This window comes from Phaethon aethereus (assembly GCF_964289735.1).
Source record: "Phaethon aethereus genome assembly, chromosome: W".
Lineage (NCBI taxonomy): Eukaryota > Metazoa > Chordata > Aves > Phaethontiformes > Phaethontidae > Phaethon > Phaethon aethereus.
In genome coordinates, this window is record NC_138581.1 from 30182228 (window position 1) to 30326406 (window position 144179).

Sequence of the window (144179 nt, forward strand, 5' to 3'; positions counted from 1 at the left end):
AATGGAGAGTGGAGACTGACAGTAGACTATCGTGGCCTGAATGAAGTCACGCTGCCACTGAGCGCTGCCGTGCCGGACATGCTAGAACTTCAATATGAACTGGAGTCAAAGGCAGCCAAGTGGTACGCCACCATTGATATCGCTAACGTGTTTTTCTCAATCCCTTTGGCGGCAGAGTGCAGGTCACAGTTTGCTTTCACTTGGAGGGGTGTCCAATACACCTGGAACCGACTGCCCCAGGGGTGGAAACACAGCCCTACCATTTGCCATGGGCTGATACAAACTGCACTGGAACAGGTGGAAGCTCCAGAGCATCTGCAATACATTGACGACATCATCGTATGGGGCAACACAGCAGAAGAAGTTTTCGAGAAAGGGACGAAAATAATTTAAATCCTTCTGAAAGCTGGTTTTGCTATAAAACAAAGTAAGGTCAAAGGACCTGCACAAGAGATCCAGTTTTTAGGAATAAAATGTCAAGATGGACGTCGACAGATCCCAATGGATGTGATCAACAAAATAACAGCTATGTCTCCACCAACTAGCAAAAAAGAAACACAAGCATTTCTGGGCGTTGTGGGTTTCTGGAGAATGCATATTCCGAATTACAGTCTGATTGTAAGCCCTCTTTATCAAGTGACCCGGAAGAAGAACGATTTTAAATGGGGCCCTGAGCAACGACAAGCCTTCGAACAAATCAAACAGGAGATAGTTCATGCCGTAGCCCTCGGGCCAGTCCGGGCAGGACAAGATGTTAAAAATGTGCTCTATACGGCAGCCGGGGAGAATGGCCCTACCTGGAGTCTCTGGCAGAAGGCACCAGGAGAGACTCGAGGTTGACCTCTAGGGTTTTGGAGTCGAGGATATAGGGGATCTGAGTCCCGCTATACTCCAAATGAAAAGGAGATATTGGCAGCATATGAAGGAGTTCGAGCTGCCTCAGAAGTGGTTGGTACTGAAGCACAGCTCCTCCTGGCACCCCGACTGCCGGTGCTGGGCTGGATGTTCAAAGGGAGGGTCCCCTCTACGCATCATGCGACTGATGCTACGTGGAGTAAGTGGGTCGCGCTTATTACACAGCGGGCTCGAATAGGAAACCTTAATCGCCCAGGAATCTTGGAAGTGATCATGGACTGGCCAGAAGGCAAAGGTTTTGGAATATCACCGGAAGAGGAGGTGGCGCGTGCTGAAGAGGCTCCACCATATAATGAACTGCCAGAGAATGAAAGGCAATATGCCCTGTTTACTGATGGGTCCTGTCGTATTGTAGGCAAACATCGAAGGTGGAAAGCTGCTGTATGGAGCCCTATACGACGAGTGGCAGAAGTGGCTGAAGGACAAGGTGAATCAAGTCAGTTTGCGGAGGTGAAAGCCATCCAGCTGGCCTTAGATATTGCTGAACGAGAAAAATGACCAATACTCTGGAAACAAAACCATTACTGTATATATATTTTAGTCCATTATTGCATTTAAAGTAATCATTCTACTATAATATTGGATTGTCGTGGTTTAACCCCAGCCAGCAACTAAGCACCATGCAGCCGTTCGCTCACTCCCCCATGGTGGGATCGGGGGGAGAATTGGAAGGGTAAAATTGAGGAAACTCATGGGTTGAGATAAAGACAGTTTAATAGGGAAAGCAAAAGCTGCGCACGCAAGCAGAGCAAAACAAGGAATTCATTCACTACTCCCCATGGGCAGGCAGGTGTTCAGCCATCTCCAGGGAAGCAGGGCTCCATCACGCATAATGGTTTCTTGGGAAGACAGACGCCATAACTCCGAACGTCCTCCCATTGCCTCCTTGTTCTTCTTTGCCCCCGCTTTATATACGGAGCATGATGTCATATGGTATGGAATATCCCTGTGGCCAGTTTGGGTCAGCTGTCCTGGCTGTGTCCCCTCCCAGCTTCCTGTGCACCTCCAGCCTTCTCACTGGCAGGCCAGCATGAAAAGCTGAACAGTCCTTGACTGCCTAGCAACTACTCAAAACATCAGCACGTTATCAACATTTTTTCATCCCAAATCCAAAACACCAGTCTCACACTAGCTTCTATGAAGAAAATTAACTCTATCCCAGCTGAAACCAGGACATGGATGAAAGATAATATGCCTTGCTAATTTATGATATTAATTCAACTGCATATTGTCTTGAGTACACTTAAAAGTAGTCTCATACAGAAATGCTAAAACTGAAATAAGGCAACTTCCTGTTGGTCTAGACGATAGTTTAGGTCAGAATCCGAGAACATCTATATGTAGCAAACATACCATAAGGTGTGGAACTATACTGTGAGCTTTCTTCTTCATGCTGTCCCTTGTTCTTTTCATGTTATAGGAGGCGTGTTTTGAGAAACATACATAAAGTGTATGCATAAGATGTGCAAGTAAAGTGCATTTTAAAAACCTTTCAAACTTTTAAATGTGGATTCTTTTTGATGAAAATCTCCTGGGTGTTTTTGTATTTCATAGATGAAAAAGAGAGTGAGAAAATAACACTTCCTGTATGTAACTGACAGATTGTATTTGCTTGTTCTTGAGGATGGAAATAACAATATCGTTACAAAGAAAGAAAAGACTTGTGAAAGTGATTGATCATGTTATCTAGCCTTGTCAAATTTGTGATTGATTTTCATCTGTTATACAAATGCCAGAAGGGTCACAGTGCTATTCTAGAAATGCCAAAAGGGCCACAGAGCAATTATATTCTATATATATGAATTTGTTGAAGAAGATGTATACAATAGGCAGTTAATGTGTAGAATAGACTGCAGGACATAAGTGAGGGAAAAAAATGACCAGTGTTTTTTTAAAAAAACAATCATTTAAAGAATATATGGTTTATATTCCTTTCATGTGCTTCCTTTTAAAATAAGCAAAGAATATTTTTGTCACCTATTTAAAATGAATATTAAAAATACGTGCCAAAAATAAGAAGCTCTTTGATGAGTCTTGTGAAAAAGACATTTAAAAGGATGTAATAATTTATCTAGTCTGTTCCCACAAGGAAGATGAATTATTCCCTATGAAATGTAAATTAGACTTCTTTGTTCAGTCTGTTTTTATACAGAATCACAGAATGGTTGAGGCTGGAAGGGACCTCTGGAGGTCATCTGGTCCAACCCCCCTGCTCAAGCAGGACCACCTAGTGCATTTTGCCTAGAACCACGTCCAGAGGCCTTCTGAGTGTGTCCAGGCATGGACACTCCACAACCTCTCTGGGCAACCTGTGCCTGTGCTCAGTCACCCTGACAGTAAAAAAAAAATTTCCTAATGTTCAGAGGGAACCTCTTGTGTTTCACTTTGTGCCCATTGTCTCTGGTCCTGTTGCTGGGCACCACTGGGAGGAGCCTGGCTCCATCTTCTCTATAACCTCCCTCCAGATATTTGTACAACTTGATAAGATACCCTAGAGCCTTCTCTTGTCTTCTCTAGGCTAAACAGTCCCAGCTCTGCCAGCCTTTCCTCATATGAGAGATGCTCCAGACTCTTGATCGTGTTAGTGATCCTTTGCTGGACTGTCTCCAGTAGCTCCGTATCTCTCTTGTACTGGATACAGTACTCCAGGTGTGGCCTTATCAGTGCTGAACAGAGGGGAAAGATCACCTGTCTCAACCTGCTGGCAACTCTCCACCTAATGCAGCCCAGAGACCATGAACCTTCTTTGCCACAAGGGTGCAGTGCCGGCTCACATCCAATATTGTGTCCACCAGGACCCCCAGGACCTTCTCTGGAAAGCTGCTTTCCATCTGGGTGGCCCCCAGCATGTTCTGGTGCCTGGGGTTATTCCTCCCCAGGTGCAGGATTTTGCTATTCTCCTTGTTGAACTGCATGAGGTTCCTGTCAGCCCATTTCTCTAACCTGTTGAGGTTCCTTTGGATGGCAGCATGACCTCCCGGGCGTATCAGCCCCTCCTTACAGTTTTGTATCGGCAAACTTGCTGGGGGTATACTCTGCCCCATCATCTAGATCATTAATGAAGATGTTGAACAGGACTGGATCCACTGTTGATCCCTTGGGTACACTGCTAGTTACTGGCCTCCAACTAGACTTCATGCCACTGATCGCCACCCTCTGGATCCAGCTGTTCAGACAGTTTTCAGTCCACCTCACTGTCTATTCATTCAGCCCGTGCCTCATCAGATCCTCTGTGAGGATCTTACAGGAGACAGTGTCAAAAGCCATCCTGAAGTGGAGGTAGACAGTATCCACTGCTCTCCACTCATCTACCAAGCCAGTCACTTCATTGGTAGAAAGTTATAAAATTGGTTTACATGTTCTGAAATGTTGGGTTTCTGTGGCTGCTTCTGAAAAACTGTTTTTGACCATCTAATAGATAACAGACCTAAGGAATATATCTGCAGTTATGGAATAGCATTGAGGTTAAGTGAATCAAAATTCTGTATTGTCTTATTATTAGAATTCTTAGAGGACTATCCTCTCAGAATCCTGCTCAGGTGACTTTGCACAGCACAAAGTAATTGTTGGGGAGACAATGTTTATTTTTCATTTTGTGGTAAATGTCATACATAAATAACAAGAAAAAAGTTTTAGTTCAGTTGGTGTATTCTTTTTTATGCCCTCTTTAAGACACAAGATTTGGTTTGGGCATGAAAATTTCACCACCATCAGTGGCAGATAACTTCCTGTAGACTTTCGGAAATCATAGAATCATAGAATAGTTTGGGTTGGAAAAGACCTTTAAAGGTCATCTAGTCCAACCACCCTGCAATGAGCAGGGACATCTTCAGCTAGATCACGTTGCTCAGACACCCATCCAATCTGACCTTGAATGTTTCCAGGGATCTACCACCTCTCTGGGCAACCTGTTCCAGTGTTTCACCACCCTCATTGTGAAAAATCTCTTCCTTATAAGGAAGTCTAAATCTGCCCTCTTTCAGTTTAAAACCATTACCTGTTGTCCTATCGCAACAGGCCCTGCTAAAAAGTCTGTCGCCATCTTTATTATGAGCCCCCTTTAACTACTGGAAGGCTACAATAAGGTCTCAGTTGCGGGAGAAGGATGGACTTCACAACTCTATGAGAGTTATATTCCGAAGCCGTTTATTGTCTTGTCTGACTCCAATATATATCATAACTTTTGCTTAGCCACTGCACACACACACTCATGATTGTTTACAGCTTGTTACACACATTATTGCAATTGGCTATGTACAAAATATCACGTGCTGTCCACGCGCCTCTCACACAGTCAGGATTCGCTGCTTTCAGGTGTTCCTGCACTCCTTTGCTGCTTCTTAGCTGTTTACCACAGTTCCTTCTCCTCAAGGCCGAGCCCTGCAGATATCCAGCTGTTTGCCAGCTTCTCAATGCCACAGCTCCCTCTCCTTAAAGGTCGAGCTGTGCAGGGTGATCCCAACGTCTCCCCCTTTTTGTTTATCTATAAACAAAGCCTGATGGATCATTTGCAACCCAAGGACTGTGAGGAAGATGGACCATCTGTACATTCTTGTATCATCCTGTGCCGCGAACTCAGCCCAGCAGTCGGTAGGTGCCAGCTTTACATGGGCATCCCCACAGAGGCAACGGTGGCCTTGCCGTACACCGATCCCCCTGCTCTTTGGGAAATCCCGGTATTTGTACATTTGCCGAGGAACGTGTTTTGACACACGTGGCCAGCGAGTGTCGGAACACGCCTCGGTTGCCACCTCTCAACACAGGGAGCCTATGGTGCATGTGCCCGCTGGCCAGACGTGCTGCACGCGCCACAGCCATCCCGTCTATTGGTTCGTAGGCTTTGTTCACATGGCATCTTACCATAATCCAGCAGTCACATATCAACTATGCTTAAATTAATAGCAGAATGTTACAAGGCAAACAATTCTAGCTGTACTACTCCTAGTGATAGAAGCTACTTCTAGTGATGGAAAAAGTGCTTGTATAAAGCTATGAAAACCGATATTATATCTTACCAAAGGATTTGTAGTTATAGAGCACTTTGCCTTAAAAGCTTTCCATGTTTGTCTAATGATACTGTTAATTTCAGTGTGATTAATTATTTGCAAATTAGGAACTAGGACGCCCATGGTACAGTCCCCTGACCAGTTCCCGGGCAGCTGTTTCCCAGCCCATTGATCTCCACACAGCCACCATAACCCTTCTGGCAGATTGAAAAGGGATTGCCTGGGGAGGAAAGAGACAGACAGGAGGTGTTCTGTCCTGTTTGATTTGCTAATGTTACCCATACATTTTCTTTTGGCTGAGGTGGCATCCGGATTGCGATGACACCTGATAGTGTCAAGATGTGTCCGACGACGACGATGGTGACTGTTTCACCCATGGTTTTACCCATTTTGCGGGTATCCAACGAGTTCTAGAATCTGTAATGACACAAGCATAACCTCGTCCCCAGGTTAGCAGTTGAAAAGGTCCTTCCCACATATTCTTTTCCAAATTTTTAACTTTTACTTGCACATTTTGTGTTAACTCAAACAGACTTCCTGTCATTCCTTTTACATGTTTCTCCTTCTGCTAGGTGCAAATAATTTAACACATATAAGGCTTTATTCAAACGTTCTTGGGGTGGTGTGGTAGCCTCTCCCCCTTTTTGTTTTTGCAATAAACACTTCAGGGAATGATTCATTCGTTCAACAATAGCTTGTCCAGTTGGGGGATGCGGTATTCCTGTAACATGCGTCACTCCCCATTGAGCAAAAAATCGTTGGGCTGACTGGGCTACATAACAAGGACCATTATCGGTTTTAATTTGTAGGGGTATACCATGGGCTGCGAATGCAGCTCGCAAATGCTTTTGTACATGCCTGCTAGTTTCTCCTGTTTGTGCAGTGGCCCAAACTACTGCAGAATAGCAATCAATTGAAACATGAACATATTTAAATCTTCCAAAGTCAGCGACATGTGTCACATCCATCTGCCATAGTTGTAGCGAATGCAATCCTCGGGGATTTACTGTAATTGCGATTCCTGGGCCTATTTGTTGACAATCAGCACAAGTCTGTATGATAGCTCTAGCGTCACCTGCACTTAGATTAAATTGTCTCGCTAAAACTTTGGCAGATTGATGGAAAAAGGCATGAGAGGCTTGTGCTTGACCTAAACGGTCTGGGACAGGTCCAGCCCATACTGCGGCAGTCAGCCGATCAGCTCTTGTATTTCCTTCCACCAATTCCCCTGAAAGGTTGGTATGGCTGCGTATATGCATAACGTAATAAGGATGTCGTCTTTTCTGCAATAAAAACCAAAGCGTTCTAAATTGTTGATATAGCTGTTCCTGCTGTACTTGTCTGAGGATTGAACCTTCCAATCTTTGGAGTACTCCAGCTACATATAAAGAATCAGTAATTATATTCACAGGTTCTTCAGACCATAATTTAAAGGCTTCAATTACTGCCTGTAGTTCTACCTTTTGAACTGATCCTGGCACGACAAGTACCCGTTCTTTCCATTCTCCGTGCTCTCGCCATACTATTGCTGCCTTGCCTGTCTTCCCACCACCATCCGTAAATACTGTAGCACCTTGAACTGGATATTGACTACACTTTGATTTTTCTTCTGCTTCATGTTTTTTGTTTTTTTTTTTAAAAAAAGGTAAACATTTTGTGTGATGGATAATGAATCTGAATGTCACCTTCAAATCCTGCTAATGCAGTTTGCAAGGGAACAGAGTGCTGCAAAGCCCAAGTCAAATATTCTTGTTGTAAAGGTATCAAAATCGTTTTCAGGTCCTTTGCCGATATATCAATAATTCTGTTGCACCCTTTCGTAATCAAATTTGCAGAACACTCTGCTTTTGTGGTGATGGTTTTTCTCTGCTGCTGATGCAAAAAGACCCATTCTAAAATTCTCAATGGGTCCACTTTTTATTCTAGCTTTGTTATCCACTGTATTATAAGCGCATAGGGATGTCGCTCGTGATTGATTACTGCCAAAGGGATCCCTATCGAGGGGTCTATCCTAGAACTAAATGCTTGAGTTACCTTTTCAGAAATGTTTCCTACTGCTTCCCAGGCTTCCTTGGTCAATTGTCGAGGAGAGTTTAACCTGCTATCCCCTCGCAAGAGCTGAACCAAGGGCTCCATATCTTGGTTTGTGATCCCACAAATAGGTCGAATCCAGTTAACGTCTCCTACCAATTTTTGTACATCATTTAATGTTTTAATCTGAATTCTGAATTCAACCTTTTGGGGGGTCACCAACGTTTCAGTGATCATCCACCCCAAGTACCTCCAAGGCGCTTCAGTTTGTATCTTTTCTGGCGCCACTTGCAGCCCACTTTGTCTTAAAAGCTCAACGAGCTCCCCAATCATTTCTTCCAGATTTAATTGATCACCGGCCAACAGTATGTCATCCATAAAATGATAGATGAAATATTGAGGCCACCTTTTTCTGATTGGCTGTAAAGCCCAATTTACATAAATTTGACACATCGTGGGCAAATTTTTCATGCCTTGTGGCAATACTGTCCAATGATATCTTTGCATGGGTTGCGCCTTGTTGGGATCACTCTGCACGGCTCGACCTTAAGGAAAAGGAGCTGCAGCATTGAGAAGCTGGTAAACAGCTAGATATCTGCACGGCTTGGCCTTGAGAAGAGGGAGCTGTGGCACTGGGAAGCTGGTAAACAGCTGGACATCTGCAGGGCTCGGCCTTGAGGAGAAGGAGCTGTGGTAAACAGCTAAGAAGAAGCACTGTATAAGAAAAACAGGATGGAACCCGGACCACGTAGCAGTAACGGCAAGTAGGAGGAGTATGATAATGCAATCTTTAGAGCTAAGCCAATGATTGTAAGACAAGTATGCATAAGGTAGAACTTAGTGTATAAATATGTGTAAGGTTTTGCAATAAAGTTGAAGCTTGCTTTATCACTCATATTGAGTCGACTGCATGCTTTCCCTCGCTCGTCGCAGCGCCTTGTTTGTTCTTGGGACTGAGAATGCAAAATGTTTGGCATCATCTTCATGCAGAGGGATTGTAAAAAAGCAATCTTTGAGATGTATAATCAAAAGCTTCCAATACTTCGGTATCATACAGGGAGATGGTAGCCCTGGTTGCAAGGCTCCCATGTCCACTATAACCTTATTGACTTCTCACAAGTCATGTAATAGTCTCCATTTTCCACTTTTCTTTGGAATCACAAAAACAGGTGTGTTCCAGGGACTAGTGGTTGGCACAATATGGCCTTTTTCGTCAATGACTCCAGGGAGAACAAAAAGTCCCTGCTTTGTTGCTGAAGATCGTCCTAATAACAAAGCACTCAATCCATATCCTAATGGTCCATTCGCGTTAGTCCGGACATCATAAACCGACATGTCCCATAAGGCAACTTATACTGTTGTTTCCACGTCCATTCCGGCGCTCCCTCTGGTTTGGGTGCTGAGGCTTGCCAAGCAGCCTGGTGGTGCTTCCCCATTTGTGTCGTCGCGCGGGGTGCCTTCGCGCTCGGTCGCCCGTTTCCCAATTTCATACCATCCCGATGATACTTTGAACAACATTCTGAGGCTTGGTGACCAAATTTTTGACATTGACCACATGGTGCTCCTGCTGGGCCTATTCCTTGCTTGAAAGGGTCCTTGTTGGAAGGATTTATGACCTGTCTCAATCTGCCTAGGTCCTTTCCTTGTGGCCTTGCACGGAGCTCTAAAATGACCTGTTTTTCCACAATTAAAACATTTTTTCTCCCCTTTTCCATTTATAAATGGCTTAATTGCTGCTGCAAAGGCACTTGCGAGTGTTTCTGCCTGATGTGTGGCAGAGCCTACTCTGTTGCAGGCTTCTACCATTTGTACTAACGTTGCTTCTTTTGGCAAAGTTAACAAAATTCTTTTACAATCTACATTGGCATTTTCTACTGCCAAATTCAACAACACTGCTAGTTTTGTGTCTTCATTGGTATACACCTTATTCAAAGCGTCTCTCAGACAATCAACAAAAGACATATATGGTTCATCTCTCCCTTGTCTACTTTGAGTATAAGATGGTTGCCTCTTTCCCTCCTCAGGGACTGTTCGCAACGCATTCAATGCTAGTCGCCCAACTAATTGCAAGGCCTCTAAGGGCAGCCGAGCTTGCAATCTAACATCCACAAACAGTCCCTGGCCTGTCATTTGTTCCATAGTAATGTTCTGAAGTGGATCGCCGTCTTGACGCTCCAGGTTTCTCAGGGCTTCTTGCATACAGACTTTATGCCATCTGTCTGCCCACAGTAACCTTCGGGTTGGTGTCAACAACATATCTATCATCTGCCAACAATCACATGGTGTAAGAACCATTCCCGTGAATATGTTATCTAATAGAGCTTGCGTGAAAGGTGATTGCAAGCCATAATTTTGCACTGCCTTCCGCACTTCCTTAATCAAGTCCCAATGAAATGAGTCCCAGCGATTGGGCCCGTGAGGCTGTACACTAACGGGAAATGCCATTGGTAACTCTGTTTCCTCGTCTTTCATCGCTCCTAAAAAAACGTCTTTCCACCGCTCTCTAGGGTCGCCTTTCATCCTAGGCTCTTGCCTCCCTATAGTCTCTACAACAGGCTCTTCTTCGTCGCTGCTATTAGGCAGCGGGGGCCGTAAAGGTGGCAGGGGCTCGGCTGAGAGCTTCAAAACTATGGCTTTCGATCGGTTAAGTCTGGGTGGTTTCGGGGGTGGTGAAGCCCGCCCCATCAATCTTTCACATGGGCACACAGGGGAACATTGCGTACATTGTTCTGGGCAGCTTTGTCCCGTCTTGCCCTCACATACATCATCATAGATCTGCTTCTCTGACTTATCTAATGCAGCCAGTTCACCCGGTGCGTCTGGCACCTCAGGAGGTGCAGACGGAGTCGCTGAAGGTCCTGGACCCTCTGACTCGGTTAAGAAGGCATTGGTTGAAGGCTGTTTAACAGCCTCCTCCGTATCAGCTGCAGCTTTTCTCTCTGCCTTCAAGGCTTTTAATGTGGTTAATATCAACTTCCATGCTGTCCTGGTTTCAGCCAGGATAGAGCTGGTTTTCTTCACAGAAGCTAGTGTGAGACTGTGTTTTGGATTTGGGATGAGAAATTGTTGATAATGTGCTGATGTTTTGGGTTGTTGCTGAGCAGTCAAGGACAGTCCAGCTTCTTGTGCTGGCCTGCCAGCGAGCAGGCTGGGGGTGCATGGGGAGCTGGGAGGGGACACAGCCGGGACAGCTGACCCAGACTGGCCAAAGGGATATTCCCTACCATACAACGTCATGCCCAGTACATAAACTGGAGTTGGCCGGGGGGTGGAAATCGCTGCTCGGGGACAGGCTGTCGATCACTGGGTGGTGAGCAATTGCTGTATTGGGCATCACTTGTTCTTATACGTTCCTTTGTTGGTATTATCATTGTTGTTCCCTTCTTTCTTTCTGTCCTATTAAACCGTGTTTATCTCAACCCACGAGTTTTTTTTCCAATTCTCTTCCCCATCCCCCTGCGGGAGGGGGAGTGAGCGAGCGGCTGCGTGGTGCTTAGTTGTCGGCTGGGGCTAAACCACGACACATGCCGTCACTAACTCTGCGGCGGTTTTCTCAATATGTTCCCATAACATTTTTCCTATCTCCTCCCACGTCTCTGCCTTAAACGCCACAGACGGATCGGGGGGTTACCCTTTCTTTCGGCTCCAAATTAGAAGCCTTCTAAGTGTATATTCATCATATTTCAGTCCTCTCTTAGAGACCGTATGCGGCAGGAGTCTGACTATCGCCCTTTCTTCATGTGATGAGTTCTGCCCCATGCCGCCCCGGTTGCTCACCTCACCTCGCTGGGTGCTTTTCCGTTGCAATGTATTCCTTTTTCTTTTTCCTTGCGTCAGTCCCGCTGACTGCAATTCTTCCAACCGGGCTTCTCCCGCGGCGTCCTCTGCGCTCGACCAGTGTTCAACGATGAGATCCCAGAGATCGTATCACGTCGAGGTCACCAGTTGCGGGAGAAGGATGGACTTCACAACTCTATGAGAGTTATATTCCGAAGCCGTTTATTGTCTTGTCTGACTCCAATATATATCATAACTTTTGCTTAGCCACTGCACACACACACTCATGATTGTTTACAGCTTGTTACACACATTATTGCAATTGGCTATGTACAAAATATCACGTGCTGTCCACGCGCCTCTCACACAGTCAGGATTCGCTGCTTTCAGGTGTTCCTGCACTCCTTTGCTGCTTCTTAGCTGTTTACCACAGTTCCTTCTCCTCAAGGCCGAGCCCTGCAGATATCCAGCTGTTTGCCAGCTTCTCAATGCCACAACTCCTTCTCCTTAAGGTTGAGCTGTGCAGATCAACGCCACAGCTCCTTCTCCTTAAGGTCGAGCCATGCAGGGTGATCCCAACAGGTCTCCCTGGAGCCTTCTCTTCTCCAGGCTGAACAACCCCAACTCTCTCAGCCTTTCTTCATAGGAGAGGTGTTCCAGCCCTCTGATCATTTTTGTGGCCCTCTTCTGTACCCTCTCCAACAGGTCCATGTCTTCCCTGTGCTGAGGGCTCCAGAGCTGGACGCAGTACTCCAGGTGGGGTCTCACGAGAGTAGAGGGACAAAATCACCTCCCTCACCTGCTGGCCACGCTTCTTTGGATGCAGCCCAGGATACAGTTGGCCTTTTGGGCTGTGAGCGCACATTGCCAGCTCATGTCTAGCTTTTCATCCACCAGTACCCTGAAGTCTTTCTTGGCAGGGGTGCTCTTGATCCCTTCATCCCACAGCCTGTATTGATACCAGGGATTACCCCTCATGAGGTTCACACAGGCCCATTCCTCGAGATTGTCCAGGTCCCTCTGGATGGCATCCCATCCCTCAGGCGTGTCAACCACACAACTCAGCTTGGTGTCATCTGCAAACTTGCTGAGGGTGCACTCGATCCCACTATGTCACTGATGAAGATATTAAAGAGTACTGGTCCCAAGATGGACCCCTGAGGGACACCACTCGTCACCAATCTCCATCTGGACATCGAGCCGTTGACCACTACCCTCTGGATGCGACCATCCAAACAATTCCTCATCCACCCAATAGTCCACCCATGAAATCCATATCTCTCCAATTTAGAGGGAAGGATGCTATGGGGGACCATGTCAAAGGCCTTACAGAAGTCCAGATAGATGACATCGGTAGCTCTTCCCTTTTCCACTGATGTGGTCACTCCATCATAGAAGGCCACTGGGTTGGTCAGGCAGGACTTGCCCTTGGTGAAGCTATGCTGGCTGTCTTGAATCATCTCCCTGTCCTCTGTGTGCCTTAGCATAGCTTCTAGGAGTATCTGTTCCATGATCATCCCAGGCACAGAGGTCAGGCTGACAGGTCAGTAGTTCCCAGGGTCCTCCTTGCTACCTTTTTTAAAAATGGGTGCAATGTTTCCCTTTTTCCAGTCTCCAGGGACTTCCCCTGACTGCCATGACTTTTCAAATATCATGGAGAGTGGCTTGACAACTACATCAGCCAATTCCCTCAGGACTCTGGGATGCATCTCGTCAGGTCCCATAGACTTATGTATGTTCAGCTTCCCCAGGTGGTCACAAACCTGTTCTATCTGTTCTCTTTTCTGTTCTGATTAATGTGTCTTCTGTGATAGTATAGGACGTAGTTAATTTCTGTTGCTTTTAAGAATACAAAATGATGAATACTGTTGCCTGTAGCTCCAGTAGAAGAAAATAGCAACAGAAATGTTTGTGTTTGCCTAACTTGGAATGAATGCATGTCATCCCACTGAATGTACAAGATCTATGCTTACATTGGAAAAAAAAAAACCAACATGTTTTTGTATCAACAATATTCAGCAGCTATTCCCTCCTAATTTGCTTCAGGTAGTTACATGCACTGAGAACTAAAGGGACAGTGAGAGACAACAGCCTGCACATGAGATTTTAATGTTTAAAAGAGCATATGTAATGCAGGTGTGACAGCAGGGTCATGTCTGTGGACATATAATAGTTTCTCAGCTCCTATTTATTTTACTGCAAATTCAGTAGTTAGGCAGTCAGCCTCAGGCTAATTGGAAGGCCTTATTTTAGAAATAAGGGGGAAAATAAATAAAAAAATATCTATAAAGCCCTTGATAAAGTAATCTTGAGAAGAAATAACTCCCTGAATGTATAATTTTCCATCTGAGTATTTGCATTATTTTTATAGCATATTTTCCAGTTTTAATAATCCATAAGAAAGCAAACAGCCTAAGTTTAATGAAGTCCTTTATATAGACTAAAGTCATAATTCCTTTTTTGTTGTATAATGTCTGATACATTGCTCAGGTTGTCATTTTGTTGGCAGACTTTCACATTCATGTCTCCTGATGTTGTAAACCTCAGTATGTTTTGTAAAGATCTGTTTTTCTTATGTTAAAGCATTAATTGTAATGTTTTCAAAGCTAAAATTTAAAAAAAAACCCCTTGCACAAGTTGATACAGAAAATGTGTGCTTGTGCTTTCTGGTTAATTTCTTTATGATTTCTGTCATCCTAATGCAACTAAATTAATCAGTAACTGCAGTTTGCAAAGCATTTTTAAGTCAAGTCCTCTTAATGCCATGAAATGAACATGAATCATTTGGCTAAACTAGTTTCATTTCTGATAACCCTTGCAGAGTTCTAATGTTCCAAAATAATTTTGGGGTTATTGTTAATTTTGTTTCCTAACAGGAAAGATGCTACCATTCTTGAGTTTTTGAGAAATTAGAAAAGTTAAGATTCGTGTTTAAGGGTAAAAAAAAAAGAGCAGCCACAAAGAAAACCACACTTGGCTGGGTAACAGCCAAGAACACAACACTTGGGCTGGTATGAAAAGAGGATAATATTCTAATGTTTCCCATCGTATCAGCCACAAGGAAAGTTTACTTGCACCTTTGAATTATTAATAATTTTAAATGCTTAGTTAACTCAATACTATATAGCATACAGTGGAAAAATGAAAACATTAATACTGTCTTATAAACCCACAGCACGCTTAAGTGTACTTGCTGCTCTGTTCTTTAGAATGATACAAAAGTAGAATGACAGAAGACCTGTCAAGTTTCCATACAATGATTGGTTAAGTATTCCTCGCCTACCATGTAAATGACCACGCATGCTCACTATGATTTCTTGAGATTTTACTTCCTTAATCTTTTGAGTCGGAGGGTTTCTTGAGTGGGTGGTCTCTGAGTCGGTGGTCGCGATCTCCCCCTGCCGGAATTACCTTTCCTACAAAGTTCACTTAAGCTTGGCAACACTCAATAGATCTTCACGGGCTGTTGGTCCAATATGCAATCATTCACCCCACAGTCCTTTGTTTTAAGACAAGACTATAGAATGAATAATTACCTACCCACCGGACCGTAGAACTGACCAAGGTGTTCCTTCTTTCTGACTACTTGTTATTAGAACAAAACATAGTAGCATGATCACAATGTTACACTTAACTCCTTGATAATTAAATCAAGATGGGAAGGGTTAGGTGGGTTCTCGAGCAGCATTGCTGGTGCATAATGTTCTTATAGTTACAACTTGCTACAAATTCACAAACCTATTTTCTAACCCTATTTTATTTTAATTCCCTACCACCTTGGTTACACTACGGCTGGCTTCCGCACCCCCTTTGCTGTCTCTTCTGCTCCGGGAAGCATCGACGAGAGGGTCCCTGTTCGGGTGCCACCTGACGCAGAAGTCTCGGACACGACGCATACGACCAATATGATCAGGTCAATGCCGTTTATTGTCTTGTCTGACTCCAATATATATCATAATTTTCGCTTAGTCACTGCACACACACTCATGATTGGTTACAGCTTGTTACACACATTATTGCAATTGTCTATATACAAGATATCACGCGCTGTCCACGCGCCTCTCACACAGTCAGGATTTGCTGCTTGCAGGTGTTCCTGTTTTCCTTGGTTCTTCTTAGCTGTTTACCACAGCTCCTTCTCCTCAAGGCCGAGCTGTGCAGATATCCAGCTGTTTACCAGCTTCTCAACGCCACAGCTCCTCCTCCTTAAGGTCGAGCCGTGCAGAGTGATCCCAACAATCTTTGCTTTATCAAAAGCCACCTTTGTCTGATGGTTTTCTGTCTGTATGTCATGAGTGTGATGAGGAGAGTCCGTAAGGTAAAGAGGTTTTTCTAAAAATATCTTTCCAGCTTTGTCCATGAATGCCAAATATAATTAATATAGTTAAAGCAATAAAGTGACAGTGTATGTAGTACTGTTCAATAATAAATTCCTTTGTGATATTTAGATATGAGTTTGAGGGCCAATTGCAATTAACCATTATACTGTATGATTTTTAAACCACAACATGTCTCATGAAAGATCATTTAATGACCCTTCATGAATTTTCTAATGAAGATATATGTAATATGAAAAAATGAACAAATATCTTTGAATATGATAGGAAATAAAGAGAGTCTCACTGATAACTAAAGCCTTAATATGCAATCATCAAGATCTTCATGTGAAAAAAATACACGGAAATAATTCTAGAAAATATTTTTAAATTATCAGTTCTTAATGTGTTTCTTAACAGAGCTGAAGATTGAACAGAATGGCAATTCTTTATTTTCAAAAAGTAGTAATGGAACTGGGATCTCACATGAATATATACGGAAGATCCTATGACAGGTGGTGTTTTATATTTCCTGTGCAGTTAATTCTGCACACCTCAAATTAATTTCAGTTTGAAGACTCATTTGATAAAAATTTTTTAAATAAGTTTGGTCAGGGAAGTTTTATGGGAGAAAGCTTCTTCATCTGATCTAAATTTATTCTGATGTTTTAAACGTTATTTATGGGATACTATTACACTGACCCAGATGAAGTATTTAAACAGGCCCTCCTTTTTTATAACAGTGAAAAGATAGCTGTCTGTCCTGGGAGAGAGATAATGGAGGTTGCACTGCAAACCCATACATTTGGTTTCAATTTTTTTTCTACAACTGCATCCAAGATTTGTTTTTTAAGCACCAAAATATATACATTTGTTAAACAATGTGTTTCTAGACACCTTCTTGTTTTGGATCAATTTAATTGTTAAGATTTCAAGTTTTACAGGTTGCCAAGGTTGTAACTGAAGAGTAGTAAAACGATGGAAGCTTTGACAAATGATAAGAAACAACGCACCTAAAATGTCTGGCTGTAGACAATAATCAGAGAGTCACGTGACTGGTGGAATTAATCATAATTCCCATTAACAAGCCTCATCAAAAGTACAGGTACAACATGAGAAGGGTTTGGTGCCTTCAGATCAGAATGTGAGGCCTGAAGTTCATTCTAACACTGATATTTTATGCATCCTGAAGGCAAAGAAAATTACTGTTATCACAAATAGTGCTTAGTCAAACACTACATTTTGGGCATAGTAACTGTTGTGGTTTAGCCCCAGCTAGCAACTAAGCACCACGCAGCCGCTTGCTCACTCCCCCCTCCCCCAGTGGGATGGGGGAGACAATTGGGAAAAACTCGTGAGTTGAGATAAAAACAGTTTAATAGGACAGCAAGAGAGAAGGAAACAACAATGATAACAATAATAATAATATTGACAAAGGAATGTACAAGAACAAGTGATGCCCAATACAGTAATTGCTCACCACCCGGTGATTGATAGCCCGTCCCCAAGCAGTGATTCCCGCCCTCCAGCTAACTCCGGTTTATGTACTGGGCATGACATTATATGGTAGGGAATATCTCTTTGGCCAGCCTGGGTCAGCTCTCCTGGCTGTGTCCCCTCCAGCTTTCTGTGCACCCCTTGACTACTTAGCAACAGCTCAAAACATCAGCACGTTATCAACATTTTTCTCATCCCAAATCCAAAACATATCCTCACACTAGCTTCTGTGAAGAAAACCAACTCTATCCTGGCTGAAACCAGGACAGTAACCTAAAATTTTCAAGCTGCCATAAGATGCAATGTGCCTTAAACATTGATGTTTTAGCTATGAAGTTGGTGGCAGTACTGAAACCAGATGGTGTCCAACCACATCTAAAAACCCGTCAAGATCATGCGAATATTCATTATAAAATATATCAAAACATAAGTTTTTTTAAAAGTCTATGTAAAAAATCTCATAAAATTTGAGACATGTTCTTAAGCAAGGTTTAAGGATATGTCCTTACTTGTTCATGTGCAGTTTAGGTGAACATACAGCTCAGTCAGGTGATGAAGACTAGATTTACATTCTTTTTACTAGGAAAGATACTTTTTCCATAGGATTCTGTAATTGTTTCAATGTTCATAAAAATCTATTTTTTCATACAATTCAATTTAATTCAGGTATGAATGCAAAAAATATAATTGCAGATTGTGGGGACAAAATTATTTGCTTCTCATATAAGAACAACACCCCCTTCTCCAGCACTAAATCTCTATATTTTTACTGATAAACTCTCAAAAGGTGCCATTACAGAAAATAGACTCTCTCTTTTTGAGTTTTAGGTGTGTTCATATCATAACTGTTTTGCAAATTAATAACAATCCTATAGAAATCTCAAGGCAAGACCTGGAGGACACAGATTAAGCATTTTCTACTTATTTCAAAATATATAGCCAAACTATACACATTCGTTAAAAGTTGTGCAACTTTCAGGGTCTCTAGGCAATTTATAGGCACACGCATATGTAGAAATAGCTGAAGATACTACAGCACAATCATGTTCAATACTATGCCTGGAGTGTCTGATAATCAGCTCACAAGCATATTGAAAAGAAAACTCTTAAATAATGACAGCATTATTCCAGAAAAGCAATGATTTGAAACAGCCAAAGTTTATAAGAAATTATAAGCACCTGGACTACCAAAAGTAGAAGTCCTTATCCATGATATGGAAAGGGTTCTGGGACAATTGAACAAAGCATGCAATAATGCACTGTAAGGGTATGCTGCAGCTTGTGGCATATTTGGAAAATGGAAAATATAAATTAGCTGTCTTTCTTTTGCAAGAAAAATAAATACATTCTTGGGAAGATCAGACAGTCCTGGTTTATTGGCGTTTTTTGTTTGGTTTTAGGGTAGGTTTTTTTGTGTGTGTGTTTTGGTTTTTTGTTTTTTTGTTTGTTTTTTTGTTTTTTAATGTACAGAGACAAGCAATGCTTCACTGATCAACATTTGTACTGAGATGAAGGTCAGACTGCCAGCATTTCTGCAAGCCCATATATCTGAATTAGTAATTGTCTTTCAGGTACCGGTGAACTACAAAACCATTGCAATGCCTTTTAGAATCATAGAAGCGTAAAACAGCCCAGGTTGGAAGGGACCTCGAAAGATCATCTGGTCCAACCTTTCATGAGAAAGGGAGCCTAGATTTGGTAAAAAAAAATAAAAATTGAATTGTTAAAAAAAGAATGGAGGAGTTGGAAATGCAAAGCAATTTTTTATTATTGTCATTATTTTTAAGTTTTCCCCAGATTGTACCCTAGAATTCTCTGTAGGATATATAAAATAGTATGGCTCACATATTTTAAAACTGGGAGGGATCACTGTAGGCAGCAGTTTTTAAAAAAAGCAAATGTCAACAAAGTCTAGGTCAGGAATTCCTTTATCTAACCCAGTAAAATGCGGTTTAAATGTTTAGGTTGTTTGTTTGTTTTGGTTTTGGGGGGTTGTTTTGGTTTGTTTTTTTAAGAGAGCTAGTCTAAAGACTTCAAATGTTGGACAACTCATTTCACATTTAAGTGATTTGTTTTAAAATACCTTTATATATCTTGCTAACTTTATACAGTGATGGAATATTGTCACAGTTTTCCCTGCCAGGTTAGCAAGCATATACACATTAAGTATTTTAGCTCTATGTAGTCTTGTAGTCTTTCCACAGTTAATACCCAATAATTATTTTAATAATTATCCAATAATATCTTTCATGGGAAGGGTGTGATTTTGCCCAACACTGTCTGCTCAAAGCTTTGGTGCAGGCCATTTGTAGTATATGCTGTTCTGTTTGGGTAATAGATTCAAGCCTGAGCAAAAACAACAACAACAAAAAGTTCTGAAGAACAAGATGCATCTCTGTTACAAAGGTTTACCAATAAAAATATTCGAGTAGAAATACCTTACTAGTTTCAAATATAAATCCCTTCCTATTTATTCCTTTGATAAGTCAGTGACCTGTCCTATAGCAGTCCTATAGATGCCATGAAAATATCCTCCAGAATTCCAAGTCATTCTTCTTTGAAACATCTGTGGTACTGCACTTTTTTCAAGTAATGTTATTGAGAACTGGTCAATCTGGTTGTGGATGCACCAGTATCTTGAAAAAAAATATATCCCTACTTATAAACCCCTTTTTGCACTGCTACTGACGACTTTGCGACTAACATTAGCTCTCCTCATTACATCATTGCTCTGGAAAACATACAATTGTATTTCTGCTCTGATCCACCAATTCCTTCCATTTTACTTTCCAGAATGGAAAACTTTCCAGCTGTTGCCAATTGGCTTGGTCTTGGCCAGTGGCGGGTCCATCTTGGAGCTGGCTGGCACTGGCTCTGTCAGACACAGGGGAAGCTTCTAGCAACTTCTTGCAGAAGCCACCCCTGCAACACCCCCGCCCCCGCTACCAAAACCTTGCCACACAAACCCAATACAGGGGGTTACTGCAGCATGTAGTCAGTGCTGAGAAACCAGTGTCTACATTGCCTGTGTTTCAGGGATTTTACTTCAGATTAACTCTAGTTAGGTTCTAATGACCATAGTGCACCATGTACATAGTCCTGGTATATACCTTATCATTTCATTTCATTTGCATTGTTTGTGCGCCAGGACTTCTCCGCTACGCAAACCAAAGTGGTAAAGGTGGACTATCTACAAAATGCATGCTTGAGCCAAACTAAAATGCAAATATAGATGCATCCTTGAACTGTGGGCATATAACCAGCTTTTGTGGTTGCTGATTTTGCTAACCTGCTTTACAGAACCATAATATGTTTATATTCTTTACAGACCAGTACCATATTACGGGTCTTATCTTGAAGAACCCTGAAATGAATGAAAAATTGTGCCTATTTCAGAAATGTAAAATTTGGTCTGCTATATATAAAAATGGGTTGTGTTTCTTTTTAAGATAGCTGTTGTCACCCTGAACAACCATATGGACCAGTCAACTAAATAAGTAATTTCATCCTTTGCAGTTCAAATTACAAATTTCTTCATAACTAATATTTTGTTTCTTATGTGGAAAACCAAATGGGGTTTATAGTATAATTACTTGTAAATCCTCCTACTTCAATAAATTTTTTTCTTATTAGGCAAACTGGAGTTGTTTTTACTACTATATTATTTTATCATCATCATAACTTCAACTAAGTTGGCGGTTCAGATTTTCCGTTATCAGTAAAAACAATACATTTTGTATCTAAATTATGCAAACATTTTAAAAAATAATTTATTAATAATTCTATTAGTAATTAAAAGTTGGCTATTTAGGCAATATAAAGTTGGCTATATACAAGATATCACGCGCTGTCCACGCGCCTCTCACACAGTCAGGATTTGCTGCTTGCAGGTGTTCCTGTTTTCCTTGGTTCTTCTTAGCTGTTTACCACAGCTCCTTCTCCTCAAGGCCGAGCTGTGCAGATATCCAGCTGTTTACCAGCTTCTCAACGCCACAGCTCCTCCTCCTTAAGGTCGAGCCGTGCAGAGTGATCCCAACAATCTTTGCTTTATCAAAAGCCACCTTTGTCTGATGGTTTTCTGTCTGTATGTCATGAGTGTGATGAGGAGAGTCCGTAAGGTAAAGAGGTTTTTCTAAAAATATCTTTCCAGCTTTGTCATGCACATCATGCAGAGACAGGCATGTTTGCTTGAACCACAAAATTCCTAGGTTGGCAAAAGTGAAGCATTTGTGTTATAGAGCCTAGATAAGGAAATGGAAAAAGCAAAGTCAGTTACTACGGTAACCAGGTTGCTGGGCACAACATTACAACACTCAGTGCAGCAGCTTCACTGTGAATTCATAAATATGTAATATAGCTCAGTTTGATGTAGGCCCTGACACTGTGTTTTGCTGTGCAGAAGTAGCTCATAACCAATAAAACATGATGTGAAACAAATTAAACAGTCTTACATTTGCCAGTGTCATAACAGACCTTTTGTATCAAATCTCATCTGTATCTCTAGTTTGAACAGAAACTGAAACCTTTCTGTAGCTAACAAATGCTCATGTGTCTTTGTTGGTGTGGAGTAATGGAAATAACTGATTTTATTATAGCCTGCAGACACATAGGTATGGAAACATTTGCATGCAGCAACACAAAATAATTTAGAACATCTGTACCAGAGTATGGACCAACCCTATGCAGTAATGCCAGTACTTGGACATAAAGCTTGATTTTGGGTTTTGGTTGGGTTTTTTTCATTGTATGCACATGCATAGTGTTTTAGAGCCTATTTTACACGACTGTAGAATACAATCACATTCTGGTGACCTTTGTCTAAGCACAGGCAAGAAATCACAGCTTAGAAATTCCTACCAGTTAAGAAATTTCTCCCGGTTTGTTTTTTTTTCCCCTCTGAAAGAACTGAAAACAAGAGAATGCCTCATAATTTAATGGTATGAAATTACTCTAAAGGGCAAGATTAATCATGTTTATCCACTCTCCATTATATGTCACATGACTGGGTATTTGAGGACTAAAGTATTATTTCAATCTGATTATTGACCGATTCTTACGAAATTGACAAAGTCAGTTGTGCCATGTTGGTTTTTTTTATTTTATCAAAGGTAAGCAACATATGTGATTGAAGAGTTAGACCTATGAATAAAAAATGTTATTTCGTACTAAATATTTATAATATTGTAACAATTTTTGGAGCTGTGATATTAGAAATAGTTGGAATTGCAGAGAAGCATTATCTGAAACTAAAGCATAAAGCCACATAAAAAAGATAAACTTTTAATCTTTTTAATAACCTGCTTAGGAATATGCTAATTCTTCTTCTTACAGCTGTTATTGTTGTATTATTTAATTTTGTAGCTAAAACCTTGTACTTTTTAAACATATTTTTGTATTGCACCTGATTCTTAAAATTTGAATGTAGGGTTTGCAAGTCTTTTTAGACCTTAAAAGTGGTGATTTTCCAGAATTAAGAAGGAAAAATGCAAAATAAAGATGATATGAGAATCCTTTTAAAGTATCTGTGACTATACATGGCCAATGGTGTGTAAGTTGTGAAACTAGGAATATGTTTTAACTGGAACTTTTTGTAGAAGTGAGCACAATATCATGATCCTCTGACATCTTTTAAGATGCTAAAATGTACATGTGTGCCTGTATAGATATTTAAGGGTTTTTTTCTGTTTGTTTGCTTTGTAGGTAAGTACCATTTATGAAGAAGTACATAGTTTGGTGAGTGTTTGCATTGTGCCCTTATGTGAATTCATATGTCCAGTGAGTACACACAAAATCTTTTAATGTCTTGACATTTTTAACTCATCAGGAATTGCTGTTATGTGTAATGAAATCTTTCTGCTGTGTTCTCTGGGGCTTGGGTGAAATCTGTAGGAATACATCGAAAAGTATACTCTTGTCCTCTTCTCTGACATGTGCTGCTTTAGAACAGTACAAACCTAGGCAATATTCATGCCACTTTCATGGAACTTTTGGATGTTTAGAACTCGAGTAAGAGAACTTATAGATGATTTACTTGCAGTGTTTTCATCTAGTGATGTTATTGGCACATTACTCTCACTTTACTGCAAATCTAAAATCAGATTAATTACCCTGAATGCTGCCATTTTAAAAAATGAATTGCAGACCTGCATCAAGATTTATAGCAACAAATCAATAAATATACAATGAGGTTCTGTGGTGTTTCCTCCAGAGATCTTGAAGCTTGTATGCAAAGAAGATTTTTAAGGAACATATCTATGGCAGAATACGAGCTATTTACCCAGTGGTCGTATGGTGTTCAGTGGAAAAATATGGCATTCAGGATTGGCTGGAATTTGCAGAAATCAATATTATGACCTCTAGCGATGTGTTCTAGCAAACTATATCAAGGGCTTTTTAAAAAGAAAATAGAGTATCACCATGTAACATTCAAGGCCACTAATGTCCAATTTGCAAGGTTAAATTATACATTTGATTTAACAAATGCTTTAAACCACTTTAATATTCTTGGATGGTTGGAAATTGTTAAATATATATAATTTTATCATTTATATGAGTATTTGTGATCTAAAGCATAGATCCAATGATATCTTTAAATACATTGTGACCCAAATGATGCACAGAAATCTTGTATAATGATGAAATTTCTGTGTTCTTTACTAACTGCAATACCTGCAGACCTGAGTGAAAGCTGAAATACTCAGCATAGCACAGAGTAGGAGCCTTTACATTTCAGTAATGCTGATGAATCATTCTCTGGACTTTAGGTACATGGGCTGCTTAAACATTCATACAAAATAATAATGTATTGTCAGATGTTACATTTCCACTTCATACTAGGAAAAAGAGAGAAAACTAAGAAAATTTGCTAGGTGCAAGACTGAAAATTACAATTTTAATCTCTTTTTACAACTGATACATGTCTGACTATGCACATCCTGCCTTAGGAAGCAGCAACACATTGAGAGACCCACAGACATACATTAACTGTACAGATATGTTTGTATATGTTTGAGATTGGAATCACTGAGGTAGGCACTACTACTCTTCTGTAGGGCAAACTCGCTTTTTGTGTGTGTGTTTTGTTACCCTCCCCACATTCACTCTGGACAAGATTCCTGGACTTCTACTGCAGAGCAGGTTCCATGTTAGAAATTTGTACACAGAGTCGTCCCTCAGGAACTCGTTTGTATGCCTGTGTCTTCAAAGCATGAGCTGCTCTCCCTGGAAAGTGGGAGAAGGAGGCTATATCCAGATACCTTTGAGTGTTCCAGGTTCAGTATAGAGGAAGACTGGAAAATTCACTTCATCCAGCATAGGTATTAGGGACTTTTCTACTAAGAAGTTGTCAATCTCCAGATGATGGTATATGATAAAACAGACATTAACCAGTGGTTTCTACAGTGCGAGCGTAGACATCCTCAATGTTTGTCAGGACTTTGCTCAGAGGGATTGTTATCTTTAACGACCTCTTGAGCTGTATCTTAACTGGCAAATAAGGTATCATAATGGGGGGGGGTGTGGTGGATTGAGCTTGGCTGGACACCAGGTGCCCACCAAAGCTTCTCTATCACTCCCCCTCCTCAGATGGACAGGGGGGAGGAAATATAATGAGAAGCTTATGGGTCGAGATAAGGACAGGAAGAGATCAGTCAGCAATTACTGTCACAGGCAAAACAGACTCAACTTGTGGAAATTAGTTTAATTTATTGACAATCAAAATCAGAGTAGAATAATGAGAAATAAAAAACAAATCTTAAAACACCTTCCTCTCACCCCTCCCTTCTTCCCAGGCTCAACTTCACTCCTGATTTCTCTACAGACTCCCCCCAAGCAGGTTATTTAGGCAGGAAAAAACAGAACAGCTGGAGAAGTCTTTAACTAGAAGCTATGTTTTGACAAGCATCATCTATAATAAGAATTTACTACGGTAGTTGTTTTGGCTACTTTTTCTGAAGTTCTGTAGGGCAGCTCTTGGAGTCAGCATGGGATTAAAATGAAAGGAGATGCATTTACCAATTCATTCAGTCCCTGCAGAGTTATTCTGTTTAAAACTTGGTGCAAACTTGAAAGGCAAAACATCTTTGCCCACTTCTATTAATGGGAATAAGTGCACATATAAAGAAGTCTCTTATTTCAAAATGCCTGTTTTTAGGAACTTTCAACATTGTTCTTTGCATATATTATAGGACAGGGACGACCTTAGTCGGCACAAAAACTGAGTACATTTTTATTTGTGTTACTATTCAGAACAGCACTTGCAAATATACCTAGATTTCATAATTATCCAATGGAATTCAGATATATACTTGAGCCGTTGGGATAAAAGGCTATGTTGCAGGAATATGCTCCGGTATTTTTCTCAACTAAAATGGGCCAGTATATTGTTGGGATCACCCTGCAAGGGCTCGACCTTAAGGAGAAGGAGCTGTGGCATTGATCTGCACGGTTCGACCTTAAGGAGAAGGGGCTGTGGCATTGAGAAGCTGGTAAACAGCTGGATATCTGCACAGCTCGGCCTTGAGGAGAAGGAGCTGTGGTAAACAACTAAGAGGAAGCAAAGGAGCGCGTGGACACCTGCAGGCAGCGAATCCTGACTGTGGAGAAGTGCGTGGACTGTGTGTGGTAACCAACCAGGACGTATTTTGTGGCGCGTGAAAGAGCCGTAACTGCATAAAAAGTGGACACTTGTAGCAATAAAGGTCTTTGGCCTGAAACCCCGCCAGAGTCCGTGCCCTGTTACTCCACAGTATATCATGTGCAATCTTTCTTTAACAAGGGAATAGAGGATTAAATTACTCTTTCATTACTGAAACAGTCTTCTAGATGAACTTTAAAGTTTATCATGAAGGAAAGAATTGTAAGATGATATATAGGACATGTTAGATAATGTAGCTACTGTGAAAATAAGAACTGTGGTTTTCTATAACAAATTTCCAATCAAGGACAGCTGGAAATGAGTCCAGAATGGTACAATAGAGCCAATTACATTACAATAACGTGATGTAGTTCAGTGCCTTATTTTGTATCACATAATTAATAGAACATAAAATGAACTGCTAAATAGTACAAATATTGCTTTACACAATGTTATGTTGTCAAGTATGTAAAGTAAAAGCTGGAAAAGATACACAATATGGAAAGGCATTTGTAGGCCAAGATCAATATTAAGAACTATCATGCAGAAACACGAGTACAAATTTTATATCCCAGAGATTCATTCATTGTCTAGGACACTGGGAGGGAGATAATGCCCTCTGGGAAAAAAAAAAACCCCACAACTGTTTGGAAAAGATTACAGAGACTAGTATTGCCTGAACTCATGTATTTTAATCTATAACTACAGTTTAGTATATAAATAGTACACTCATTTTTACTAGTTTTTACCAAAAAAAGTCTGTCAAGTGCATGTTATAGTTTACTGCTTTCTGAACATGTCAGTGTATAAGATCTTAAGGTAAAGTATGAGGGACATTTAATTTGTGAAATTAAAATGCCGTGCATTTAAAATGCAGCTGGATACAGATCCAAGCAAGCCAGACAATTTAAGTCCTTGGTTTATCATTTCTGCTGATTTAACACAAGAAACAGTTAATCTTGAAGGTTGTCGTGGTTTAGCCCTAGCCGGCAACTAAGCACCACGCAGCCGCTCAATCACTCCCCCTCCCCCAGTGGGACGGGGGAGAGAATTAGGAAAAAAAACCTCGTGGGTTGAGATAAACACGGTTTAATAGGACAGCAAGAGAGAAGGGAACAATAATGATAATACCAACAAAGGAATGTACAAGAACAAGTGATGCCCAATACAGCAATTGCTCACCACCCAGTGATCGACAGCCCGTCCCCGAGCAGCGATTTCCGCCCCCCGGCTAACTCCAGTTTATGTACTGGGCATGACGTCGTATGGTAGGGAATATCTCTTTGGCCAGCCTGGGTCAGCTGTCCCAGCTGTGTCCCCTCCCAGCTCCTCGTGCACCCCCAGCCTCCTTGCTAGCAGGCCAGCACAAGAAGCTGGACTGTCCTTGACTGCTTAGCAACAACCCAAAACATCAGCACATTATCAACAGTTTCTCATCCCAAATCCAAAACACAGTCTCACACTAGCTTCTGTGAAGAAAACCAGCTCTATCCTGGCTGAAACCAGTGAGTCTATAGCTGCTACAAGTGTAAAGGTGAACGTGTATTTAGTCCTGCATAGGGAAGACAGAGCTGTGATTTTCCGTCTTGTCACTAGTTGTCCTTCTTCTTCTCAAGAATATGTCTCGTAGACATTTGAAAAGCTGTCCAAAATTTCAGTGAGTATTTGAAACATAATTAGGTAACATCAGTTGCGAAAAACAGAGAGGTTTCTTCTCTAAAGGAAATGAGATGTCTTGGATGATTTGTTTTATTGGTTGTGTTTTACTGCCTATTTGTGTTAAGTTCTGCACCCAGGCAGCAGGAATGAAGGCTGCCCGCTCACCTTGCTCTAGTCACTTCACGCTGAATAGGCAAAGCTTTCTGGAGAAAGGGGAGTTTATACCATCACGGAGAGCAGCTAAGGATGAGTGGGACAGGGGAGAGGCTGGGAAGCAAAGAACCAGGGAGCCCACGGCATCAGGAGAGTGAGACGTAAATTCTGAGTAAAGCAAGAAGTGGGGTGCATGGCCAGACCAGAGCAATGGGAGAAAGGCTTTTCCTAGGGACATGGGTGGGGATGTATTGTTGGCAGAAGCTCAGGAAATTTGTTGTTGGACTGAGGGTGAACTCTAAGGGAAGAACCCACCCTGTGGGATGGGTCAGCAATATTGATGAAAAGTCATCTGTATTGATTAAAAATCATTCTGGTTTATCTGATGTGCCTATCTCAAAGATAAAGAGCAGGCAGAGCTCTCTCAAAGTGTGCTTGAGTTGGTCTCATCACCAGGTTATGCTATCTGACTCCATGCTCTTAAGGATGTGCAAAGGGCACTCACTTAAAGTATTCCCAAGGCACTCATTGTTAGAGCTAAGCTTTTCTATTTTCTAATTGACTGTCTCAGTCTTTTTGTCTTACAGTGTGTAGATAAAAGTTATAAATAGTTGCAGGTTGATGTTGCATCTGTCTTCTTGCTTGCTGTATGGTAAATTCATTAGGAAAGAAGTTGGTTCTGAAGGACAAATATTGTTTGCCCAACATTACTGTAAAAAAGGGAACTATTTCTGTTTTCAAAGCCATAGTTCATGTAAACAATTTAGTAGATATTTATATTCTGTTGTTTCCTGAATAAGGACAATTCAATCATACATTAGAAAAGCAAATTCTTAGAATGTTTAAAACTCTATTTTCTCCTTTCTTGAGTGAGATCCAGTATATTCACTCCTATTCCTTCACTAGTTAAACCTCTCATGGAGCTTTTCTGATAGCTAATGCATATGTTCATAAGTTAAAGGCACACGTAGGCTAATTGATATCTTAAGATTACATATTTAAAATAACATAGAGATTTTATATGTTATAACATTAGTTTTATCTTCTAAACCCTACAGGAAAAAGCTGTGACTTTCAAAATGAATTTATAGTAGGCAGATGCAAATGAGATCTCAGAAAGCTATTTCAATATGAACATTAAATAAAAATATCATAACTCCTTCCAATGTAAAATTTGTTACTTTCAAATTTTATAAGGCATCCTTTCTGAATAGACTTCAGGACAAAATGTGTGCAACAGGTGGTTGTGCTGTTTACATTAAATTAGTTGGACAGCAGCATTTCTAGCAGTTTGCAGCTATGTTTTCAAATTCTTTGGAGAAAACCATCTATGCAGGATGTACTGCATGTTTAAAAATATTTTAATATTTTGTGTGTAGTACTGTGTTTTATATATATAAAATATAAAAATAACCTTGCACTTTGTTGTGGTTTAACCCCAGCCAGCAACTAAGCACCACACAGCCATTTGCTCACTCCCCCATGGTGGGACGGGGGAGAGAATCGTAAAAGTGAGGAAAGTCATGGTTTGAAACAAAGACAGTTTAACAGGTAAAGCAAAAGCCGCGCTTGCAAGCAGAGCAAAACAAGGAATTCATTCACCACTTCCCATAGGCAGGCAGGTGTTCAGCCATCTCCAGGGAAGCAGGGCTCTGTCACGTGTAATGGTTACTTGGGAAGACAGACGCCATAACTCCGAACGTCCCCCCACCCCTTTCTCCTTCTTTGCCTCAGCTTTATATACCAAGCATGATGTCATATGGTATGGAATATCTCTTTGGTCAGCCTGGGTCAGCTGTCCTGGCTGTGTCCCCTCCCAGCTTCCCATGCACCCCCAGCCTTCTCGCTGGCAGGCCAGCATGAGAAGCTGGACAGTACTTGACCACTTAGCAACAACTGAACACATCAGTACGCTATCAACATTTTCTGATCCCAAATCCAAAACATAGCCTCACACTAGCTTCTATGAAGAAAATTAACTCTATCCCAGCTGAAATCAGGACACACTTCTAAAATGTTTCTTATCTTGAATGTATATATTCTCTCTTTAAATGTGTGCACAGTTATGTTATATAATATAGAAATATATATTTATTTTATAAGTTTCTGTCCTTGTTATTGGTTACAATGTAGGCTATTACTTAAACGGTTTTAAAACTTGAAGATAAAAGTAATATCAATTCCATCTTGGCAAAAACAAATACAAGTAGAATTTTCCTTCTGAAACTGAAGTGAATTTTCATAGTGAAACTGATTCATATTGTTGCAAATTAAAGTTTCAGATTCATCACTTATCCTCAAGCTCTAGCTACATTCATTAGTTTGACTATTTTTAGATAACAGGTTGAATAGAAAAAAGGGTGGGGTGGGGAATGTGAGTTCTTCATGCTGGACTACATGGCCCAGGTCACGACTTCGACCTGGCCAACAGCCTGCAGTTAATTCTGGTCTGGGGGTCTCTTAGTTCCCAAGAGAACTGTTTCCACCTCTATAATCAAATATTCACCAGACCAGAGAGACTGGTAAGAGACTCACAGTTTCTTACCTCTGTTATTTGCCTTCTGTTAATTGCCCTTTTTACTGAGCCCAAGAGTGCTTGAAACACTCCATGGAAATAGCAAATATATTTATAGTTGTGTGATTGTGTGTCCAAAGAAGGGCAATGAAGCTGGTGAAGGGTCTAGGAGCGGCTGAGGGAATTGGTTTTGTTTAGTCTGGAGAAAAGGAGGCTGAGGGGAGACCTTATCACTCTCTACAACTACCTGAAAGGAGGTTGTAATGAGGTGGGTGTTGGTCTTGACGTGCGGAAAACAGACTCCACAATCTGTAAGATTGTAAAGTAGGTATGTTTAGTCAGCGCTGGGCAGCACGGGGGGGGGGTAGTCCCACCAAAAACCGTGCGCGCCCAACGAGGCACTTACTTCAAATATATACAGCAAAGTGTTGCATATACATAAAGTTTAGCAATACGCCTATACATATGCATGATCTATCCCCGCTTCGTATTAAAATGAGTTCTCCTCCCATCTGCGCTTGCGTGTTGCCTCCTGGTGGTGGTCGTCGGGGGTCATGGGGATGAAGGCCGGTGGTTCCTCTTCATCACCGCTAGTAACCTTTTGACTTTGCGCAGGCTCCGTTGTTTTTTGGCTTCTATCCAAACTGCAGAGCTAGTTTCTTGAGGTAAGTTCTTAATTCTTATCAGGGACCGTCCTTGTGAGGAGCCACAAATCTTCTTGCTCCTTTCAGTTTATCAGGACCTGTCTTTGGGAGGAACTACAGTTCTCCTGCTTTAACTACTTCACACAATAGCTAACAAGATTTCAAGCTTCATCTACTAATTAACTGCTAAGATTCCCTTAACCCCTCCTCTCAGTCCCCCCTTTTCTAAAAAGTTAGTAAATTCTTTTACTATGCCTGTTTCTAATACAGTATTTTTTATTTAACATCTTTTTAAAGTACTTGTTAGATTCCAATTTGCGTCGTAATTGGTTTCTCTTCCATTCACCATAGGAGTCTCCTGTATTTTGAAAACACTATAGACTACATTGAACCGTAATACAAAGAGTTATAAACAAAAAGATAATCACAATTATCAAAACAAATAATTGTCTTAATCAAGTTAAGTTTGGGAGCCAAGAAGTCAACTTATTCCAAAGATCAGAGAAACCCAGTGAAGTGTCAGGGTTCGTCTTTTCGTTGGAGGCGTAATTTCAAAGGTCCAGCTAATGTTGACTTCCATGGTAGCCAAGGAGCTTTCTTGACTCTGGTATGATGAATCCAAGCATTTTGTTCTTTAATTTTAATTGCTGTAAAAGAGGTAAGGAGGACTTGGAAAGGTCCTTTCCATTGTGGCTCCAGAGTCTTTTCTGCAAGAGATTTTACATATACGTAGTCTCCTGGTTGTATATTATGTACAGGTCCATCCAAACCTCTCCCCCTAGTCCCAATTACGTGTTTTCTAATATTATTGAGTTGTTTTCCTAGGGCAACCATGTAAGAGGTCATGATTTCGTTTCCAGCTTGTATGGATATCCCTCTCTGTATTCCATAGGGTTGTCCATACAAGATTTCAAATGGGCTCAGTCCCTCCTTCGCCCTTGGCCTAGTTCGTATACGCAAGAGGGCTAAAGGAAGAGACTGAGGCCAGGCTAGATTTGCTTCCTGTCCTAGTTTCACAATCTGTTGCTTGATTAGGTGGTTCATTTTTTCTACTTGGCCACTTGACTGGGGACGGTATGGGGTATGAAGTTGCCAATCTATGCCTGAATGGTGGCTAACTTGTTGTACTATTTTTGAAACAAAATGTGGTCCCCTATCAGAGGACATTATCATTGGGACCCCAAAACGTGGTATTATCTCTTGTATTAATGCTTTAACTACTTCTCGAGCCTTAGCGGTTCTAGTTGGAAATGCTTCTGGCCAACCTGAAAAGGTATCAGTTAATACCAATAAATATCGATACCCCCCTTTTCTTGGAAGTTCTGTAAAATCAATCTGCCATTGTTGCCCAGGCCCATTGCCTTTCCCAATTTGGCCCATTTCTAGCCTGGGAATATTCTTGGGATTAATCTGGAGGCAAAGATCACATTGCTGAGTAACCTGTCTCACCGTAGTATATAAATTTCTGGCCACAATTTCTCTAATTAAATGTTTATATAGAGCCTCTATTCCCCAATGCCTCTTCCTGTGTTCCTCTCTTACCAAATGCCATATTAGGCAAGAGGGAATAACTAGTTTTCCTTGTGGGGTATAAGCCCACCCCTCTTCATTGTATAATCCTTCCAGATCTGTAATAAGTTTTTGATCTTCCTTGGTATATTTTAGCTTACCTTCTAAAGAGATTCGCCTGTCGGGGACTAAAGCTCCTTCTGTTTTTACCTCTGCTTTGGCTACCTGTTTTGCCTCTCTATCCGCCAGTTCATTTCCTCTTTCCAATTCTGAGCTTACTTTCTGGTGTGCCTTAATATGCATAATCGCCACTTTCTCAGGAAGTTGGATTGCTTCCAACAGTCTCAAAATTTCTTCTGCATGCTTAATATTTTTCCCTTGAGAGCTCAATAACCCTCTTTCTTTCCAAATTGCTCCATGCGCATGTACAACTCCAAAAGCATATCTTGAATCTGTATAGATATTCACAACTTCGCCTCGGGCCAACTCCAAGGCTCGGGTCAGAGCAATTATTTCTGCCTTTTGTGCAGAAGTATTTATGGGTAAAGGTCTTGACTCTATTATTTCTTGACTAGTGGTAATGGCATATCCCGCGTGTCTTTTACCACTTAGGACATAGCTGCTTCCATCTGTGAACCAGTTTTCTCCGCTTTCCATAGGACTGTCTTTCAGATCTGGGCGGCTTGCATACGTTGCTTCAATAGTCTCCAAGCAGTCATGATGCACTGGTTCCCCCGTGTTTCCACTGAGGAAAGAGGCTGGGTTGACAATGTTAGTAACTACAATCTCCACATCATCCTGTTCTACCAGTATAGCTTGATATCTCAGGAATCTTTGTGGGGAAAGCCAATGCCCACCCTTCGCTTCCAACACTGCGGATACGGTGTGAGACACTAAGACGGTCATTTTCTGGCCCAGAGTACATTTCCGGGCTTCTTGTACATTCAATATTACAGCTGCAACTGCTCGCAGGCATCCAGGCCAACCTTTCGCAGTTGCGTCTAACTGTTTGGAAAAGAATGCAGCCGCTCGTCGATAGGGGCTCAGATCTTGTGCTAATACTCCCAGAGCGATTCCTTGTTTCTCGTAGGAAAAAAAGGAAAAACGGTTTACTCACGTCTGGGAGCCCTAGGGCCGGAGCCGACATCAGAGCTTTCTTTAGTAGCTCAAAGGCTCGTGCGGTCTCCTTGTTCCATTCAAGGTGTTTCTGTTCAGTGGTTGTTAATGCATACAATGGTTTAACAAGCAGTCCATAGTTATATATCCACAGTCTGCACCACCCAGTCATCCCCAGGAAAGTTCGTAATTCTTTTACTGTCTGAGGTCTCGGGGTTTGGCATATTGCTTCTTTGCGGGCTTGTCCCAAAGTTCTCTGTCCCGCACTAATTTCGTAGCCCAAATAGATCACTTTCTGCTGTATTACTTGGGCCTTCTTCTTAGATACCCGATACCCTTGAAGCCCCAAAAAATTTAGTAGACTCACCGTCCAGGTCATACAGTCGTCCTCTGTTTTGGTGGCGATCAGGATATCATCTACATATTGTAACAGTTTCCCTTTTTTCAGACGGGATTTCCCAAGATTCCAGGTCTTTTGCGAGCTGGTTGCCAAAGATGGTAGGACTGTTTTTAAATCCTTGTGGCAACACCGTCCAAGTGAGCTGAGTTTTGCGACCAGTTTTGGGGTTTTCCCATTCGAATGCAAATAATTTTTGGCTGGCTTTATGGAGAGGGAGGCAAAAGAAGGCATCCTTTAGATCTAAAACAGTAAACCAAGTTAGCTCGGGTGTCAATACAGTCAACAGGGTATATGGATTCGCCACTACGGGGTAAAGGTCCTCAGTTATTTTATTTACAGCCCGTAGATCCTGGACCACGCGGTATGACCCGTCAGGCTTACGGACAGGTAATATAGGTGTGTTAAAATCAGACTCACATTCTTTTAATAATCCTAATTGTAAAAATTTTTCAATGACTGGTCGGATCCCTTCCCTATCTTCCTTCCTCAAGGGGTACTGTTTAACCCTTACGGGTTGCCGACCTTCTTTGAGTTTAACTTCAACGGGTGGGGCATTCTTTGCCCTTCCAGGTACATCAGTGGCCCATACCCCAGGATATACTTGATTTAGGATCTTTTCACTAATCTCTCCTTCTCCAGGAAGACTGGTTAGAAATAGGCTCAGTACTTGAATATAATCGTGGTCTTTTATCTCCAGAATAATCTCTCCCTTTCTAAATGTAATTTTTGCACCCAATTGTTCTAACAAATCTCTTCCCAAAAGGGCCTTTGGGGAGTTAGGCATATATAGGAATTTATGGATCCCCCATTGTTTTCCAAATTTATACTTCAAAGGTTTGCAAAAATATGCCTTTTCGCTTTGGCCAGTCGCCCCTTTTACCATGATGTAATCATTCCCCAGGGGCATCAAGGCTTGATTCAAAACCGAGTAGGTTGCCCCTGTATCAACTAAGAACTCCACTTCCTGTTGTTCTTTCCCTAGCCTCATTATAACCAGCGGATCCGCTAGGGTAGATTCCCCGGGTCCCCGTCAATCTTCTTTTACATGGGCTACCATCTTCCCAATCTGGTAGCCCCGTCTCTTTTCCTTGTTTGGACATTCTCTTTTCCAATGACCAAATTTCCTGCATAGTGCACATTGGTCTTTGCCTAACTGAGATGGTTCTCGTTTGTACCTTTTTCCTTCCTCTTCTCTGAGAGCCGCTATTACTTTCCGCTGTCCTTGTCTATATCCTTCTTCTCTATTGCTGAACACTCTCCATGCCTCATCTAACAATATTTCCAGATTCCTTCCTTCTGTAGTGCGTAGCTTCTGAAGCTTACGCCTGATGTCCCCTGTAGATTGACCCAGGAACAGAGAAACTAATTGTTGTATCCCTATTTCTGACCCAGGATCTAGCGGTGTGTTACGGCGCATTACATCTCTCAACCGATCCAGGAATTCAGATGGGGACTCGGAGGGGCCCTGTTTGACTGCATACAAAGCTGACCAATTTATTGTTTTGGGGATAGCTCTTTCTATTCCTTTCGAAATCCATTCCTGATACCCCTGCAATCTTTCCATATGTGAGGATTTGTTAGGATCCCATTTCGGATCTTGGAGAGGAAAATAATCTTTGACGTCCCCTCCTATACTCTTATAATGATCTTCGGCTAAATTCCCTGCCGTCTTTAAAATCAGCTGTTTTTCTGTCTCAGTCATATATTCTAATAATAACTGTATATCTTTCCAGTCAGGGTTGTGCTGTTTCACAATAAATTGAAAATGCCTCATTACTCTCACTGGATCAGCTCTGTAATCCTTCGCAGTCCCTTCCCATCCTTGTAAGTCAGCAATAGAAAAAGGCACTCTGATTAGCATTGTCCCACCTTCGGGTCCTACCGCCTCTCGGAGAGGTGCCTGTAAGGCCACTGGAGCAGACTTCCCCCTAGTGCGGGAAGATACGGGGCTATCTGGGGGGGTGGAAGTTTCGTCTGAGTCCACATCCCGTTCCTGAGATCGAGGGGGAGGCTTAAATAGGTCAGTTAAATCTGGTTCCGGTGCCTGGTGGGTTTTGTTTACTTTAATGCATCTTTGTCCAATGCTGCACGCCGAGCAACATCGCTTTAATTTACCTCTAAGTTCTTTATTATTTTCCCGCTCAAGTGCGAGTACCAGGGGGTCCTGTGGTGGCACCATTCCACAGTCCCTTTGCCACTCCGGATGGTTTCGGAGGGTGAAAAACATGTCTGCATATGAAACTTCATCCCATTTCCCTTCTCTCCTTAAAAACAACATCAATTGTAAAAGGGTATTATAGTCTATAGATCCATTAAGTGGCCACTTAGCATCATTCTCTAACTTATACAACGGCCACCACTGATTACAATATTTAATAAGGGTTTTTTTACTTTCTGTTCCCCCAATCCCAACAATGTTTTTCCAATGAGCAAGCACACAGCCTAGGGGGCTTTTCTTTAAAACTCCCTTTTGAGTGTTACCCATTTTTGCAAACCTCTTCTATTACTTTAGTTTCTGATATACTTTTCAATAAGTTTCCACACAAGCTGTTCCTTAGACTTCTTTATGGTTTCTTTCCAGTTCTTTTCCCACACTTCCCAAATTTCCGGGATTAGATTTTCCTTTCCACACACAAAACAGGGAATTACTCCTATTTGTCCACCAACACTGGGATTTACAAAAAACGTCTGAAGGTTGTTCCCAATCTGAGGCCACTTTCCACCCTGCAGGAGTCACATACGCTCCTCAGATAAAATTGTTCATTTCCCCTTTTTATCCAATGTCTTCCTTCGTTTAGATATCCCCAAGGTTCGAGCCCAAACCACTGAAGGAGTAATTCCCTTTGCCCCGCTTCTTCATTAACATATAAAGGTATTCACAATCTTTCTATATATTACACACATAAAGACAAAGACTTTTAACATAAAATTCCCGGGTACTTAATTTATACATTCATCACTCCAGGTAACACCCATCCAGCAGCTGCAAATATATAAAATAATAACCCTACCGCAATTGCGAGGAGGTCCGCTTACCCTTCTCCTGCTTCTTATATACCAGTCATTAGCAGGTCCATCCTGGCTCCCGACACTGGGATGCAGCGGTGACCTCGGATTTGCTCGATCTACCCTCAAGATCGCTAGCGGCCACCCCTTCGGTCAGCAAATCCCCTTATTCCCATACAGGGTACCCTCCTCCTACGGGGACTGTGCTGCACGCCAGACGTCTCTGCGCGATTTACCAGCTGCCCCGGCCACGCGTACGACTTACAGGCTCCCCTCATAAAACATACCGTTTTCTTCCGCGGCTTCAGGAGGTTGTTGTCTGCTCCCGCGGTGAGCGGCTGGCAGCGGAGTCCCCTCCGAGGAAAGTGCTCGAGGCACGCCCAGGGGCGTCCGCTCCACAGCCGGTCCCGCGGTTAAGCAGAGAGTCTCCTGGCTGGCTCGCCAAAACTGACGTGCGGAAAACAGACTCCACAATCTGTAAGATTGTAAAGTAGGTATGTTTAGTCAGCGCTGGGCAGCACGGGGGGGGGGTAGTCCCACCAAAAACCGTGCGCGCCCAACGAGGCACTTACTTCAAATATATACAGCAAAGTGTTGCATATACATAAAGTTTAGCAATACGCCTATACATATGCATGATCTATCCCCGCTTCGTATTAAAATGAGTTCTCCTCCCATCTGCGCTTGCGTGTTGCCTCCTGGTGGTGGTCGTCGGGGGTCGTGGGGATGAAGGCCGGTGGTTCCTCTTCATCACCGCTAGTAACCTTTTGACTTTGCGCAGGCTCCGTTGTTTTTTGGCTTCTATCCAAACCGCAGAGCTAGTTTCTTGAGGTAAGTTCTTAATTCTTATCAGGGACCGTCCTTGTGAGGAGCCACAAATCTTCTTGCTCCTTTCAGTTTATCAGGACCTGTCTTTGGGAGGAACTACAGTTCTCCTGCTTTAACTACTTCACACAATAGCTAACAAGATTTCAAGCTTCATCTACTAATTAACTGCTAAGATTCCCTTAACCCCTCCTCTCAGTCTCTTCTCCCAAGTAACAAGTGATAGGACGAGAGGAAATGACCTCAAGTTGCGCCAGGGGAGGTTTAGATTGGATATTTGTTGGGATCACCCTGCATGGCTCGACCTTAAGGAGAAGGAGCTGTGGCATTGAGAAGCTGGTAAACAGCTGGATATCTGCACGGCTCGGCCTTGAGGAGAAGGAGCTGTGGTAAACAACTAAGCAGCAGCAAAGGAGTGCAGGAACACCTGCAAGCAGCCAATCATTACAGGCTTTATCCGTCAAACAAATTCATATTTTACCTTCCCTCACAATCAAGCTGAAAAGAAATCTGACATTGTGCAGTAAATGATGTAGCCCAGTAAGATAGGCAAGTCCAACCTGCTACATATGTGAATAAAAATGGAATATCAACAGCATTTGTTTTAAACTGAAGTTGCAATAAACCATTGGTGGGAAAAACAAGTATGAGAGACATGTATGAGAGATATTAATCATGTAATTATCTGCAGCAATTATTCTCCAAATACTTCTCATTTAGCCTTAAATAAATAGATAACATCACAGTATTTGCAATAGTTCTCCATATTTAATGAAGTGAAATTTTGCTACCAAACACTGCTAAGTCTGAGGTAGGGCTTAATCAATTGCAGTGATTCTGTTTTTAAGCACATATCAACACAAACATGCATACAGGACTTTTTAGTCTATTAAGACAAAGCATTTGCTATCATAGAATCATAGAATAGTTTGAGTTGGAAGGGACCTTTAAAGGTCATCTAGTCCAACCCCCCTGCAATGAGCATGGACATGTACGACTAGATCAGGTTGCTCAGAGCCCCGTCCAACCTGACCTTGAATGTTTTCAGGCATGGGGCATCTACCACCTCTCTGGGCAACCTGTTCCAGTGTTTCATCACCCTCACTGTGGAAAGTTTCTTCCTTGTATCTAGTCTAAATCTACCCTCTTTTAGTTTAAGACCATTACCCCTTGTCGTATTGCAACAACCCCTGCTAAAAAGTCTGTCCCCATCTTTCTTATGAGCCCCCTTTAAGTATTGAAAGGCTGCAATAAGGTGTCCCTGGAGCCTTCTCTTCTCCAGGCTGAACAACCCCATTATAAATCTAAATTTAATTTAAGTTTTCATTTGTCATCAGACATATGTCAAAACACTCATGACTTCACTGAGAACAAACATTCAATATTTTCAAAAGTATTTATTCAATTTTATTTCAGAAAAAAAAAGACAGTAATGTAGCATTTACAATTACTGCTATTATAACAATGTTTCGCAAATTAAAAACAAAAGAAAAATAGTTTGGTAACACAAATGGTTATTAGTTTCTTACTTTCAAGAAGTGAGTGTATCTGAAAATACTTTCAAATCAAAAGCCCTGAAATTATTATTTTAAAGAAAATTACAGAATTCTACCTTTTGTATTAAAAAATAATTAAATGCTATAAGAAAAGTAAATAATAGCTGCTTTAAGCTTTAAAATATACTCTAAAAGTGAGCACATCAGGTTGAGTGTGATGTATTGAAACCAAAAACTCATCATATCTATGATGAATTTTTTTTTTCAACATTTACTATGCTATCAAATAAGAACAAGATAAATTAAACATAGATTTGGAAGTGCAAAGTCTGCATTGGGATGACCAAAATATGCATCCTAGTATTTTTAATATAGGACATTTAACTAATATATAGGGAAGAGGCTGAATGTTTTTCAATTGTATTTGGTTATGTAAAGAACACTATTCTTTTTCAACAACTGTAACCAGTATTGAATCAGTTTCTGAAAATGCCTCTAAATTCCAAGACAGAGCCAAATAACTTCAGATTAAAAGATTCAAATCATGAGGTCATCTAGCTCCACAGACTGTGCAGCCCCGACACTCAGAGTCACTTTTAGTCAAAACATATCTAGGAGGAAGACTGAACTTCCTTAACTTCCAACAGCATTACTACCTGCAATACTGCCAGCCTCAGTATGGGCTGTGTCCACACTGCAAAACAAAAGGCAGCTCAGGAGCTGCCAGGGTCTGGAGCCATGATCTCTCCTTGGCTCTTCTTCAGACCACTCCAACTAGCTCTCTCCAAGATAAAACCAAGATAGTGTCCTGAAGTAGTCCACCCTAAAGGTGACTCCCAGCAGGCCATATGGACTAGAATTCCTCAAGTTTGGTTTCCTTTAACCTACACAATCCTCTAGTGCTACCCTAGAGTTTTTGAACCCCAAACATCACTTAAATGCCCTCATGTGACATCTCAAGACACGCAGTGTAAAAACAACAGTGCAGTGGGCTGCATTACACCCCGTGTTGTTATTTATTATTTCAAACACTTTCAACTGAACAAACATATAAAAAATAATAATTATCTTGCTGTCACAGCAGCATCATATAGGGCCCAGAGGGAATTCAGAGCCAAGTGCTGTGCGAAGACAACACAGGCCATCTGGTATAGAGTCCTGAGCAACTTGGGCCACTCTGCATCACCTAATTTATGGGTTAAGCATCACACCCAGGAACTGATGTGTTGGGATCACCCTGCAAGGGCTCGACCTTAAGGAGAAGGAGCTGTGGCGTTGATCTGCACGGCTCGACCTTAAGGAGAAGGAGCTGTGGCATTGAGAAGCTGGTAAACAGCTGGATATCTGCACGGCTCGGCCTTGAGGAAAAGGAGCTGTGGTAAACAACTAAGAAGCAGCAAAGGAGTGCAGGAACACCTGCAGGAAGCGAATCCTGACTGTGTGAGAGGCGCATGGACAGCACGTGATATTTTGTACGAAAAAGGCCATATTGTGCCAACCACTAGTCCTTGGAACACACCTGTTTTTGTGATTCCAAAGTGGAAAATGGAGACTATTACATGACTTGTGAGAAGTCAATAAGGTTATAGTGGACATGGGAGCCTTGCAACCAGGGCTACCATCTCCCTGTATGATACCGAAGTATTGGAAGCTTTTGATTATACATCTCAAAGATTGCTTTTTTACAATCTCTCTGCATGAAGACGATGCCAAACATTTTGCATTCTCAGCCCCAAGTACAAACGAGGTGCAACGCATGCAAAGATATCATTGGACAGTATTGCCACAAGGCATGAAAAATTCGCCCACGATGTGTCAAATTTATGTAAATTGGGCTTTACAGCCAATCAGAAAAAGGTGGCCTCAATATCTCATCTATCATTATATGGATGACATATTGTTGGCCGGTGATCAATTAAATCTGGAAGAAATGATTGGGGAGCTCGTTGAGCTTTTAAGACAAAGTGGGCTGCAAGTGGTGCCAGAAAAGATACAAGCTGAAGCGCCTTGGAGGTACTTGGGGTGGATGATCACTGAAACGTCGGTGACCTCCCAAAAGGTTGAATTCAGAATTCAGATTAAAACATTAAATGATGTGCAAAAATTGGTAGGAGACGTTAATTGGATTCGACCTATCTGTGGGATATGGAGCCCTTGGTTCAGCTCTTGCGAGGGGATAGCAGGTTAAACTCTCCTTGGCAATTGACCAAGGAAGCCCGGGAAGCAGTAGCAAACATTTCTGAAAAGGTAACTCAAGCATTTAGTTCTACGGTAGACCCCTCGATAGGGATCCCTTTGGCAGTAATCAATCACGAGCGACATCCCTATGCGCTTATAATACAGTGGATAACAAAGCTAGAATCAAAAGCGAACCCATTGAGAATTTTAGAGTGGGTCTTTTTGCCTCAGCAGCAGAGAAAAAACATCACCACGAAAGCAGAGTGTTTTGCAAATTTGATTATGAAAGGGCGCAACAGAATTATTGATATATCAGCAAAGGACCCAAAAACGATTTTAATACCATTACAACAAGAATATTTGACTTGGGCTTTGCAGCACTCTGTTCCCTTCCAAACTGCATTAGTACCTTTTTAAAAAAAAAAACATGAAGTAGAAGAAAAATCAAAGTGTAGTCAATATCCAGTTCAAGGTGCTACAGTATTTACGGATGGTGGTGGGAAGACAGGCAAGGCAGCAATAGTATGGCGAGAGCACGGAGAATGGAAAGAACGGGTACTTGTCGTGCCAGGATCAGTTCAAAAGGTAGAACTACAGGCAGTAATTGAAGCCTTTAAATTATGGTCTGAAGAACCTGTGAATATAATTACTGATTCTTTATATGTAGCTGGAGTACTCCAAAGATTGGAAGGTTCAATCCTCAGACAAGTACAGCAGGAACAGCTATATCAACAATTTAGAACGCTTTGGTTTTTATTGCAGAAAAGACGACATCCTTATTATGTTATGCATATACACAGCCATACCAACCTTCCAGGGGAATTGGTGGAAGGAAATGCAAGAGCTGATCGGCTGACTGCCGCAGTATGGGCTGGACCTGCCCCGGACTGTTTAGGTCAAGCACAAGCCTCTCATGCCTTTTTCCATCAATCTGCCAAAGTTTTAGCAAGACAATTTAATCTAAGTGCAGGTGACGCTAGAGCTATCATACAGACTTGTGCTGATTGTCAACAAATAGGCCCAGGAATCGCGATTACAGTTAGTCCCCGACGACTGCATTCGCTACAACTATGGCAGATGGATGTGACACATGTCGCTGACTTTGGAAGATCTAAATATGTTCATGTTTCAATTGATTGCTATTCTGCAGTAGTTTGGGCCACTGCACAAACAGGAGAAACTAGTAGGCATGTACAAAAGCATTTGCGAGCTGCATTCGCAGCCCATGGTATACCCCTACAAATTAAAACCAATAATGGTCCTGGTTATGTAGCCCAGTCAACCCAACCATTTTTTGCTCAATGGGGAGTGACGCATGTTACTGGAATACCGCATCCCCCAACTGGACAAGCTATTGTTGAACGAATGAATCATTCCCTGAAGTGTTTATTGCAAAAACAAAAAGGGGGAGAGGCTACCACACCACCCCAAGAACGTTTGAATAAAGCCTTATATGTGTTAAATTATTTGCGCCTAGCAGAAGGAGAAACAGTACCTCCCATAATAAAACATGTAAAAGGAATGACAGGAAGTCTGTTTGAGTTAACACAAAATGTGCAAGTAAAAGTTAAAAATTTGGAAAAGGATATGTGGGAAGGACCTTTTCAACTGCTAACCTGGGGACGAGGTTACGCTTGTGTCATTACAGATTCTGGAACTCGTTGGGTACCCGCAAAATGGGTAAAACCATGGGTGAAACAGTCACCATCGTCGTCGTCGGACACATCTTGACACTATCAGGTGTCATCGCAATCTGGATGCCATCTCAGCCAAAAGAAAATGTATGGGTAACATTAGCAAATCAAACAGGACAGAACACCTTCTGTCTGTCTCTTTCCTCCCCGGGCAATCCTTTTTCAATCTGCCAGAAGGGTTATGGCGGCTGTATGGAGATCAATTGGCTGGGAAACAGCTGCCTGGGAACTGGTCGGGGAGTGTACCATGGGCGTCCTAGTTCCTAATTTGCAAATAATTAATCACACTGAAATTAGTAGTATCATTCGACGATAATGTGCAATAATGTGTGTAACATGCTGTAACCAATCATGAGTGTGTGCGCAGTGACTAAGCTAAAATTATGATATATATTGGACTCAGACAAGACAATAAACGGATTCGGAATATAACTCTCATAGAGTTGTGAAGTCCATCCTTCTCCCACAGATATTAGGAAAAATTTCTTCACCATAAGGGTTGTCAAGCATTGGAACAGGCTGCCCAGGGAGGTGGTCGAGTCACCACCCCTGGAGGTATTTAAAAGACATGTAGATGTGGTGCCTAGGGACATGATTTAGTGGTGGACTTGGCAGTGTTAGGTTAATGGTTGGACTCAATGATCTTAAAGGTCTTTTCCAACCTAAATGATTCTATGATTCTATACAGGCCACCATCACTATTATGCTTTGGTGGTTGCCATCAGCATCTTTCAAACCTATCAGTAACAACAAAGTGGGTTTGGAATATAGCCATGGCTTTTATTTTCTTTTCTTAAATTACTGCCTTGGTTTTTGAGACTGGTTTTTTTAGTGTCCTTGATAAAATTTTAACTTACTGATGTCTTGAACTGATTTTCATTCCAGCATGCATCATATCTCCTTATAATGCTTGCTATAAATAGGAAATCTGGAGCTCTGCAGACTGACAAATGACGTAAAAACTACCACTTTTTCTTCATATTAATGAGGAACAACCAGCATAGTTCTTATTATGTTTAGGCTGGCCTTGGAGGTTTGTCATGTATCGGACATAGCTTAGCTAATTATAAGCTATAGTGCTTTAAGCCATGAAAGCCCGTGGCACTGAATGAGCAAAAAGAGATTTAGGTTCTTAGGGATTATAAGCATGAAAATACATTATCGGTAGGAACCTTTTTAACTCAGCGTTATTCTTTCTTGTTAGAATCAGCAGTTAGAAACAATTGGATTTGAATAGTTGGAGTTGAAATAGCCATATTTCTACTTAATAACTATATTTATTAAACTTAAAATTAGGCAGTGTGTCTATATTTTTGTTAGACAGGCATTTAGTTACCGTTCACAGGAGAAAAGTGTGAACATATCTGGTGCTGGCCTCTCCCCAAGCCTGCATGTAGCTTAAAAAACAATTCCAAAACCTCATATTTCTGTTAGCAAATCCTTCCCACAACAGTGCTATGATCTTGAGTGCCCAGTTTGCATAATAACAATCAAACATGCAAGCATTTGGAGACAGTGAAAGGAATCTTCTGTGTTTTGGAAATAGATGGGGTATGGAGATGATCCTGACTTTTGCACGTCTCTCTGTATATCATTGTCATGGTTTAGCCCCAGCTGGCAACTAAGCACCACGCAGCCACTCACTCGCTCCCCCTCCCGCAGTGGGACGGGGGAGAGAATTAGGAAAAAAACCTCGTGGGTTGAGATAAAAACAGTTTAATAGGACAGCAAGAGAGAAGGAAACAACAATGATAATACCAACAAAGGAATGTACAAGAACAAGTGATGCCCAATACAGCAATTGCTCACCACCCAGTGATCGATAGCCCGTCCCCGAGCAGCGATTTCCGCCCCCCGGCCAACTCCAGTTTATGTACTGGGCATGACGTCGTATGGTAGGGAATATCTCTTTGGCCAGTCTGGGTCAGCTGTCCCGGCTGTGTCCTCTCCCAGCTCCTCGTGCACCCCCAGCCTCCTTGCTAGCAGGCCAGCACAAGAAGCTGGACTGTCCTTGACTACTTAGCAACAACCCAAAACATCAGCACATTATCAACAGTTTCTCATCCCAAATCCAAAACACAGTCTCACACTGGCTTCTGTGAAGAAAACCAGCTCTATCCTGGCTGAAACCAGGACAATCATCCTTAGTAATTCGATACTGGATTCAATCAGTGAGCGCACTCAAGCAAGTTACCAAGCAGTGATGTACACTTCACTGGTGAGATGTACTAATATCAAAGATCTCTTGGATTTACTAGCTTGGGGACCATGCTGATGCAGGTGATACTGAGAGCTAGCCCTACAGAAATAAGGTAGAAGGAGACATTATCAGGGAGATGAGATGCAGCAAAGGAGCTTGTACAGGAGCTATGTTGAACCCAGCCCACCTCTTTCAAGAACACTAAAATGTTTATAAAGAAAGAAGGTGAAAAATTTGTGGAGACACAACAGTAATGCTGTTTCAGGTTTTGGGTGGAGGTCTTCAGCTAAATGCAATGGTACCAAGGGATAGTGGGGGGCAGAGGGGAGAGGAAATCACAGAATCACAGAATCACTAAGGTTGGAAAGGACCTTCAAGATCATCAAGTCCAACCATTAATCCAGCGCCACCATGTCCCCTAAACCATGTCCTGAAGCACCACATCCACTCGTTTTTTGAATACTTCCAGAGATGGTGACTCCACCACCTCCCTGGGCAGCCTGTTCCAATGCTTGACCACCCTCTCAGTGAAGAAATTTTTCCTAATATCCAACTGTCAAACGCTTTACTAGAGTCCAGGTAGACAACGTCCACAGCCTTTCCCTCATCCACTAGGCGGGTCACCTGGTCATAGAAGGAAATCAGGAAATGTGCTAATTGCCTCTTAATCTTCAGGTGTTGGGAAGTGAGGAATAAGAGGAGGTGAGAAAGGCAACTTAATGTAAAAAAGCAAGAAAACACTTTACATTATTATTACATTTATGTTGCTTCCAGGTGCTACCAACAGATGGTGTGCATCTATTGCTACTCAAACAAAGGTCCCTCCGGGCCTCCCTCACCGTCCCAGCTGCCCTTACACAACAGGTATGGGGCTCTGGAATGTGAAGGACAGGAACATGAGGACCCTGACGAAGGTCCGTCCAAGGGGGTGCCTAGGGTGAGTCAGCCAGCCCCACGCATCAAGACGTCCTCTGTTAAGAAAAAAAAGGAGGGTAATTGTTGTAGGCGACTCCCTTCTGAGGGGTACAGAGGGCCCAATATGTCGACCAGACCCAACTCACAGGGAAGTCTGCTGCCTCCCCGGGGCCTGGGTGAGAGACGTCACCAGGAAACTCCCTGGTCTGGTTCGGCCCACTGATTACTACCCGCTGTTGGTCATGCAGGTTGGCAACGACAAGGTTGCGTTAAGAAGCCCAAAGGCAGTCAAAAAGGACTTGAGAGCACTGGGGCGACTGGTCGATGGAGCGGGAGCACAGGTAGTGTTTTCATCAATCCCTTCAGTGACGGGGAAGAACGCTGAAAGGAACAGGAAAGCACACCTGATCAACACGTGGCTTAGGGGCTGGTGCCGTCGTCAGAATTTTGGGTTTTTTGACCACGGGGCGGTTTACACGGCACCGGGCCTGCTCGCAGCTGATGGAGTGCAACTGATGCCAAGGGGCAAAAGGATTCTTGCTCATGAGCTGGCAGGCCTCATTGAGAGGGCTTTAAACTAGATTTGGAGGGGGGAGGGGATAAAACTGGGCTCACTAGAGTTGAACCTAGGGGTAGGTTCAACGTGCCAGAGTTGAAATCGATAGCCCAGCTCAGGTGCATCTACACCAATGCACACAGCATGGGCACCAAACAGGAGGAGCTGGAAGCCATTGTGCAGCGCGACAGCTATGACGTAGTTGCCATCACAGAAACATGGTGGGATGCTTCTCATGACTGGAGTGCTGCAATGGATGGCTATAAGCTCTTCCGAAGGGATAGGCAGGGAAGGAGAGGCGGTGGAGTGGCTCTGTATGTTAGGGAGTGTTTTGATTGCATAGAAATCGAAGATTGTGAAGACCAAGTTGAGTGCTTATGGGTAAGGATGAGGGGGAAGGCCAATGAGGCAGATATCCTGCTGGGAGTCTTTTACAGACCACCCAACCAGGATGAAGAGACAGATGAGACATTCTATAACTGACTGGCGGAGGTCTCGCATTCGCTGGCCCTTGTTCTTGTGGGGGACTTCAATCTACCGGACATCTGCTGGAAGTATAACACAGCAGAGAGGAAACAGTCTAGGAGGTTCCTGGAGTGTGTGGAGGATAACTTCCTGACGCAGCTCGTGAGTGAGCCCACCAGGGGAGGTGCCTTGCTGGACCTGCTGTTTACAAACAGAGAAGGACTGGTGAGAGATGTGGTGGTCGGAGGCTGTCTTGGGCTTAGCGACCACGACATGATAGAATTCTCAGTTGTGAGTGAAGTAAGGAGAGGGGTCAGCAAAACTGCTATCATGGACTTCCGGAGGGCAGACTTTGGCCTGTTCAGGTCACTGGTTGAGAGAGTCCCTTGGGAGACAGGCCTGAAGGACAAAGGGGTCCAGGAAGGCTGGACAGTCTTCAAGAAGGAAATCTTAAAGGCACAGGAGCAGGCGGTCCCCATGTGCCGTAAGAAGAGCTGGCGGGGAAGGCGACCGGCCTGGCTGAACAGGGAGATTTTGCTGGGACTCAGGGAAAAGAGGAGAGTTTATCACCTCTGGAAGAAGGGGCAGGCAACTCACGAAGAGTACAAGGATCTCGTTAGGTCAAGCAGGGACAAAATTAGAAAGGCAAAAGCCCAGCTAGAGCTCAGTCTGGCCACAGTCATAAAGGATAATAAAAAATGTTTTTACAAATATATTAACAATAAAAAGAGAGGCAAGGAGAATCTCCATCCCTTACTGGATATGGCGGGGAACATTGTCTCCAAGGACGAGGACAAGGTTGAGGTACTTAATGCCTTCTTTGCCTCAGTCTTTAATAGCCAGTCCAGGTATCCGCAGGGTATTCAGCCCCCTGAGCTGGAAGATGGGGATGGAGAGCACAATGTACTCCTCATAATCCAGGAGGAAACAGTCAAGGACATGCTAAACCACCTGGACACCCACAAGTCTATGGGGCCTGATGGGATCCACCCGAGAGTACTGAGAGAGCTGGCAGAGGAGCTTGCCAAGCCACTCTCCATCATTTATCAGCAGTCCTGGTGTCGTGGTTTAGCCCCAGCCGGCAACTAAGCACCACGCAGCCGCTCGCTCACTCTCCCTCCCACAGCGGGACGGGGGAGAGAATTAGGAAAAACCTCGTGGGTTGAGATAAACACGGTTTAATAGGACAGAAAGAAAGAAGGGAACAATAATGATAATACCAACAAAGGAATGTATAAGAACAAGTGAGGCCCAATACAGAAATTGCTCACCACCCCGTGATCGACAGCCCGTCCCCGAGCAGCGATTTCCGCCCCCCGGCCAACTCCAGTTTATGTACTGGGCATGACGTCGTATGGTAGGGAATATCTCTTTGGCCAGTTTGGGTCAGCTGTCCCGGCTGTGTCCCCTCCCAGCTCCCCGTGCACCCCCAGCCTGCTTGCTGGCAGGCCAGCACAAGAAGCTGGACTGTCCTTGACGGCTCAGCAACAACCCAAAACATCAGCACATTATCAACAGTTCCTCATCTCAAATCCAAAACACAGTCTCACACTAGCTTCTGTGAGGAAAACCAGCTCTATCCTGGCTGAAACCAGGACAGTATCCACCCCTTATTCCATACCATTTACGTCATGCCCAGGTCCTATACTTTTCAATACATTCCAATTATTCATTATTACTCTTCCTGTCCTTTAATATATACACACAGATATCACTCTCTTAGTCCATGGGCCATCACTTAAAATGTCTATGGAGTTCAGTCAGTCCATGACTCTGGGCTTCATCCATCATAGCAGTCTCTCAGGGCAGGGGAGATGGTATGTGGTGTTGGATTGTCATCTGGCACGGTCCATGTCCATGATCTGCAGGTCGAAGATGTCGATCTCGAGGGATTTGTTGGGCGCAAGCTGCTGAAGCCAGTTCTGGTTTCATCACTGCTGCACGTTGCTTGGTTTCAGTGAAGCTCATTCTTCATCAGTCTGGGTGATTCTTACTATAATACCATTGATATGGTAGATAGCAGCCATAGTAGTAATGTCATACTGAACAATTAACATAATACAATTCAAATCATTGACTGTTTTCACCCAAAATCAAGTCTCCTTGAGGTACACATCGGACTTCCCCATCCTTCCGCATTACCCACCAAGTGCACCCAGGTCCCTGGGCAAAGGCAATCCCACGAACGGGTTTGCCTTTTCCTAATGCAGGAGTAACCCAGACTGTCTTCCCCAGCATGTTTCTCACATGCACCACAGGGACTTTATCCCCTTCTACAGTACGTAGAAGTTTTGATTGGGCAGGGCCGGCTCTATTAGTAGATCCCCTAGTGTTGACTAACCAGGTGGCTTTGGCTAAATGTTTATCCCAATTTTTGAATGTCCCGTCACCCATTGCTCTCAGGGTAGTCTTTAACAGTCCGTTGTATCGTTCAATTTTTCCGGAAGCTGGTGCATGATAGGGGATATGATACACCCACTCAATGCCGTGCTCTTTGGCCCAGGTGTCTATGAGGTTGTTTCGGAAATGAGTCCCATTGTCTGACTCAATTCTTTCGGGGGTGCCATGTCGCCATAAGACTTGCTTTTCAAGGCCCAGGATAGTGTTCCGGGCGGTGGCATGGGGCACAGGGTATGTTTCCAGCCATCCGGTGGTTGCTTCCACCATGGTAAGCACATAGCGCTTGCCTTGGCGAGTTTGTGGAAGTGTGATATAGTCAATCTGCCAGGCCTCCCCATATTTATATTTCAACCATCGTCCTTCATACCAGAGAGGCTTTAACCGCTTGGCTTGTTTGATCGCAGCACACGTTTCACATTCATGGATAACCTGTGCAATAGCATCCATGGTCAGGTCCACCCCTCGATCCCGAGCCCATCTATATGTTGCATCTCTTCCCTGATGGCCTGAGGTGTCATGGGCCCACCGAGCTATAAATAATTCACCCTTATGTTGCCAGTCCAGATCCACCTGAGCCACTTCAATCTTAGCAGCCTGATCCACCTGATGGTTGTTTTGATGTTCTTCGGTGGCCCGACTCTTGGGTACGTGAGCATCTACGTGACGTACTTTTATGACGAGATTCTCTAGTCGGGCAGCAATATCTTGCCACAATTCAGCAGCCCAGATGGGCTTGCCTCTGCGTTGCCAGTTGCTCTGCTTCCATTGCTGTAGCCACCCCCATAGAGCATTTGCTACCATCCATGAGTCAGTATAAAGATAGAGTACTGGCCATTTTTCTCGTTCAGCAATATCTACAGCCAGCTGGATGTCTTTCACCTCCGCAAACTGACTTGATTCACCTTGTCCTTCAGCCACTTCTGCAACTCGTCGTATAGGGCTCCATACAGCAGCTTTCCACCTTCGATGTTTGCCTACAATACGACAGGACCCATCAGTAAACAGGGCATATTGCCTTTCGTTCTCTGGCAGTTCATTATATGGTGGAGCCTCTTCAGCACGCGCCACCTCCTCTTCCGGTGATATTCCAAAATCTTTGCCTTCTGGCCAGTCCATGATCACTTCCAAGATTCCCGGGCGATTAAGATTTCCTATTCGAGCCCGCTGTGTAATAAGCGCGACCCACTTACTCCACGTAGCATCAGTCGCATGATGCGTAGAGGGGACCCTCCCTTTGAACATCCAGCCCAGCACCGGCAGTCGGGGTGCCAGGAGGAGCTGTGCTTCAGTACCAACCACTTCTGAGGCAGCTCGAACTCCTTCATATGCCGCCAATATCTCCTTTTCATTTGGAGTATAGCAGGACTCAGATCCCCTATATCCTCGACTCCAAAACCCTAGAGGTCGACCTCGAGTCTCTCCTGGTGCCTTCTGCCAGAGACTCCAGGTAGGGCCATTCTCCCCGGCTGCCGTGTAGAGCACATTTTTAACATCTTGTCCTGCCCGGACTGGCCCGAGGGCTACGGCATGAACTATCTCCTGTTTGATTTGTTCGAAGGCTTGTCGTTGCTCAGGGCCCCATTTAAAATCGTTCTTCTTCCGGGTCACTTGATAAAGAGGGCTTACAATCAGACTGTAATTTGGAATATGCATTCTCCAGAAACCCACAACACCCAGAAATGCTTGTGTTTCTTTTTTGCTAGTTGGTGGAGACATAGCTGTTATTTTGTTGATCACATCCGTTGGGATCTGTCGACGTCCATCTTGCCATTTTATTCCTAAAAACTGGATCTCTTGTGCAGGTCCCTTGACTTTACTTTGTTTTATAGCAAAACCAGCTTTCAGAAGGACTTGAATTATTTTCTTCCCTTTCTCGAAAACTTCTTCTGCTGTGTTGCCCCATACGATGATGTCGTCAATGTATTGCAGATGCTCTGGAGCTTCACCCTGTTCCAGTGCAGTTTGTATCAGCCCATGGCAAATGGTAGGGCTGTGTTTCCACCCCTGGGGAAGTCGATTCCAGGTGTATTGGACACCTCTCCAAGTGAAAGCAAACTGTGGCCTGCACTCTGCCGCCAAAGGGATCGAGAAAAACGCGTTAGCAATATCAATGGTGGCGTACCACTTGGCTGCCTTTGACTCCAGTTCATATTGAAGTTCTAGCATGTCCGGCACAGCAGCGCTCAGTGGCGGCGTGACTTCATTCAGGCCACGATAGTCTACTGTCAGTCTCCACTCTCCATTAGACTTTCGCACTGGCCATATGGGGCTGTTAAAGGGTGAGCGAGTCTTGCTGATTGCTCCTTGGCTCTCCAGCCGACGAATCAGCTCATGGATGGGGATCAGGGAGTCTCTGTTGGTGCGATATTGCCGCCGGTGCACTGTTGTGGTAGCGATCGGCACCTGTTGTTCTTTGACCCTGAGCAACCCCACCACAGAAGGGTCCTCTGAGAGACCAGGCAAGGTGGACAGCTGTTTAATTTCTTCCGTCTCCAAGGCAGCTATACCAAAAGCCCACCGGTACCCTTTTGGGTCCTTGAAATACCCTCTGCTGAGGTAGTCTATGCCCAGGATGCATGGAGCCTCCGGGCCAGTCACAATGGGGTGCTTCTGCCACTCATTCCCAGTTAGGCTCACTTCGGCCTCCAGTACAGTCAGCTGTTGGGATCCCCCTGTCACTCCAGAAATACAGATGGGTTCTGCCCCTATATGGCTTGATGGCATCAGGGTACATTGTGCACCGGTGTCCACTAAAGCCTTATATTCCTGTGGGTCTGATGTGCCAGGCCATCTAATCCACACAGTCCAATAAACTCGGTTGTCCCTCTCCTCCGCCTGGCTGGAGGCAGGGCCCCTCTAATCCTGCTCATAGTACTCGTTACCCACTTCTTGTAAATAGGAATCAGAAGTCCCTTCAAGAGGATCAGAGGTGAGATCAGCTCTTCTATTCTTTCTGGGAAGCTGCCCACTGGAAAGTGGAGCGACGATTTTCCTCGAGGAACCTGAACCCCCTTTTGTAATTGTTTTTCCTTGCAGCTCGCGTACTCGTGCCTCTAGGGTCGAGGTAGGTTTTCCATCCCACCTCCTCATGTCCTCTCCGTAGTCACGCAATTGAAACCACAGGGTGGCTCGTGGTGTGTATCCTCTGTATCTTCTCTCTTGAACAGAAGAGCGCTTACTCCTAATGGCTGAGACACTGGTCCGTATGGGTGGAGGGTAGGGCATATCCTCTTTGAATTGCCGGAACTCTCGGGACAGTTTCTCTATAGCAGAGACGCAGGCCCGTAGGGAGGAAGAGAGACTTTCTTCGTATTGCCGGAGTTGGCCAGCCAATTCATCCACCGTTGGTCTCTCTCCGTCCTTCCAGGCCATTACTGCTAATGAGTTGGCATATGATGATGGTGCACTCCGTACAAACTTCCGCCACATAGGTCGCGTGCAATTGACTTCATCTGGATCTTTGGATGATTGTCCATTGTCCAAGTCACCATAAATCACTTCCAGCACCGCTAGCTCCCTCAGGTACTGGATACCTTTCTCCATGGTGGTCCACTTGCCTGGGTGACATAGAACATCTTCCTTGAAGGGATACCTTTCCTTCACACCCGACAGGAGTCGTCTCCAGAGGCTGAGGACTTGTGCACCTTTTCCAATTGCTTTGTCAATGCCCCCTTCCCTAGAAAGGGATCCCAGCTGCTTGGCTTCCCTACCCTCTAATTCCAGGCTACTGGCCCCATTATCCCAGCATCGGAGCAGCCAGGTGACAATGTGCTCACCTGGACGACGGCTGAAATCCTTTCGCATATCTCGCAATTCACTCAGGGATAGAGATCGGGTAGTTACCGTCTCTTTTATAAGTTCTTCCTCTTCCTCCTCTTCAAGCGATGACTCGCTCTCTTCCCTCTTCCGTGCTTGTGATGGCCCTGCTTCAGAGCACTCTGCCTCCTCACTCTCTTCCTCTGGCTCCTTCTTAGCAGGATCTTCCTCCTCCCTTACTAAACGAGCTGACTTCCGCTTCCAAGATTTCTTCTTTTGTACAGGGGCAACTGATACCGGGATGGGCTGGTCCTCTGGTTCAGCTGCAACAGTCTGAGTAGCTACAGTGCCCGCCGTGGGGGTTGGAGTAGTGGCAGTGCCTGCCACATTGCCATCAGACCCAGAGAGCCTCTCTCCCCTTTGCATAGTGTTAAATAGGGTTCGGTAGGCATGGGCCAGGCCCCAGCACATGGCAATGATTTGTGTCTCCTTGGAGCTGCCAGGCTGACAGCATACTTCTTCCAGATATTCTGCTAGTTTATCAGGATTCTGCACTTGTTCGGGAGTGAAGCTCCAAAACACCGGAGGTGCCCACTGCCCCAGGCATCTGCCCATGCTGTTCCACACACCCTGCCATTCATAACTATCCAGCCTTGGGGCAGATCTCCGGGTGATATTCTTAAATTGCTTGCCAACCTTAGACAAAACTGAAACCATGTTCCCCAGAAGTAGCAATAGAGGTATTTTAACCAGCCAAGGGTGTTCAAAATACTGAAAAATTATTGTGATGAAGGAGGAAATGTTATGATAGAGGGTAGCAAAGGTACCATTCTGCATTTCCTCCATAAAAAACCTTTCAGAGGCAGAAGTATAATTGCTAATCGTCTCCACAAGACGGTAGCCAAAATACAGTAACGGCTTTAGTACAGAGCTCAGATGATACCACATTAAGCTCAAGGTCAGTGCTCTAAAAACAAAATTCACAGGCGAGACATTACTAATCATTGCAGAGTACAGCAGCCCGCAGAAACCAACACCGATCCTTAACATGTACAGCAAAGACGAGAGCATGATGCAAATCAAACTGATATTGTGACCTGCAACCGTTATTATCTCAAGCCTCGGGCCCCACGTTGGGCGCCAAAAAGGACTGTCGTGGTTTAGCCCCAGCCGGCAACTAAGCACCACGCAGCCGCTCGCTCACTCTCCCTCCCACAGCGGGACGGGGGAGAGAATTAGGAAAAACCTCGTGGGTTGAGATAAACACGGTTTAATAGGACAGAAAGAAAGAAGGGAACAATAATGATAATACCAACAAAGGAATGTATAAGAACAAGTGAGGCCCAATACAGAAATTGCTCACCACCCCGTGATCGACAGCCCGTCCCCGAGCAGCGATTTCCGCCCCCCGGCCAACTCCAGTTTATGTACTGGGCATGACGTCGTATGGTAGGGAATATCTCTTTGGCCAGTCTGGGTCAGCTGTCCCGGCTGTGTCCCCTCCCAGCTCCCCGTGCACCCCCAGCCTGCTCGCTGGCAGGCCAGCACAAGAAGCTGGACTGTCCTTGACGGCTCAGCAACAACCCAAAACATCAGCACATTATCAACAGTTCCTCATCCCAAATCCAAAACACAGTCTCACACTAGCTTCTGTGAGGAAAACCAGCTCTATCCTGGCTGAAACCAGGACACCTGGTTAACAGGGGAGGTCCCAGAAGACTGGAGGCTTGCCAATGTGACGCCCGTCTACATGAAAGGCCGGAAAGAGGATCCTGGGAATTACAGGCCTGTCAGCCTGACCTCTGTACCGGGGAAGATTATGGATCGGTTCATCTTGAGGGTGCTCACAGGGCATCTGCAGGACAACCAAGGGATCAGGCCCAGCCAGCATGGGTTCATGAAAGGCAGGTCCTGCTTGACCAACCTGATCTCCTTCTATGACCAGGTGACCCGCCTAGTGGATGAGGGAAAGGCTGTGGACGTTGTCTACCTGGACTTTTGTAAAGCCTTTGACAGCGTCTCCCAGAGCATTCTCCTGGAGAAACTGGCGGCTCATGGCTTAGACAGGTGTACTCTTCGCTGGGTGAGGAACTGGCTGGATGGCCGAGCCCAGAGAGTTGTGGTGAACGGCGTTAAATCCGGCTGGCAGCCGGTCACAAGCGGTGTTCCCCAGGGCTCGGTTCTGGGGCCAGTCTTGTTCAATATCTTTATTGATGATCTGGATGAGGGGATAGAGTGCTCCCTCAGTAAGTTTGCAGATGACACCAAATTGGGAGGGAGTGTTGATCTGCTGGAGGGTAGGAGGGCTCTGCAGAGGGATCTGGACAGGCTGGATCCATGGGCAGAGGCCAACTGTATGAGGTTTAATAAGGCCAAGCGCAGGGTCCTGCACTTCGGCTAGAACAATCCCATGCAACGCTACAGGCTGGGGGAGGAGTGGCTAGAGAGCAGCCCGGCGGAAAGGGACCTGGGGGTGCTGACTGACAGCTGGCTGAATATGAGCCATGAATATTTGTGTCCTGATCTCAGAAAGGAAGGCAATATTAGCAGGAAACAGTGATTTTAAGTTGTTAACAGTGTGACAATTTACTGAACTAGGACTGAGATGGGAATTCTGTCAATCCTATGCTTTCAAAGCACCTTATTATTTTCTTCGGAATGCCTTCTTGTCCTAGTGATGCTGAACATTGAATAACTTGCCATACTGCCTCTTTGAAAGACCCAGCACGGAGATGATGTTGGCATGCGACTATCAAAACATGCTATCAAATTTACCACTAGATTTTGTGGCAAACTTATGTGGTTTCACGTTTCCATTTTAGTGTTTTGCGATTGTCCTGGTTTCAGCTGGGCTAGAGTTAGTTTTCTTCATAGAAGCTAGTGTGAGGCTATGTTTTGGATTTGGGATGGGAAAATGTTGATAATGTGCTGATGTTTTGAGTTGTTTCTAAGTAGTCAAGGACAGTCCAGCTTCTCGTGCTGGCCTGCTAGCAAGGCGGCAGGGGGTACATGGGAAGTTGGGAGGGGACACAGCCAAGACAGCTGACCCAGACTGGCCAAAGAGATATTCCCTACCATATGACGTCATGTTCAGTATATAAAGTTGGGACGAAGAAGAAGGACGGGGTGGAGGGACGGTTGGAGTTATGGCCTCTGTTTTCCCAAGAAATCATTATGCGTGATGGAGCCCTGCTTCCCTGGAGATGGCTGAACACCTGCCTGCCCATGGGGAGTGGTGAATGAATTCCCTGTTTTGCTTTGCTTGCATGCATGGCTCTTGCTTTACCTATTAAACTGTCTTTATCTCAAACCATGACTTTCCTCACTTTTACTCTTCTGATTCTCTCCCCCATCCCACCATGGTGGAGTGAGCGAGCGGCTGCGTGGTGCTTAATTGCCAGCTGGGGCTAAACCATGACAGTTGTATAAGAGATTTTGTAAACAAAGCCTGAAGCTAAGCTGAAGGTTTTTCCTGAAGTGCGGGAGAAGGATGGACTTCACAACTCTATGAGAGTTATATTCCGAAGCCATTTATTGTCTTGTCTGACTCCAATATATATCATAATTTTCGCTTAGTCACTGCGCACACACTCATGATTGGTTACAGCTTGTTCCACACACTATTGCAATTGGCTGTGCACAAAATATCACGCGCTGTCCACGCACCTCTCACACAGTCAGGATTCGCTGCTTGCAGGTGTTCCTGTTTTCCTCGCTTCTTCTTAGTTGTTTATCACAGCTCCTTCTCCTCAAAGCCGAGCCATGCAGATATCCAGCTGTTTACCAGCTTCTCAGTGCCACAGCCCCTTCTCCTTAAGGTCGAGCCATGCAGGGTGATCCCAACATCTCCCCCTTTTTGTTTATCTAAAAACAAAACCTGATGGATCATTCGCAACCCAAGGACTGTGAGGAAGATGGACCATCTGTACATTCTTGTATCATCCTGTGCCACGAACTCAGCCCAGCAGTCGGTAGGTGCCAGCTTTACGTGGGTGTCCCCACGGAGGCAACGATGGCCTTGCCATACACCGATCCCCCTGCTCTTTGGGAAATCCCGGTATTTATACATTTGCCAAGGAACGTGTTTCAACACACGTGGCCAGCGAGTGTCAGAACACGCCTCGGTTGTCACCTTTCAACACAGGGAACCTATGGCACATGTGCCCGCTGGCCAGACGTTTTTTTGCGGGTATCCAACGAGTTCTAGAATCTGTAATGACACAAGCGTAACCTCGTCCCCAGGTTAGCAGTTGAAAAGGTCCTTCCCACATATCCTTTTCCAAATTTTTAACTTTTACTTGCACATTTTGTGTTAACTCAAACAGACTTCCTGTCATTCCTTTTACATGTTTTATTATGGGAGGTACTGTTTCTCCTTCTGCTAGGCGCAAATAATTTAACACATATAAGGCTTTATTCAAACGTTCTTGGGGTGGTGTGGTAGCCTCTCCCCCTTTTTGTTTTTGCAATAAACACTTCAGGGAATGATTCATTCGTTCAACAATAGCTTGTCCAGTTGGGGGATGCGGTATTCCAGTAACATGCGTCACTCCCCATTGAGCAAAAAATGGTTGGGTTGACTGGGCTACATAACCAGGACCATTATTGGTTTTAATTTGTAGGGGTATACCATGGGCTGCGAATGCAGCTCGCAAATGCTTTTGTACATGCCTACTAGTTTCTCCTGTTTGTGCAGTGGCCCAAACTACTGCAGAATAGCAATCAATTGAAACATGAACATATTTAGATCTTCCAAAGTCAGCGACATGTGTCACATCCATCTGCCATAGTTGTAGCGAATGCAGTCGTCGGGGACTAACTGTAATCGCGATTCCTGGGCCTATTTGTTGACAATCAGCACAAGTCTGTATGATAGCTCTAGCGTCACCTGCACTTAGATTAAATTGTCTTGCTAAAACTTTGGCAGATTGATGGAAAAAGGCATGAGAGGCTTGTGCTTGACCTAAACAGTCCGGGGCAGGTCCAGCCCATACTGCGGCAGTCAGCCGATCAGCTCTTGCATTTCCTTCCACCAATTCCCCTGGAAGGTTGGTATGGCTGTGTATATGCATAACATAATAAGGATGTCGTCTTTTCTGCAATAAAAACCAAAGCGTTCTAAATTGTTGATATAGCTGTTCCTGCTGTACTTGTCTGAGGATTGAACCTTCCAATCTTTGGAGTACTCCAGCTACATATAAAGAATCAGTAATTATATTCACAGGTTCTTCAGACCATAATTTAAAGGCTTCAATTACTGCCTGTAGTTCTACCTTTTGAACTGATCCTGGCACGACAAGTACCCGTTCTTTCCATTCTCCGTGCTCTCGCCATACTATTGCTGCCTTGCCTGTCTTCCCACCACCATCCGTAAATACTGTAGCACCTTGAACTGGATATTGACTACACTTTGATTTTTCTTCTACTTCATGTTTTTTTTTTTAAAAAGGTACTAATGCAGTTTGGAAGGGAACAGAGTGCTGCAAAGCCCAAGTCAAATATTCTTGTTGTAATGGTATTAAAATCGTTTTTGGGTCCTTTGCTGATATATCAATAATTCTGTTGCGCCCTTTCATAATCAAATTTGCAAAACACTCTGCTTTCGTGGTGATGTTTTTTCTCTGCTGCTGAGGCAAAAAGACCCACTCTAAAATTCTCAATGGGTTCGCTTTTGATTCTAGCTTTGTTATCCACTGTATTATAAGCGCATAGGGATGTCGCTCGTGATTGATTACTGCCAAAGGGATCCCTATCGAGGGGTCTACCGTAGAACTAAATGCTTGAGTTACCTTTTCAGAAATGTTTGCTACTGCTTCCCGGGCTTCCTTGGTCAATTGCCAAGGAGAGTTTAACCTGCTATCCCCTCGCAAGAGCTGAACCAAGGGCTCCATATCCCACAGATAGGTCGAATCCAATTAACGTCTCCTACCAATTTTTGCACATCATTTAATGTTTTAATCTGAATTCTGAATTCAACCTTTTGGGAGGTCACCGACGTTTCAGTGATCATCCACCCCAAGTACCTCCAAGGCGCTTCAGCTTGTATCTTTTCTGGCACCACTTGCAGCCCACTTTGTCTTAAAAGCTCAACGAGCTCCCCAATCATTTCTTCCAGATTTAATTGATCACCGGCCAACAATATGTCATCCATATAATGATAGATGAGATATTGAGGCCACCTTTTTCTGATTGGCTGTAAAGCCCAATTTACATAAATTTGACACATCGTGGGCGAATTTTTCATGCCTTGTGGCAATACTGTCCAATGATATCTTTGCATGCGTTGCACCTCGTTTGTACTTGGGGCTGAGAATGCAAAATGTTTGGCATCGTCTTCATGCAGAGAGATTGTAAAAAAGCAATCTTTGAGATGTATAATCAAAAGCTTCCAATACTTCGGTATCATACAGGGAGATGGTAGCCCTGGTTGCAAGGCTCCCATGTCCACTATAACCTTATTGACTTCTCACAAGTCATGTAATAGTCTCCATTTTCCACTTTGGAATCACAAAAACAGGTGTGTTCCAAGGACTAGTGGTTGGCACAATATGGCCTTTTTCGTACAAAATATCACGTGCTGTCCATGCGCCTCTCACACAGTCAGGATTCGCTTCCTGCAGGTGTTCCTGCACTCCTTTGCTGCTTCTTAGTTGTTTACCACAGCTCCTTTTCCTCAAGGCCGAGCCGTGCAGATATCCAGCTGTTTACCAGCTTCTCAATGCCACAGCTCCTTCTCCTTAAGGTCGAGCCGTGCAGATCAACGCCACAGCTCCTTCTCCTTAAGGTCGAGCCCTTGCAGGGTGATCCCAACACATCAGTTCCTGGGTGTGATGCTTAACCCATAAATTAGGTGATGCAGAGTGGCCCAAGTTGCTCAGGACTCTATACCAGATGGCCTGTGTTGTCTTCGCACAGCACTTGGCTCTGAATTCCCTCTGGGCCCTATATGATGCTGCTGTGACAGCAAGATAATTATTATTTTTTATATGTTTGTTCAGTTGAAAGTGTTTGAAATAATAAATAACAACACAGGGTGTAATGCAGCCCACTGCACTGTTGTTTTTACACTGCGTGTCTTGAGATGTCACATGAGGGCATTTAAGTGATGTTTGGGGTTCAAAAACTCTAGGGTAGCACTAGAGGATTGTGTAGGTTAAAGGAAACCAAACTTGAGGAATTCTAGTCCATATGGCCTGCTGGGAGTCACCTTTAGGGTGGACTACTTCAGGACACTATCTTGGTTTTATCTTGGAGAGAGCTAGTTGGAGTGGTCTGAAGAAGAGCCAAGGAGAGATCATGGCTCCAGACCCTGGCAGCTCCTGAGCTGCCTTTTGTTTTGCAGTGTGGACACAGCCCATACTGAGGCTGGCAGTATTGCAGGTAGTAATGCTGTTGGAAGTTAAGGAAGTTCAGTCTTCCTCCTAGATATGTTTTGACTAAAAGTGACTCTGAGTGTCGGGGCTGCATAGTCTGTGGAGCTAGATGACCTCATGATTTGAATCTTTTAATCTGAAGTTATTTGGCTCTGTCTTGGAATTTAGAGGCATTTTCAGAAACTGATTCAATACTGGTTACAGTTGTTGAAAAAGAATAGTGTTCTTTACATAACCAAATACAATTGAAAAACATTCAGCCTCTTCCCTATATATTAGTTAAATGTCCTATATTAAAAATACTAGGATGCATATTTTGGTCATCCCAATGCAGACTTTGCACTTCCAAATCTATGTTTAATTTATCTTGTTCTTATTTGATAGCATAGTAAATGTTGAAAAAAAAAATTCATCATAGATATGATGAGTTTTTGGTTTCAATACATCACACTCAACCTGATGTGCTCACTTTTAGAGTATATTTTAAAGCTTAAAGCAGCTATTATTTACTTTTCTTATAGCATTTAATTATTTTTTAATACAAAAGGTAGAATTCTGTAATTTTCTTTAAAATAATAATTTCAGGGCTTTTGATTTGAAAGTATTTTCAGATACACTCACTTCTTGAAAGTAAGAAACTAATAACCATTTGTGTTACCAAACTATTTTTCTTTTGTTTTTAATTTGCGAAACATTGTTATAATAGCAGTAATTGTAAATGCTACATTACTGTCTTTTTTTTTCTGAAATAAAATTGAATAAATACTTTTGAAAATATTGAATGTTTGTTCTCAGTGAAGTCATGAGTGTTTTGACATATGTCTGATGACAAATGAAAACTTAAATTAAATTTAGATTTATAATGGGGTTGTTCAGCCTGGAGAAGAGAAGGCTCCAGGGACACCTTATTGCAGCCTTTCAATACTTAAAGGGGGCTCATAAGAAAGATGGGGACAGACTTTTTAGCAGGGGTTGTTGCAATACGACAAGGGGTAATGGTCTTAAACTAAAAGAGGGTAGATTTAGACTAGATACAAGGAAGAAACTTTCCACAGTGAGGGTGATGAAACACTGGAACAGGTTGCCCAGAGAGGTGGTAGATGCCCCATGCCTGAAAACATTCAAGGTCAGGTTGGACGGGGCTCTGAGCAACCTGATCTAGTCGTACATGTCCATGCTCATTGCAGGGGGGTTGGACTAGATGACCTTTAAAGGTCCCTTCCAACTCAAACTATTCTATGATTCTATGATAGCAAATGCTTTGTCTTAATAGACTAAAAAGTCCTGTATGCATGTTTGTGTTGATATGTGCTTAAAAACAGAATCACTGCAATTGATTAAGCCCTACCTCAGACTTAGCAGTGTTTGGTAGCAAAATTTCACTTCATTAAATATGGAGAACTATTGCAAATACTGTGATGTTATCTATTTATTTAAGGCTAAATGAGAAGTATTTGGAGAATAATTGCTGCAGATAATTACATGATTAATATCTCTCATACATGTCTCTCATACTTGTTTTTCCCACCAATGGTTTATTGCAACTTCAGTTTAAAACAAATGCTGTTGATATTCCATTTTTATTCACATATGTAGCAGGTTGGACTTGCCTATCTTACTGGGCTACATCATTTACTGCACAATGTCAGATTTCTTTTCAGCTTGATTGTGAGGGAAGGTAAAATATGAATTTGTTTGACGGATAAAGCCTGTAATGATTGGCTGCTTGCAGGTGTTCCTGCACTCCTTTGCTGCTGCTTAGTTGTTTACCACAGCTCCTTCTCCTCAAGGCCGAGCCGTGCAGATATCCAGCTGTTTACCAGCTTCTCAATGCCACAGCTCCTTCTCCTTAAGGTCGAGCCATGCAGGGTGATCCCAACAAATATCCAATCTAAACCTCCCCTGGCGCAACTTGAGGTCATTTCCTCTCGTCCTATCACTTGTTACTTGGGAGAAGAGACTGAGAGGAGGGGTTAAGGGAATCTTAGCAGTTAATTAGTAGATGAAGCTTGAAATCTTGTTAGCTATTGTGTGAAGTAGTTAAAGCAGGAGAACTGTAGTTCCTCCCAAAGACAGGTCCTGATAAACTGAAAGGAGCAAGAAGATTTGTGGCTCCTCACAAGGACGGTCCCTGATAAGAATTAAGAACTTACCTCAAGAAACTAGCTCTGCGGTTTGGATAGAAGCCAAAAAACAACGGAGCCTGCGCAAAGTCAAAAGGTTACTAGCGGTGATGAAGAGGAACCACCGGCCTTCATCCCCACGACCCCCGACGACCACCACCAGGAGGCAACACGCAAGCGCAGATGGGAGGAGAACTCATTTTAATACGAAGCGGGGATAGATCATGCATATGTATAGGCGTATTGCTAAACTTTATGTATATGCAACACTTTGCTGTATATATTTGAAGTAAGTGCCTCGTTGGGCGCGCACGGTTTTTGGTGGGACTACCCCCCCCCGTGCTGCCCAGCGCTGACTAAACATACCTACTTTACAATCTTACAGATTGTGGAGTCTGTTTTCCGCACGTCAGTTTTGGCGAGCCAGCCAGGAGACTCTCTGCTTAACCGCGGGACCGGCTGTGGAGCGGACGCCCCTGGGCGTGCCTCGAGCACTTTCCTCGGAGGGGACTCCGCTGCCAGCCGCTCACCGCGGGAGCAGACAACAACCTCCTGAAGCCGCGGAAGAAAACGGTATGTTTTATGAGGGGAGCCTGTAAGTCGTACGCGTGGCCGGGGCAGCTGGTAAATCGCGCAGAGACGTCTGGCGTGCAGCACAGTCCCCGTAGGAGGAGGGTACCCTGTATGGGAATAAGGGGATTTGCTGACCGAAGGGGTGGCCGCTAGCGATCTTGAGGGTAGATCGAGCAAATCCGAGGTCACCGCTGCATCCCAGTGTCGGGAGCCAGGATGGACCTGCTAATGACTGGTATATAAGAAGCAGGAGAAGGGTAAGCGGACCTCCTCGCAATTGCGGTAGGGTTATTATTTTATATATTTGCAGCTGCTGGATGGGTGTTACCTGGAGTGATGAATGTATAAATTAAGTACCCGGGAATTTTATGTTAAAAGTCTTTGTCTTTATGTGTGTAATATATAGAAAGATTGTGAATACCTTTATATGTTAATGAAGAAGCGGGGCAAAGGGAATTACTCCTTCAGTGGTTTGGGCTCGAACCTTGGGGATATCTAAACGAAGGAAGACATTGGATAAAAAGGGGAAATGAACAATTTTATCTGAGGAGCGTATGTGACTCCTGCAGGGTGGAAAGTGGCCTCAGATTGGGAACAACCTTCAGACGTTTTTTGTAAATCCCAGTGTTGGTGGACAAATAGGAGTAATTCCCTGTTTTGTGTGTGGAAAGGAAAATCTAATCCCGGAAATTTGGGAAGTGTGGGAAAAGAACTGGAAAGAAACCATAAAGAAGTCTAAGGAACAGCTTGTGTGGAAACTTATTGAAAAGTATATCAGAAACTAAAGTAATAGAAGAGGTTTGCAAAAATGGGTAACACTCAAAAGGGAGTTTTAAAGAAAAGCCCCCTAGGCTGTGTGCTTGCTCATTGGAAAAACATTGTTGGGATTGGGGGAACAGAAAGTAAAAAAACCCTTATTAAATATTGTAATCAGTGGTGGCCGTTGTATAAGTTAGAGAATGATGCTAAGTGGCCACTTAATGGATCTATAGACTATAATACCCTTTTACAATTGATGTTGTTTTTAAGGAGAGAAGGGAAATGGGATGAAGTTTCATATGCAGACATGTTTTTCACCCTCCGAAACCATCCGGAGTGGCAAAGGGACTGTGGAATGGTGCCACCACAGGACCCCCTGGTACTCGCACTTGAGCGGGAAAATAATAAAGAACTTAGAGGTAAATTAAAGCGATGTTGCTCGGCGTGCAGCATTGGACAAAGATGCATTAAAGTAAACAAAACCCACCAGGCACCGGAACCAGATTTAACTGACCTATTTAAGCCTCCCCCTCGATCTCAGGAACGGGATGTGGACTCAGACGAAACTTCCACCCCCCCAGATAGCCCCGTATCTTCCCGCACTAGGGGGAAGTCTGCTCCAGTGGCCTTACAGGCACCTCTCCGAGAGGCGGTAGGACCCGAAGGTGGGACAATGCTAATCAGAGTGCCTTTTTCTATTGCTGACTTACAAGGATGGGAAGGGGCTGCGAAGGATTACAGAGCTGATCCAGTGAGAGTAATGAGGCATTTTCAATTTATTGTGAAACAGCACAACCCTGACTGGAAAGATATACAGTTATTATTAGAATATATGACTGAGACAGAAAAACAGCTGATTTTAAAGACGGCAGGGAATTTAGCCGAAGATCATTATAAGAGTATAGGAGGGGACGTCAAAGATTATTTTCCTCTCCAAGATCCGAAATGGGATCCTAACAAATCCTCACATATGGAAAGATTGCAGGGGTATCAGGAATGGATTTCGAAAGGAATAGAAAGAGCTATCCCCAAAACAATAAATTGGTCAGCTTTGTATGCAGTCAAACAGGGCCCCTCCGAGTCCCCATCTGAATTCCTGGATCGGTTGAGAGATGTAATGCGCCGTAACACACCGCTAGATCCTGGGTCAGAAATAGGGATACAACAATTAGTTTCTCTGTTCCTGGGTCAATCTACAGGGGACATCAGGCGTAAGCTTCAGAAGCTACGCACTACAGAAGGAAGGAATCTGGAAATATTGTTAGATGAGGCATGGAGAGTGTTCAGCAATAGAGAAGAAGGATATAGACAAGGACAGCGGAAAGTAATAGCGGCTCTCAGAGAAGAGGAAGGAAAAAGGTACAAACGAGAACCATCTCAGTTAGGCAAAGACCAATGTGCACTATGCAGGAAATTTGGTCATTGGAAAAGAGAATGTCCAAACAAGGAAAAGAGACGGGGCTACCAGATTGGGAAGATGGTAGCCCATGTAAAAGAAGATTGACGGGGACCCGGGGAATCTACCCTAGCGGATCCGCTGGTTATAATGAGGCTAGGGAAAGAACAACAGGAAGTGGAGTTCTTAGTTGATACAGGGGCAACCTACTCGGTTTTGAATCAAGCCTTGATGCCCCTGGGGAATGATTACATCATGGTAAAAGGGGCGACTGGCCAAAGCGAAAAGGCATATTTTTGCAAACCTTTGAAGTATAAATTTGGAAAACAATGGGGGATCCATAAATTCCTATATATGCCTAACTCCCCAAAGGCCCTTTTGGGAAGAGATTTGTTAGAACAATTGGGTGCAAAAATTACATTTAGAAAGGGAGAGATTATTCTGGAGATAAAAGACCACGATTATATTCAAGTACTGAGCCTATTTCTAACCAGTCTTCCTGGAGAAGGAGAGATTAGTGAAAAGATCCTAAATCAAGTATATCCTGGGGTATGGGCCACTGATGTACCTGGAAGGGCAAAGAATGCCCCACCCGTTGAAGTTAAACTCAAAGAAGGTCGGCAACCCGTAAGGGTTAAACAGTACCCCTTGAGGAAGGAAGATAGGGAAGGGATCCGACCAGTCATTGAAAAATTTTTACAATTAGGATTATTAAAAGAATGTGAGTCTGATTTTAACACACCTATATTACCTGTCCGTAAGCCTGACGGGTCATACCGCGTGGTCCAGGATCTACGGGCTGTAAATAAAATAACTGAGGACCTTTACCCCGTAGTGGCGAATCCATATACCCTGTTGACTGTATTGACACCCGAGCTAACTTGGTTTACTGTTTTAGATCTAAAGGATGCCTTCTTTTGCCTCCCTCTCCATAAAGCCAGCCAAAAATTATTTGCATTCGAATGGGAAAACCCCAAAACTGGTCGCAAAACTCAGCTCACTTGGACGGTGTTGCCACAAGGATTTAAAAACAGTCCTACCATCTTTGGCAACCAGCTCGCAAAAGACCTGGAATCTTGGGAAATCCCGTCTGAAAAAAGGGAAACTGTTACAATATGTAGATGATATCCTGATCGCCACCAAAACAGAGGACGACTGTATGACCTGGACGGTGAGTCTACTAAATTTTTTGGGGCTTCAAGGGTATCGGGTATCTAAGAAGAAGGCCCAAGTAATACAGCAGAAAGTGATCTATTTGGGCTACGAAATTAGTGCGGGACAGAGAACTTTGGGACAAGCCCGCAAAGAAGCAATATGCCAAACCCCGAGACCTCAGACAGTAAAAGAATTACGAACTTTCCTGGGGATGACTGGGTGGTGCAGACTGTGGATATATAACTATGGACTGCTTGTTAAACCATTGTATGCATTAACAACCACTGAACAGAAACACCTTGAATGGAACAAGGAGACCGCACGAGCCTTTGAGCTACTAAAGAAAGCTCTGATGTCGGCTCCGGCCCTAGGGCTCCCAGACGTGAGTAAACCGTTTTTCCTTTTTTTCCTACGAGAAACAAGGAATCGCTCTGGGAGTATTAGCACAAGATCTGAGCCCCTATCGACGAGCGGCTGCATTCTTTTCCAAACAGTTAGACGCAACTGCGAAAGGTTGGCCTGGATGCCTGCGAGCAGTTGCAGCTGTAATATTGAATGTACAAGAAGCCCGGAAATGTACTCTGGGCCAGAAAATGACCGTCTTAGTGTCTCACACCGTATCCGCAGTGTTGGAAGCGAAGGGTGGGCATTGGCTTTCCCCACAAAGATTCCTGAGATATCAAGCTATACTGGTAGAACAGGATGATGTGGAGATTGTAGTTACTAACATTGTCAACCCAGCCTCTTTCCTCAGTGGAAACACGGGGGAACCAGTGCATCATGACTGCTTGGAGACTATTGAAGCAACGTATGCAAGCCGCCCAGATCTGAAAGACAGTCCTATGGAAAGCGGAGAAAACTGGTTCACAGATGGAAGCAGCTATGTCCTAAGTGGTAAAAGACACGCGGGATATGCCATTACCACTAGTCAAGAAATAATAGAGTCAAGACCTTTACCCATAAATACTTCTGCACAAAAGGCAGAAATAATTGCTCTGACCCGAGCCTTGGAGTTGGCCCGAGGCGAAGTTGTGAATATCTATACAGATTCAAGATATGCTTTTGGAGTTGTACATGCGCATGGAGCAATTTGGAAAGAAAGAGGGTTATTGAGCTCTCAAGGGAAAAATATTAAGCATGCAGAAGAAATTTTGAGACTGTTGGAAGCAATCCAACTTCCTGAGAAAGTGGCGATTATGCATATTAAGGCACACCAGAAAGTAAGCTCAGAATTGGAAAGAGGAAATGAACTGGCGGATAGAGAGGCAAAACAGGTAGCCAAAGCAGAGGTAAAAACAGAAGGAGCTTTAGTCCCCGACAGGCGAATCTCTTTAGAAGGTAAGCTAAAATATACCAAGGAAGATCAAAAACTTATTACAGATCTGGAAGGATTATACAATGAAGAGGGGTGGGCTTATACCCCACAAGGAAAACTAGTTATTCCCTCTTGCCTAATATGGCATTTGGTAAGAGAGGAACACAGGAAGAGGCATTGGGGAATAGAGGCTCTATATAAACATTTAATTAGAGAAATTGTGGCCAGAAATTTATATACTACGGTGAGACAGGTTACTCAGCAATGTGATCTTTGCCTCCAGATTAATCCCAAGAATATTCCCAGGCTAGAAATGGGCCAAATTGGGAAAGGCAATGGGCCTGGGCAACAATGGCAGATTGATTTTACAGAACTTCCAAGAAAAGGGGGGTATCGATATTTATTGGTATTAACTGATACCTTTTCAGGTTGGCCAGAAGCATTTCCAACTAGAACCGCTAAGGCTCGAGAAGTAGTTAAAGCATTAATACAAGAGATAATACCACGTTTTGGGGTCCCAATGATAATGTCCTCTGATAGGGGACCACATTTTGTTTCAAAAATAGTACAACAAGTTAGCCACCATTCAGGCATAGATTGGCAACTTCATACCCCATACCGTCCCCAGTCAAGTGGCCAAGTAGAAAAAATGAACCACCTAATCAAGCAACAGATTGTGAAACTAGGACAGGAAGCAAATCTAGCCTGGCCTCAGTCTCTTCCTTTAGCCCTCTTGCGTATACGAACTAGGCCAAGGGCGAAGGAGGGACTGAGCCCATTTGAAATCTTGTATGGACAACCCTATGGAATACAGAGAGGGATATCCATACAAGCTGGAAACGAAATCATGACCTCTTACATGGTTGCCCTAGGAAAACAACTCAATAATATTAGAAAACACGTAATTGGGACTAGGGGGAGAGGTTTGGATGGACCTGTACATAATATACAACCAGGAGACTACGTATATGTAAAATCTCTTGCAGAAAAGACTCTGGAGCCACAATGGAAAGGACCTTTCCAAGTCCTCCTTACCTCTTTTACAGCAATTAAAATTAAAGAACAAAATGCTTGGATTCATCATACCAGAGTCAAGAAAGCTCCTTGGCTACCATGGAAGTCAACATTAGCTGGACCTTTGAAATTACGCCTCCAACGAAAAGACGAACCCTGACACTTCACTGGGTTTCTCTGATCTTTGGAATAAGTTGACTTCTTGGCTCCCAAACTTAACTTGATTAAGACAATTATTTGTTTTGATAATTGTGATTATCTTTTTGTTTATAACTCTTTGTATTACGGTTCAATGTAGTCTATAGTGTTTTCAAAATACAGGAGACTCCTATGGTGAATGGAAGAGAAACCAATTACGACGCAAATTGGAATCTAACAAGTACTTTAAAAAGATGTTAAATAAAAAATACTGTATTAGAAACAGGCATAGTAAAAGAATTTACTAACTTTTTAGAAAAGGGGGGACTGAGAGGAGGGGTTAAGGGAATCTTAGCAGTTAATTAGTAGATGAAGCTTGAAATCTTGTTAGCTATTGTGTGAAGTAGTTAAAGCAGGAGAACTGTAGTTCCTCCCAAAGACAGGTCCTGATAAACTGAAAGGAGCAAGAAGATTTGTGGCTCCTCACAAGGACGGTCCCTGATAAGAATTAAGAACTTACCTCAAGAAACTAGCTCTGCAGTTTGGATAGAAGCCAAAAAACAACGGAGCCTGCGCAAAGTCAAAAGGTTACTAGCGGTGATGAAGAGGAACCACCGGCCTTCATCCCCACGACCCCCGACGACCACCACCAGGAGGCAACACGCAAGCGCAGATGGGAGGAGAACTCATTTTAATACGAAGCGGGGATAGATCATGCATATGTATAGGCGTATTGCTAAACTTTATGTATATGCAACACTTTGCTGTATATATTTGAAGTAAGTGCCTCGTTGGGCGCGCACGGTTTTTGGTGGGACTACCCCCCCCCCGTGCTGCCCAGCGCTGACTAAACATACCTACTTTACAATCTTACAGATTGTGGAGTCTGTTTTCCGCACGTCAAGACCAACACCCACCTCATTACAACCTCCTTTCAGGTAGTTGTAGAGAGTGATAAGGTCTCCCCTCAGCCTCCTTTTCTCCAGACTAAACAAAACCAATTCCCTCAGCCGCTCCTAGACCCTTCACCAGCTTCATTGCCCTTCTTTGGACACACAATCACACAACTATAAATATATTTGCTATTTCCATGGAGTGTTTCAAGCACTCTTGGGCTCAGTAAAAAGGGCAATTAACAGAAGGCAAATAACAGAGGTAAGAAACTGTGAGTCTCTTACCAGTCTCTCTGGTCTGGTGAATATTTGATTATAGAGGTGGAAACAGTTCTCTTGGGAACTAAGAGACCCCCAGACCAGAATTAACTGCAGGCTGTTGGCCAGGTCGAAGTCGTGACCTGGGCCATGTAGTCCAGCATGAAGAACTCACATTCCCCACCCCACCCTTTTTTCTATTCAACCTGTTATCTAAAAATAGTCAAACTAATGAATGTAGCTAGAGCTTGAGGATAAGTGATGAATCTGAAACTTTAATTTGCAACAATATGAATCAGTTTCACTATGAAAATTCACTTCAGTTTCAGAAGGAAAATTCTACTTGTATTTGTTTTTGCCAAGATGGAATTGATATTACTTTTATCTTCAAGTTTTAAAACCGTTTAAGTAATAGCCTACATTGTAACCAATAACAAGGACAGAAACTTATAAAATAAATATATATTTCTATATTATATAACATAACTGTGCACACATTTAAAGAGAGAATATATACATTCAAGATAAGAAACATTTTAGAAGTGTGTCCTGATTTCAGCTGGGATAGAGTTAATTTTCTTCATAGAAGCTAGTGTGAGGCTATGTTTTGGATTTGGGATCAGAAAATGTTGATAGCGTACTGATGTGTTCAGTTGTTGCTAAGTGGTCAAGTACTGTCCAGCTTCTCATGCTGGCCTGCCAGCGAGAAGGCTGGGGGTGCATGGGAAGCTGGGAGGGGACACAGCCAGGACAGCTGACCCAGGCTGACCAAAGAGATATTCCATACCATATGACATCATGCTTGGTATATAAAGCTGAGGCAAAGAAGGAGAAAGGGGTGGGGGGACGTTCGGAGTTATGGCGTCTGTCTTCCCAAGTAACCATTACACGTGACAGAGCCCTGCTTCCCTGGAGATGGCTGAACACCTGCCTGCCTATGGGAAGTGGTGAATGAATTCCTTGTTTTGCTCTGCTTGCAAGCGCGGCTTTTGCTTTACCTGTTAAACTGTCTTTGTTTCAAACCATGACTTTCCTCACTTTTACGATTCTCTCCCCCGTCCCACCATGGGGGAGTGAGCAAATGGCTGTGTGGTGCTTAGTTGCTGGCTGGGGTTAAACCACAACAAAGTGCAAGGTTATTTTTATATTTTATATATATAAAACACAGTACTACACACAAAATATTAAAATATTTTTAAACATGCAGTACATCCTGCATAGATGGTTTTCTCCAAAGAATTTGAAAACATAGCTGCAAACTGCTAGAAATGCTGCTGTCCAACTAATTTAATGTAAACAGCACAACCACCTGTTGCACACATTTTGTCCTGAAGTCTATTCAGAAAGGATGCCTTATAAAATTTGAAAGTAACAAATTTTACATTGGAAGGAGTTATGATATTTTTATTTAATGTTCATATTGAAATAGCTTTCTGAGATCTCATTTGCATCTGCCTACTATAAATTCATTTTGAAAGTCACAGCTTTTTCCTGTAGGGTTTAGAAGATAAAACTAATGTTATAACATATAAAATCTCTATGTTATTTTAAATATGTAATCTTAAGATATCAATTAGCCTACGTGTGCCTTTAACTTATGAACATATGCATTAGCTATCAGAAAAGCTCCATGAGAGGTTTAACTAGTGAAGGAATAGGAGTGAATATACTGGATCTCACTCAAGAAAGGAGAAAATAGAGTTTTAAACATTCTAAGAATTTGCTTTTCTAATGTATGATTGAATTGTCCTTATTCAGGAAACAACAGAATATAAATATCTACTAAATTGTTTACATGAACTATGGCTTTGAAAACAGAAATAGTTCCCTTTTTTACAGTAATGTTGGGCAAACAATATTTGTCCTTCAGAACCAACTTCTTTCCTAATGAATTTACCATACAGCAAGCAAGAAGACAGATGCAACATCAACCTGCAACTATTTATAACTTTTATCTACACACTGTAAGACAAAAAGACTGAGACAGTCAATTAGAAAATAGAAAAGCTTAGCTCTAACAATGAGTGCCTTGGGAATACTTTAAGTGAGTGCCCTTTGCACATCCTTAAGAGCATGGAGTCAGATAGCATAACCTGGTGATGAGACCAACTCAAGCACACTTTGAGAGAGCTCTGCCTGCTCTTTATCTTTGAGATAGGCACATCAGATAAACCAGAATGATTTTTAATCAATACAGATGACTTTTCATCAATATTGCTGACCCATCCCACAGGGTGGGTTCTTCCCTTAGAGTTCACCCTCAGTCCAACAACAAATTTCCTGAGCTTCTGCCAACAATACATCCCCACCCATGTCCCTAGGAAAAGCCTTTCTCCCATTGCTCTGGTCTGGCCATGCACCCCACTTCTTGCTTTACTCAGAATTTACGTCTCACTCTCCTGATGCCGTGGGCTCCCTGGTTCTTTGCTTCCCAGCCTCTCCCCTGTCCCACTCATCCTTAGCTGCTCTCCGTGATGGTATAAACTCCCCTTTCTCCAGAAAGCTTTGCCTATTCAGCGTGAAGTGACTAGAGCAAGGTGAGCGGGCAGCCTTCATTCCTGCTGCCTGGGTGCAGAACTTAACACAAATAGGCAGTAAAACACAACCAATAAAACAAATCATCCAAGACATCTCATTTCCTTTAGAGAAGAAACCTCTCTGTTTTTCGCAACTGATGTTACCTAATTATGTTTCAAATACTCACTGAAATTTTGGACAGCTTTTCAAATGTCTACGAGACATATTCTTGAGAAGAAGAAGGACAACTAGTGACAAGACGGAAAATCACAGCTCTGTCTTCCCTATGCAGGACTAAATACACGTTCACCTTTACACTTGTAGCAGCTATAGACTCACTGGTTTCAGCCAGGATAGAGCTGGTTTTCTTCACAGAAGCTAGTGTGAGACTGTGTTTTGGATTTGGGATGAGAAACTGTTGATAATGTGCTGATGTTTTGGGTTGTTGCTAAGCAGTCAAGGACAGTCCAGCTTCTTGTGCTGGCCTGCTAGCAAGGAGGCTGGGGGTGCACGGGAAGCTGGGAGGGGACACAGCCGGGACAGCTGACCCAGGCTGGCCAAAGAGATATTCCCTACCATACGACGTCATGCCCAGTACATAAACTGGAGTTAGCCGGGGGGCGGAAATCGCTGCTCGGGGACGGGCTGTCGATCACTGGGTGGTGAGCAATTGCTGTATTGGGCATCACTTGTTCTTGTACATTCCTTTGTTGGTATTATCATTATTGTTCCCTTCTCTCTTGCTGTCCTATTAAACCGTGTTTATCTCAACCCACGAGGTTTTTTTTCCTAATTCTCTCCCCCGTCCCACTGGGGGAGGGGGAGTGATTGAGCGGCTGCGTGGTGCTTAGTTGCCGGCTAGGGCTAAACCACGACAACCTTCAAGATTAACTGTTTCTTGTGTTAAATCAGCAGAAATGATAAACCAAGGACTTAAATTGTCTGGCTTGCTTGGATCTGTATCCAGCTGCATTTTAAATGCACGGCATTTTAATTTCACAAATTAAATGTCCCTCATACTTTACCTTAAGATCTTATACACTGACATGTTCAGAAAGCAGTAAACTATAACATGCACTTGACAGACTTTTTTTGGTAAAAACTAGTAAAAATGAGTGTACTATTTATATACTAAACTGTAGTTATAGATTAAAATACATGAGTTCAGGCAATACTAGTCTCTGTAATCTTTTCCAAACAGTTGTGGGGTTTTTTTTTTTCCCAGAGGGCATTATCTCCCTCCCAGTGTCCTAGACAATGAATGAATCTCTGGGATATAAAATTTGTACTCGTGTTTCTGCATGATAGTTCTTAATATTGATCTTGGCCTACAAATGCCTTTCCATATTGTGTATCTTTTCCAGCTTTTACTTTACATACTTGACAACATAACATTGTGTAAAGCAATATTTGTACTATTTAGCAGTTCATTTTATGTTCTATTAATTATGTGATACAAAATAAGGCACTGAACTACATCACGTTATTGTAATGTAATTGGCTCTATTGTACCATTCTGGACTCATTTCCAGCTGTCCTTGATTGGAAATTTGTTATAGAAAACCACAGTTCTTATTTTCACAGTAGCTACATTATCTAACATGTCCTATATATCATCTTACAATTCTTTCCTTCATGATAAACTTTAAAGTTCATCTAGAAGACTGTTTCAGTAATGAAAGAGTAATTTAATCCTCTATTCCCTTGTTAAAGAAAGATTGCACATGATATACTGTGGAGTAACAGGGCACGGACTCTGGCGGGGTTTCAGGCCAAAGACCTTTATTGCTACAAGTGTCCACTTTTTATGCAGTTACGGCTCTTTCACGCGCCACAAAATACGTCCTGGTTGGTTACCACACACAGTCCACGCACTTCTCCACAGTCAGGATTCGCTGCCTGCAGGTGTCCACGCGCTCCTTTGCTTCCTCTTAGTTGTTTACCACAGCTCCTTCTCCTCAAGGCCGAGCTGTGCAGATATCCAGCTGTTTACCAGCTTCTCAATGCCACAGCCCCTTCTCCTTAAGGTCGAACCGTGCAGATCAATGCCACAGCTCCTTCTCCTTAAGGTCGAGCCCTTGCAGGGTGATCCCAACAATATACTGGCCCATTTTAGTTGAGAAAAATACCGGAGCATATTCCTGCAACATAGCCTTTTATCCCAACGGCTCAAGTATATATCTGAATTCCATTGGATAATTATGAAATCTAGGTATATTTGCAAGTGCTGTTCTGAATAGTAACACAAATAAAAATGTACTCAGTTTTTGTGCCGACTAAGGTCGTCCCTGTCCTATAATATATGCAAAGAACAATGTTGAAAGTTCCTAAAAACAGGCATTTTGAAATAAGAGACTTCTTTATATGTGCACTTATTCCCATTAATAGAAGTGGGCAAAGATGTTTTGCCTTTCAAGTTTGCACCAAGTTTTAAACAGAATAACTCTGCAGGGACTGAATGAATTGGTAAATGCATCTCCTTTCATTTTAATCCCATGCTGACTCCAAGAGCTGCCCTACAGAACTTCAGAAAAAGTAGCCAAAACAACTACCGTAGTAAATTCTTATTATAGATGATGCTTGTCAAAACATAGCTTCTAGTTAAAGACTTCTCCAGCTGTTCTGTTTTTTCCTGCCTAAATAACCTGCTTGGGGGGAGTCTGTAGAGAAATCAGGAGTGAAGTTGAGCCTGGGAAGAAGGGAGGGGTGAGAGGAAGGTGTTTTAAGATTTGTTTTTTATTTCTCATTATTCTATTCTGATTTTGATTGTCAATAAATTAAACTAATTTCCACAAGTTGAGTCTGTTTTGCCTGTGACAGTAATTGCTGACTGATCTCTTCCTGTCCTTATCTCGACCCATAAGCTTCTCATTATATTTCCTCCCCCCTGTCCATCTGAGGAGGGGGAGTGATAGAGAAGCTTTGGTGGGCACCTGGTGTCCAGCCAAGCTCAATCCACCACACCCCCCCCCATTATGATACCTTATTTGCCAGTTAAGATACAGCTCAAGAGGTCGTTAAAGATAACAATCCCTCTGAGCAAAGTCCTGACAAACATTGAGGATGTCTACGCTCGCACTGTAGAAACCACTGGTTAATGTCTGTTTTATCATATACCATCATCTGGAGATTGACAACTTCTTAGTAGAAAAGTCCCTAATACCTATGCTGGATGAAGTGAATTTTCCAGTCTTCCTCTATACTGAACCTGGAACACTCAAAGGTATCTGGATATAGCCTCCTTCTCCCACTTTCCAGGGAGAGCAGCTCATGCTTTGAAGACACAGGCATACAAACGAGTTCCTGAGGGACGACTCTGTGTACAAATTTCTAACATGGAACCTGCTCTGCAGTAGAAGTCCAGGAATCTTGTCCAGAGTGAATGTGGGGAGGGTAACAAAACACACACACAAAAAGCGAGTTTGCCCTACAGAAGAGTAGTAGTGCCTACCTCAGTGATTCCAATCTCAAACATATACAAACATATCTGTACAGTTAATGTATGTCTGTGGGTCTCTCAATGTGTTGCTGCTTCCTAAGGCAGGATGTGCATAGTCAGACATGTATCAGTTGTAAAAAGAGATTAAAATTGTAATTTTCAGTCTTGCACCTAGCAAATTTTCTTAGTTTTCTCTCTTTTTCCTAGTATGAAGTGGAAATGTAACATCTGACAATACATTATTATTTTGTATGAATGTTTAAGCAGCCCATGTACCTAAAGTCCAGAGAATGATTCATCAGCATTACTGAAATGTAAAGGCTCCTACTCTGTGCTATGCTGAGTATTTCAGCTTTCACTCAGGTCTGCAGGTATTGCAGTTAGTAAAGAACACAGAAATTTCATCATTATACAAGATTTCTGTGCATCATTTGGGTCACAATGTATTTAAAGATATCATTGGATCTATGCTTTAGATCACAAATACTCATATAAATGATAAAATTATATATATTTAACAATTTCCAACCATCCAAGAATATTAAAGTGGTTTAAAGCATTTGTTAAATCAAATGTATAATTTAACCTTGCAAATTGGACATTAGTGGCCTTGAATGTTACATGGTGATACTCTATTTTCTTTTTAAAAAGCCCTTGATATAGTTTGCTAGAACACATCGCTAGAGGTCATAATATTGATTTCTGCAAATTCCAGCCAATCCTGAATGCCATATTTTTCCACTGAACACCATACGACCACTGGGTAAATAGCTCGTATTCTGCCATAGATATGTTCCTTAAAAATCTTCTTTGCATACAAGCTTCAAGATCTCTGGAGGAAACACCACAGAACCTCATTGTATATTTATTGATTTGTTGCTATAAATCTTGATGCAGGTCTGCAATTCATTTTTTAAAATGGCAGCATTCAGGGTAATTAATCTGATTTTAGATTTGCAGTAAAGTGAGAGTAATGTGCCAATAACATCACTAGATGAAAACACTGCAAGTAAATCATCTATAAGTTCTCTTACTCGAGTTCTAAACATCCAAAAGTTCCATGAAAGTGGCATGAATATTGCCTAGGTTTGTACTGTTCTAAAGCAGCACATGTCAGAGAAGAGGACAAGAGTATACTTTTCGATGTATTCCTACAGATTTCACCCAAGCCCCAGAGAACACAGCAGAAAGATTTCATTACACATAACAGCAATTCCTGATGAGTTAAAAATGTCAAGACATTAAAAAATTTTGTGTGTACTCACTGGACATATGAATTCACATAAGGGCACAATGCAAACACTCACCAAACTATGTACTTCTTCATAAATGGTACTTACCTACAAAGCAAACAAACAGAAAAAAACCCTTAAATATCTATACAGGCACACATGTACATTTTAGCATCTTAAAAGATGTCAGAGGATCATGATATTGTGCTCACTTCTACAAAAAGTTCCAGTTAAAACATATTCCTAGTTTCACAACTTACACACCATTGGCCATGTATAGTCACAGATACTTTAAAAGGATTCTCATATCATCTTTATTTTGCATTTTTCCTTCTTAATTCTGGAAAATCACCACTTTTAAGGTCTAAAAAGACTTGCAAACCCTACATTCAAATTTTAAGAATCAGGTGCAATACAAAAATATGTTTAAAAAGTACAAGGTTTTAGCTACAAAATTAAATAATACAACAATAACAGCTGTAAGAAGAAGAATTAGCATATTCCTAAGCAGGTTATTAAAAAGATTAAAAGTTTATCTTTTTTATGTGGCTTTATGCTTTAGTTTCAGATAATGCTTCTCTGCAATTCCAACTATTTCTAATATCACAGCTCCAAAAATTGTTACAATATTATAAATATTTAGTACGAAATAACATTTTTTATTCATAGGTCTAACTCTTCAATCACATATGTTGCTTACCTTTGATAAAATAAAAAAAACCAACATGGCACAACTGACTTTGTCAATTTCGTAAGAATCGGTCAATAATCAGATTGAAATAATACTTTAGTCCTCAAATACCCAGTCATGTGACATATAATGGAGAGTGGATAAACATGATTAATCTTGCCCTTTAGAGTAATTTCATACCATTAAATTATGAGGCATTCTCTTGTTTTCAGTTCTTTCAGAGGGGAAAAAAAAACAAACCGGGAGAAATTTCTTAACTGGTAGGAATTTCTAAGCTGTGATTTCTTGCCTGTGCTTAGACAAAGGTCACCAGAATGTGATTGTATTCTACAGTCGTGTAAAATAGGCTCTAAAACACTATGCATGTGCATACAATGAAAAAAACCCAACCAAAACCCAAAATCAAGCTTTATGTCCAAGTACTGGCATTACTGCATAGGGTTGGTCCATACTCTGGTACAGATGTTCTAAATTATTTTGTGTTGCTGCATGCAAATGTTTCCATACCTATGTGTCTGCAGGCTATAATAAAATCAGTTATTTCCATTACTCCACACCAACAAAGACACATGAGCATTTGTTAGCTACAGAAAGGTTTCAGTTTCTGTTCAAACTAGAGATACAGATGAGATTTGATACAAAAGGTCTGTTATGACACTGGCAAATGTAAGACTGTTTAATTTGTTTCACATCATGTTTTATTGGTTATGAGCTACTTCTGCACAGCAAAACACAGTGTCAGGGCCTACATCAAACTGAGCTATATTACATATTTATGAATTCACAGTGAAGCTGCTGCACTGAGTGTTGTAATGTTGTGCCCAGTAACCTGGTTACCGTAGTAACTGACTTTGCTTTTTCCATTTCCTTATCTAGGCTCTATAACACAAATGCTTCACTTTTGCCAACCTAGGAATTTTGTGGTTCAAGCAAACATGCCTGTCTCTGCATGATGTGCATGACAAAGCTGGAAAGATATTTTTAGAAAAACCTCTTTACCTTACGGACTCTCCTCATCACACTCATGACATACAGACAGAAAACCATCAGACAAAGGTGGCTTTTGATAAAGCAAAGATTGTTGGGATCACTCTGCACGGCTCGACCTTAAGGAGGAGGAGCTGTGGCGTTGAGAAGCTGGTAAACAGCTGGATATCTGCACAGCTCGGCCTTGAGGAGAAGGAGCTGTGGTAAACAGCTAAGAAGAACCAAGGAAAACAGGAACACCTGCAAGCAGCAAATCCTGACTGTGTGAGAGGCGCGTGGACAGCGCGTGATATCTTGTATATAGCCAACTTTATATTGCCTAAATAGCCAACTTTTAATTACTAATAGAATTATTAATAAATTATTTTTTAAAATGTTTGCATAATTTAGATACAAAATGTATTGTTTTTACTGATAACGGAAAATCTGAACCGCCAACTTAGTTGAAGTTATGATGATGATAAAATAATATAGTAGTAAAAACAACTCCAGTTTGCCTAATAAGAAAAAAATTTATTGAAGTAGGAGGATTTACAAGTAATTATACTATAAACCCCATTTGGTTTTCCACATAAGAAACAAAATATTAGTTATGAAGAAATTTGTAATTTGAACTGCAAAGGATGAAATTACTTATTTAGTTGACTGGTCCATATGGTTGTTCAGGGTGACAACAGCTATCTTAAAAAGAAACACAACCCATTTTTATATATAGCAGACCAAATTTTACATTTCTGAAATAGGCACAATTTTTCATTCATTTCAGGGTTCTTCAAGATAAGACCCGTAATATGGTACTGGTCTGTAAAGAATATAAACATATTATGGTTCTGTAAAGCAGGTTAGCAAAATCAGCAACCACAAAAGCTGGTTATATGCCCACAGTTCAAGGATGCATCTATATTTGCATTTTAGTTTGGCTCAAGCATGCATTTTGTAGATAGTCCACCTTTACCACTTTGGTTTGCGTAGCGGAGAAGTCCTGGCGCACAAACAATGCAAATGAAATGAAATGATAAGGTATATACCAGGACTATGTACATGGTGCACTATGGTCATTAGAACCTAACTAGAGTTAATCTGAAGTAAAATCCCTGAAACACAGGCAATGTAGACACTGGTTTCTCAGCACTGACTACATGCTGCAGTAACCCCCTGTATTGGGTTTGTGTGGCAAGGTTTTGGTAGCGGGGGCGGGGGTGTTGCAGGGGTGGCTTCTGCAAGAAGTTGCTAGAAGCTTCCCCTGTGTCTGACAGAGCCAGTGCCAGCCAGCTCCAAGATGGACCCGCCACTGGCCAAGACCAAGCCAATTGGCAACAGCTGGAAAGTTTTCCATTCTGGAAAGTAAAATGGAAGGAATTGGTGGATCAGAGCAGAAATACAATTGTATGTTTTCCAGAGCAATGATGTAATGAGGAGAGCTAATGTTAGTCGCAAAGTCGTCAGTAGCAGTGCAAAAAGGGGTTTATAAGTAGGGATATATTTTTTTTCAAGATACTGGTGCATCCACAACCAGATTGACCAGTTCTCAATAACATTACTTGAAAAAAGTGCAGTACCACAGATGTTTCAAAGAAGAATGACTTGGAATTCTGGAGGATATTTTCATGGCATCTATAGGACTGCTATAGGACAGGTCACTGACTTATCAAAGGAATAAATAGGAAGGGATTTATATTTGAAACTAGTAAGGTATTTCTACTCGAATATTTTTATTGGTAAACCTTTGTAACAGAGATGCATCTTGTTCTTCAGAACTTTTTGTTGTTGTTGTTTTTGCTCAGGCTTGAATCTATTACCCAAACAGAACAGCATATACTACAAATGGCCTGCACCAAAGCTTTGAGCAGACAGTGTTGGGCAAAATCACACCCTTCCCATGAAAGATATTATTGGATAATTATTAAAATAATTATTGGGTATTAACTGTGGAAAGACTACAAGACTACATAGAGCTAAAATACTTAATGTGTATATGCTTGCTAACCTGGCAGGGAAAACTGTGACAATATTCCATCACTGTATAAAGTTAGCAAGATATATAAAGGTATTTTAAAACAAATCACTTAAATGTGAAATGAGTTGTCCAACATTTGAAGTCTTTAGACTAGCTCTCTTAAAAAAACAAACCAAAACAACCCCCCAAAACCAAAACAAACAAACAACCTAAACATTTAAACCGCATTTTACTGGGTTAGATAAAGGAATTCCTGACCTAGACTTTGTTGACATTTGCTTTTTTTAAAAACTGCTGCCTACAGTGATCCCTCCCAGTTTTAAAATATGTGAGCCATACTATTTTATATATCCTACAGAGAATTCTAGGGTACAATCTGGGGAAAACTTAAAAATAATGACAATAATAAAAAATTGCTTTGCATTTCCAACTCCTCCATTCTTTTTTTAACAATTCAATTTTTATTTTTTTTTACCAAATCTAGGCTCCCTTTCTCATGAAAGGTTGGACCAGATGATCTTTCGAGGTCCCTTCCAACCTGGGCTGTTTTACGCTTCTATGATTCTAAAAGGCATTGCAATGGTTTTGTAGTTCACCGGTACCTGAAAGACAATTACTAATTCAGATATATGGGCTTGCAGAAATGCTGGCAGTCTGACCTTCATCTCAGTACAAATGTTGATCAGTGAAGCATTGCTTGTCTCTGTACATTAAAAAACAAAAAAACAAACAAAAAAACAAAAAACCAAAACACACACACAAAAAAACCTACCCTAAAACCAAACAAAAAACGCCAATAAACCAGGACTGTCTGATCTTCCCAAGAATGTATTTATTTTTCTTGCAAAAGAAAGACAGCTAATTTATATTTTCCATTTTCCAAATATGCCACAAGCTGCAGCATACCCTTACAGTGCATTATTGCATGCTTTGTTCAATTGTCCCAGAACCCTTTCCATATCATGGATAAGGACTTCTACTTTTGGTAGTCCAGGTGCTTATAATTTCTTATAAACTTTGGCTGTTTCAAATCATTGCTTTTCTGGAATAATGCTGTCATTATTTAAGAGTTTTCTTTTCAATATGCTTGTGAGCTGATTATCAGACACTCCAGGCATAGTATTGAACATGATTGTGCTGTAGTATCTTCAGCTATTTCTACATATGCGTGTGCCTATAAATTGCCTAGAGACCCTGAAAGTTGCACAACTTTTAACGAATGTGTATAGTTTGGCTATATATTTTGAAATAAGTAGAAAATGCTTAATCTGTGTCCTCCAGGTCTTGCCTTGAGATTTCTATAGGATTGTTATTAATTTGCAAAACAGTTATGATATGAACACACCTAAAACTCAAAAAGAGAGAGTCTATTTTCTGTAATGGCACCTTTTGAGAGTTTATCAGTAAAAATATAGAGATTTAGTGCTGGAGAAGGGGGTGTTGTTCTTATATGAGAAGCAAATAATTTTGTCCCCACAATCTGCAATTATATTTTTTGCATTCATACCTGAATTAAATTGAATTGTATGAAAAAATAGATTTTTATGAACATTGAAACAATTACAGAATCCTATGGAAAAAGTATCTTTCCTAGTAAAAAGAATGTAAATCTAGTCTTCATCACCTGACTGAGCTGTATGTTCACCTAAACTGCACATGAACAAGTAAGGACATATCCTTAAACCTTGCTTAAGAACATGTCTCAAATTTTATGAGATTTTTTACATAGACTTTTAAAAAAACTTATGTTTTGATATATTTTATAATGAATATTCGCATGATCTTGACGGGTTTTTAGATGTGGTTGGACACCATCTGGTTTCAGTACTGCCACCAACTTCATAGCTAAAACATCAATGTTTAAGGCACATTGCATCTTATGGCAGCTTGAAAATTTTAGGTTACTGTCCTGGTTTCAGCCAGGATAGAGTTGGTTTTCTTCACAGAAGCTAGTGTGAGGATATGTTTTGGATTTGGGATGAGAAAAATGTTGATAACGTGCTGATGTTTTGAGCTGTTGCTAAGTAGTCAAGGGGTGCACAGAAAGCTGGAGGGGACACAGCCAGGAGAGCTGACCCAGGCTGGCCAAAGAGATATTCCCTACCATATAATGTCATGCCCAGTACATAAACCGGAGTTAGCTGGAGGGCGGGAATCACTGCTCGGGGACGGGCTATCAATCACCGGGTGGTGAGCAATTACTGTATTGGGCATCACTTGTTCTTGTACATTCCTTTGTCAATATTATTATTATTGTTATCATTGTTGTTTCCTTCTCTCTTGCTGTCCTATTAAACTGTTTTTATCTCAACTCACGAGTTTTTCCCAATTGTCTCCCCCATCCCACTGGGGGAGGGGGGAGTGAGCAAGTGGCTGCGTGGTGCTTAGTTGCTAGCTGGGGCTAAACCACAACAGTTACTATGCCCAAAATGCAGTGTTTGACTAAGCACTATTTGTGATAACAGTAATTTTCTTTGCCTTCAGGATGCATAAAATATCAGTGTTAGAATGAACTTCAGGCCTCACATTCTGATCTGAAGGCACCAAACCCTTCTCATGTTGTACCTGTACTTTTGATGAGGCTTGTTAATGGGAATTATGATTAATTCCACCAGTCACGTGACTCTCTGATTATTGTCTACAGCCAGACATTTTAGGTGCGTTGTTTCTTATCATTTGTCAAAGCTTCCATCGTTTTACTACTCTTCAGTTACAACCTTGGCAACCTGTAAAACTTGAAATCTTAACAATTAAATTGATCCAAAACAAGAAGGTGTCTAGAAACACATTGTTTAACAAATGTATATATTTTGGTGCTTAAAAAACAAATCTTGGATGCAGTTGTAGAAAAAAAATTGAAACCAAATGTATGGGTTTGCAGTGCAACCTCCATTATCTCTCTCCCAGGACAGACAGCTATCTTTTCACTGTTATAAAAAAGGAGGGCCTGTTTAAATACTTCATCTGGGTCAGTGTAATAGTATCCCATAAATAACGTTTAAAACATCAGAATAAATTTAGATCAGATGAAGAAGCTTTCTCCCATAAAACTTCCCTGACCAAACTTATTTAAAAAATTTTTATCAAATGAGTCTTCAAACTGAAATTAATTTGAGGTGTGCAGAATTAACTGCACAGGAAATATAAAACACCACCTGTCATAGGATCTTCCGTATATATTCATGTGAGATCCCAGTTCCATTACTACTTTTTGAAAATAAAGAATTGCCATTCTGTTCAATCTTCAGCTCTGTTAAGAAACACATTAAGAACTGATAATTTAAAAATATTTTCTAGAATTATTTCCGTGTATTTTTTTCACATGAAGATCTTGATGATTGCATATTAAGGCTTTAGTTATCAGTGAGACTCTCTTTATTTCCTATCATATTCAAAGATATTTGTTCATTTTTTCATATTACATATATCTTCATTAGAAAATTCATGAAGGGTCATTAAATGATCTTTCATGAGACATGTTGTGGTTTAAAAATCATACAGTATAATGGTTAATTGCAATTGGCCCTCAAACTCATATCTAAATATCACAAAGGAATTTATTATTGAACAGTACTACATACACTGTCACTTTATTGCTTTAACTATATTAATTATATTTGGCATTCATGGTTAGCTTTACATCTTTAAAGCACTTTCTAAAGAATAATTAATCTTTGCAAAATCATGTAAGATAGATCTAACTAAGATAGATTGAAAATGTTTTCTCCAGGAGCGATTTCTTTGTGTGGCACAAATCAGGTATTGTACAATACTACAGTAAAAAACTTTATATTGAAAACTTTCTGGTCATCCTTTTTGATAGAGCTTATGCATAATTTTTTGTAAAAGCCTTTATTAATGGTTCATTAAGGAATATAATATTTATTTATGTGTAGAAGACATCTGTGTAATGTTGAAATATTAACATGGAAAATATATAAAGACTGAATGAAAAACACTGTAACTAAGAGATCCAGAAGATATTCATAAGCCTATGAAACATCCCAGAAAAATAGAATGTGTAAAGATAGTTCAACCAGTGGAAGCATTATGACGTGATGCTTCAATGCACTTCAATTTTTGCCTGTTACCTTTTAATAAATTTATGTAAAATTATCTGAAACATGCTTTGGTTGTGTCAAGATGAGCTGCACTAGTGGCTGCAAGTTAAAATTTTAAACAACCTGAATTAATTATGGAAAACCTACATGCCACGATTTCGTGTTACGTGATTTAACATAAAAAATCCTATTTGGATCTGCTGACATGGAAGCAAAAATACTTTTCCGTGTAATCATTTTATGCATGTCTATTACAGTGCCCCTCCTCGCAGTTTAGAACTTTTCTTCATCAACGTAGAATGTTGAAGCTGGCAAGAACGTAACTTTACTTCTTGCCAGCTGTGAAAAATGTGAATTTTATGCTATATGTTTATGCTATAAATGCATGAATAGTTATTGTAAATAGTTATTGCTACAATAGTTATTGCAAAATATGTTGGAAAATTTCCTGTGAACTTTATTGCTCATATAACTACAGATGTTTTCAGGGTTTCTTTTTCAAATTTTGTTCTATATGAGAAATAAAATGAAACTAGGTTGAGTTATCAGGTCTCTAAAGGATGAGCGAAAAGAGGTACTTCCTGCTCAAATAATGGAACTGGGAGTTTTATATCTATTTCTGAATATTGTTTTCTAAGCACTATACTGAGAGGAGGAGCAGGTGATCTTGGATTTAGGCAGCATTCCCTTCCATACAGATGTGTCGTGGTTTAGCCCCAGCTGGCAACCAAGCACCACGCAGCCGCTCACTCACTCCCCCTCCCGCAGTGGGACGGGGGAGAGAATTAGGAAAAAAACCTCGTGGGTTGAGATAAACACGGTTTAATAGGACAGAAAGAAAGAAGGAGACAACAAAGATAATACCAACAAAGGAATGTACAAGAACAAGTTATGCCCAATACAGCGATTGCTCACCACCCAGTGATCGACAGCCCGTCCCCGAGCAGCGATTTCCGCCCCCCGGCTAACTCCAGTTTATGTACTGGGCATGACGTCGTATGGTAGGGAATATCTCTTTGGCCAGTCTGGGTCAGCTGTCCCGGCTGTGTCCTCTCCCAGCTCCTCGTGCACCCCCAGCCTCCTTGCTAGCAGGCCAGCACAAGAAGCTGGACTGTCCTTGACTACTTAGCAACAACCCAAAACATCAGCACATTATCAACAGTTTCTCATCCCAAATCCAAAACACAGTCTCACACTAGCTTCTGTGAAGAAAACCAGCTCTATCCTGGCTGATACCAGGACAAGATGTCATGGTTTCTGCCCAGATAGGCCATTATTCACACTTGTAATCTACAACAGCCACCTCCTTCTTTAAGTAGCAACTGGCAATTTTATGTTGGGTATGATTTCTGCACTAATTTAATCTGTCAGTGTCCCAATTTTAAAAAAATCTGGGTTTCAGTGTTACAAGCATAGTGTGTATTAGTGTCCTGGTTTCAGCCAGGGTAGAGTTAATTTTCTTCACAGAAGCTAGTGTGAGGCTATGTTTTGGATTTGGGATGAGAAAATGTTGATAAGGTGCTGATGTTTTGGGTTGTTGCTCAAAACTATGAGTAGATATGGAAAACAAGTGTCGGTTTTGTTCATGCCATGGTTTGATTTTTCTTCTTTAATTCATTAATGATCTCTCATGAGCAAAAGAAAATGGCAATATTGAAGCTAGATGTGATGGGGAAAAAACAAAGTACAGAAAGAAACTGTATAGAAAGAGAAAAGGTCAGAAACCACCTGATTTTTCAAGTGTTGAGCTTTCCAAATTCTTATTCATTCAGTGGAGCTGCTCTATGTCCAGCCCTCTAGAGGACAAATTCAGATGTTCAAATCTTAATTTAGGCAATTCTGTTATTCTCTTAGTTTTGATAAATATTGGTTTACCCTTGAATTTTTCCCTCAGGAAATCAGAGTTTACATTATTTTTTTAAAAAGAGAGTATTGCATCATACCCTTTCACATGATCAAACAACAACCAAAAAAAATCTAAAGATGCCAATTAGTCAAAGTTTTACCTTTTAGAGTTTAAACATTGATTTAAATGAGTAGTTAGAACTGTTTTTCCCAATCTTTTTGCAACCCAACATCACTTGAGAAAATTGGAAATTTTCTGAGCCTTCTTATAAGTAGTAAACTTGTGTTCCTCATAACAAAGATCCATAAAATAATATAGAAAGGTTTTGGTTAACTTATGTCAAATGCAAGATGAATAATTTCATTACCAATAAATTCATGCATTCTTTCCTCAACAGAATATTTGCTACAGAATGAGAGTCTTCTGGACGAAGTGGCAGTAAAGTATAATAATAAATAGTAGAAAATGGTCCAGCAACAATTTTCTGTTTAGTCCAGTATTGGAACAAGTTTGAAGTTAATACCTGACAAAATACACTAATATGAGTCATTGTGAGAAGATATAAGGTAGTCAGATGCTGGCATCAGGATTTATTTGTAATGATACATTGCATTTTGATAACAGGTTTATTCAGTTGGCAACCTAAACCAGTATTTTGTGAAGTCATTCAGTAGCTTTTCAGTTTTAGCTTAGTATTGCAATAGGAAGCTATAAGTCACATTTATTATACTTCTATCTTTAGCACTTAAGGTGCTAAAGATAATTTCCACAATGAGTTATCTATCTATCTATCCACACAAGAAATACCTTGGGCACAGGCCAGTGTTTCATTATTTTAAAATGCAAATCATGAGGGCAGTAAGAAATTATGTGTATAGCTTTACTATCATTCTGCAGGGAGTAGTGAGATGGTTCTGTCCCCAGTTACCTACAGTAACTGAGGGAGAATACTTGAGAATGTAAACACATCAAGGCTGCTTATCCTCCTTTAAAGGACAATGTCATTTACTCAAAAAATCAGTGTGTGGCCTATGATTACTAATAAACATCTGTTCTGTTTCTTCGTACACACAAGCTTTCAAGCTATAGAGTGAAAAAATCAGAATCTTCTCAGAAGACTACAGGAAATCCATGCTATGGGGATCACTTTCTAAGGAAAAAATATTTGGGTTTATACAGACAGATATTTTCATTTCATTTAATTGTCAAAAATTACCCACACAATTTTGAAAATAGGGAGCATCAGCAAAACAGACTTTGAAAGCATGCTTTTTCCTTTATTTTAGCTAATTTATCCCATATGCAACTTTGTTGGAGAATTTCATGTGAAGGCAGACACAAGTAAGAGCTTTTAAAACTTGTTTTTAGAGGAGCTATGGCTACTTATCAGACTATCAGGAAATAATAGTATTCTAGCAACTTTAGTTAAAAGAAGATATCTGAAAAATGAACATTTAGGGAAAAATAACTTTCAAATGTATCCATTTTCATGATTAATCTTTCTAATAAGCTCTCAGCTTTTGTCTACATTGCATTTGATAGTTATTACTGAGGCATTGCAAATAGTCTATTTTAATATATATAGTTTTGGATAAATAGCAAGGGCAGTACCCTCACTATGGCCCAGGCATAGCATGCCAAATAAGTGTTTTCTACTTCAAACAGTGCTGCCTTGGCTTTCTGTAGTGCTAAAAAGTTTCCATGTTTCTCATGGGTTATGTTGGCAAAACAAAGTAAGACTAAATTACGTCATGACAACTTTCCAATTTCCCAAGTGTTAGTAGCTAGTGATTAGAGGGCTTGACTTAGAGACCTAATCTTCTAACTGGACCTGTGGATGCCTGCCTTTGCACCAGTTATATGGTCCTGTTTTCAATAATCAAATACCAGAAAAAGTTCTAATTTGTTTGTTTTTAATGTCACAGAGGTGGCTTATGTTTGCAGGAATATTTTAATAGAGATGGAAAGTAAATAAGTTCTCACTTTCCCTGACTAGATCTAATATTTAGGATGCAAATATACAATATAGTGCAGCACCTTGCTATCAGTCCTCAGGGATAATGGGGAACTAGGCGTAAATTCAACTGATCCTGCAAAAACATCAAATATATGTATGAGTCTCGTTGTGTCTCACTGTCTCATCTTGCTTAAATAATCTGCCTAATGCAAGGAATTCTCTGAAGAATATTTCAGTAGCATGACAGGAGACTAGTCTGTAGTAGAGCTGTCTAAAGCACCTAAAGTTGTTGCCTGTCTCAAAGATACCCAATTTAGGAGTCTTTTCTTCAAAAACATTGTGAGCATATAGGAAAAAAGGTGTGGTTTTATGTTTTGTGTGCTTCATAAAAGCTGATTTTCCAGTTTCTAAGCATTATACTTTTCACAGTCTGGGATATGTTGTGGAGGAAGACTTCCATTTCTTACATTATATATATTTGAGGAAATAATCAATGAGGCTTTTCAGGACTTCTCAGTTTGTTCACAGTCACACTGGTAGTGGTTAACACCATGGATGGCATTGGGCTACTCAGCATTTTCAGTGATGTAAATGCAGTAGGATTTGGATTTCAGTCTTTAGAAAAAGCTGCTATAAACTCATGCAAATTTGTACTTCAATCTGCAAACCAGGGAGGTTTGCTACTTAGATTGTCACATATTTGCTCTTTTTTGTACTCCTCTAAATAAAAAATTAAAAAGAAACCAAGAATGGCTTTGTATACAGCAAATATTGGCCCCTATTAATTTAAGAAATCTCATTGAGTACTTCATAATCAGCTTATTAGTCTGCTTCTGTTAAGAACATTTTAGTCCACTTCTCTATGTAATGTATAATAATTTCCCACTGTTTTCTACTTAATTTAGGACTGTAAAACATTTGAGATAAAGATCTTGTCTCTCTTATGATTCTTAGTTACCCTAAGCATCTGTGGTTCTATGTTGCTATAAAATACTATGTACTTATTGCTGAGTACTTGTCCATACACATTCCAGCTACATATGCACAAACAACAAAATTTTCATCCAGCAGTATATATTAGAGCAACATCTGTATACTATTCCTGGGACAGTGAGAATCTCTTAATACTCTAAAAGGTCTAGTTTTTTCCTACCATCTGCAGCTGGGAGACAGAACTGCTATCTGAATTAGCTTTCATTTGGAGACTCTGCAACTTAAATTATATGGTTTCCTTAAATTCTGAAAAAACAGAGAAGTTTAGGGGTTGATTCTTAATCACTTTTTACTTAAGAAGCAGACACTGACTGCAATGTCTTTTTAATGATGAGTTTTAGTTCTTCTACTCTAATCCAAGTTACAAATATATATATTATAGTTGTCACTTAATGCTAGAAATTGCCAGACAGGAATATACAATTACACATTCACATTTTGTGCATATCTGACAAAAAAACCAAAACATATTTGTGTACAAAAGGTAATTACCATGATAATTCCTGTCCTACCAAATAATAAAATATTATTCATAAGAACATGTGTGTAAAGGTAGGAGGACAGCATTGTGCAGTTTGTTCATGTGCATCATATATGTGCTCTTTGGGCTCCTGGGGGTTGGTGGACTGGTTCTAAAGGCATCTGTAAAAGGCAATTAGAAAATAACTTCAATGTCAGTTTGCAGAAATTAGCTCTATGGGATCTGCACATTCACTGGTAGGGGGAGGGGAATTACAGTTGTATGAATTGAAAAAAATAATACTGGAAATGAAAAGAAATGTGTTGTGTAGATGCAAAAGAATTGTTTTGAGTGGATGTTACCTGATAGAAGGGGCTCTTCTTCTCAAGAATGCTTGGATTTGGATAGAAATATCCCAAATTTATTTTTAAAAAAAGTACCAGGATTTATGATATTATGAGAAACTTAAACTTCCCATGTTTGTGTTGCAAAAAAAAAATCTGTAAACTATGGTAAGAATTGGATAGTCTGACAAGATAAATCTGATAAATTTCTTTATCAAATACTCGGTGAACCAACAGAAAACCAAAGGTGCATAAACTGTAAAAACAATGTAAATAAAGATAAGCAGCAGCATAGACTCGTGCTATAGGGTTGATTTTGGAATTGCAGGAAATGGAGGAATATCTTCCTTTGCCTTAGTTTTACTTAGGAAAATTATTTTAAGCATCAGGACAGGCATGATAGATAATAGGAACAAAGGTATGTAAATCTAAATTGCTACAATTGATATGGAAGCAAACCTCAGGCGTTAATGCTCTTAAGCTACGGGGTCTGGATGATCTTTGTTCAAGAACTTTGAAAGAACAAGTACAGGAAATCTCAGTCTTGTAGTAGGGATTGTTAATAAGATTATAAAATCAGGAATAGTATAATAGTAAATGTGTTACTTGTATTTAAAGAGACTGGAAGTGACCTGTCTGTACCACTGCCTTTTCTTTAAAAAAAAAAAAGTTTTGAAGACCAGAATCCCTAGATATCAAGACAAATAGAAAATGAGATAAAATCATATGTGCTTACTAAATTAAGTTGCTCTCAGAAATCTTAATATTATTTTCCAGACAAAGTACTCATACAAAGTACTCGGACTCATGTAGACAATCTTTGTTATAATGTCACTTAGGAAATTACTATTTAAAATGGAAAACATGGGTATCAGTAAAAGAATTTTAAGGCAGATGAGGAGCTAGTAACAGAAGATGACAAAGGACTGTCAGAAGGTAAGTATTATTTCCCAAGTAAAATGCTACTAGAGTTCTAGGATTTCCCTTAGTATTTTTATTCATGGTTTTCTTAAAACAGTAGGCTGTAGGAGTGCAATAGTGACACTTTCATATGGCTCAGTGTTAAAGAATAATCAGATAACAGTTCAGTAGGAGGTAATGTAATGCTTAGAAGTTTTAAATCCTGAATTTTTTTGAAACTATGTAAGAAAATAGAGTGTCTGTTGATGTCAATGAAGATAGGCTAACTCTTTTTATGACATAATCTCAATATTGAAATAATTTGATTTTACAGACCCTGAAGGTTTTAACGTAATACTTTTATTGATGACTAAGTTACAAACAGACAGAAAATCTTTACTCATAAATAAAATTAAAACCAACAAAACCAAGGCAAATCAGGGCAAATAAAAAAGGTTTTCATTCATTAGTGTACATTACCTCTCAAATATCTGACTTCATATTCTGATTTCAGAAAGAAATTATACTAATGTGGTTCAGGTTTTTTTTCTCAGAAAAGCTATATCAAAGGTTCTAATTTTACAGAAAGCTGGAGGATCTAGATTGTTTAATATGAAAATACGTTATTACAAAATTCATTAAGGTAGCTGGAGAAGTTTCGGGTATCCTAACATAGAACATAGTCTAAATGTCCTCTTATTTCAATTTCTCAAAAGCAAAAGAATTGCACTATGTCTATTCCCATCTCAAAAGTAACAAGAAATATTTTCCATGAATAAGCAGCTTCAGACAAAACAGAAATCTGCTCATTAATGATTCTGGTAGGGTGATCTACAAGTCAAAGCTTTATCGAGTTTTTATGAGATGATTAAAAAGATAATTCAAATGTTCTAAACCATATTATAAATCATAAACTGAAATTTAGTTGACTGAACTGTGTATTTGAGGACATCAGAAAAGTGTACTTGATAGAAAAATAAGATGTGTTAGGAGAAATGACATTTTGGGAAAAAATGTCTCAAAGCATTGTCCCTTTTTTTTCATGTGTCCCATTCTACCGCTTCCCCTTCCCCATCCAAGAAAAGATGTCTCCTAGACAGGCAAGTGTCAAAAAAAGTATGTCTGAGTAAGATTCCATAAGAATTGTCAATGAAGAGTCATTTTTCTCCATTTCCTTTTGTAAATTATTTCTGCATTGTTTACTTCAGGTAGTTATCATTCCTTTTACAAAATATAGTTGTGTTCAGAATACATATAATGCTTGGCAATATTGAAAGGAGCCATCTTCACTAGGCTAATATGCAAATTAGTAGCAAGTGAAATGCAAACATTACCAGACATAGGGGGGGAAAAAAGGGGGTTTTTTTGATGCCATGCAAAACCCCAAACATGTTATAGGCTACCTTTTCTCCACAGCCCCGTAGAGAAGGTAAAGCTGATATGAATGGAGTATAGCTGAGTAGCTGAGTTTCCAGTATGTGTAGTAAAGGCATACTTTGTGATTAAAAAAAAAAGTTATTTCTAGTGAATACTTATGCTTTTTCATGTTGATATTCTTCAGTTTCTGAAAAGGTTTATGTTTTCTAATGTAATATTCTCAGCTACTTTTGAATACTCATGTCAACATCATCTTGTAAAGGAAAGAGTAGAAGTCTTTCCAGAAGTCATCAATACTTTTTTCAATTAACTTAAGTATGGGCTGCTAGCAAGCACCATTCTGTTAACTCCATGTTGTAGGCTCATGCCATCTTCACAACATTCTTACTGTACCCAGGTTTGGTAAAAAAGAACTGAAAATAGAAACCAATTTTATCAGATAAGTTTGCGAGCAAAATAAAGAATCCCTATTTTAGTATCAGTTAAATTGAAGACAAAATGCTTACATAAATAGAATTATCTTAAATCATATGCTTTGTTTCACATTAAGCTTCTTCCTCCAGAATGAATACAATATTGTATCATGCTACAGTAACTAATATTTACTGGAATAAATTGAATTTCTCTGTCTTTTTCAAAGTATGAACAAGTAAAATTTCATTCCAACTTGTCATCAAAGATTCAAGTACTCTGAACTATGTTCTATTTGAAATAGAGTATGACTAAAAATAATACACAATAATCTCCATATTATAGAATAGGTCATGACTATTCACTGGAAGTGTATTTAATCTGACTTCAGTTTGTTATCACTGAAAACTGTCATAGTTTTCTCAATGTTTCCATTTTACAGTTGTGAAAATAGACAATTGGTTTTCTTAAACAACTTCTGCCAAACTGGGAGATAGGTTGCTATGAAGGACAGTTACTTTTTTTCAGGCATCATCAATTGGTAGTATCAAGGAGAGCAGGACTATTTCTCTTCAAATGAGACAAAAAGTAGTTTAATCTCCCTGAGATGTACTGGCATTCCTTTCCACACCACTCCATCTATTCCACTGTAAATCTATGCAACTTTAAGGAGCTTTTAACATCAATTATAAGAAATAAATGGCACAGCAAAAGTATAGCAAGAACTGACGTCTAACAAGTGAGGTGAGGAACAATAATTATGTTTGACAAAACTGAGCAGATCTTACATTTTAGAATGAGATTACCTGAAACCATCTGTTGCTCTAACTGAAGGCAAAAAGAGAGAGAGAGACAGAACAAGCTAAAAGAAGTTAATAGAAGACACATAAAATATTAATTTTTCAAAGTTCTTGATATGAAGATTCTTTACACTTCAAAAAGGGCTGGGGTTTTGTATTGGGTTTGCATGGCAAGGTTTTGATAGCAGGGGGAGTTGCAGAGGTGGCTTCTGTGAGAAGTTGCTAGAAGCTTCCCCTGTGTCCAATAGAGCCAGTGCCAGCCAGCTACAAGCGGACCTGCCACTGGCCAAGGCCAAGCCAATCGGCGACAGTGGTAGCACCTGTGTGATAACATATTTAAGAAGAGGAAAAAAAAAACAGCATGCAGCATTTGCAGCCGGAGAGAGGAGTGAGAATATGTGAGAGAAAGAACTCTGCAGGCACCAAGGTCAGTGAAGAAGGAGGGGGAGGAGGTGCTCCAGGTGCCAGAACAGAGATTCCCCTGCAGCCCGTGGTGAAGCCCATGGTGAAGCCCATGGTGAGGCTGGCTGTGCCCCTGCAGCCCATGGAGCTCCACGGGGGAGCAGATATCCACCTGCAGCCCTTGGAGGACCCCACACCAGAGCAGGTGGATGCCCAAAGGAGGCTGTGACCCCGTGGGAAGCCCACGCCGGAGCAGGGTCCTGGCAGGACCTGTGGCCCCATGGAAAGAGGAGCCCACACTGGAGTAGGTTTGCTAGCAGGATTTGTGACCCCGTGGGGGACCCACACTGGAGCAGTCTGTTCCTGAAGGACTGCGCCCTGTGGAAGGGGCCCAATCTGGAGCAGTTCGTGAAGAACTGCAGCCTGTGGGAAGGACTCATGTTGGAGAAGTTCGTGGAGAACTGTCTCCCGTGGGAGGAACCCCACTCTGGAGCAGGGGAAGAGTGTGAGTCCCTGCCCGCTTGAGGAGGAAGGAGCGGCAGAAAACAACGTGTGATGAACTGACCGCAACCCACATTCTCTGTCCCCCTGTGCTGCTTGGGGGGGAGGTGGTAGAGAAATTGGGAGCAAACATGAGCCCGGGAAGAAAGGAGGGATGGGGGGAAGGTGTTTTAAGATTTGGTCTTATTTCTCATTATCCTACTCTGATTTTGATTGGCAATAAAATAAACTAATTTCCCCAAGTTTTGCTTGTGACAGTAATTGCTGACTGATGTCTCCCTGCCCTTATCTCGACCCACAAGCTTCTCATTATATTTTCTCTCCCCTGTCCAGCTGAGGAAGGGGAGTGATAGAGAAGCTGTGGTGGACACCTGGCCTCTAGCCAAGCTTAACCCACAGGCTTGGATGGAGAAGTTCTGCTCAAATTACATTTAGAGTTGAGCACATAATTTTCAGAACAAAAATATACTTGATAACTAAGTTCTTCTTAAGGGATAGCCACAAACTCTTAGCAACATTTCCTTATTCTTGATTGTTGTTCAAAAGTGAACTATACATTTTTTGAAGTTTCCTCTTTTAGTATTAATTTCAATGAGATAATTATGGCTCTAAGCTCTCAAGCCCCATGGGCAAGTTATGTGGAGTGGGTTATAGCCACACTGCACAGCACTCATTTAGACCTTCTCTGGGTACAGAAAAACAATTTTTCTCTGTCATTTTTTAGTTCAAAGTGTCTGAAATCATGTGAGTCTCAGTCAGTGCCCAATGGAACGGTGTTTCTGTAGCATGACACCAAAATGCATGTGGCTTGCCTTATGATTTGTCTGAGGGTAGAAGGCCTGTAGGGATGCAGCAAGACTGTACAGGAAGAATAGAGACAAATAAACCTACTGTTATCTGGACTGCTCATAGCAAAGTGCTTCTAAAGTTGCACAGGTTTTTCTCTCTGAAGGAATAGTTTACTTACTCCAGAAGGGTGTCCAATAGTGAGCTAATTTCCATGCAGGGTGGATGGTAGAGGAAGCAGACAGGACAAAAAGCTAAGTTACTTGGTTTGACAGACACTCATATAACACCTGCCTGTGAGTAAAGCAGTCTAGAATGTGGTAAGGAGCTTATTGGGCTTATCTGCTCACTCTTGTGGATTCTGATGACATGAATTTGTGCCTTTACTTTCTATGCTATTATTATTGAAGATAACTTCTGTGGACCTAAAAAGTTGTATGACTAAAGCCCTATCACTTGGATGATTTCCTTTAACTGTATGCAGTGGGATGCATTTCTTACCACTTCATTAATCCAAGTTTATTTTTAATCTATATGGTTTTCATGGATAATTTGTAAATAATAAAGGGATCCTAACACTCAAAATATAGAAATGAAACCCAAGTATGGGTAATTGTCACATCCATACATTATATTTTCATAATATTGCATATAAATCAATATTAACATTTAAGTGACTGTTAATTTTTATTCAGTTCTTCCCTTCTGTTTTAGGTAATCACTTTACTGGTTTTAAAAAAATGCATGCAAAAATGCCATGTTTTGCCTTTTTTTTTCTTTAAAAGAATTTTTATTTCAGCCTTCTTCCTGAAGGTTGAAATTACCTGTCTTCACAATATTTATGTTAGCAACATGTTTCTTTCATTAGCCTATATCACATACCTCAGCTTTGATCTCAATGAACCCTCCTTGTCACTGACAGCATATTTCAGGCTCCACAATCATTCATTTCTTGGAGGACATTTTGAGACTTTTTACACAATTACCAAGCTTGATAAAGATGTTGATACTTGCCCGGAATCTACTGGTTGAAGTCACCAGCTCATCTTGCATACTGTCTCAAAAAAGCTACCATTGGTCATTATCACTATTTAGCAGAGAAACTGATGAAATTCTGTGTACTCTTATTAAGAGCTGGCTTCTCAGAATTTCTTTAAGCATTAGTTTTACCTTCCTAGATACATGTTTTGCCCTGTATGTTATTGTATTGCCACTAAAATATTTGATTCATTGACTTTTTTTTGCCCCTTTTTGTAAAAATCAAAAAATTTAGTAAATTAAACCGATCTCTTCAGAAAATTTTTACTAGTTCTTAACATACAAATGGTAGTTCTATATGCTCCTGCTGCAGTTTGTTTCTCATGACCTGCATGGTTTGTATTATATATTTTCATTCTTTTTGTAGATTTTTATATTAAAAATCTAACACTGTTAGAACAGCAGTTCTTACCTCTCAGCACTATCATAATTTAGTAGAGCCTGTTGCAATATGACAAGGGATAATGGTTTTAAAGTAAAAGAAGGTAGATTTAGACTACACATAAGGAAGAAATTTTTCACAATGAGGATGGTGAAATGTTGGGATCACCCTGCAAGGCCTTGACCTTAAGGAGAAGGAGCTGTGGCATTGTCCTGGTTTCAGCCAGGGTAGAGTTAATTTTCTTCACAGAAGCTAGCGTGAGGCTATGTTTTGGATTTGGGATGAGAAAATGTTGATAAGGTGCTGATGTTTTGAGTTGTTGCTAAGCAGTCAAGGACAGTCCAGCTTCTCATGCTGGCCTGCAGCGAGCAGGCTGGGGGTGAACAGGAAGCTGGGAGGGGACACAGCTGGGACAGCTGACCCAGGCTGACCAAAGAGATATTCCCTACCATATAACGTCATGCTCAGTATATAAAGCTGGGACAAAGAAGAAGGAAGGGGTGGAGGGACGTTTGGAGTTATGGCGTCTGTCTTCCCAAGAAACCATTACGCGTGACGGAGCCCTGCTTCCCTGGAGATGGCTGAACACCTGCCTGCCCATGGGGAGTAGTGAACAAATTCCTTGTTTTGCTTTGCTTGCGTGCGCGGCTTTTGCTTTACTTATTAAACTGTCTTTATCTCAAACCATGAGTTTCCTCACTTTTACTCTTCCGATTCTCTCCCCCGTCCCACCGTGGGGGAGTGAGCGAGCGGCTGCGTGGTGCGTAGTTGCCGGCTGGGGCTAAACCACGAAAGCATTGAGAAGCTGGTAAACAGCTGGACACCTGCAGGGCTCAACCCTGAGGAGAAGGAGCTGTGGTAAACAACTAAGAGGAAGCAAAGGAACACGTGGACATACAGAGGCGACCAATCCTGCCTCTGTGAGAGTCGCGTGGACTTAAAGCAATAGCCAACCGGGTAGCACTTTTAGGCGCATGAACAGGCTGTATTTGTATAAAAAGCAAGCTTTGCTAACAATAAAGGTCTTTGGCCTGAATCCCCACCAGAGTCCGTGCCAAATTACTCCACAAATGGCGCCCTGAATCAGGGACTGAATCGTGGGAAGAGAACGACCGGTGGAGTAGCCCAGCTGAACGGAGAAAATAGCAGCAGACCAGAGAGCTGCAGGAGAAAATAGCAGCGGATCAGAGAGCTGCAGAAGAAAGTAGCAGCGGGACAGAGAGTTGCAGTCCGGATGAATAATCACCAAAGAGGTGAGCAGCTGGGGACGTTAAGTAATGGGGTCGCAGATATCTTCAGAAGAAAAAACAATCTTTTGTATTATAGTAAAAATTTTGAAGAAAAGGGGGATTACTTATGATGAACAAACTTTGCAATTATTGTTAGCATTTTTGAAGAGCTGGGGGCTAGCAGCAGACTCTGCAACAGCTTTTGAGTTACCTACCTGGGAGAAAGCAGGGGACTTGGTGTTTGAGGCAGCCTCCAAAGGGGATCATATGGCTGCGAAAGTGTTAACAACCCGGCGATTAGTTAACGACTCTATAAAGGCGATAAAATCAGAGTGGACAGCGGCGGCAGCAGCTGCCGCTGCCACAGCCCCGGGAGAGAAGGGAGGCCGAGCTGGGGATGATGAGAACGAGCGGCCTGAGCCCAGTGCCCCCCCACTAATGCAACCAACGGAGGTGGCGACTCCTCCTTGGCCCCTGCCTCCTGACCTGGAACATGAGCGCTGGTCGCCCGTGCCGCAACAGGAGGGGGCTGCCTGGGGCGATCCTTCCCCCAAGTCAAGATACGACCCTGCCCAACATTGGCCAGGCATGAGACAAGAGGCCTTGGCAGAGGGGGAGGGGACGGAGCGAAGTGGGTACCGACCAGGTTGGTACGGCCGGCAGTAAGACCAGAAGATCCTGTCACACATCCCACGGACGTGGAGTCTGACTCCGATGTATCGCCAGCTGACGCTTTCGCTCTTTTGTATGGGAAATGACGGCTCGTTGACCGTCTCAGCGGCACTCCCTGGACGCTCAAGAGCAGGAACTTCAATATGACGTATTTATAAAACAGTGTTGTGGGTTTGTTCTATGTCATTGTAATTATTGTCACAAATGTATCATTTCTTTTGCAGGGAATCAAAGAGTATATTTGAATAAGACACTCTCCCCACGGTGTATACGGTGTAACAGAGTTGGGGGGATAGAGAATTTTGGGTATATTCGATATTTCTGTTGTAATATAGAACGATATATCAAGCAACGACGATGGAGGGAGGCAGTAAGTTCATGGTAAGGGTGCAGCCACGGGCGGACTATTTCTGGGGACGAAGCACCACCAACAACAGCAAAAGGATAAATACCACTTGCAATCTGCCAGAAGGGTTATGGTGGCTGTGTGGAGATCAATTAGCTAGGAAACAGCTGCCCGGGAACTGGTCAGGGGACTGTACCATGGGCGCCCTAGTTCCTAATTTGCAGATAATTAATCAGACTGAAATTAGCGGTATCATTAGAGGAACATGGAAAGCTTTTAGGGCAAAGCGCTCTATAACTACAAATCCTTTGGTGAGATATAATAAAGGTTGTCATAGATTTGTATGGGCACTTTTTCCATCGCTAGGAGTAGTACAGATAGAAAAAGCAATAGTTAACTTGTTGGCAGAAATGGAAATTATTGCTAATCGCACTGTAGACGTGATTTTAGGCTTGCGGCTGTATACGGAGGGGTTAACAGATGGAATTTTGGCCTGTGAGAAAACTGCAGTTAGCATAGGAGGAAACGGATGGCTGGGTAAGAAATAGATACTATGCTGGGTGAGAGAAAACAGCCCACAGAGATAAGAAAGTTGATCAAGGTTAGGGGAGGATGTGGAAGACGTGCAGTAACGGAGGAATATAAAGCACAATTCACAATTTTGTTTGCCTTGTAACATTCTGCTATTGGCTTAAGCATAGTTGATATGTGACTGCTGGATTATGGTAAGATGCCGTGTGAACAAAGCCTACGAACCAATAGACAGGGTGGCTGTGGCGCGTGCAGCACGTCTGGCCAGCAGGCGCATACGCCATAGGCTCCCTGTGTTGAAAGGTGGCAACTGAGACGTGTTGTGACACTCGCTGGCCACGTGTGTCGAAACTCGTTCCTCTGCAAATGTATAAATACCGGGATTTCCCAAAGGGCAGCGGGCTGGTGTACGGCAAGGCCACCGTTGCCTCCGTGGGGACGCCCACGTAAAGCTGGCACCTACCGACTGCTGGGCTGAGTTCGTGGCACAGGACGATACAAGAATGTACAGATGGTCCATCTTCCTCACAGTCCTCGGGTTGCGAATGATCCATCAGGTTTTGTTTATAGATAAACAAAAAGGGGGAGACGTTGGGATCACCCTGCAAGGGCTCGGCCTTAAGGAGAAGGAGCTGTGGCATTGAGAAGCTGGTAAACAGCTGGACACCTGCAGGGCTCAACCTTGAGGAGAAGGAGCTGTGGTAAACAACTAAGAGGAAGCAAAGGAGCGCGTGGACATACAGAGGCGACCAATCCTGCCTCTGTGAGAGTCGCGTGGACTTAAAGCAATAGCCAGCCGGGTAGCACTTTTAGGTGCATGAACGGGCTGTATTTGTATAAAAAGCAAGCTTTGCTAACAATAAAGGTCTTTGGCCTGAATCCCGGCCAGAGTCTGTGCCCTATTGCTCCACAGTGAAACACTGGCACAGGTTGCCCAGAGAGGTGGCAGATGCCCCAGTCCCTGGAAACATTCAAGGTCAGGTTGGATGGGACTCTGAGCAACCTGATCTAGTTGAAGATGTCCCTGCTCATTGCAGGGGGGTTGGACTAGATGACCTTTAAAGGTATCTTCTAACCCAAACTGTTCTGTGGTTTTATGATTCTATGATCATGACTAGAAATGTCACAAGTAAACTCTTCCTCTGGTGTCTGCTAGTGCAGACATGAGAAGAGTATCATAATAATACTGAGTATCAGAATAATACTGCAGCTATGAGAAGAGGCAAATAGAATACTCCATAGGACTTAAGTTTAACAGACATAGACCTTAGTCAATTCTTGAGTGAATTTTCTGATAACCCTAGTAATTGAAAAGCTGAATGCTGTGGGAGGAATACTATATGGAAATTAAGAAATGGAGATGCAAATAATCCTCTCTTCAGTTTTCCTACCCACAAAGAACAGAATGGAAAGGTGTTTGCAATTTTGCACTGTTAATAGGCTGATTAAAAACAAGGTTTATAGGACATACTCTTCACTCCTCCCTGTTTAGATGTTTCATTGGCCTGTCAGAAATGCAAGATTCCCAAGACCAGCAAGAGAGAGAAGGAGGATAGATGCTCACTCTGTAGTCCAATGTGACTATTTATTTGGAAGCAAGAAGTGCTTCCAGATAATCTGGTTCCTGCTACAAACATACTTTGTCCATTACCTAATGAATTTTAGTGGAAAATTCTTGTAGAAGGAACTGGAATCTGGGATTCTTCCATCTCAGGGAAGAGGCATTATCATTTGCAGATTCCTGTTTGTGTCTATGTCTTTCTCCCTCCAGCTTCTTTATGCCTAGCCTAGATTCTGCATGAATGGGAAAGATGCACTAGACCTTCCTATAGCCTAAATTCTAATGATCAGAGCACTGTCCTGGTAGCAGAACCAAGGAATCAAAGCAAAATCTGCTTTGAATTGCTTTTTTCTTTTTTGTCTTTTTTTTTTTTTCTTTAACTGAAATTGTGCTTGAACTACTTTTTCAAAGAACATGATGAACCTGATTTGGAACTGACATACCAAAGTTCTTACCCCATCAAAAAAAATTATGCCACTAAAGTTAATGTCACTAAATGTTTTTAGCTGTTGCATTTTTTTTTTTCAAGTTGAAGTGATTAGCTTGAACTGGAAGAATTTCAGAAGTCATCCTATACTGGAAATGTAACAAAAAATTCTTTACCAGCTAAAGTCTCTGGCTTTAATTTATCCCTGTTCTGGAAAGCCCATATATTGTGTATTCCACTTTGTTGGCGAGTTCTTTAACTGGTTTTTGATGCTATATAGTCACTTTATATACACCCACTGTCCTGCAGCTCTGCTTATGAATGAAATTAGTTGAGTCAATGGGTGCTATGCTTTGTGCTAGAGAAAACCGGATAAATTGGCATATAGATGCAGAATAGACTTGTTCGCGGATTTCAAATGTGTTAGGTGCCAGGTCAGTGTCTCTTTCTTAAGATAGTACAAGGCATTAAGTAATTCTAGTGTTGAAAATGTCAGTGCCCATGGATGATCGGGCAAGTATGCATTTAAGTAAGTACAATATGAAATAATAATGATGGTGCAGATTTGTGTAGCATTTGATGTAGTTAATATTTCATAATAATTGGATCTAGCCTAGAGGAAGCAATAGACAACTGGATTAGTTAGATGTAATGTTTTTTCATATACAGATTAATGATACAACCTTGCAGTTTTCACAGTTTTGTTTGTATTTTTTTCAAATGTCTCTGGTATAAACTCCCAAAGTAATTGGGGAGTGTGTGCTTTTTACATAAAGTATGAACATATCATAGCAGTTATAATGGCTTACCTGGTCCTGTTAAAAGTTATACTGAATGTTTTTCTTTATTGAACATGATTATATACTTTGCTTTGTAACTTCTTAGTGAGAAAAGGCTAATTTCCATTCTCACTATTTGTAACTCTCAGTGTCTGCTTTCTATCACAGTTGTATTTAAATGAAAAAAGAAAAGCCAACCTTCTGCACAGAGTAGTAGGACATAAACGATGCTAGAGCCCCTTTAAATTTTGGAATCTGTTGCATTTTGGTGTTCCAAGTCTTCAAAGTACAGTAATATACAAATGTGTGCAGCAGTACAGGCTCCCTTTTTATTAATCACAGAATCACAGAATCACTAAGGTTGGAAAGGACCTTCAAGATCATCAAGTCCAACCATTAATCCAGCGCCACCATGTCCTCTAAACCATGTCCTGAAGCGCCACATCCACACGTTTTTTGAACACTTCCAGAGATGGTGACTCTACCACCTCCCTGGGCAGCCTGTTCCAATGCTTGATCACCCTCTCGGTGAAGAAATTTTTCCTAATATCCAATCTAAACCTTGCCTCTTCCCCAAGCCTGTAGCGTTGCATGGGGTTGTTGTGACCCAAGTGCAGGACCCGGCACTTGGCCTTATTAAACCTCATACAGTTGACCTCTGCCCATCGATCCAGCCTGTCCAGATCCCTCTGCAGAGCCCTCCTACCCTCCAGCAGATCAACACTCCCGCCCAACTTGGTGTCGTCTGCAAACTTACTGAGGGAGCACTCGATCCCCTCATCCAGATCATCGATAAAGATATTGAACAAGACCGGTCCCAGAACCGAGCCCTGGGGAACACCGCTTGTGACCAGCCACCAGCCGGATTTAACGCCATTCACCACAACTCTCTGGGCTCGGCCATCCAGCCAGTTCTTTACCCAGGGAAGAATACACCTGTCTAAGCCACGAGCCGCCAGTTTCTCCAGGAGAATGCTGTGGGAGACGCTGTCAAAGGCTTTACTAAAGTCCAGGTAGACAACATTCACAGTCTTTCCCTCATCCACTAGGTGGGTCACCTGGTCATAGAAGGAAATCAGGTTGGTCAAGCAGGACCTGCCTTTCATGAACCCATGCTGGCTGGGCCTGATCCCTTGGTTGTCCTGCAGATGCCCTGTGAGCACTCTCAAGATGAACCCCTCCATGATCTTCCCCGGTACGGAGGTCAGGCTGACAGGCCTGTAGTTCCCAGGATCCTCCTTCCGGCCTTTCTTGTAGACGGGTGTCATGTTGGCAAGCCTCCAGTCTTCTGGGACCTCCCCTGTTAACCAGGACTGCTGATAAATGATGGAGAGTGGCTTGGCAAGCTCCTCTGCCAGCTCTCTCAGTACTCTTGGGTGGATCCCATCAGGCCCCATAGACTTGTGGGTATCCAGGTGCCTTAACAGGTCCTTAACTGCTTCCTCCTGGATTATGGGGGGTTATTGTGCTCTCCATCCCTGTCTTCCAGCTCAGGGGGCTGAATACCCTGTGGATACCTGGACTGGCTATTAAAGACTGAGGCAAAGAAGGCACTAAGTACCTCAACCTTGTCCTCGTCCTTGGAGACAATGTTCCCCCCCATATCCAGTAAGGGATGGAGATTCTCTTTGCCTAAATGAATTGGAATAAATACTATTTCACCATCAACTCATCGTGACCTTCAAGTACTTTAATATTTTATTCTTCCTCCAGAATGGTGTCAACTGTACTAGGACTAATTTGGGATATTGTAGAATAGAGCTGTGACAGCAACAGAAATGAGCTTAAGGAAATAGGATCTATAAAAATGTGCAGTGCAATATCTTATCATGTTACTCCCAAGTCCACCCATACCATAATCAAATACACAGGCTTATTGCATGTTTTAATGTCACTGAAGTTGCAGCTGGCTTCCATACTGCAGAATTTCCTGTCCAAACAGGCAAGGGGTCATTTGAAGTTTAAAAAGTCCTAGTGCAGCATCAACCATTTAAAAAGAATGGCAAGCAAAGGCTATATATGGCCTGGGCACGCTGAAGTATAAAAGCTTGTCTAGAAATCTTTTATATCTCAATAGAGATTAACAGAGTGAACGCCGCTTCCCACATGTACTTTTTCCTAGGGATTTTTGCACTTCCGTGCAAAATTGTCTTTGCTTTCAGTCACCCGAGAGAAATAGGTTGTTTCAAGGAAGGCCCTCCCGCTTCATTCTTCTTCCCCGATGTCCCTGTCCTTCCCCTCCAGCTGTCGGTGGGAGAGGCCGGGCAGGATGTTCTGCATCGGGGAACCCACCTAGAGGGACCCCTTGATGGCAGCGCAGCCGCCGCCAGGCAAAGCCCGCGCCGCAGCCGAGCCTGCTCTGCTGCAGAGTGAGTGCCACGGAGCCTGCAAGTGTCTGGAGCTGCTGCCGCTACTGCTGCCGCTGCTGCTGCCGGGCAAGAGTACAAGGAGCCCGAGGGGTAGGTTGGACATTCTTGTCAGGGGAAAGGGAGCAAGAGCCTGTTGCCTGCGTTGCTTCAAAATAGACGCTGTCTCTTTAGCTTGGGCTTAAGAATCTTCCCGAGGATATTTACCAGTGCGTCAGGAGTGATAACCGGGGGCTGAATTGGGGAAAAAGGACAGCAGAGAAAGAATGCTTAGGTAACACGGCACTTAAAGCTTTGCTTTCATTTTGCAATGTGCAAATTGATGCATGTGGTTTTATATACAGTATAACATCAAAATAGAACTAGGTTCTGCAGTGAAAGAGTCGATATCTTAGTCATTTTATTTAAAGGGAGCAGGCAGCCTTATTATGCGGTTAGACAGCAAAAAATTAATTTGATCATATGATTGTATCTCATGATGGTATCTAACTGTAATCCTGTCCTATGGAGTGGAAAAAGCATACTTCCTTCTTTCTTAGTTGAAGAAATAAACCCACAGTGTCAAATTCAGAAAGAAGTTTGGGTTTGTTGTACATAGCCATTAAACATCATCCTGTTCCCTGGGCTTGGAAGAAAGGAGAACTGCAATAAAGCGATCACTGATGAATATGTGTCTAAGAAAAGAAAAAGCAATATTCATTTCTGAACATGGAAAAGCAATCTGAAGTTACACATCTCCCCCTAACCACTGACTTGGCATGGATTACAAGAAACTATCTTTTGACTAACCTTTTCCAACTGTCCAAAATGCTGCATATGAAGATGCAGATGATTCACAGTCAAAGCACATGGATTTTTGTCAAGGCAAACTGTTGGCATTGTCATAACAGTTTCTGTATACTGATTAGTTTACTGTTTTTTAAGTAGCAAGTGATGCATAAATGGATGGATGTGTACCTAGAAAACCCCGTGACAAATCTTTCTTTGGAACCTGGGAATTTTTATTTTTGTGGATTACAGTAATTCTTGCAATAATCCCTGCTGTTAACTGCTCATGCAGTTGTTCTGGAATGCATCCATGAATACCATAGCACATAAATCTGTCTTACAAGGAAAACACTAGTGTTGGAAGATCTGTGAACATGATGCATGTGAATAATTTCCCCTTTAGGAGGCATTCATGGATATGGTGAGTAATCAATACAGATTGTAATCATTACAGATTGTTAAAGTCAAAATGCTTGTTTGCAAAATACTGTGGCAACTACCAGATGCTGTTTTTCCCTGCAGTAATGTCTAATGAGGACTAACCAGGCTATGAGAAAAATTAAAATCTTACGGATGAAGTAGTATGAGTTTGGCACTCCTTTGCCTTTACAAAATAGGCAAGTCATAAAAATTGTATTGTTGTGGTCATGTTGGTCATTGTTATGATCTAGTTGAAGATGTCCCTGCTCATTGCAGGGGGGTTGGACTAGATGACCTTAAAAGGTTCCTTTCAACCCAAAGATTCTATGATTCTATGTTTTCTTAGATGACAAGCATTTTGAGCAGGGAGAGATATTTTCTTCCTGTATAAAAGGAACACTTCTTCCTATTTCTTTCTTAGCCTGACTTGAAGGAAATAACGAAGACATGTTTTCCCCCCTATGATACTGTGTTGTTTGTCCTGGATCTTATTTATTTATATACATTCAAGGGACCTGAAAACAGGAAAAAATGCTAATTCATATGATAATTCAGTAATCTTTAATAAATGCATTTGTATGGTAGGTTTGGAAGACATTCATATAGCGTTGAAATCCCTTTATCATCATTAAAACATCTGTTTCCTCTTTGAACCACAGGCATCTATAGTTCTTGCTCACTGAAAAAATCTTTGTAACTTTTGTTGCAATATAGTGCCATTAACTTGCTTATAAATTCTACCAGTGGTTGTTGTGTCATGTCTTGCTCCTGATGTTGGAATTAATGTCTTGATTAGTGCTTAATGAATATTATTAGCTAAGGCAAAAATACTTCCCCAGAAAACTTTTGCTCTTTGGGTAAATATTGAGTCTTTCAACATATTCGAAGCAAACATATTATGGAAGCTCATTTAAAAAAAAAAATTACATTCAAGTTGAGGGATTGGCTTCAGGGTGTATGTTTGTGTGACAGATTTGCCCTTAGTGTGTGCTAGCCTCTGCATGTAACCGATTTTCAAGAAAACCTAAGAAAGGCTTTTCCCTGGGAAATGTGTTAGCAAAGTTCTTCAAGCCACGTTCTTTTTATGGCATTTCAAAATTGTATTTCAGAAGGTTGTTAGAAAGCCGAGACCCCGGAGCCTGGCAGCACCAGCGCTGGCGTCAGCAGGGTGTCATTTGTCGGAGGCGACGGTTGCTCCGCGCGGAGCCAATGGCAGGAGCCGAGAGCAGCCCGTCAGAGCGGGGGCGGGGGGGCGGGGGGCGCGGCGCTGTCTGCTCCTCTGCTCTTAGCACTTAAATTTTAATAAACGATTAGTAGGCACGCTCTCTATGAATGCATTTACTGTGTTGTTGTTTTTTTTTTTTTAAATTACTGGGTTTGACCTTGATTAGATTCCAGGTACCCTCCAAAGCCGCTCTATCACTCCCCCTCCTTAACTGGACAGGGGAGAGAAGAATATAACGAGGCGCTTATGGGTTGAGATACGGACAGGGAGAGATCATTCAGCAGTTATCGTCACGCGTAAAACAGACTCGACTTGGGGAAACTAGTTTATTTTATTGCCAATCAAAATCAGAGTAGGATAATGAGAAATAAAACCAAATCTTAAAACTCCTTCCCTCCACCCCTCCCTTCTTCCTGGGCTCAACTTTGCTCCCGATTTCTCTACCACCTCCTCCCCGAGCGGCACAGGGGGACAGGGAATGGGGATTGCGATCAGTTCATCACACATCATTTCTGCCGCTCCTTCCTCCTCAAGGGGAGGACTCCTTACACTCTTCCACTGCTCCAGTGTGGGGTCCCTCCCACAGGAGACAGTCCTCCACGAACTTCTCCAACATGAGTCCTTCCCACAGGCTGCAGTTCTTCATGAACTGCTCCAGCCTGGGTCCCTTCCACGGGATACAGTCCTTCAGGAACAGACTGCTCCAGCATGGTTCCCCCAGGGGGTCACAAGTCCTGCCAGCAAACCTGCTCCAACGTGGGCTCCTCTCTCTCCACAGGGACACAGGTCTGGCCAGCAGCCCGGTCCAACGTGGGCTTCCCACGGGGTCACAGCCTCCTTTGGGCATCCCCCTGCTCCAGCATGAGGTCCTCCACAGGCTGCAGGTGGATATCTGCTCCACCGTGGAGCTCCACGGGCTGCAGGGGAATCTCTGCTCCGACACCTGGAGCATCTCCTCCCCCTCCTTCTTCACTAACCTTGGTGCCTGTAGAGTTGTTTTCACATCCTCACTCCTCTCTCTGGCTGCAAATGCTGCGTGCCATTTTTTTTTTTCCCTTTTAAAATATGTTATTGTCACTGAAATCGGGAATAAACTTCTTCGCATCAATGTAGCATTAAGAAGCAGGCATTCTTTTATTGCAGTGCTGGATGCACAGGGGATCGCTCCACCTAACGTGCATGCCCTGAAAAAAAAGTTCATCCTTTATATACCTTAAAGACATAAATATTCACACATTTTCTGAGAAGTATCCGCCTCTCTGCCTATCTACTACATTTACGTAATGCTGGCGTTGCAAAACTACACTACACATGCGCGGGGGTCTCGGGTGGTCATCGGTGGTCATTTGGGGAGTTAGCCCCTTACTCCTTTTTCCCTTTTATGGTCACAAGTCTCCTGAGGATAGTTTCTTCTCCTTGGATGTTTGCCAATTCTGTGGTTCAGCCAAGTGATTCTTTCTTATCAACCTTGTTTGAGCACTCCTGCTAGGATGTTTCTATTCTCAAGGTTAAGATGTCTTCTCTGTACACATTAATCACTCATTGGTCTTGTTAAATTCAAAGCTAATCACTGTTTGGTAAAAGAATTTCCCAACATTATCACAGAGGCGCTGCCACCATCGCTGATTGACTTGGCCTTGGCCAGCGGCAGGTCCACCTTGGAGCCGGCTGGCACTGGCTCAATCAGACAGAGGGGAAGCTTCTAGCAAATTCTCACAGAAGCCACCTCTGCAACCCCCACTGCTACCAAAACCTTGCCATGCAAACCCAATACAATTACATTTTGTTCCAACTCTTCCGTTTAAGTCTACATAAAATCCTTTTAGAGCCAACTTCAAACCACATCATCTAAAAAATGAATAATGTGATCTTGAATGTATTTCATCTGTTTGTTTTGGCAGTTTTTGGCACTTCCAAAGTGTGTTGGAAAGGGTACTGTAGTCCACACCTAACAGGAAGACCATTTCCATTGCCTTCTAAGAATTTGGCCTACTTCTGTTTTTAATAACTTAGAGGATTTATTTTAAGCATGTTTTAACCCCCAGGGTTCATCTTCTGACTAAGTGGTTTTCAAACACGAACCCTGAAGTCTGCTGAAAGGGGTTTGGAACAAACTGACTGCTTTTTATTTATCTTCTCTAAAAGGTAGTTACCCGGTTTCCCCATGTACTCCTTGCCAGCCCCTTGCTGTCTGCCACAGTACGTGAGCCCATTGTCTAGGAAAGACTGGCAGAAGTGTTTGCTGGGAAGACATATGAAGTTAATGATATGTTCTACATTTACTATTTTAACTGAATGCAAACTATACCATGCCTACGTTTGTGCTTACTGAATCATAGATCTTAATTTAGAATGGAAATGTTTTTAGCACACTGTTGTTCATCTCAACTCTCAGGGAATTGGCAAATTTACTTATTCATGCTACAGTAGCTCTGTAAGGAGCGTTTATGGGTGCCAGGGTTTTAAGTTGCCAGTCATAGCTTTTCTTTTAATTCTGAACCTTCACAAATCCATGCATTGCCTATAAGGTATGCCAACCTTTTCTGTTGTGCATAGGAATTGGCACAAAGAAAAGTTTTCTATATGTATATAACCTCCCTTTGTGCTACTTTCAGATGTCCATTAAAGGATGATAATGAAGATAAAGGAAAGGATATCTTTCATGGGACCTAATTAGTTTTGTGTTTACTTAATAGAAATATTAGCTGATCGTCTTTATTAATGTTTCCCCAATGCTGATGCAACACATCAAAGGTGTTTTGTGGCCAGCATCATATGCATCATAATATTTGTAACCTTTATATGCATACAAAACCAAGTATTTCAGAAGTAGGATTAATAATTTTCTGTACCTTAGAGATGTTGCTTTTTTAAGGTATTTTCTGTACCTTAGAGGCATGCACTATGCTTTCATGTGCTAGTTCCTGCTCATCTCACGTGGAATACAGGGAGGAAGAGTCGGGGGGGTTAAAAAATGAACCCTTCTGAAATGTAATTTATTGTTTCAAATGTCCAGGATTTTAATGTTGTGTAACCAGTCAAGGGCGTGGATGTCTCTTTCGTGTTTGGTCCTCTTTGTGGGTTTAGGGAAAGAATAGCCAAAAAAATGATGGCCCTGAGTGTAGGGTTTGAATGTGAACCCATAAGCTTTTGGAAGTGTAGTGAGAATTCCAGTATCTGAACCCTCCTGGTAATGTTAGTAATAGGTAGGAACTGACTACTGGCAAAAAGCAGCTATCAAATATATATGTTCCCAGGCAGTACGAATGGGAGCACAACTATATCAGACAGATAAGGGTAGCTATAATCTGAATGGACTCTAAAGGGCATATAAAAATGAGATTGGAGTAGACAAAAAAAGACATATTTTGTCTGAAGCTGTTTCAAACAATTTGGATTGTAGAGAAGCAAATACAAAATACATACAATTAAAGGGGTGCAGTGGTTGGGGCAAGTGATGTCCTGGGTGAGGATGAAGTTAGTCCTAGCAATAGTGAGAAACAGTTGTGATGATTGTAGAAGGAGGAGTAGGATTTTATAACTACTTACCACATTACACACTATACAACATAAATTATGTATTAACAATATGCAGCTTACTGACATTCACACTGAAAATGATTTTAGAAACATTTACTGCTGAATTATATAACCTAGCTTTCCTTTCCATTACATTTTATCTGCCTTTTTGATGCCAAACCAAATAAAGATAAACATGATATTCAATTTTGGCTTGCCTAATTGCGTAAACAGGTATTGCACATGCCTTTTAGCTTTACCATAGGAAAAATAGAAGTGAAAAATTTGTGTTCAAGAATATCTGTCTTTAAACTGGTAAAGATTTGAAATTAATCCACAGGTGAATACACTAACTTTTCAGAATCAAAAATGTAACCTATGACTGTCCATCCTTTTCTTCCAACTTTTGGCCTATTAATATTGAATGAAATTTAATTTGGTTACCAAGGCAGTGAATAAAGAAAAAAAAATCCTTTCTTGGTTCCTTTTTCATCCCAGTATAATTACTTGATTTGATCATTATTGTTCTATATACGTCATCTAATGCAAAATGATGTGCATGCATGGTTATCTATGTTACCCTTTGCTTCAGATTAACTTGATGACTAACTAGCTTTTTGAAAAGCGCCTTAGTAAATCCCTGAATGAATGCAATTGTTAATAAGCTTCTGTCTTCTGTTTCTGACAGTATTCTAAAATAATGATACTAAATTGTTTATTTGTACATTTTATAGAACCCCACATGGTTTTCAGCCAGACAAAAATGGTTTGGTTTTCCATTGTTATGCAGGTTCTTCCATTTTGTGAGAATAGAACTACATGTAACTGTGAAGAAAAGTGATAGAAAATGAAAGTCTCAGTGCTAATGCATGAAATAAACTTTTCCATATGTTGTTAGGACATGATGAGTCACCTCAGCTCTCTAAGGTATCATGGGGAACTGAGTCTGACCAGTGCGATGCTCTTCTCATAGTATAACTCTTCTAACCCAAACCAGGATTAAATGTTTCATGCAGATATTTACTCATTTGCTTGTTCTAGAAAATTTTGTGTATTTTATAGTGGGGGAAGAAAAAAAGCTTCTTTCTGAACTGCTTTTCAGCACAGTATTTAACTAGTTTTTAGATATTTTATATTTAAGACATTAACATAAAAACTGTAGAGGAATACCTCAGTTCTTCCTGTGGAAATCTGGATTTGAACCTGAATTTGGGGAAAAAAAATCATGATTTCTTAAACTAAGAAGAAATTTTTTTAAGACTGAAGAATTTAGTTTAATCCTCTGTGGCCAGTAGGTTTTCACACTACTGCTATGTATGAAAGGTCGCCTTATTCCCTGTTTTCTGATGCTCAGTGACAGGTGTTACTTCAGGCATTGTTGAAGTTTATTGCTCAAGTTAGGATGAGTGTAGTAAGATGTAGTAAGATACTGAATGAAACAGAGAGTTTCATTTTAAGGTATCTATTGCCTTTTCCTTTATATTTCTAACACCTTCTCTGCCTGGTGGCACCTAACCAGCATTCAGCATGCTGAATATCAGTGAAGAGATGAAAATATTTCTGCTATTTGCAAATAGGGCAAGGGTTTATTTGTTTATAATTTATATTAGCAGTGCCTTGACTTTCTGTAATGTTTCCATGTGAAAAGCTCAAAGTTCTCCAGATACACTAGTCAGCTAAGCCTGACAACACCCCAATGGGTAAGTTAGATATGTATCTGTATATGTAAATTACATCCCTCACCACTGAAGTGCTCTATAGTCTTCCATGCAATAGTTATGCACTTTTGTGTGCAAAATTTATGCACTGGAAAGATAATTTAACCATATGAGCTAATGTAAACTGGTGCTCACTTTGGGTGTCCTAGACAGTTGAGTATCCTGTTGGGACTTTAATCTATTGTTCCAAAATAATGAGATCATTTAACCTGCATTTTCGGATCACTAATATACTCATCTTTATATTACTGCAACTGATTCAAACTAAACTTTTGTATCTTTGAAATGTGGACTTTTGCCAAGGCCTGCCTTTTGCTCTTCTGTCCTCAGCATATGATCTGTAAATGAAGTTATTTCATACCTCTGTCCTCTTGGATGCACTACCTGTTTTGTTAATTTGGACTGAAAACACTTTGAAACACTGTCTCATTAGAAGTAGAGTACATCTTTTAACCAGTAATTTTCAGGCTATGTTAGAGTCAAGTTATTTCTTGAAGGATCCTATAAACTTGCAGAAAGTCTTGCTGTCTCTGGATCTAATCCTGACTTATATCTTCTTGGAAACTCAAGTCACAATAATAGAAACTAAATTGAAGCTTCTTTTACTCTTAAAACACCTGTTGAGTGTTCATGCAGTTCCTCTACAGTCTTTTCACTCTTACCTGCTTACAAAGAGCCACCTTCTCTTCTTTGGGAAGAGTTAATCAGTACCTGCACTTCGACTCAGCAAAAATTACCCTACACCTCTACCTCTTAAACAATAGTTTAATAATGAAGAAAAATAATTTATTATTACATGAAACATGTTGATTAAATATTACTTATTATTTATGCTGTTTCATTTATAAAGTATTTTGTAAGTAGATTTGTGGGTACTTGTATTGTTTCTAAATATTCTGGCCTGAGTTAAGTGAGTATGGTCTTTCATTCACAGATGGGTTTGCTTGAGGATGGGAATTTGGCTCCTACTGGGAAAAGAAATTATAGTGTTAAATATTCTAGTAAATTAGTGAGTTTACTTGAAATCCATGTATTTGGCATTTGGAGACAACTAAAGAATTGTCCAGGTCTATATATGAAGATTTACTATTTTGTTTGATATTTTCAACATAGTATTTGTGGGCAGGGAGAAGAGTAGAGGGAGAGGAGAGAAGAACCACTAAAAATGTTGAAAGCTGACAATTACAAAACTGAAGAAGGTTGGTTGACAAATATAATTTACAGCTTATTTTTATATTTCATCTCATTAAAATAGAAACAGGTTTCACTTGTACACTATGCTAAATTGCAAGTTTTATGCTAATATTAATTCAGTATTGTCTGCTGAAACCTTAACTGAATACACGATGCTTGATATTTTTTTATGACTGGATGAACTCTTTGATAAAAGCAGAGTTATTTAAGATAATTTGTATTTTTACCATTAAAAAATACAAGAATATCTCCAGTAAAAGCTACTGGTCAGTAGCTGTTACTAAACGGAATAATTTTCCCTGTGTGACTCACTCCATGGAATTAGTAAAATGGAGCACACAAAATAAAAAGATTCAAAGGAGTGGATAGAACCAAGCACAGCATCTGAAAAAGGAATGAACAATTTTGCTTAGGAAACTTTTAACTATTAAGTGTCTGATCCATTTATATTATAAAGCATGTAAAAATATTAACAGAAGGAAGGGGTGTTTATTACTCTACTTTTAAAACCGGCTAAGTTGATATTCCTAGATTATTCCTTGAGAATTTATTACTGTTTTTAAAGATGAGTATGGAAAAATGGTATGAAAATTAGTATTTTGCCTTATTTAGGCAGTAACCCTCTTTCTGTTGAGTACTGATTAAAGCAATTGCCTGAATATTAAAGATATTCAACCACTGGAAAGCTATAATGAAACTGAGTATACCTGAGTCTCAAATTCAGTTATCTGAAGGGAACTGTTTCTTTTAGTTTTAGTTAGTTAACCTCTCAAAAGGAGATTCTCTAGTCTTCTTATATCACAACTTTTAGTTTTACAGAATTACTTTATTCAGTAATTTTACAAAAAACATGTGGAAGGTTTAATTTTTTTCTAAAGTAGCATGGCTTCATGTTTTCAATTGTCTGAAGCAACTGGTTTAGATTGTATTATTTCATATTGTCTCATTTTAATTGGGTTACTTTGATATGACAGATGACAGCTTGTCCCCTTCAGGAAAACAGACAATTCTCACTGAGATGAAGAGAGATGAATTTAACTCTTTCCATTTGCAATGAAATGTAGCTCCTGATTTCGTGATTTTTGTATAGTACTTATCAAATTCTTAATTTCAGCCACTAACAAATGGTCTTTGATATTTGATCTGAAATACAGACATATTTTTAATGCTGTCAGTAGCTAAGGGTTAAACCAGTTACCTATGTTTATCATATGGATTTGACTCTAACAGAAAGTTTATGTGTCCTTCATAAGTTGTTGGGCTTGACACAACAGTTATTTAGTGAAATTCTAAGGTCAGTTCTATGCCTAGTTGAACAATCACATGATCTTTAGAACATTTTAAGAAAAAAGGTATTCCATGTTGTGTCATAACATTTTATATTGCATTCCTTTCATGTGTCTTATTCCATGTTATTACTGAATTTATTTTTCTTTACAAATTTATTGTAACAGATTTTAAAGAATGAGTTCTTAAACCATCAGTTTTTAAGGGTGATTTGTTTTCTGGTGATGTCAATATAACCTCTGTTATTCACAAGCAATTTAAAGTTTTCAGAGTTTAACTTTAAACTGGAAAAAAATACAGCTCATTTGTAATATACCTTGTGGAACTGGACAGGACCTTCAAGTGAAATAGCCTTTTTAGTTATAGTAGAAGCATCAAGCACAGAGGCTCGTATACCCCAGCAATATGTGTGTCTGGATACTAGGGAAGAAAAGTTTCAAAATTTGGTTTTGTCTGCCTTTGTATCCAACTATATTCTCTGTAGGCAAGTAATGCCTCCAGGAAAGTGAGTAGATTTTAGTTATCAAATGATTAATTACAGTGTTATTTTCATTTAGTGTACAGCTAAATACTTGAGACATATTAAAATTAGTGGGTTAACTGTGGTTTTGCCTGCTATATTAAGGGGAAAGTTTAGTTCAGTGAATGTGGACTTTAGTTGTTAATTATGACATTGACCAAATATTAACCAGTTAAAAATCCTCTTAACACATCAAAGTCCAAGATTTTTATGCATCTTAGACGATTTGTGAAATTTTGTTTTCATGGTCTGTGGATTTAAGAATGTCATCTTCGAGTATTACTTTTTTGGATAGTTCATCTTTAATTAAGTGTAATAATTGAAAAAGGAATGAGGCATGCCATCCATACCTACTCTCAGAACTTCAGACAGAAGAACAAGTATCCTGTCACATTCAGTATCTAGATCCATTCAGAAATGTATGGAAATCAATGCTCAACTAAACTAAAACGTACATATTAAGGACAAAAAAATGCAATTTTAATAAGTTTGATTTAGTATATTGTAAAATAACAATGTACATATCATGCCATCTTCTGACAGCAGAATTATTTACTAAAAAAGTAGTGGTGTGAGGACATAATATATTTAGCTTTGCATTTGACTGCATCCATTCATCAGCTTATTTATATTTAGGCATCTAAATAATAATTTAGACTTCCAACTTCAGATACTTTATTTAATTCTTAAACTCAGATAGAGGTATATTTTATCCAATATTTTTCAACTCATGGAGGATCTGAAAATTCCCAGCAACCTTCTTGAAATCTGTCACTCCAATGTTTCCTGCCCATTATAAAGTATCATTTCATGCAACAGATCTCATAACATAACTGCCCTAACAAATGTGGCCTATAACTGCTATTGAGCTCTCATGTTTTGCCTTTCCTCAATATTTTAATTTGTAAATAGTGGGTCTGAACCTTTATAGACATTCCAAATTAGCTACACTGTTTCATTTTCTTGCACTATATTTGGCTCCTGTATATGTTCTACTATATGACACTTTTTTTCATCTGGCATCCCATCAGGTCATCTTTGTAGTGTCTTACCTTCTACCAGTCTCCAAAGAAAACAAAGAAGCTGTAGTAATAGGCAACAAAAATGATGACAGAATAGCTAGTTTCCAAACAGGTCATAAACCAAATAGACATGGTGAAATAAAAATAATACTTTTCTCCATCTTGTACTTAGAGTGTTGAAGTATGGAGAAATTTACACCTGGGAGAAAAGTGGGAGATAATTCCTTGAATGCTGTGGTGTCATAAAGTGTCATACAGCAAAGCATATTTTCATGTACAGGCCAAGAGATACCCAGCTCTACATCTTATTTATTTTTTTATGTACTTTCAGCCCTTCCACATTTCTTGCTGGTTGTCTCTAATGTTGTGAGAGAGTAGTTTTCTTGACTACTTTAACACAGAGATTTGGTGAAGGTTACCAATCAATATATACCTTTTCTTTCCTTCTTGCTATTTGGGATTTTGATCTTAAGTGTTCTTGGAATGCTCTTCAGGGTAAAAGTACAGCGGTAACTGTGCAGTTCCCCCAGAGAATTTCCAAGCCCTTTGAATAACTGCCATAGAAAGTGACCTCTCCCTCCTGGAATATCTGTACCAGACTGACCTGTCCCATGAAAGTGTAATAATCCTAGGAATTTCCTAGAGAAGGAGAGTATTTAAATACTGCTGGGTTTTTTTCCCTTTCTAATCCAACAGTATTTGGATGTCCATCCCACAAATATTGAAAATACCCTTTCCAATATTAGGCAGATTTTAATGGGGGGATTAGTTTGGGATATTAGACCATCTTTCTTTCTTTAGGAAGTTATAGCTGGATAAAAAGACAGTTAAGGTGTTATGTTAGTCATCTATATAATAAACATTTTCAAGTTTTAAATGCTGTAATGCTTAAATTATTGCAGCATATGTTGGTGAGCTATATGCTATACAGTATCTTTAGCAAGAGTGGAATCTATACACTGTATAATCCTCACAGCCTAATCATATTTCTTTCTGTAGGATTGCATTTTGCAAGTAGATGTGGCTTGTGGTGAAGTAACAACTGCCACTGGGAATACCAGAGTCATGAAAAGGTATGCATACTGAGTTGCAGCTGAGCTAATATATGGCTATTTATGGCAACCAAGCAGGAATCAGAGATTAAGCCCTAATAAGGTAGGGATTGTACCAGCTAGAGGCTCACTTGCTTATTCCATGAAGTAGAAGGATTTTAGAGATGATGATTTACAGCATTGCTTATCCCCTGCAAAGTGAATATGAATAAAAGTTTTAAGAGTTTTTTGCATAATGAACATTTTTGAACCATCAGTTCATGCAATCCTACAATAAGATCGAATATTCAGGCCATTGTTTCATTCATTATACAATATATTAAAAAAAATAATTCTGAGAGGCAAACTGAATCTACTTCCTGAAACAGAATACATGACAATGTATCAGGATCTACCTTTAGAACTTGTATTTAGAAAAGATCTGATCAAATAGGTAGTAGCATCTGTATTAAAAAAAAAAATCACTAAGGAAAAAAACCAGATTTTCAGTTTTTCTCTTTGCATCCTTCACTGAAATGTTTCATTTCTGCCATCTCCCATGCCCACCAAAAAAAGGACTGCTCCTCTCCTTATGCAGTACTTTTAATAAAGATTTTGATACTTGGAAAATATAAAATACGTAAGCATACTTGTGACTGTGAGTTTAAGTTCACAGCTTTCCTGAAATGCCATTTGCTTTCCATATATTCATAGGTATTTTACTGGGTATTAATCAAGGGAAGAGGTGCAGAATGCTGGGCAAGAAGTCATCTTTGGGACTCTCATTTGAATATATAACTATTTATATATGAGATTTTTTTTCCTGGTTTCTTAAAGAAATGAGGCCTACATTAACATACATATCTGTTTTCCCCTTTTATAGCTTTGGAACCTGTTGTCTGATTTCAACCAAATTTTAGGGGATAGAAGTTTTAAAATTTAAGTTCTTTTAAAAAACAGTGTTGGTTAGAAAGTGCCTTCAGTTTGTGCTCCCCTGAGGGAAGGTGTTCTGTGTCCTGGTAGTGCAGCTCCTGGTAGTGGCTGGCCAGGCAAAGCCCTTGCAGAGCTTGCCATCAGCTCAGTACTTCTTGCCTCCTGTACCCTCAGGTATGTGCAGGTGGGTCCCTGGAGAAGGAGGTGGCTAAGCTTCATGTTCTTCAGGCAACAACTTACTATTGCAATTCAGGTGTACTGTGAAAATGAAGCCAGTGAAGTCTGTTACATACATGTGGGTGTAGAAAAGCATCATCCATGCAGGCGTGTTCAGGACAGAAACACAAACAGAATGGAGTCTGCAGTAATGATGAACCCATATCTCTGTTAGCCAGAGATTTTAATGTTATCATATTCTGAATATTTTCAAAAGCCCCTCATTTAGATCTTAAGTACTTAAGCTGCCTCTGAACTCTTGAAGAAGAATTCGCTTACAAAGTGACAAACTTGCCAATGTGGGCTTGCCAATGTGACGCCCGTCTACAAGAAAGGCCGGAAGGAGGATCCTGGGAACTACAGGCCTGTCAGCCTGACCTCTGTACCAGGGAAAATTATGGAGCGGTTGGTCTTGAGAGTGCTCACAGGGCATCTGCAGGACAACCAAGGGCTCAGGCCCAGCCAGCATGGGTTCATGAAAGGCAGGTCCTGCTTGACCAACCTGATCTCCTTCTATGACCAGGTGACCCGCCTAGTGGATGAGGGAAAGGCTGTGGACGTTGTCTACCTGGACTTTAGTAAAGCCTTTGACAGCGTCTCCCACAGCATTCTCCTGGAGAAACTGGCAGCTTGGGGCTTAGACGGGTTTACTCTTTGCTGGGTGAGGAACTGGCTGGATGGCCGAGCCCAGAGAGTTGTGGTGAATGGAGCTAAATCCGGCTGGCAGCCGGTCACAAGCAGTGTTCCCCAGGGCTCGGTTCTGGGGCCGGTCTTATTCAATATCTTTATTGATGATCTGGATGAGGGAATTGAGTGCTCCCTCAGTAAGTTTGCAGATGACACCAAGTTGGGTGGGAGTGTTGATCTGCTGGAGGGTAGGAGGGCTCTGCAGAGGGATCTGGACAGGCTGGATCGATGGGCAGAGGCCAACTGTATGAGGTTTAATAAGGCCAAGCGCAGGGTCCTGCACTTCGGCTACAACAATCCCATGCAACGCTACAGGCTGGGGGAGGAGTGGCTGGAGAGCTGCCCGGCGGAAAGGGCCCTGGGGGTGCTGGTTGACAGCTGGCTGAACATGAGCCGGCAGTGTGCCCAGGTGGCCAAGAAGGCCAACAGTGTCCTGGCCTGTATCAGGAATAGTATGGCCAGCAGGAGTAGGGAAGTGATTGTGCCCCTGTACTTGGCACTGTTGAGGCCGCACCTTGAATACTGTGTTCACTTTTGGGCTCCTCACTACAAGAAGGATGTTGAGGTGCTGGAGCGTGTCCAGAGAAGAGCAACGAAGCTGGTGAGGGGTCTGGAGCACAAGTCTTATGGGGAGCGGCTGAGGGAACTGGGGTGGTTTAGTCTGGAGAAGAGGAGGCTGAGGGGAGACCTTATCGCTCTCTACAACTACCTGAAAGGGGGTTGTGGCGACGAGGGTGTTGGTCTCTTCTCCCAAGTAACTAGTGATAGGACAAGAGGAAATGGCCTCAATTTGTGCCAGGGGAGGTTTAGATTGGATATTAGGAAAAATTTCTTCACTGAGAGGGTGGTCAGGCATTGGAACAGGCTGCCCAGGGAGGTGGTGGAGTCGCCATCTCTGGAAGTGTTCAAAAAACGTGTGGATGTGGCGCTTCAGGACATGGTTTAGGGGACATGGTGGTGCTGGATTAATGGTTGGACTTGATGATCTTAAAGGTCCTTTCCAACCTAGTGATTCTGTGATTCTGTGATTCTGTGAAACCTTTAAAACCTCATCAGAACCACCATGATATCATGATATTTTCTTTATTGAAAATGTACTCAGTATTTTAACTGTCAGTTACAGAAAACACAGAATGAGATAATTAGAAGCATATCTAAATTTCTGAGAAACCTGTTTTTCTTTCCTAGCTACTCACCAGTGCTTGAAGTGCTCTAAAAACGCTGAGTATCCAAGATGCATCAGTTTTAGCTTTCAGGAACATAAGTTGAGGACATCGATGCAGTTGGACTAAGATTTGTCATAGTAACAGTGACCGCTACAGGCTTTAAGAGGTATCATATTTCTAATACCAAAAGAGACTTTTGATGTGTCCTCTACTCTTATCCATGTAAGTTCTGCACTGTTTGTTAGGGAATACCGTGAAGAAAGAGCAAATGCGCTTGCATGTCTGGAAAAATAAGGAAGACATTGTCTGATGTTCTGAGACTCTTGTGGAATCCTACAGGAAAAGCACGTGGAATCATAGAATAGTTTGGGTTGGAAGGGACCTTTAGAGGTCATCTAGTCCAACCCCTCTGCAATGAGCAGGGACATCTGCAACTAGATCAGGTTGCTCAGAGCCCCGTCCAACCTGACCCTGAATGTTTCCAGGGACGGGGCATCTACCACCTCTCTGGGCAACCTGTTCCAGTGTTTCACCACCCTCATTGTGAAAAATTTCTTCCTTGTATCTAGTCTAAATCTGCCGTCTTTTAGTTTAAAACCATTACCCCTTGTCCTATCGCAACAGGCCCTGCTTAAAAGTCTGTCCCCATCTTTCTTATGAGCCCCCTTTAAGTACTGGAAGGCTGCAATAAGGTCTCCCCAGAGCCTTCTCTTCTCCAGGCTGAACAACCCCAACTCTCTCAACCTTTCTTCATAGGAGAGGTGTTCCATAGCTCTGATCATTTTTGTGGCCCTCCTCTGGACCCTCTCCAACAGGTCCATGTCTTTCCTGTGCTGAGGGCTCCAGAGCTGGACGCAGTACTCCAGGTGGGGTCTCACGAGAGTGGAGGGGCAGAATCACCTCCCTCCACCTGCTGGCCATGCTTCTTTTGATGCATCCCAGGATACAGTTGGCCTTCTGGGCTGTGAGTGCACATAAAAATGGAAACAACATATTTACAAGTATATTTTGAAAAAAAAAAACAAACCCTTGTGCTGGTGTAACAGGTAAAACTGTAACAAAGCTTCTTCTCTCGTATAGAACCCTTGGAGGAAATAGTGAAACATCTGTAATGTCAACCTAGTATCTTAATTTTGGTGGTTTTTTTATAGTAGAGAATACTACCACTATATGCAATATGACATTAGCAGGTGTGAAGCACTGAGCCTTATAGAATGGATTGCAGGAAGGAGTATGTGTCAGAAGTTAATTATAGAGAATGTTCAAATACTGAGAATTTGAACAGCTTTGTTCAATTCTGCTGCCTTCTTGGCATCCTGTTTGATATGTTTGACACCAGTTCTCCTTGGTTATGATTCTGTTGCACAAGTCACATTAGATCTAGATTTGGGAAGGACCACAAAAGGTTGTATGCTATCAAAGCGTCTTCTGTGATGGTTCATGTGGGAAGATTAGAGATAAATCTGAAGTTTGAATAACCCCCGAATCTCCCCTGTGGACACAGTGATTTTCTGTGACTGTCAGTGATGGAGCTAGGAAGATACAAGTCAGCCTCTAACCAAAATGCAAAAAGTATATTTTAGTTCTTATATAAACTACAGGAATTTCTTTTTTTTTTCAGTCTTGAAAATGATAGAATGTATACTTTCCTCTATTTATAGGAATTAGAAGTTGCTTTCAGGGGGGAAAAAAAAAAACATTGTGTAATATGCAGCATCTATTTCCCAGAAGCTGGAAAATGGTTTTCTCTTGTCTTAAGAAATCTGGAATTTGGATCTGCAGTGCTAAGGTACTTACTGTCATTTTGTTTAATAATGACCATCATGGTTTAGCCCCAGTCAGCAATTAAGCACCACACGGCCACTTGCTCACTCCCCCCCCCAGTGGGATGGGGGAGAGAATCAGAAAAAGCTCATGGGTTGAGATAAAAACACTTTGATAGGACAGCAAGAGAGGAGGAAACAACAACAATGACGATGATGATGATGACAACGATGACAACGATAATAATAATAATAATTATAATAATAATACTGACAAAGGAACGTACAAGAACAAGTGATGCCCAATGCAGCAATTGCTCACCACCCGGTGATCGATAGCCCGTCCCTGAGCAGCGATTCCCGCCCCCCAGCTAACTCCAGTTTATGTACTGGGCATGACGTTATACGGTAGGGAATATCCCTTTGGCCAGCCTGGGTCAGCTGTCCCGGCTGTGTCCCCTCCCAGCTTCTTGTGCGCCTCCTCACTGTCAGAGCATGGGAATCTGACAAGTCCTTGACTGAGTGTAAGCACTACAACTACTTAGCCACAACTAAAAACTTCAGTGTGTTATCAACATCATTCTCATACCAACTCCAAACCACAACACTATACCAGCTATAAAAAACAACTCCATCCCAGCCGAAACCAGGACAACGACCCAGGTGTATGATGGGCACTATTCTGGAGACAAATCAGGAACCGTCCTATTTTAAACACATTTTAATGTTTACGTGAATAGCTTATTATTCAAAATAGTTGTTACATGAAAAAGCTGAAGGTTTTTTTCTTTTTATTTCCTTATTTATTCCTTTTATTTCTGTATTTTCCATGATATTTGATTTTATATTGTGTTTCTTGTGAGAATAACAAAGTGCATTTTGGTAAGGTAATTAGTAACATTCCTTTATGTTTAACAAATTTACAGAGGGATAAATGGAAGCACCAAAAGCACTTTCTGCTATAGTGTTTATTTTTAAGAAATGTCTTACCTGTTCTTTACTGTTACAGTTGAGAGTAAAGATTATAATCAAGATCAAGATTTTTTTTTTCACAGTAGGTATTTTTAAAATTCATAGTAAGATGTAATCCCTGCCTCAGAGAGTTTAATCTAAATGCAGGGGAAGGGGTGGGGTGGAAATTCAAAGACAGAGAAAAGTGCACACCGAGGGCAATATGGTCGTGGGGCCTGGAGCTTAACAATGTCTTTCTAATTCTTTAGATCATGCTAGCTGTTATCTTTCCCAGATAAAATTGTTTTAGTTCAAGCTTATTGTATGTGTTCAAGCTATATTAGTAAGTGTACGAATACCATAGGAGTGGATGTAATGAAACCGTGAAACCAAGGGTACCTCTAGACTGGTATTTTGGCTGTAAGCAGATGTCCACAGGCAAAAGCGCAATATGATACTTCCTGCAAGTACTCTCCGAGCCTCCAATTATTTTGAGCTCAAATATTTCCTAAGTTTTTGCCCAGTCTCCTCTGGAAGCTATGTAAACTTTATCATCTACAACATCCTTTGGCAGGGAATCCCCCAAGTAACAACAGCCTGTTGTATGGAGAACAACCTCCATTTTCGCTTGGAATGTGGATCTTACCAGGTTGCATTATGTTATATCATATTTTTTGTCTCAACTGGTTACTCACTAAAATTTTGATTTGTGAAACTTAGTGAGGGAATAGGGGGTACTGTTGTTAGATATTATCAGTTTATCACTGTCTGGCATGTGGCTGGGTGTCCTGGTTTCAGCCAGGGTAGAGTTAATTTTCTTCACAGAAGCTAGTGTGAGGCTATGTTTTGGATTTGGGATCAGAAAATGTTGATAATGTGCTGATGTTGTAACCAAGGTGAAGGGGGAATCAAACGATAATTAGAAAATACGATAGTAATAAAAGACGTAACTATAGGAATAGGTTACGCATCAGTGTTATGCACCAGCAGTGCTGCTTGAGGACTCACCTGACCCTTCCCATCTTGATTTAATTATCAAGGAATTAAGTGTAACATTGTGATCAGGGTATTATGTTTTGTTCTAATAAAAAGTAGTCAGAAAGAAGGAACACCTTGGTCAGTTCTACGGTCCGGTGGGTAGGTGATTATTCATTCTATAGTCCTGTCTTAAAACAAAGGACTGTGGGGTGAATGATTGCATATTGGGCCGATAGCCTGTGAAAGCCTATTGAGTGTTGCCAAGCTTAAGTGAACTTTGTAGGAAAGGTAATTCCGGCAGGGGGAGATCGCGACCACCGACTCAGAGACCACCCACTCAAGAAACCCTCCGACTCAAAAGATTAAGGAAGTAAAATCCCAAGAAATTATAGTGAGCATGCGTGGTCATTTACATGGTAGGCGAGGAATACTTAACCAATCATTGTATGGACACTTGATGAATATGTATTAATCTTGCCTATAAATGTTTGATTTTTGAACTGATCGAGCGAACACGATTTAGGAGGAGCTATCCCCCGTGTTCCTGGCGCCGTGAATAAAGAATGCCTGCCTTTTAACACTACATTGGTGTTACGAGGTTTATTCCCGATTTCGGTGACAGTTTTGGCGACCCAGATGGGACTCCACTTGTGAATCTCAACGGATCCGTGGGATCACAGGACCTCCAGCCGGCACCGAGGGATTCTCGGGGAGAACCTCTGATCCCCGGACCGAAGAATTCTGAGCAAGTCCCCTGGAAAGGTAATAAGGCATTCTTTTAAGGAATTGAAGTAACGTGGGTTCGAGTCCCACTAGCTCGCTTGTAAGGCGCGGTGAAAGCTACGCAGAGTAGGGCTGAAAGGTACCTCTGGAAAGGGTGAGGGTACGAGACCCTCACGAGTAATGCCTGCCTATAAGACGCGGTGAAAGCCTCGCAAGGTTGGGCTAGGGGCCCAGGTAAGAAGGTTGGGGGATTTCTAGCAGGGGGCTAGAAGATCCGGAGGCAGCCTCGGGAAGAGTAGGGGTCCCTCCGACTAGTGCCTGTGATAGTGCACAATCACACCCACTAGTCTTGGGAAAATGGGAATGTTTCCGAGTAAGAAAGCAAGCTATTCCGCAAAAGACACCTTTGGGTTGTATTTTATGGCATTGGAAAAATCTGGGGGGTGATCCTATGACTCAGAAACAATTAATTGAGTACTGTAATCATTGGTGGCCAATGTATAGACTGGAAAGTGGGGAGAAATGGCCAGAAAATGGGACATTGCAATATAACACCATCTTGCAAATAATGTTGTTTTGTAAAAAGGAGGGTAAATGGGAAGAAATGGCTTATGTTGGTTTGTTCTTTACGCTACGAAATCATCCAGAGTGGCAGAGACAGTGTGGAATACATCCATATGGTCCCATGGCAATGGTTGTACCAAAAGGGAAATGAAATGGGAATTCGGGGAAATGTTGCTCTTCTTGTAAGACCGAAAAGAATGATTGGAGGAAGGGAGGTGAGGAGGAAGATATTGAATTGATGATTGCCCCTCACCGAAGGAGGGAGAGAGAAAGAAAAATCCAAGATTTGGATAATGACAGTGATGATTCCCCTGCATCTCCCGAGGAGAGAGAAGGAGGGGAATCTAGTCCAATTTCAAGAAGGACGAGGGGAAGGAGAGGAGAAAGTGGAGCAGTTTCCCTCCAAGCCCCTCTCCGAGAAGCGGTGGGAAATGATGGTCCAATATTAGTGAGAGTTCCCTTTTCAATTACTGATTTAAGATCCTGGAAAGAAACAGCAGGTGTTTATCGGGAGGATCCTGAAAAAGTAGCTAGGGTAGTTGTAACAATAATTAGAACACAGGATCCTGATTGGAATGATTTGCAAGTAATATTAGATACTTTACTTGATGAAACTGGTAAGAGGATGGTATTAACTACTGCTAGGAAGCAAGCAGAAGGGGCACACGCTAATGGGGATTTACAAGGAACAGTAGATCAAAATTTCCCATCTGTAAATCCTGAATGGGACCCTAATCAGCCGGGACCCAGAGCAATGCTAAGTAGATATCAGAGATGGATTTTATATGGTGTTAGGAATGCGATGCCGAAAGCAATAAATTGGTCAAAAATTTATGAGGTGAGACAAGAATTGAATGAGTCTCCTTCAGCCTTTATGGAAAGACTGAAGACAACCGCCAGAAAATATACTAATTTGGACCTAGAAAGACCAGAAGAAGTAGTACAATTGGCCTCTATATTTATGGGACAATCGGCTCCGGATATTAGAAAAAAGCTTCAAAAATTGGAAGGGCCTGAATCTAGGGATTTGGGTAAAATGCTCGAGATTGCCTGGGCTGTATATAATAATAGAGAAAAGGAAAAAGAGGTGAGACAAGCGCGAAGGGATGGAAGGCTATTGGCAGTTTTGGCTGGGAATAACAGGATAAGCAGAGGGAGAGGACGAGGAATGAATATCGGAGAAAGAAGGAAGATAAGACTCCGATTGGCAGAGGATCAGTGCGCTGTTTGTAAGGAACATGGGCACTGGAAAAAAGAGTGTCCCAAGGCAGGAGAATTAGATCCGACCCTCCGAGCAATTAAATTAATGACTTTAGAAGAAAAATCATGAAGGGGACCGGGGGAATCAACCCTAGCTGAACCTCTGGTTACATTGAAGCTAGGGGATGAAGAAATAAAATTTTTGGTAGATACAGGAGCTACTTATTCGGTATTGAATTTGTGTAAAGGGAAATTTAGTCATAAATCAGTAGATGTTGTTAGTGCGACAGGGCAAAAGGAAAATTGGCCATTCTTAGAACCATTAAAGTTTAAATTGGGAAAACAATGGGTAACTCATCAATTTCTGTATATGCCTGAGTGTCCGCTGCCTTTGTTGGGATGAGATTTGCTGAGTAAATTGGAGGCACAAATAACCTTCAAAGATGGAGAAATTAAATTGTTAATACCAGAATCAAAAGCCATAGAGGCAAGAGTGTTTATGTTACAGAATTCCTACAGGGAAGAACAAATTCCAGAAGAAGTGGAAAATGCAGTAATTCCTTTGGTTTGGGCGAGTGGAATTCCGGGACGATCTAAATTGGCAGAGCCGGTAAAAGTGATTTTAAAACCTGGAGCCAAGCCGGTAAGACAAAAACAATATCCTATTAAGCGGGAGGCTCGAAAAGAATTAGAGGGGTTGATTACAAAATTTTTAGAATACGGACTATTGACGGAGTGTGAATCAGAATATAACACTCCCATATTACCGGTGAAGAAATCTGGAGGCCAGGAGTATCGATTAGTCCAGGATTTAAGGGCTATAAATCAGATAGTCCAAGATATACACCCAGTAGTGGCTAACCCATATACTTTACTGACTTCTTTGAAAGAGGAACATAAGTGGTTTACTGTACTAGATTTAAAGGATGCCTTCTTCTGCATACCTCTAGATATAGGCAGCCAAAACATATTTGCTTTTGAGTGGGAAAGTCCGGCCACAGGGCAAAAGACCCAATTGACATGGACTGTACTTCCACAAGGACTCAAAAATAGCCCTACGATATTTGGGAATCAATTGGCCAAGGAATTAGAGATATGGAAGAGACAGGACCAAAGGGGAAGTGTTCTGCTACAATATGTGGATGATATCTTGATTGCAGCAGAAAGCAAAGAAGAATGTCTCGAAGCTACTATCAGTCTACTAAATGTCCTAGGCCAAGGAGGATATAGAGTCTCCAGAAATAAGGCCCAAATAGGAAAAGAAACAGCAATTTATTTGGGATTTGAAATATCCCAAGGACAGAGACAATTGGGAAATGAAAGAAAAGAAGCTATCCGTCAAATTCCTGAACCAAGTAGCCCAAAAGAATTGAGAACTTTCCTGGGGATGGTTGGGTGGTGCCGACTTTGGATTTTGAATTACGGACTTTAAGTAAAACCATTATACGAAGCTTTAAAGGAATCCAAGGATCGATATTTGACGTGGACGCCTGAATGTCAGAAATCGTTTAGAGAACTGAAAAAGGCGTTAATGATGGCACCTGCTCTGGGACTACCTGATGTGACCAAACCTTTCGAGCTGTTTGCACATGAGAGACAACATCTGGCCCTTGGAGTGCTGACGCAGCATTTGGGACCCTGGAAACGACCAGTGGGGTACTTCTCTAAACAACTTGACAACGTGAGTAAGGGATGGCCAGGATGTTTACGTGCTGTGGCAGCAACAGTATTGCTGATCCAAGAAGCCCGAAAATTGACTATGGGCCAAAAGATGGTGGTATATGTACCACATATGGTAATAACTGTTCTAGAGCAAAAGGGGGGTCACTGGTTATCTGCTAGCAGAATGCTGAAATTTCAGATTGTCCTATTGGAACAAGATGATGTGGAATTAAAAACCACACCAATTGTTAGTCCAGCAATGTTTTTATCAACAGAAAATTCAACAGAAAATTTAGAGCATGACTGTTTGTTAACCATTGAATAAGTTTATTCCAGTAGACCAGACCTGAGAGATGAACCTTTGGAAAAGCCTGATCTGGAGCTATGTACAGATGGAAGCTGTTTCGTACGAGAAGGAAAACGAATGGCTGGGTATGCTGTTGTCACCACCTCTGAAGTAGTAGAATCAAGGACACTACCTGTAAATACCTCAGCACAGAAAGCAGAATTAGTGGCATTGAGGCGGGCTCTACAAATAGCTGAAGGAAGAAGGGTGAATATTTGGACTGATTCTAAATATGCGTTTGGTGTAATCCATGCTCATGGAGCCATCTGGAAAGAAAGAGGACTGCTGTCAGCCCAAGGAACATCAATCAAATATAAAGAGGAAATTCTACAACTCCTGGAAGATGTGCAGAAACCAAAAGAAGTGGCAGTAATGCATTGTAAAGCTCATCAGTTTGGTCAGAAGGCTGTAAATGTAGGTAATCGATTGGCAGACAAAGCTGCCAAAGAGGCCGCAGAACGAGGTATCCTTGCACTAGTACCAGTAAAACAAATAAAATTTTCAGATTCAAAGCCAAAATATAATAAATTGGATGAGCAGTTAGCAGAGCAATTAAAGGCATCCCAAAATGCAGAAGGATGGTGGGTGACATCAGAAAAACAGGTGATAGTAACCCCGCAAGTTATGACTGAACTCACAAAAGAAAAGCATGAACAAACACACTGGGGAGTAGATGCTATGGTGGCAAGTTTAAAAACATTTGTAGTATGTGTAGGAATGACAGGCATAGTTAAATCAATAATAGCTAAATGTCCAATCTGCCTTAAAAATAACCCCATGAACCAAAAGAGGCCACCCCCAGGAATGATAAAACAAGGAAATTCTCCAGGAGATTATTGGCAAATTGATTTTTCTGAGCTACCCAGACAAAATGGATATAGGTATTTATTAGTACTAATTGATACATTTTCTGGATGGCCGGAGGCCTTCCCTTGCCACACCAACAAAGCTAGAGAGGTAGTTAAAGTGTTGCTGAAAGGAATAATACCAAGATTTGGAGTGCCAATAGGAATATCCTCTGATAGAGGACCACATTTTGTGGCAGATGTAGTTCAACAAATTAGTAAAATTTTGGGTATAAAATGGGACTTACATACCCCTTGGAGGCCACAATCGAGTGGAAAAATTGAGAGAATGAATCAAACATTAAAAAGACAAATAAGTAAGATTTGCCAGGAAACATCTTTGAAGTGGCCACAGGCTTTACCACTAGCTCTCTTGAGAATCAGGATCCAACCAAGATCAAGAGACGGTATAAGTCCATATGAAGTCCTGTATGGTAAACCATACCAGACTCCTCTAATCCCAGGGGATATGAAGGTAGCTGGGGAAACTGATTTGAAAGTGTATCTAATTTCTTTAGGAAAATCCTTGGAGCGCTTTGGAGATATATTGTGCTGACTAGGTCACTTGCCTTGGATACGCCCGTACATCAGTATCAGCCAGGTGATCTTTAAACTTGGAACTCTGAACCACTGCAGGAAAAGTGGCAGGGACCATTCCAGGTACTGTTGACAACTTATACTGCAATCAAGGTTGGAGGAGTGGAACCGAGGATACACTACACCCGAGTGAAGAAAGCCCCATCATGGAAGGTCATTAACAGGGATTCAGAGACTGCAAAGCTGACTTTAAAACGTGTTTAAGGAATTATCATTGGAAAATATGGAAAAACAGGTTTTGATTTGGAAATTAATGATGTTAGGAGCATTGTTAATAGATGTAATAATATGTAATAATAGATGTAATAGATGTAATAATTGACCAATTGGAAGGGAAAGTTGGAGACGAAGTAGGACAACTAATACACGTCCCAGAAAGAACCCCAGAGGAGAACTTAATGATAGGATTGATAAAGGAATTTGCTAATCTGCAAAATGTGACCCAAATAACCGCATGTCTTCCAATTCCAAGAACAGTAGGCGAATCAATTCCATGGGGAATCTTAACAACAAATTTGAGTGCAGTAAGCATAAGGGATGAACAATTATGCAAAGAAATAAGTAGAGGCCCCCCTGTACATGATCCCGAGGAAGCTGGTCGTGTAGTTCGTAATTGTAAAAATCAAACCGAGCAAGAATCAGAGGCTACATGGGATTCAGTGTGGTCTATGGCTATTCTATCTCAATTTCAATATATGGCTAATACTTCATGGTGTTTTACCTGGGACGGAACAGTCTTTACAGTTTTCCCATCAGTTAATGACAGGGGAACCACATCCAGGGAAAAGGAGGATATAGTACCCTGGTGGATTTGTAAAAAGATATATAATTGCAGCACAGTTGATAGAGCAGTTCAAGAAATCCCTCCCTTAGCAGCTGCATTGAAATATGGGTGTTGGTGTAGAGGACTCAAGAACGATTTAGATTTGACTGGTGTATATAAAATTAGAAGGGGATCAATATTTAGTTGTAGAAGGTCTACAGTTCAGAGCCCAGGACATTTAGTTTGGGCAATGAGTGATGGAACTTGGACTACCCATTTACCGGTGGATGGGAAAGTGAAACAAATCACTTCAGGAATGCCGACATTATGTCCAATCTGGAAGAAAGCTCCCTTTAGGGGAGATTCTGAAAATTTAAAGTTAATACGGACAAAAAGATCACAAATTGATGATGATGATTGGAATGAACCTTCGGCAGGAGTGAAACTTGGATGGGCCTTAGAATCCTTATTGACTCCTTTGTCAACCTATAGGAATAGAGCTTGGTTGTATAAGCTGACAGGACAGGTGGAAAAATTGGCTAATGTGACAAAAAAAGGGTTCAAACAGTTAAATTTACAACTACAAGCGACTTCAAAAATGGTTTTACAGAACAGGATGGCCTTGGATATGCTCCTATTAAAAGAACATGGAGTTTGCGGATACCTGAGAGATAGGATAGATCATTGTTGCATACATATCCCAAATGTTACCCAGGATGTTGAACATGACCTGGATCTATTGGAACAGATAGAAAAAGATACCCAGAGAATACAACAGGACATGCAGGTAGATTGGTTTGATAAAATTTTCAGTGGATTGGGGTGGAATTTGAGTACTTGGGTAAAGTCCTTGATTAGCACTATGTTATTGTTGCTATTAAAATTCTTAGGAGTGTTATTCATTTATCATTGTTTAAAAAGAGAATTCTATAGAAGAGCGGCAATTGACCGTAAAATTATACTTGCCATGACTACAGGGGGACACCAAATTTTAAATGGACTAACTGATAATGCTCCTACCATCAAACAATAAATTGATTGAATGTTAATAAGGAAATTAATTTGTAATGGAAGTATTGAAAGGTAAGGAAATTAATTTGTAATGGAAGTATTGAAAGGAGATTATTTCAAAACTTCCAAAGGGGGGAAATGTAACCAAGGTGAAGGGGGAATCAAACGATAATTAGAAAATAGGATAGTAATAAAAGACGTAGCTATAGGAATAGGTTGCGCATCAGTGTTATGCACCAGCAGTGCTGCTTGAGGACTCACCTGACCCTTCCCATCTTGATTTAATTATCAAGGAATTAAATGTAACATTGTGATCATGATATTATGTTTTGTTCTAATAACAAGCAGTTAGAAAGAAGGAACACCTTGGTCAGTTCTATGGTCCGGTGGGTAGGTGATTATTCATTCTATAGTCTGACCGAAGAATTCTGAGCAAGTCCCCTGGAAAGGTAATAAGGCATTCTTTTAAGGAATTGAAGTAACGTGGGTTCGAGTCCCACTAGCTCGCTCGTAAGGCGCGGCGAAAGCTACGCAGAGTAGGGCTGAAAGATACCTCTGGAAAGGGTGAGGGTACGAGACCCTCACGAGTAATGCCTGCCTATAAGACGCGGTGAAAGCCTCGCAAGGTTGGGCTAGGGGCCCAGGTAAGGAGGTTGGGGGATTTCTAGCAGGGGGCTAGAAGATCCAGAGGGACCCTCGAGGAGAGTAGGGGTCCCTCCGACTAGTGCCTGTGATAGTGCACAATCACACCCACTAGTCTTGGGAACATGGGAACATTTCCGAGTAAAAGATCTATCCCACAAAAAAACACCTTTGGGATGTATTTTGAGGCATTGGAAAGATCTGGGAGGTGATCCTCTGACTCGGAAGCAATTAATTATTACAATCATTGGTGGCCAATGTATAGGTTGGACAGTGGGGAGAAATGGCCAGAAAATGGGACATTGCAATATAACACCATTTTGCAATTAATGTTGTTTTTTAAAAAGGAGGGTAAATGGGAAGAAATGGCTTATGTTGATTTGTTCTTTACACTACAAAATCATCCAGAATAGCAGAGACAGTGTGGAATACATCCATATTATCCCATGGTAAAGATAAAGGGAAAATGTGATGAGAACTCTGGAAAATGTTGTTGTTCTTCTAAGACCAAAAAGAATGGTTGGAATAAAGGAGGTGAGGAGGAAGATATTGAATGGATGGTTGCCCCTCACCAAAGGTGGGGAAGAGAGCGATCCAAGATTTGGATAATGACAGTGACGATTCCCCTGCTTCTCCCGAGGAGAGAGAAGGAAGGGAATCTAGCCCAATTTCTAGAAAGATGAGGGGAAGAAGAGGCGAAGCTGGAGCAGTCTCCCTCCAAGCCCCTCTCCGAGAAGCGGTGGGGAATGATGGTTTAATATTAGTGAAAGTCCCCTTTTCAATTACTGATTTAAGATCCTGGAAAGAGACTGCAGGTACCTATCGGGAGGATCCTGAAAGGGTGGCTAGGGTAAAATGCTTGAAATTGCTTGGGCTGTATATAACAACAGAGAAAAAGAAAAACAGGTGAGGCAAGCCCGAAGGGATGGAAAGCTACTAGCAGTTTTGGCAGGGAATAACAGGATAGGCAGAGGGAGAGGACGAGGAATGAATATCAGAGAGAGAAGGAAAATAAGCCCCGATTAGCAGAAGATCAATGTGCTGTTTGCAAGGAGCGTGGGCACTGGAAAAGAGAATGTCCTAAGGCAGGAGAATTAGATCCGGCACTCCAGGCAATTAAATTAATGACTCTGGATGAAGAACTATGAAGGGTACCGGGGGAATCAACCCTAGCTGAACCTCTGGTTACATTGAAGCTAGGGAATGAAGAAATAGAGTTTCTGGGGCTACTTACTCAGTATTGAATACATGTAAAGGGAAATTTAGTCACAAATCAGTAGATGTTGTTAGTGCGACAGGGCAGAAGGAAAACTGGCCATTTTTAGAGCCATTAAAGTGTAAATTGGGAAAACAATGGGTAACTCACCAGTTTCTGTACATGCCTGAATGTCCACTGTCTTTGTTGGGACGAGATCTATTGAGTAAATTAGATGCACAAATAACTTTCAAAGATGGAGAAATCAAATTATTAATACCAGAATGAAAAGCCATAGAGGCAAGAGTGTTTATGTTACAGGATTCCTACAGGAAAGAACAGATTCCAGAAGGAGTGGAAAATGCAGTTATTCCTTTGGTCTGGGCAAGTGGAATTCCGGGACGATCTAAATTGGCAGAGCCAGTAAAGGTGATTTTAAAACCTGGAGCCAAACCGGTAAGACAAAAACAATATCCTGTTAAGTGGGAGGCTCGAAAAGGATTAGAGGGGTTAATTACAAAATTTTTAGAATATGGACTATTAGTGGAATGTGAATCAGAATATAACACTCCCATATTACCAGTAAGGAAATCCGGAGGCAAGGAATACCGATTGGTTCAGGATTTAAGAGTTATAAATCAGATAGTCCAAGATATACACCCAGTAGTGGCTAATCCATATATTTTTCTGACTTCCTTAAAAGAGGAGCATAAGTGGTTTACTGTACTAGATTTAAAGGATGCCTTCTTCTGCATACCTCTAGATATAGGAAGCCAAAGCATATTTGCTTTTGAATGGGTGAGCCCCGCTGTAACCAAGATGATGGGGGAATCAAACGATAATTAGAAAATTGGTTAGTAATAAGTTGTAATGACGTAACTATAGGAATAGGTTACGCACCAGTGTTATGCATCAGCAATGCTGCTCGAGAACCCACCTAACCCTTCCCATCTTGATTTAATTATCAAGGAGTTAAGTGTAACATTGTGATCATGGTATTATGTTTTGTTCTAATAACAAGTAGTCAGAAAGAAGGAACACCTTGGTCAGTTCTACGGTCCGGTGGGTAGGTAATTATTCATTCTATAGTCCTGTCTTAAAACAAAGGACTGTGGGGTGAATGATTGCATATTGGACCAACAGCCCGTGAAAGCCTATTGAGTGTTGCCAAGCTTAAGTGAACTTTGTAGGAAAGGTAATTCTGGCAGGGGGAGATCGCGACCACCGACTCAGAGACCACCCACTCAAGAAACCCTCCGACTCAAAAGATTAAGGAAGTAAAATCTCAAGAAATTATAGTGAGCATGCGTGGTCATTTACATGGTAGGCGAGGAATACTTAACCAATCAATGTATGGAAACTTGATGAATATTTATTAATCTTGTAATCATAGGCCTATAAATGTTTGATTTTTGAACTGATCGAGCGAACACGATTTGGGAGGAGCTATCCCCCGTGTTCCCGGCGCCGTGAATAAAGAATGCCTGCCTTTTAACACTACATTGGTGTTACGAGGTTTATTCCCGATTTCGGTGACACCGCCGCAGGACGAAAGACACAATTAACATGGACTGTAGTTCCACAAGGATTCAAAAACCGCCCTACGATATTTGGGAATCAATTGGCCAAGGAATTAGAGATATGGAAGAGACAGGACCAAAAGGGAAGTGTTCTGCTATCAGTTTACTAAATTTCCTAGGCCAAGGAGGATATAGAGTCTCCAGAAATAAGGCCCAAATAGGAAAAGAAACAGTAATTTATTTGGGATTTGAAATATCCCAAGGACAGAGACAATTGGGAAATGAAAGAAAAGAAGCTATCCGTCAAATTCCTGAACCAAGTAGCCCGAAAGAATTGAGAACTTTCCTGGGAATGGTTGGGTGGTGTCGACTTTGGATTTTGAATTACGGACTTTAAGTAAAACCATTATACGAAGCTTTAAAGGAATCCAAGGATCGGTATCTGACTTGGACACCTCAATGCCAGAAATCATTCAAAGAACTGAAAAAGGCGTTAATCATGGCACCTGCTCTGGGATTACCTGATGTGACCAAACCTTTTGAGTTGTTTGCACATGAAAGGCAACATCTGGCTCTTGGAGTGCTGACACAATGGCTGGGATCCTGGAAGCGACCAGTGGGGTACTTCCCTAAACAACTTGACAACGTGAGTAAAGGATGGCCAGGATGTTTACGTGCTGTAGCGGCAACAGTATTGCTGATCCAAGAAGCTCGAAAATTGACCATGGGTCAAAAGATGGTGGTGTATGTACCACATATGGTAATAACTGTTCTAGAGCAAAAGGGGGGTCACTGGCTAACCCCCAGCAGAATGCTGAAATATCAGGTTGTTTTACTAGAACAAGATGATGTGGAATTAAAAACCACACCGATTGTTAATCCAGCAATGTTTTTATCAACAGAAAATTCAACAGAAAATTTAGAGCATGACTGTTTGTTAACTATTGAACAAGTTTTTTCCAGTAGACCAGACCCGAGAGATGAACCTCTGGAAAACCCTGATCTGGAGTTATACACAGATGGAAGCAGTTTTGTATGAGAAGGAAAACGAATGGCTGGATATGCTGTCGTCACCACCACCAAGGTACTGGAGTCAGGGACACTACCTGTAAGTACCTGAGCACAGAAAGCAGAATTGGTGGCATTAAGACAGGCTCTACAAATAGCAGAAGGAAAAAGGGTAAATATTTGGACTGATTCTAAATATGCATTTGGTGTGATCCATGCTCATGGAGCCCTCTGGAAAGAAAGAGGATTGCTGTCATCCCAAGGAACGTCAATAAAGTATAAGGAAGAAATTCTCCAATTCCTGGAAGATGTGCAGAGACCGAAAGAAGTGGCGGTAATGCATTGTAAAGCTCATCAATTTGGTCAGACGGCTGTAAATATAGGAAAAGTCCTTGGAGCACTTCGGAGATATATTGTGCTGACTAGGTCACTTGCCTTGGATATGCCCGTACATCTGTATCAGCCAGGTGATCTTTAAACTTGGAACTCTGAACCACTGCAGGAAAAGTGGAGGGGACCATTCTAGGTACTGTTAACAACTTATACTGCAATCAAGGTTGGAGGAATGGAACTGGGGATACACTACATCCGAGTGAAGAAAGCCCCATCATGGAAGGTCATCAATAGGGATTCAGAGACTGCAAAGTTGACTTTAAAACATGTTTAAGGAATTATCATTGGAAAATATGGAAAAATGGGTTTTGATTTGGAAACTGATGATGTTGGGAGCATTTTTTGGGGTAACAATAGATCAATTGGAAGGGAAAGTTGAAGACAAAGTAGGACAACTAATACACATCCCAAAAAGAACCCCAGAAGAAAATTTAATGATAGGATTGATAAAAGAATTTGCAAATTTACAAAATGTAACCCAAATATCCGTATGTCTTCCAATTCCAAGAGCAGTAGGTGAATCAATTCCATGGGGAATCCTAACAACCAATTTGAGTAAGGAGAGATCCAGTAATGATAGTACCTACTGTGAGCAAGTTCCAATTATTGGATGGCAGGATCAATTTGTAATTAAGCAAAAACAAAGCCTATAAAGCATAAAGAAGAGTGCACCAAATTAGGATCGGGAGGTGTATATAGACCAAATGGTGAACTCAATCTGTGGAGTTCTGCACCAGGAGGAGTTTGTCTATATGTTGAACCAATTAAGAAGAATGTTAGTCAAATGATCATGGATGTTGGTGTAGAGGACTCAAGAACGATTTAAATTTGACTAATACCTATAAAATTAAAAGAGGAACAGTATTTAGTTGTGGGAAATCTACAATACTGAGCCCAGGGCATTTAGTTTGGGCAATGAGTGATGGAACTTGGACCACCCATTTACCGGTGGATGGGAAAGTAAAACAAATCATTTTAGGAATGCCGACATTATGTCCAATCTGGAAGAAAGCTCCCTTTAGGGGAGATTCTGAAAATTTAAAGTTAATATGGACAAAAGGATCACAAATTGATGATGATGATTGGAATGAACCCTCGACAGGAGTGAAACTTGGATGGGCCTTAGAATCCTTATTGACTCCCTTGGCAACTTACAGGAATAGGGATTGTTTATATAAGTTGACAGGTCAAGTGGAAAGATTAGCCAAAATAACAAGGAAAGGATTTAAACAACTAAATTTACAGTTACAAACCACTTTGAAGATGACCCTACAAAATAGGATGCCTCTAGATATGCTCTTACTAAAAGAACATGGAGTTTGTGGATACCTGAGGGATAGGATAGATCATTGTTGCATACATATCCCAAATGTTACCCAGGATGTTGAATATGATTTGGACTTATTGAGAAAAATAGAAAAGGGTACTCAGGAAATGCAACAAGACATGCAAGAAAATTGGTTTGATAAAATTTTCAGTGGATTGGGGTGGAACTTGAGTTCTTGGGTGAAGTCCTTAATTGGTACTGTGTTGTTATTATTAATAATATCTTTGGGAATATTATTCATATATCATTGTTTGAAAAAGGAATTTACAAAAAGAGCTACCATTGATCGCAGAATTACACTTGCAATGACTACAAAACATCAGAACCTAAATGGTTTAACTGATGATGCTCCCACCATCATTCAGGAATTTAATATTAATAAGATATTTGATTTGTGATGGTAGTATTGAAAAGGAAATTATTTCAAAACTTCCAAAGGGGGGAAATGTAACCAAGTTGGTAGGGAATTAAAATAAAATAGGGTTAGAAAATAGCTTTGTGAATTTGTAGCAAGTTGTAACTATAAGAACATTATGCACCAGCAATGCTGCTCAGAAGTCCACCCAATCCTTTCCATCCTGATTTAAACATCAAGGATCTAATCAGTATGTAACATTGTAATTGTATAAGATCAGAATTAAGAGTAGTATGTCTCGTTCTTTGATAGCAAATAGAGAACAGTGTAACTAGTCTGAATGGTGTAGTATAACACAGTGAAGGCAATTTTTCTTGTCTTGAAACAAAGACCTTGGATTGAATAATTACTTATTGTGCCAACGGCCCGTAAAGATCTATTTAGTGTTGCCAAGTTTAAATGAACTTTGTGGGAAAGGTAATTCCGGCAGGGGGAGATCGCGTCCACCGACTCAGAGACCACCCACTCAAGAAACCCTCTGACCCAAAAGATCAAGGAAGTAAATTCTTAGAAAGCTATAGTGAGCATGCGTAGTCATTTACATGTTAGGCGAAGAATTTTTAACCAATCATTGTATAGAGGATAATGAATATGTATTTGTGTATCTATAAAAGAATGTTTCTTAGACTGATTGAATGAACACGATTTGGGAGGAGCTATCCCCCGTGTTCCCGGCGCCGTGAATAAAGAATGCCTGCCTTTTAACACCACATTGGTGTTACAAGGTTTATTCCTGATTTCGGTGACAAAGGAACCCATTTTACTGCACAGCAAGTCCAAGATTGGGCCAGTGATGTGAGTATACAATGGTTATATCACCTACCATATACTCCAACAGCAAACGGTCTGATAGAGCGTATGAATGACCTCTTAAAGGACCAAATATGAAAACTGATAGCTACTCACACACTGAAGGGGCGGGGGGAGGAGCTGCAATGGGCAGTGTTCTACCTGAATAATCATCATGTTGGGAAAATGACACCCTATGAGCGTTTGTGAGATGCACCCAATTGCGCAGTAACTGTATACAGCAAGAAGACCTGACAGGACAACTGTGGATGGATGGCACCTCACTTCAGCTGCTTGCAGGGCAAGCAGGAAATCTTAGCCCCGCCGCTATTGTTATCCCCTGGTGTCGTGGTTTAACCCCAGCTGGCAACCAAGTACCATGCAGCTGCTTGCTCACTCCCCCACGGTGGTGTAAAGGATGTCCAACTGTAAGGGATCACCCGGCTAGACCAGTTTTGGAGCCCAAAGGCGAGATGCAGGGAGTTGTGAATCGACTCAGCTTCCTCTCACCTTCCTCTCACCTTGACAGATCCTTATCTATGCAGAGATGACTTGGGGGGAGCTGCAAAAAACGGCTCAGCCCGGGGTTGCCTGAACACTGCATCATGATAAGAACCGAAACCTGAATGGAGCTTTGAATAATCCCTTAACAAACAAATGCCCCGAGCACCATTCCACCACTTTTCAGTTACTTGGTGTGCTGATGGGCCATCACACCACCAGAGATAAACATATAATCCACTCAGGGGACTCCTGCCCCCACCCATCAAATCAGGCAATAAAAACTGTAAGGTTTGGGCAGAAATTGGGGCAGTCTTTTTCCAACGATACAGCTGGCCTGTAGGAGATTCTTTCCCCCCTTGTCCAGGATGCTGTACAAGGTAATTTCCCAGGGATTAAGAGGCCTTACCTGAGAGAGGGTAAGTGATTAAGAAACATACGTATGGTATTTGGCATGCTTTAAGATTGTGACTGGTGCACTCTTTTTAAGGTATTAATATCTAGCGCACCTGTGGTTTAGAACTGCAATAGTGCATTCCTCTGTCGTATCCATAAAAACCTGCAATAGTGGCGTATTGGACCCGTGAGTGAAGTTCAAATAAATTGTTAAGCTGAACCTTACAGTGAAGTCTAATTTGAACCTTATAGTGAAGTCTCTTTCTCACTGTCACAGATGGGATGGGGGAGAGAATCGGAAGAGTAAAAGTGAGAAAATTTGTGGGTTGAGATAAAGACAGTTTAATAAGTAAAGCAAAAGCCGCACACGCAAACAAAGCAAATCAAGGAATTCATTCACCACTTCCCGTCGTCAGGCAGGTGTTCAGCCACCTCCAGGGAAGCAGGGCTCCATCACGCGTAATGGTTTCTTGGGAAGACAGACGCCATAACTCCGAATGTCCCCCCTCCCCTTCCTTCTTCTTCTTTGCCCCAGCTTTATATACTGAGCATGACGTCATATGGCATGGAATATCCCTTTGGCCAGTTTAGGTCAGCTGTCCAGGCAGTGTCCCCTCCCAGTTTCCCATGCACCCCCCGCCTTCTCGCTGTCAGACCAGCATGAAGAGCCAGACAGTCCTTGACTGCTTAGCAACAATTGAAAACATCAGCACATTATCAACATTTTTTCATCCCAAATCCAAAACATAGCCTCACACTAGCTTCTATGAAGAAAATTAACTATATCCTGGCTGAAACTGCAACCAAGGTGGTAGGGAATTAAAATAAAATAGGGTTAGAAAATAGGTTTGTGAATTTGTAGCAAGTTGTAACTATAAGAACATTATGCACCAGCAATGCTGCTCGAGAACCCACCTAACCCTTCCCATCTTGATTTAATTATCAAGGAGTTAAGTGTAACTTTGTGATCATGGTATTATGTAACAAGTAGTCAGAAAGAAGGAACACCTTGGTCAGTTCGGTGGTCCGGTGGGTAGGTAATTATTCATTCTATAGTCCTGTCTTAAAACAAAGGACTGTGGGGTGAATGATTGCATATTGGACCGACAGCCCGTGAAAGCCTATTGAGTGTTGCCAAGCTTAAGTGAACTTTGTAGGAAAGGTAATTCCGGCAGGGGGAGATCGCGACCACCGACTCAGAGACCACCCACTCAAGAAACCCTCCGACTCAAAAGATTAAGGAAGTAAAATCTCAAGAAATTATAGTGAGCATGCGTGGTCATTTACATGGTAGGCAAGGAATACTTAACCAATCATTGTATGGACACTTGATGAATATGTATTAACCTTGCCTATAAATGTTTGATTTTTGAACTGATCGAGCGAACACGATTTAGGAGAGGCTATCCCCCGTGTTCCCGGCGCTGAAAATAAAGAATGCCTGCCTTTTAACACTACATTGGTGTTACGAGGTTTATTCCCGATTTCAGTGACAAAACCAGGACAGTATCCACCCCTTATTCCATACCATTTACGTTATGCTCAGGTACCACACTATCCAATACAACCTTATTGACCACCACCCCCCTTCCCATCCTTTGATATAATACACAGATATTATTTTATTCCCTTAGTCTATAGACCACCCCTGTAAAATGTCTGTAAAATGTCCACAAATGTCCATGAAATATCCAATGAGTTCATTTAGTCCATGACTTTGGGTTCCATGTCTTATGGTGGTCACTCAACACAGGTGAGGTGGTGTGTTGCGTGAAGTTACTGTGCACCAAAGCCAGCTCAGGTCAGGTCGCTGCTGCACTTGCACTGCTTCTTGTAAGGCTTGTTCTCCATTGGTTCAGGTGGTTCCTGCTATAGTAATTCCTATAACATGTGTCGTGGTTTAGCCCCGGCCGGCAACTAAGCACCAGGCAGCCGCTCGCTCACTCCACCATGGTGGGATGGGGGAGAGAATCGGAAGACTAAAAGTGAGGAAATTCATGGTTTGAGATAAAGACAGTTTAATAGGTAAAGCAAAAGCCGCACACGCAAGCAGAGCAAAACAAGGAATTCATTCACTACTCCCCATGGGCAGGCAGGTGTTCAGCCATCTCCAGGGAAGCAGGGCTCCATCACATGTAATGGTTTCTTGGGAAGACAGACATCATAACTCCGAACATCCCTCCACCCCTTCCTTCTTCTTCATCCCAACTTTATATATCAAGCATGATGTCATATGGTATGGAATATCCCTTTGGCCAGTTTGGGTCAGATGTCCTGGCTTTGTCCCCTCCCAGCTTCCCGTGCACCCCCAGCCTTCTTGCTAGCAGGCCAGCACGAGAAGCTGGACTGTCCTTGACTACTTAGCAACAACCCAAAACATCAGCACATTATCAGCATTTTATCATCCCAAATCCAAAACATAGCCTCACACTAGCTTCTATGAAGATAATTAACTCTAGCCCAGCTGAAACCAGGACAACATGCAACTCAAATCCCGAGTTACAACAATTTAAAGGTATTTCCATTACAATCTCCACCCCTGGGCCCTTTGGACTGGACCATAGGGTTTAACATTGCAATGAACTCCCCTTGCCCCTGCTCTGGCTTGGACTTATCCACAGACTGCAGTCCCTTCCATGAGCCACAGTCTCTCCAGGGGTATATCTGCTGTGGCACAGACTTATCCACAGTCACAGTCACTTTGAGGTGCACCTGTTCCAAAATGGCTGTCTCCATGGGCCACAATGCCTCCAGAGATATATCTGCTCCAGCGTGGCCTTACCCATAGTTCCAGTCCCTCAAGGAATGTACCTGCACTGTTGAGGGCTTCTCCATGGCCACACACTTTGAGGTGCACCAGCATGACCTCATGCACAGCCACTGATGCTTCAAGGTGTACCTGCTGCAACATAGATTATCCACAGCCACAGACACTTCGAGATGTACCTTCTCCAACCTGGACTGATACTTGGGCCACAGTGCCTTCAGAGGTATACCTGCTGTGGCACAGACATAACCATGGCCACAGATGCTTTGAGATATACCTGCTCTGGCATGGGCTTATGCATGGGCACAGACGCTTTGGGGTGTCCTGCTCCCACATGGACTCATCCACAGGTCACTGTCCCTTCGACTTGAGTTCACAGTGGAGTTCCAGCCTGTCCAGTACAGCAGCACAGAAAAAGCAGCGATGCCCTGGCCACCTGCCAGCCCAGGCGCATGGCCATTGCT